Genomic DNA, 134,877 nt, shown 5'->3' with positions numbered 1-134,877 from the left:
TGTTCTTTTAAGTGACAATTTATTTTTCTTGCAAAGAATACGTTATTTTCGTCAACTGATAAATGATGAGACATTATCATTGAAGAAGATTCTTGGTGCAGAACATCTAGCAGATTTGTTTATTAAGGTTATCATCGCTAAGAAACTGAGGCAGTGTATTTCTTCAATTGGCCTTCATGGTTAGGATGAGGGGGTCGCCACATTAGGCATCAACAAGCGGTCTTGTTCGAAAGAGGAGCGCCAGAAAGTCAGTCTATTTGATTCTCAATTCTCCTCAAGGATGGTAAACCATGGGGTAAATCCTCAGGTAATACATCCTCAAATTTAATAATCAACGAGTGCATATCAAGGTGTAGAGGACCCTCTTCCACACTCTTTTGACTTTCAACTGTGAGTAGAGCAAGCAGAGTCTTTTGTTTACGAATGGCTTTCTGAACCCACATTTCACTCATGAAAGGACTTTTCTCATTTGTGTTTCTCACTTCAGGTTGACTTTTGGGGCAAAAGAATACTAGAAGTGTCAAAATTTATGTACGACGCTCATTTTTGTACCAAATATTTTTTGTATCACTTAGGGTTCGCATTGCAACACTTCTGCTTCAGAAATCATCTTCTTGTACTACTCAGAAGCAAAAGTTAATTTGTTTACTTCTGCTCCGGAAGTTGATTTCTGATTAGAGGAATTCGTTTGATAACGGTTGAAAATCTCTACTTCTGAAACATTATTAATACAAAATCTTCTACGAAAAATTATTATCGGTGGTCGAAAAATTTATACTTTATTTTTATTATTTTTTAAATTTCTTCAAAAATATTTTTAAATTATTAAAATATTATTTACTTTTTAAATATAAAAATTTATTATTTATTTTTTACTTTAGTGGCCAGGGACGGTGACTCGGTAGCAACGGTGGGCGGCGATGCTGGCGGGCAATGGTGGCGAGAATGGTCGCGGTGGGCTACGACAACCGGCGAAGGTTGGCGGTCGGTGGTTGGCGACAAGCGACAGTGGTCACAAAGGGTGGTGGTGTGATGAACTAAATTTCGAGCATATTAGATTAACAAGCAAAAATGCATTATTAATTGATACTCACTTTTGGTATCGAGTTGGTTCGCAAGAAAGATTAAGGTTTGAGATGGCCATTTGATTAGTGAGCGCGAGGGATATGTGATTGGTAAATTGACAAGTGATCGATTTTGATTTTGGAACTTATATGATCGGGCAACGTGAAACTTAATCCCAAAAACCCCAAGAAAACCCCCAACCGACCTATCCCTCTTCCCCCAACACCACCACACCACACCACACCACACCACCCCCCGCGCACACCCCACACCCCCCCCCTTATTTTTCCTCCCTTCTTCTTTGTGGACAATCTCCCTTCCTCTCAAACTCTCTCTCGGCTCACCCCTCGTGCACGCCCACCTCTAGCCAACGCCACTGACCAGTGGCCCCGACAATGCCACTGCTCGAGCCCTCAAGACTCGCCCAGTAGCCCTCCATCCCCCTTAAACGGCCGGTCTCCCATTCGCTCGTCGTAGCCGGGCAATGCCCAAAGAGAGAAGAGGTGTCCCGGGCTTGCTCTTGTGTCGATTAAGCTTCTATGTTCTTTGTGTACGATCTCATGGCAAGTAGATTTCTAATCGTACCACAAGAATGTCCATTTGTTGCTCGATTTGGTGTGACATGATGAACTTCAGTTGAGTGTGCCGAATTGAGAAATTCTTTGCGTGGACGTGCAAACGTCATTGCATGTGGGGTCGGTCGTTTCGAGTAGCACCTCCGGGACATGGGTATCATGAATCTAAGTGCTGATCATCCTGAATATCGCTGAGATGAGGTGAATTCGAGGTGGGGGTATAAGGTGGTGTTCGGCCGTGAGCCCCATGGATTTGTTTGATTCTTGACATGCATGTTGAGTTGATCTGCTAATTCGTGTTCTTGTGGACATAGGTATTCGGAAATTGAAGGTTGATTGCTGTGGAGGTCGTCATGCCGACGTGAATTGAAGTCGCTATGTAGGGGGGCGGTTTGACCTATCTGTGAGCCTTGAGAAGCTCTATGTGGAAATTGGTAGTTCAATTGCCGATTGGGACCATTAATCGTGCTGTGATTGATTTTTCTGATTGTGAGTTTGGTTGGTTCTTGCCTGATTGAATGACAAATGACATTTTAGTCATTTGATTAGAGATTTTACTTGCGCAGCCTTGAGCTCACTCTTTGTGGTTTAACTTTTTTTTTTTTTTTTTCAGTTTAGTAGTGATGAGCCACAATGTGATGCCATGGATGTCAATAGTGACGATGAGGCTCGTCGTTGGTGCCATTAGATTGGGAGTAATTATCTCACCTTGTAATTCTCCCATTAATCTTTGAACTTTTGTAAAGAAAAAGTTAAAATGATATATGTATATATATTTAAACTCAATATTTTCTAAGTCTGTTGCTTGAGAGTTGTGTGATTTAATAGATTAATGAACCTTATTAAAGCCATACTCTTTAGATGTCGTGCCTGCCGTCTAATTTCATGTACTTGTATGTTTTGTATGAATGTCTGGTTGTTTTTAGTTTATTTAGATTCCTCATGCACCCTCTATTATATTATGTATAATATAAGATTAAAACAGACCGCGATTAGCAAGTGGGTGGGGGGACCGAGAGGTCGCCACAACCGAGTTGGTATCAGAGTTTGGATTCAAGTCACTACGGGAGGGGGAGTGGTGGTCGGTTGCGGGCGGCGAAGGTCGGCGATGGGCGGTGACGGCGGAGGCGTGGTTGGTAGAGAGATGAGCTGAAAAGAGGTAGAAGTAAGAAAGATATTGATGTTGAGAGATTTTTGCTTCTGAAAGAGAAGTAACTTTTTTTAACTCCTAGAATTGGCTCAAAAACTACTTCAGAAGTAGAAATTTGCTTCAGAAGTATAAATATAATGTTGCATAACTAAACGGATTTTTATTTCAGAAGTTGCATTACCAAATGGATTTCTACTCTAAAGAGCACTTCTAGAATAGAAATTCATTTCGGGAAGTCTTACCATGCACGCCCTTAAGTTCCAATTTTTTTGAAAAAGGAATATTTGAGTGCCAACTCAAGTCTGCTTGGCCGGAAATCCCACTTGCGTTTTTTTATTAATAACTTACCCCTACGTGGCTCCTAGAGAATCTAGTCAGCAATAAAAAAAAGATAAAATTTCAAAAAAATGGTTAAAAAATTAAAAAGTAAGCTGAAAACCAAAAAAAAAATAATAATTTAAAAAAAGGGGGGGCTTGTAGGCTATGTGGACTGATTTTTTTAGTTTTCCAAATTATTTTTAGTTTTAATTTAATTTTTTAAAAATAAATTAACTAATTTTAAGTTTAGATGTCCACGTGGACTTATTTTTAAAAAAAATTTGCCATGTAATACTAAAAATTTAATAATAAATGTCACGTAATCGGTTTAGCCGGAATCTCTCACCGTTGGTACCTAAGTGATCATTTTTTCTTTGGTTTGGCACTTAAATGAGCCGGCGAAAAATTTTAGCGCTAAAATAAGCGTTGTACACAAACTTTGACACTTATGGTGTTCTTTTGCCGACTCTTATGAATCATGGATGGGCATAAAGGTGCAAAAGTGATGTGCTTTTATCCCTTGTGGAAAGAGAAGTTGTTTCGATGGCCATTATCATGCATGGCCTTCCTATCAAATTGCCAAGGCCTACCCACGAACAGGTGGCTCCCATCTAGAAGAGTAATATCCCATTGGAACTGATCTTGGTTTCTTTTACTAATTGAAAATGAAGCGAGAAATTTGTTTATTAGTCACCTGGAGATCATAGCCCTTGCTAATCAATTGAAGTTTGTAAGGTTGAGGATGCTTACAAGTGGATAGCTTCAACTTCTCTATCAAGTTGCAAATTCCATATTGGTGCAGCTCCCACCATCAATGATGAACTTAAATACAGATTTGAAAGATATTCTCTCTTCACTTTTCCGTCTTTGGGGCAACCACCGTGTGTAATGCCAGCAACTCTCCGTCATCAATGTGTTCCACGAATTGGTCTTGCTCCTTGTATTCGGATTCAACCTGGTCTGGACCTTGCTTGGCCTATTGAAGCTCCAAATCAATCTTCTCTTTCTTGAAGGGTTATAACCCTTTGGTCAGGACAATTGACTTGCAAGTGTCCATAGCGTGGCACTTGAAGTACTTTCTCTTCCACCATTTAATTCTTTTTGGAGCTCTTTAATGAACTTACCAGACGCTTACGTCTCTTTTTCCATAGCATTCTCGGCGTTGCCAGACGAAGTATCCTTTAATAAGGATGTTGCATCTAATGAAGACTCAGCCGAAACTTCTTGCCACCTTTTAAATGCTTCTCCATTTTCACAGGAAGCTTGCAAATATCTTCAAAGGACCAATATGGTTGAAGCTTAACAAAATAACCGATATCCTTATTTAATCCTCCGATGAAGCGAGCTATGGTATGGTCAAAGCTTCTTAACTTTTTCCCAAGGTTTGATCTTACCTTTTCCTTCCCTAATTCTTTGAATTTTTAGGTTTTCCTATCAAAGAGAAGCGTACTTCTTAAATTTAAGAATAGCAACCTTACACTTTATTTCATTCGAGAATGACTTCAATTCAAACACAGGTTTGATAGGATGTAACCCATCAACAACACCAAGATGGAGACTACATTCAAATTAAGGTGCTTCCACTTTGATTTTATGGTCACTCTCCTCTTGCCTCCATCTTCTTCTTCTAATCAATAATCTGAATCACCAGAGTCACCTCCAATGTGTTGGACTCATCACCGGCGCTTGGACAATGGCCTAGATCAACGTGTCGTGGACGATGAATCTGTGGTTTTCGTGGTTGCACTTGTCTCGTTTGATTCTCTAGAAGGTCGAGGACTTGGACTTGCTCCATATGTTGCTGGAGATTCCCTATGGCACAGTCTTGCCTTTCACGATGGGCTTGTTCCAAAGTCAAGCCTCTATAAACTGTATCACTCATCTTTCAGAATGGAAGTACGAAACGGTGCATGGAACAACTCACCCAACTAGTTTAACCTAGAAACTTTGATACCAATTTGACACGTGACGAGATTCAGTGAGAATGCGGAACGAATTTGACGGAACGAAAGTGTTTGTATGTGTTTACGAATAAAGAACTTTAGGATAGAAGAGTTCACAACCAAGGCATAAAGGATTACTCCACCCGATAAGGATAAAAAAACTTGAAAAATTCACCCCCAACAAATTAGATAAATAAGCGCAATAACCACTCGAGAGAAATTCTCATAAATGATCAACTCACAAATCTACTTGCATACAACTGAGAGTTCACCTGTTATTTATAGGGGGACTAGGAAATATCAAATTTAGGAAATCTTATACCAGGAAATATCAAATTGGGAAGCATTAATCTAGGAAACTTTTTTTCAAATAAGAAACCAACTTGTTGGACGTGTCTCGAATACTAGAAACTTCATCGAAGACACCTTCTCCTCATTGGACTCATTGGATCATCTTGTGGCCCATCTCCCTTTGCTTGCATAAACATAATATAGGCTTGCTCGATTAACGATGATTGTATTCTACTCGTGAGAGTTTTGTCTTCAATGGAACTTCCAAGCTCTGATTATTTTCCAAGCTCCCATGCTCCCGTATCACAAGCTTGATGGGCGGGCATGATGAAAACTTGTGACAAACGTCGAAAACTCACTATTTCAGTCGGGTCAAATCACAAAATTACGGGCACTTTGATAATCGGACGGTGGGGTATACCGTAGCCACTTCGTAATTGGAAAAACCCATGAACTAATGGAGACAAAAATACTCTAGACTCGTCCCAACATTATTGGTCATAACGTGGATTGACCTACCGTTTGGGATTGGAACGGAGGTGGAGGGGGACCCCGAATGCGAATAGGAAGGGCATCGAGGGGACCATCATTGATTCAATTGCGACAAGGTTGACGACTTCCCAAGGCAAGAAAACAAACGAAAAGCAGACAACGTCGATGACAAAGCAGGCCGACCATTAGGGGGTGGTGTCCCAAGGGGGGCCCAAGAAGTGGTCCACCGTCATCTCCCACCGCACTTTTTGACTTTTGCCTCCCCTATGCTTTCCCACTAAGAATGTTGAGGACTTCCCCCACCCTTTGAAACCAACCATTTTTCTCCCAAGGATGAATTTTGCACCACTCGCGTCGATGCATAAAACCATGCGGGATTCATCTACAATAGTGCCAAAAATTGACTGGCTGGCGAAAAAATTATTGATGCGTAGTTTGAGAGGGGTGATAGTGATGTTTGGCTCGGACCAAGGGCAAAAAAAAAGTCATTGAAGTCTGCTTATTTAAACACTAATTGTACTATTCATTATATTGATTTCGTGAAATAACCTTTATGTCTAGCATTGCTCTTTTTATCATAAGGGTTGGTTGCACACGAGCGTTTTCAAGACACTAGCTACTTATCGATCCAACCATCTGTATGGAATACTTTTTTATCTACTCGATGTTGGATGAGTGACATGTGTAATAGCAATTAATTTTGCAAGTGAGCATCGTCACGCGTAGCTCATTCAACGGTGATTGTGTGAACATCTCGAAAAGTTTGATCCCTTAATCATTTTCTTTTGTTTACTCACTCGGCAATCCCTCCGGAATACTCGTCAACGAAATTATTGCGTGGACAAAGCTTTAATCAATGGCTTCATTTGACTAAACCCACCAAACGGGGTTTTAGATGTTAGCTGGTCGATTGTATTTTCACATGACAAGTCATTCGACACCTTCCTAACCATAATAAAAAGCAATCACATCTCTCCCTTATCAAACGGAATTATTGTGCAAACAACCTTAAACAAATCAATTTTTCTCTTGACTAAGCCACGAAGGCATGTCTTCTTAGAGGTTAACTTGTCAATTGTTTTCACATCACTATGCACTCAACACACCTTCCCACCATCCAAACCAAGCACGCACACGCACTCTCTCTCTCTCTCTCTCTCAGATTTAAAATCGTCATTAATTAAATAATAAACACAAGGAAGTGGCCGTCCCCAACGGCCAACCTCTTTTCGCCAACTTGGTCAACCCTCCCCAACACGACACACGATGCGAGCGTCGGCTGCCTTCCCATTGTTTGACCCGGTCCTTTTCGTGCCTTTTAATGCTCGCCGGGCGGTCGCGGGGGGGGACCAAAACATACTTTGAGTGACGTAGAAAATAAAGGAAAGAGCAACGAAGCAAAAGCCCCGAGTAGGCATCCAAGGACGGGAACCAAAAGAAATAAAGCATACCCTTTTGTGTAATAATACTAATTTAATAAAATTAGGAGAAAAAAAAAGGGCAAAAAAAAGAAAAAGAAAAAGAAAAGGCAAAGTGGTGGCATGATGAATCATGAGAAAAGGAAAGAACGCACCCCCCACTTTCTTTTTCTTTAATTTGCAAATTTTGGGAAACGTTTGACCAGACCCACCATCTTCTTTTTCAAATGCTTATCATCATCATCATCATCATCCTCATCGGTCGTTACACATTGCTCAAGAGAAATTTGACTTTAGCTCAGACATTGTACAATGAAATTGGAAAAATCTGCACTGATTCAACTAATCTAATTAAACCCACCAGTCCCTCTCCTTCGAGATTTTTATGACCTTTTCCTTTTTCATGGGTTTCATTTTTTTTTTTCTTTTCCACTCGATTTTTTCGACGGATTAAAAGATCCGCTAAAGTAGACCCCTCGAAGCGTCGATATTCCGATGCGATAATTTCATCTTCGAATAACCGCATCTAACATCAGGGGGCCACGTCCATCTTGCAAGCGGGGCAGCGGGAAAGAAAGACGGTGCACATCAGCTGTACCATATAAATTAGCACGGATTCCAGATCGACTTGATTAGGCCTCGTCGTTTAGATTGCTTCTTGTATTGGGCAGCATTGTACCTTTTTTCCCTTTGAGGAATGAGGCCTCTAGGAGGACTCGAGGATGTGGCTGGTCGAATCGGCCACGGAGAGAGCGTGGTTGTGCTCTCCCTCGTAGGTGACGACGAGCATCGCCGGGTCGTCCAGCGCTCTCTCGACGTGCTTCCTCGCTGGGCATCCTCTGACGCTACTGCACTTGTAGTATCCCCTGTTGCAAGGAAGGGGGGAAAGAAAGAAAGAAAGAAAGAAACTACAAATGAGAAATCGAGCCGTGACGAGAGAACACCGATACTTTCGAAAGGATTTTATTACCGAATGTCTAAAAAGTGTGCGTGAAGCAACAATAAATAATGAGATTATTGAAATACCCAAAAACAATAATTCATCAACGATAGATAAATTCGCAAATAACCTCTTAATTTTCGCAATTATTATTGTTTTAGGGAAGGAAAAAAAAAAAGAGAAAAGGAGGGAAAAAAATTGATTACCTAGGATGAGGGGAGCCTTTGATGGGTTTCTGACCGTACTTCCTCCAAGAGTACTCATCCGGCGGAATATCCGCCATCTTCAGGCTAATCGCCGGGACTCTCACCACCCTCTTCAATCTCAATTTCCTGCTCATCCACAAGTCAGAACCATTCATTACTAACCATGGAAATTAAGACCAGCTACAAATTTCCAATATTTAACAAGCCAAAGTATCATGTTCATTTTTCGTGAATTTTGATTCCGTCAACGAGCCCCGATTGAACAAGTGATCGAGCGGATCGACGTTCGGATCGCGGCGTTTCAGCCTTAAAAATAGCATCTACGGTACCGCCAAATAAATAGAGCCTTGTCCGAATAATCTACTAATTGAAAGTTCGTTAATATCATATAGTAAAAGGAAAAAAACCAACAGTAAACAAGAAAAATGTGGACACAAATTTCACGGTTGTGTGATTGAAATTCGAGAAAAGGCCATCGATTTTTTTTAATTACCTCTTCTTGGAGCAGTGACACCGGCCGGAGGAGGACGCGCACTTGCCGGAGGCCAAGGTCTCGGAGCTGCACTTCCTCTTCAGAGAGGACGACGACGAGAGCGGCGGCTTCCCGCTCACGGAGGAGCTCGTGATCTGGAAAGTCGACGAGGAGGAGCACTGTTGCTGCTTCATCATAACATGACGCTCGCTCACATTGTTATAGTTAACGTTACCGTTGATATTGTCGGCGGTCAACGACGACCCGAACGGGTTGCTAGCGTCCGAGGGGGCGTACGAGAAGCTTATCGTCGTCGACGAGTCCCTTCTCTCGCCGATCACCCCGTTACCCTTCGAGATCACGGCCGAGCCGCCGTAGTGGCCGTGAGGGAGCGCCGGCGCCGGCGCCGGGGCCGGCGGGATCTGCTGGATCGGGGTGGCGTAGTAAATCTTGTGCTGGTGGTGGGGGTGCTGGTTCGGCGATTTCTCCGGGGCCCGTAGGACCGGGGCCCTCCGGAACCGGGCGTGGCCGGTGCGGGTGTGGCCGAGGAGGGAGATGACCTTCTTGAACTTGGAGACGGCGTCATCGGCGACGGCCCGGCAGTGGCGGTCCAGGTCCAAGGGCTTGTCGAGGGCTTCTGGGGCCTGCGTGTGTCGTTTCTGAGAGTGGGAGAGGAGCTTGATGAGCTTCTCTACGCTCTCGAGGCCCGAGGCGGCCTCTTTCACTGCGGTCTCCTCCATCTTGGCCGAGAAGGTCGAGTCGTTCCGGTAACCCAGCATGAGCTCCACGGCCATGGCAGCAACACCATGAAAATGCAAGATGACAGAGAGAGTGAGAGAGCTGAAAGGGAATGGAAGGGAAGGAAGTTGTTGATAAATAGAGAGAGAGAGAGAGAGAGAGTATTGGTGAAGTGTAAGTGCTGGGTGTGCTAATTCCAGTAGGTGAGAATGTAAAACCCAACCCTAACAATTACTTTCTCCTTCCCATTTTTATGTTGTCTTTTGGAGCACACGTGGAAAATAGGGTTTGGAGAGAAAATGCCTCAAAAATCAAATCATAAAACTTTCCCTTCATTTCCTTCTCATAAAAGTTTCAAAATCACGCTTAGTTTCCATAATGATTTGTATTCCCCTCTTTTTCCTCCTTTTTTTTTTTCCCGAGGCAGGTCGCTACTTGCTTTTAATTTTCATGGTATAATTTCACTATCCGGAGAATGAATGTAAAGAAAATAATATCCACCGGATGACGAGGATGTAGAATGTATTATCGTAGAAATGAAGAGTGCTATCAATGTCATTAGTATTATAAGTATTGACCACGTATCGATTAGTTATCAAAAAAACATGATTTCTTCATTTGAGAATTTCTCAATTCTTCTTTATACATCATAGTGATTTTTCTTTTTTCTTTTTTTGTTCAATTTTATCATAAGTACCAAAATATTATCAATGTGATTGTAAGTTTCATTATCTACATCTTGGTCATGTGTCAAGTTGTATATATGCCTAGTGTCGTCATGTTCATGTCGTGGGTAGATCAATTGCCACATGAAAAGTTTAGCTATCACCATGATCGAGAATTTTGCAAATCGTATATTTATAATGTAATTGATAATAACTTAAGTATAAGCTTTAATAGGTAACTAAATCTATCACATCTCAAGCTATGCAAAGTTCGACCCAAAAAAAAAAAAAACAATGCAAAGAAGTTCTCATAGTTGAAGTTTTTGGGGGAGTTATTACATTTCACTATGGTAGATTTTCATATCTTCATCAGAATTACTTTTGGTTTGTGTATTGTTCATGACAACTTCTTCCATTGATATTTCATATAAAAGATTATTACATTAGAAAATCAATATTAATTCCATAAAATGGAGAGAATACTGACTTATCTTTTTTGTCCACATCATAAATCGTCAACTTATACATCATTGTCAATTCTCTTAAATTGATTCGCATTTCAGCTCAATAAGTAATAAAAATCGCCCTGTTAATTTCTTGTTACTTTTGTATTTACTGCGACAAGGGTCATTTTAAAATCGATAAGGACTATTGGATTGTCGATTGACGTGAGACCATGAAACGCCAAAAAAAAAATTAACGGTTAATTTAATTACAGTTGGGAAATAACATGACATGTTTTCTTAAGGAAGAAAAAGAAGGAAATTCAGGAGGCTACACGTGAGGACATTGACCTGATCAGGAAGGTGGGGCCCATGGGAGGGAATACTTGGTCGAAAGGAGGTGGGACATCAAGGGGGCGATCAAGTCAAACCATTGTCCCAGAGCCGTCCGATTCTTTGACTAAGAAGGCTACTATCATAATGCTGTTGGCTGGTGCCAGCGCGATTGAGTTGACTTTTTAGTCACATCTAATTTTGTCGGGAGAAATAATAGTAATAATAGCAAGGATTGTTGTTTCTTCACGTCTCTAGTGTGTAAGCGCCGACGTTAGGTCGACAACGGGCGAGATTACAAACGAGTGAAGACATGTTGGATTTTGGGGGGGGGAGGAAGAGTGAGCTCGAGAGCTTGACTTTTTTCTATTTTTTAATGGCTAGAGTTGGAATTGTTCAATTCAAAGTTAATCATAGTATTAATTCTACTTAATTCTATCGAGAATCCTTGGATCTAGTGGTTTCCCACCTAACTGAGGGGTTCGTATTGTTAATTTTTTTTTTACTTTCTTATGCCTTTAGCTCGATGTAGTGTGATAATGACCGCATATCAATATTAGAATGCTCGCAATTATCCAATCAATTTCGCGTGGCGAGATCTCGTAAAGGAAAAGTGATCCACGGTTCATCGATCGATGAGAGGCATTGCTCAGATTGTTCAATGCAAAATGATTCGAGTTTGGGAGGTGATTAGGATTTTGTACTTGGAATTTAAAATCACTAGGCATACGATTTTAAGAGTGGGCAGTAAAAACGTGATTTATCGAGGTTTGTGTGTTGACTAGGAATGTGGAGTAGAATAGGAATGAGAACTCATTTTCATTGATTATAATGCTTTGGTAACTTGAAATAAAAAGGAATGGAGATAGATAGTAGGAATGAAAAACGCTCCATTACTATGTTTTGATTAATGTAAGAGACATAGCCGGAAAAATATGTGGCCATAAAATAGGTGGGCATAAATGTAAAAAAAAAAAAAATTGTATGATTCAACATAAAAGAAAATTGGAAAAATTATCCAAAAAGTTCGAAATTTATTCGACTTTTGACAATTTAATCATAAACATTTTAATTTGGTCAATTAAGTATATCTGACCAATTTTGGCAAAAAATCATGAACATGGACATCGGGCGTTCAGCGTGGTATGGTCGGCACTAACATGGATAATTTTTTAATAATATTTTTTTAATTATTATTGAAATTTTTTTCTTTTGCTTTTCTTTCTTTTCTTTATTATTATTATTATTATTATTATTATTATTATTATTATTATTATTATTACATTCTAGCCGATGAGGTCGCTGGCCACAAGAGAGGGCATCGGGACCTCGCTTAGATCTAAGCAAGGGCTGACACACTCGTATGTTGGCTGGTGAGGGCTTGAAGGTCGTCACACAAACCAAAAGAGGGTCCTCATTTGGCCACAGATGTAAAAAAAGAATAAAGAAAATAAAAGGAACAAGAAAAGAAAAATTAATAAACAATAGATAAAATATTAAAATATCACTAAAATTGTTCATGTCAGAACCGGCCATGCCATGTAGAACAATCGACGTCCACGTTAGCTTTTTTTTTTTTAATCAAAATTGGCCGAATGATCTCAATTGACAAAACGTAAAAAGGTTTATAACTTGGCAAAATTAAAAAAGTTTAAGTCTAAATTGGCAAAAGTGTAGTAGGTTTAGGATCGCCGCCTGACCCTAAGATATGGATCATCCAAGGCACATTAGCATGGCATACTTCTCCTATTCGAACAGATTGGAAACCAAGCCTCTCCCTTTTTTCTATAGTTGAATAAGTTTAGTGTTTAGCATAGGAAAAGAAACTACTCTACCTTGGCTGGATTGGTATTGGTACCTATCTCAAGGGAAGGAGGAGGATCCTTACGTTCAGTAAAAAAAGATATCCCTATAAGAAAAATCAATCTAGTTAAACCTTATCTTTGACCCTCTCGGGAACCTGTCTATATCCCTACCGGAGACTATTATTATTGTTGGCCTTACCATTTACTTCCTATGGCTTGCTACTATGGAACCTCAAAAAAGGAATCTCAAACCTACAGCAAAGTAAACTTTAGGGAAATATATGTTCTTAGCACTTCAACCGGAAGGAAAGCAATTGAACCTGGATTAGTCTTTCCTTCGAACTCCAATCTTTAGCGCTCCATCTATAACGGGATCGAAAGGCACTGGCATGGTTTTTGGACAATTTTTCCAAGAAAATCAATGGAGGAATATTCATTAAAAGAAAACAATTAAATAAAAAATATGGCATAATATTCATCTCATTCCTTTCTTTGTCAACTTTTGAAATAAATTTCTACTAGATTTGTGTGCGGTTATGGCAAATTTCGATCATGTTTCGAATTATAAAGACTTTCACATTCCGGGATTAGTACACTATGAGCGTCATAACTTGTGTATAGCACTCACATGAGTGTCATAACTTTTTTTCGCTCACTTGAGTACTGTAACTTTTAAAAATCGATCACCGGAGTGCTATCAATAATTTGGCTCATCGGAAATTCAACGTGGACGCCGGAAGTTTGACGTGGCATCATCGACATGATTTTTTTGAATGTTTTTAATAGTTTCTAGAATATAATTTTTATTTTTATTTATTTTGAAATTTTTTTATTTTCTTATATAATTTTTTTTTCTGGTTTTTGACATTGGCCAGCGAGGGTTACCGGCAACCCTCGTCGCCCACGACTTCGTCGCCGAGGGGCGAGGGCCGCCTCGCTCTCGGTTGGCGGGGCTACGACGGCCATGGGCAAGGGTCGTCGTGGCCCCATCTGCCGTGGGTGAAGGCCCTTGCTCGGACTAGGTGAGTGAGTGAAAAAAAAAGTTATGACACTCAAGTGAGTGCCGTAAAAGTAAAAATACAAGTGCCATACACAAGTTGTGGCACTCGTGGTATACTTATCTCTCACATTCCTATTCAAAAGCCATAAATGAATGAGGGGAATGTCCGACAACCGTTGACAATGTGAATGAGCTGTGAAAAAACAAAATTTGCTTCCACAAAATGCAATTTCTCATCGGATTGAAGATGGATTGAGACACATAATGCACGGGACCACATTTTGTCACAAAAGGGAATATTCCGACCCGATTGGAGGATACAGAAACGCCAAGGTTGGGTAAGACCATCAAAATCTTAGAGGTTGGAATGAACAAATCTACGTCTGAAAAGTCTTTCAAGTTCTTCAAGATGAGGTTGGACCAATTCGGATTTGGTGTAGAATTTGTTCGTCTTTTCTTGGACATTAGTGCTCAACTCATTAATTTTTGTCTTCTCGGAGCACGCTACCATCAATTGCTCTATGACTGGAATTAAAACAGGGTGGTTTTGGAGGCCCTAAACCGCGACGGAATTTCTAAAGTACATCCCTAGTCCCGCCTAATTGAGTATGCGCCGTTACCCACCCAGGGATACATCCCGCGGCTGAAACGCGTTCACATGCTTTCGGCTCAGGAATCGATGGCTAGGGTTCGATCTCTGCTTTGAAATTCAGATTTAAGGAAAGTCGTGACGGTAGATTCTTGTGCTAGTTTCTCTCTAGATAGTCGGCTTATAATAAGCCGTGCTCCTGAGTTATCCAAAAAAAAAAAATATGCTTGAATCCAAAATTAGCATGACCGGAATTTCATGAGTTAAAATAGTAAAGAGTGTTTCGACAGCACGTGCTGGATCGGGTTCGGGTTTTGAATTTCCACCGGCAAATCTAAAGTCGGAACCCCGACCCATTCCCAATGACAACTTGATTTGAGTTCGGACAGGAGTTCAGATTCCCTGCCTGAGGAGTTTCTTCTCCTAATACTGCACTAAGCCTTTTGGCACGTGTGAGCACATGCAAGCTCAGCTTTATAATCCGTTTTATATACGATTATGCGAATTAAAATGTGCTACGTGCCGATTAATCCTTTTAATCTTTTTTTCTGGTACGCTTTAGACACGTGTAATCAATACATATTAACATGTTATTTCTATTGACTCGGGGCCTTTAAATGTAATTAGACATGTGTATATACTTTTGAACACATTTTACATGTCTATGCATATTGAAAGCTTTTTATTTTTTTGTTAAATTTTTCTTCTTGAATTTCAAATTCATGGCAAGACCAGGAGAAAATAGCCAAGGTTGCATATTCGAATTTACGGAAACGTGCGAGGATGAAGTCTTCATGTCGGGGATCGCAAATATGTCACATTAGCAATGTTGGTCCTTTCATGTCATTATATAAACAACTACAATTGTTGACGAAGAGAATTTGGGTCTGGCATATAAATAGATCCCCAAAAGTGTAATAACATCCGATCCAGTTGATAGTGCTTGTGTTATTTTCATACTTAACCTGAACCATATTTTCGTCCACCCATACTCGGAGGAAACTTGTCTCGTCCCTAGATTGGATTAACGAGATTTCGGACAAATATGAAGACCAAAAAAAAAAAAACCTAGCCCCCTCCTCCCAAACTATCTCATATCAAGGCCAATTCGAGGTTGCCCAAGGTCGAAAACCACGGATCAATCACAATCACTGGTCGCCTGGGTCCGCGACCTCGCACGAGCCTCGGAATGTATTATGTGCACGTTAGAATTATATCCGTATCACAGTAAACATGCAATCACCAATTAGAGATCGGTCGCAAAGAGTTCAGAGAAAAATGCATTTCTTTTTGGATTCTAATACTTAATTGTACCATGACACATTGGAATCTTTCTTCCGAAACGAAATGACCTCACGCTTCACATTCCTTTCACCAGTGTCGCGACAGAAGTTCAGAACAGGAGTCAAGACGGATTCACGGGATTCGTCTCGTCTCGTCTTGTCTCGTCACGTAGCTTAGCTAGCTCCAATGACAAGCCAAAGACAAAGAGCAAGATCGTCCGACGAGATTCGCAGGTTAGATAGATCTACTTCTGGCGATTCTTCGGCTAAGACATTCGTGTTGATCATTGGTGCAATTCGTAAAACCTTTCAAAGTACTAATTGTTAGAAAATAAGTTGTTTCCCCAAAAAATGTCTAAATCATTCGCCGAACTCGTTCTTCGATTTTTATTGAGGAGAAACGGGTTTTGTGGCTATTCTGAACTGGAGTCTTAATGAATCACAAAAATGGATACGCTTCGTTGAAATTCAGTCAATGATGAAGTACAAAGCACTTTGTCGGAATTTAATCGATGACAAAGTGCGATTATAAAAGATACAATGTCGAGAGTTAATCGAGGACAAAGATCTGAAAATTACTACTAAAGTACGAGAGTTGAAAGTTGCGGAAAAGTAAAGATAACAATAAAGAATGTTGACTTTTGTGATTGATTTGAGGGGCTTTACAAAGAGTAAACTTGGGATATTTATAATCCCCTATGAGTGGTTACAACTTTGGAATTCAAATAAACAAATAATTCTTAATAGCGGTTACAGGAAGCTACTCCACGAACACTTATCCAAAAGAAGTTATACAAATCGTAAATTAACGAATATAGACATAACCACTCATCTGTTATCTTCTTGTAGATTGCTCACAATCTATATCGATGACTTTGGCAAGAAACTTCAAGGTTCTCGTCCATAAATGCACGTTGTGTTATTGATGACTTCGTTGGCGAGTATTCCTTTCAAGTTATCGTTACCTTGTGCTCATAAATGACCAAATCCTTCTCTCATCGACTAATTCTGTCACTTAACGATAATAACTAAAAGTTGATCATTTTTGGGTGTAAACATACGCCCCCTTTAAAGGAATTGAATGACTTAAGAACCATTCTATTCTTTTAAATTAGATAATCAGGAGTCGGGATGTGCCCCTTTTCATAGGCAAAATTCAATTTTTCTTTGTCGAATGTTGTATTGGTTAGATTCATTATCCGTCCCATTTTTTCACGAATGCCACGTTTTGTGTGAAATCTTCATGTGACCATGTATCTCTATATTTGAGTAGTTGATTGGACTTAGACACTTGCGTTGCTAATTGAAATAAATCGGCAAAGTTTTAGCCTTTGAATTTTTCTCTTAGATTGAATTCCAATCGTTTGAAAGCCAAATTTGCAAATTCTTTCTCTACGTATGAAGTAAGTTATCTATATCTAGCCTTTTTTTTATCAACCAACCTATTGATCGGGTGACCCGTTATTGTATTCATTAAGTTTGGCCAAATCAAAATCAATACCTTGAGCATCGTTCTCTAAAATTGAAAATGGAATTGTTTCTCCATCTCTGCCTAGTTGTACATCAAATTTAGCGGTAAATTTGTGTACACGGTAAAGGCAGTTTTCTACAAAGACAAAGGAAATAACCTAAGACTTAAAAACTTATTTGTCTCTGCTTCTCCGCTTTGGGGTGTAAATTGACAATTGTGTTCAATAGTCGATTGTTTATCTTCACCAGTAAAAATGTCCAATGAAGGGATTTCAAAGCTTCGTAGAAAAGGCTGGTTATCCACCCATTTAGAATGTGGTTTTCTGCAAAAAGATATGATCCTTAGATCAAGCCTACGTCCACTCTCCCATACTAACAACTAAGAGGTTGGACTCCACTAGATGAATTAATGGAGATTTACAGCAAGTGATGATAGTCTCTTTGATTGATCGCACTATCATCTGTTAATCACTCTTACAAAGCCTCTTAATGATCGGGGCATAAAGCTCACGAATACAAGTATGTAGAATCTGAAGTTCTCTTGTACTTTGGAATTTTTCTTCCGATCTCACACACATACCAATACCGATTATCTCCTTTTATACTCATCTATCCGCTTGGACAGATCTCCGGATGATTGCTCTTCAATCTTTAATTGGACATCTCTAGTCCTCTAATCCTCAATTGAAGGAGATCGTATCTTGAAGATTTAGTAGCCATTGAGTGATAAAATCTAAATCTAGCAGATTGGGTCGCCCATGCAACCAAATTTTTTTATTGCCATAAGTAGATACCTTCATTTATGGAAGTTGGCTTGTCTCTAGAAAGGTAATATCCAACTTGAGATATTTTACGATACGTTGTAGAATCATCTCCCAAATCAAAAATTACGGACTTCCTTAATAATAGATTATCAGCCACATATAGGATTCGTCATATGTGGGTCTTAAAATAAAAGCAATTTCTGAAAATCTCGCGGTTTCTTGACATTCTTTAGAAAACAAAACTAGTCCTCCGAATCCGAACAGATTGAACATTGAGTTGGAAGTTAATAGAGTCCTTGTTAATGCTCGCATATAAGTCTTCTTCAAAGGTGTAATTGAATCTACATAAGTGACATTTCACTTAATCTTGATAACATAATTCAACTTCTTCAAAAATCGATACGCGATACTCTTGATTTGAGTCTAAACAACCAACTAAGATCAATATAAGTTTCTTTTCCCATGTGTCTCACCTGAAAATACAATAATGTATTTACCATATTCGATTAGATTGAGGATAGTTTTGTCAAATCAAAATATAATTGATGAGGTTTTCTCAATAGATTGAATGACCTTGGCCTCGAAAAGCGTTATTCATAGCATTGTAGATGATCGGCTTGATTAGGGGTAAACGGTTCCCGATCCGGTCCGGTTCCCATAAAAAATCGGGAACCCGACCGGTGGTCCCGGTTTCCACTTTTCGGAACCGTGGATCGGACCAACTACCCTCGAAACCAAGAATGGTCCGGTCCGGTTCTCGGGCTGTTCTAAGAGTTTTCGATCCGCGGTTCCGAAAAGTGGATGCATACTTCGTAATTCTTCAATCAATCACACACAAGTAAACATACAGTCTCCAAGTAAACTCTATTACAAATTTACATCCTACACATTCACTATTCAATGAACTCTATATGCAAACATCCACTGGATGCAAACCCGACATCAGCAAACACACTTAATTTCTAGATTCATTGAGAAAAATGGTTGTTGCATAGCTCTTATTAGGTTTGTTTTTTTTTAAAAAAAAGAACCGGTCCGGTCCTAGGCCCCTGGAACCGGGAACCGGACCGCCCGGTCATCGATTCCAATTTTAGGAACCGAGAACTAGACCGGATCCCCCTAAAATAGGAAACTGGACCATCGGTCCCGATCCAATCCGGGCAGTCTTGGTCCAATCCGGGCGGTCTTTTTTGCTCACCCTAGGCCCGATCACATCTAACATATGACTCACAATGTAATTGGCTATATCTTTTCGCTACTCTTTGAACAATCTCTTTATAGAGGCCAACATATGAGGAATTGGTGCAACTTCTCTCGATTCATCTTCGGTGAAACGTCGGAAAAAATCTGTCCCCCGCATTGAACTTCTTTTGCCATTCAGTTAATGGCTAAAAATCCGGAATGCGCAAACCTATCACTCCATTGGTATCCTTCCCTGCAGCATTATCAAGCTCTAGATAATTCCTTGTTTTCAGCATTGAAATTCGTCAAATCAAATTACAAGTGTCTTGCTAGGCGTGCCAAAAAGATATTTCACCGAAAGTGTCCAAATCGACGAAATACCTTTCATCGAAACTAATTATTTAATTTATATTAAGGGGAGACGAGTTATGTGGTGATTCCGATCAAAAGTTTGAATAAATCACAAGAGTAGATATGTTTCGTCGAAATTTAATCGACGATGAAATACAAAATGCTTTGTTAAAATATAATCGATGACAAAGTATACTAATAAAAATACAACGTCAAAATTTAATCAACAACAAAGATTTGAAAACTACGATTAAAGTACAAAAATTGAAAGTTGCGGAAAAACAAAATTGTGGAAAAATAAAGATAAAATTAAAGAACGTCAAGTCTTGTGATTGATTCGAAGGGCTTTACAAAGAGTACACTTGGGTTACTTATAATCCCATATATGCGGTTACAACTCTGGAATTCAAATAATCAAATAACTTCCTAACGGTGGTTACTGAAAGTTACTTCACGAACACTTATTCAAAAGAAGTTGCACAAATCCTAAATTAATGGATATGGACATAAAACCACCTATCGATTTTCTTCTTGTCTATTGATCACCATCGATATCAATGACTTTGTCAAGAAATTTCAAAGCTCTAATCAATAACTTCACATTATATTGTCTCTGCCTTCGTTGATAAGTTTTTTATTCCTTTCAAATTATCATACTTCTAATCATAAATGACCAAACTCTCCTCTTATCGACTAATTCATCACTTGTAGATAATAACTAAAAGTTTGCCATTTTTCAGTTTAAACATAAGTGAAGGCACGAGATAATTCAGTCTTAATCTCGAATAAGGAATTAATCATGCCGTATCCTGTCGAGTCCAAGTTTAGGTTCTTCGAGCCGTGCTGAAACTATGGCCCCTCCCAAGGCTCCTCAAACAAAGTTTTAACGTAAGAGACAATTACAATATTGATCATGAACGAATGGTCGGAATGGCATGAGAGATATAGCTGCCAACGTCGAGCAATCAAAGCCTCCAATTCTTGACGTGCATGTGCACGTCCTCCAACCGGCAAGATCTCCCGGCGTGATTGGGGAATCGTTTTTCCCATGCTCCCCTTCTAATTCGGCACGTGCGGGGGACTTGGTCAGACGAACGCGAAGTCAGAGACGGAGCACGTGGAGAGACGCTGGGGAGACGTGATTGAATTGGGCTACCTCCGTGTTGACTTTTTGCCGCGTGGCATCAAGCTTTTTGTCCTTCTTTATTTTATTTTTTTTATGGTAAGGTTGTCCCCCTTTATTTTTTCTCTTTCTGTTTTTTCTTTTTTCATTTTATAGCTCATACCAGATCGCAAGTCGATGAAGCCTTACCAGATACACGAATCGATTCGTCTCTTGACCCGTCCTCGTGACGTTGGGAGATGTGCATCTTTTGAATAAGATTTAACTGATAAATCGCCTCATGCTTTCGAGACCGATTCCGAATTTCATCACGACAAATCATAAATAATATCTTACCATGAAAGCTTACCTTAGTTAGATGCACTGAGTTCAAATACTTATTATTATTATTATTATTATTATTATTTTGCATTTGACCTCTTAGCATAGGGATTTGGAGCACCACTATTCTTTGGTTCATTTGTCATCATTTTGTTTGTTGATTTCTGTGAAATGTTTATTAAAGTGCTCTATATCCACTTACTGTAGGCATGCCTATAAAGAAAATTGAGGAAACATTACACAATCACTCTTAAACTCGGTGTGCGGATGCCGACTCAGTTTTAAACTTTTCAATTTTGTCAATTAATCCTAAACATTCACAAGAAGTTTCAATATAGTCATTCTAGTCAATTTCGTTAGAATCGCCGACATGGCAGTTCAGTCATGATCAATTATGCTACGATGCACATCGTCACGTCAACGATTTTCAGGAAAAAATTGGCCGGAAGGACTACATTGAAACTTCACTCAATGTTTTGGACTAAATTAGCAAAATTAAAAAGTTTATGACTAATTTGATATCCACACAATAAATTTATGATTGATTGGACAGTTTCCCCATAAAAATGAAGAGATATGTCCCCTTTATGCCTTACTTGTTAATATTGGCATGCTCTCACTAATTTGTAGGCCCATAATGAGATCAATGATGCTTACATTTTTCCAAGAGAATTCTTCATAAATAACGTAACATAAAGTACATCTTCAAGGTATATACCAGATACCTTCGTCACCTTCACTCCTTTCCTCTCTTTTTGGGTTTACCGCTTTGCATCCTAAGTTTTTACCTTAAGCCAATGTCTACGATTATTTACCAAAACGCCACTCTTTTCATTCCAAATGGCCCAGCTACATTTTCCAACCTCTAAAAAACAGATCCATCAATTACAAAACCCAAGGAACGCTCACCGGGAGCCACCATCCTCCCCTATAGCCCCTGACCCAACCGTCGTCCTGGCCTTCACACCGCTCGCCACCATATGCGCGCCGCCAAAGATTTAATCTAGGAGTCACTTAATCGATTTGAATCCCCCAAATTGTGTGCAAACAATTATGAGTTAGAGTTGCCTGCAGAGACCAAATGTTCGAGCTTAACCAGTTCATGAGCCTTGCAGAGTATTTCACGAGCCAACGGGGTAGCCAGTATCCATGCCCATAACCCTATATAAGCATACACAAAGGATTTGGAGGTAAGGGGTAGATTCTTGATGTTGCTTTTTTTTATGGTTGGTTCGCGAAAATATGTATATATGACCAGCGCGCATACTATGACGACCAACTAAAACTGCAAAGGCATGTACGATTCATAATGGCTAGATTTATGATGTGTTTCAACAGACAAGATCCAACATGGTAGTTGAGGATGCATAGGATCTCCGCGTCATCAATCGTTCAGATTTGGAGACAAAGTGAGGCGAGATATGTTCAGTTAGGGCGTGCTTGATACCTATACTTCTAAAGTCATTGGCTGCAGTTGATTGACCTTTCTTGTTTATAATAATCAAAGGGCACGAGTGCAGCAATTCCGATAATATAGAGGTTCATGAAACACCCTGCAAACCCCATGAATCGCTTAAGTACAGACTTTTGGTCTAGTACGTAACGCACTAACATAAAGTTAGTTTGCATGCAATTTGTGAGATATAACTTTTACCTACACACGATTTAATTAATCTATACGAATCAAAAACCAATCAATGTGTTAAGTAAAAAGAAAAACTTAAGTCGCTCAATGAAGCTAATATTCAATGGAGACTAGTTATTTACCAAATACGTCTGACCTACCAATACCATTCATAGTTTTATTTGTGGTAATATAGTAACAATATTTATTTCAGTAATCATATATTATGGGATAATGTTTTATGTTTCAGTATCTAAGGTCTCCAAGATTTTGATATCAGTATTTCATCTAGTAGTACTATTTGATAGCGCAAAATGGGTAAATTCAAGCTATTTGACTTGAGGAACTGGAAGATTTGTCATAGACTTTTACCGTTAGATAGGGATAGTCGAAATGTTTGTAGAATATCTAAAAGGCTACATTTGATCGGCTGGATCATTTGATCAAATGGAATATGATAAAATATGATTTGATTTATGATATCCTACATTTTATTTAGTATGTTACTAGAGGAAATACGAGATATAAATCTAACTAGTATTTGATGTTATTGGATAGAACCACATAAAAATTAAAATATCACTGAAAATTGAAATGAAAAAGAAAAAAAAGGTGGATGGTCGAACCATCGACTACCGGCCATAATCCCTCTGTCTCCATAATGCTTCACCCAAAACTTTAAAGCGAAGACAATAAAAACATATCTAAGTTTTCATCTGAATTTCAACTACCTGTCGAAAATACAGGTTTTCGACGTCAATTCATTCAAATTGTCCATCTATCTACAATTTTGCCATTCTACTTTCCCAAAAAAGAACCATCCCTTTGCCATACACCCACATCACACAATCTCTCTCTCTCTCTCTCTCTCTCTCTCTCTCTCTCTCTCTCTCTCTCTCTCTCTCTCTCTCTCTCTCTCTCTCTCTCTCTCTCATATGTTGCATATCTTTCTCTTCTCAAGCTCAAGGCATGGAGCCTTGTGCTCGTGCCCATGGCTGCTCAAGCTCGAAGCCTGAGTTTACAAACATCCGCTAAAGCTCCGCACTTGCCAAGGCCCGCCACCGCCAGAGCTCGGATTTTTCTTCTATGGCCCGGTCAAATCTGAGCTCCTCGCCATGGGCCACGGTCGCAAGATCTAGCCTCTCGCGGCCATGGCCGATAGGTCATCTTACGTCATGGCACGACCGAACTTACGTTGGAGACAAACTAAATCATCCCGAGAGCGAGGGGAAATTGCAGGGTCACAGAAATCCCCAAGTGTGCCTTTGATGGAAAATCCTAGATCAAGCAAATTGGATTACACATCAATTATATGGTCGAGGTTACTTGTGTCTTATACATAATATGCTGATGATAACCCAAGGCTATTAAAATTGATTTGATTACATAGTTTATGGAATTAAACCACCTTAGCCTTCGAAATTCAAGTGGTTAGGTAAGTTGGTTAATTCTACATAAAATTATGCCTTAAGAGAAATAGCCATGGACTCTAAGCTTAGCAGTACGCAGGCATTCTTAGGGCCACACACCTAAAAGCTTTCAGCACCTCCAAAAACGCAATGAACTCTTGACCCCATATGAAAATGTTGGGCGTGCAATCTATGCCTAAACGAAAAGAAATGAGAAGTATTGACTACATATTCTTAATCATTCATGTACTTGAGTGTAACTAGACGGTCGGGTCCGTCCCTGATTTTCGCTGTAATCCTTTTCTTGTTAGATTTTGTGTGAAGAAGCTAGTGAAAAGTAATTATTGATTCAACTTTGAATTCATCTGTTTAGAATAGTAAATCCATTCTAAATATGTCGAAAGAATATCTCGCATGCTTGGAACCAAATTCTAGTAATGTCAGCAATTTAGTTTTCACAAGTTCCTTGTCAATTTTCGATTTTTGGGTAGCTCTTGAAGTATCATATGAAATGGTTAGATGTTATATTTCCCTTGGGTCAATTTATTTTGGTTACCTTAAGTGACTCCTAATACTTTTGGGTACACATACCAAACATTTATCAATAAATGAGAAAATTTACATCAAATGGATGACTAATGCAAGGCAATGTTGTTCTCCTTTTGCAACAAAAAGGAAAGATTCACATAAAAGCATTACACAGTAGATGTTTTCTACGCAACGCAGCACCAAATGGGTAGGAGCAAAGCTTAAACCAGTTAAGGCGTAGTATCATCCTCGAAGGTCCCTGGGACCGCAGCAGCATTAGCCAACCAATCCGCACACGAATTTCCCTCTCGAAAAGTGTGGATCAAATCGATGGCCGAGCTCTACGAGTTCGCGACAAAAAGTTTCTGAACTCGAATGTCCTTGACCCCCGTACTACTATCTGCTGTTTGCAGCTCTTGCAGATTCTTTGTGATCCGGTTTGATTATGACTTTACAGTTTACAGTTGCCAAGCTCCCATGCCCGAGAAACACCCTTTAGAATGGCCGAAAGCTCAGCATTGGGGATTAGCAGGGTATACAAACTTCTCATCGAAATCTCCTGAAATCCTCCATTGCCATAATCACCACCATGTGACTCCAAAAGTTGTGGCCCAACTCCCCCTCCTCTCTCTCCAAAATCAACCTGCAGGTTTTGTTGAAGCCAGGTCAATTGTTGAGTTATGTCCATTGGCTTTCGAGCAATCCCTTTAGCACATAGAGGAGGGATTCAACCTTATCTCGGCATGTTGATGGTTTGCATCGGCAGTCAAATGCCACTTTGCGTGAAATTCGTTTGTCATCAGACTTTAGTGCCCCGCCAACAATTCAAAAAGCTCTGATCCTCTGTGGTCCCTTCCATTTCCGGATAGATTCCGGAATTCAGTTCGTTGCTCATGCTCCTCCCCGTTTAGAAATTCAAACTCCGACTTCGTAAAGTACTGATCTTGACTATGTAAACTCCAGATCATAACATCTTGGCCGCAATCCTCTGGAGGTGTGGCGATAGCTTGGATATAAGAGGCTATATCTTGAGGCAGGAAAGGCTCGATTAGAGGATAATTCTAGTCTTGCTTCAGTACAATCACTAACAAGTGAGCGCATCAAACGAAATGGAATGGAGTCCTTTGCACACAGATGTAACGGGCCTAAACCATCCAGGCATCCATCAATTTAACAGTCCAAAACCTCGTTCACCGGCCACTGGTAGTCAAACCTGCGAGTGATAAACTATTGCCCTGATAGCTTACTTGGGACCGATCACCGGTCGACAAGGAATTCAAGTTTCTAGCCCATGAGTAAGTGGAATTCCCAGATTTTTACCCGAGTTCGGGGTGATCGCGAAGCCAACTTCAAAGACTAAGGCTCTTGAAGGAGAGTTGGAGGCATCTTGGAGCAGATAGTTCTAGTCTTGGCAAGACTCGCCTTTTGTCGCAAGGCTCTACCGAAATCTTCAAGGCAAGATTCGATATCTTTCAACTGATCGATAGAAGCTTCGGGATAGTTGTACATCCATCGGCAAATATCGAGCGAGCAATCTGAGGTCTGCTCCCTGCGAAACGAAAGGGACCCTACTCTTTGTTTTCTATTGCATTATTGATCACCTGAGAAAGCATACAACGCAGAGCATGAATATCTCCCCGTCTTATGCTGCTAGTTGCCATTAAATGTATCAGTAGCTTCATCAATCTAGAGAACCTGCATAGAGACTGAACGGATATTAGTGACACAAGATTGTCTAGTATTCTAACAAGCTGCACGGCCTCCTTAAGAAAAAAAAAAAAAATCCCATCGGAGCCAATTGGCCGTCTTCGCTAAATCAACTTTTATCATAATTAATCCCTTTTTACCTTTCATCTTAGGCATTGAGTGGATCAGGGACGGATTGCAATATATCTATGATATGATTAGTTAGTACATTGATTTAGTTCTTTGAAATCCGATTAGTTGATGTAAGTGGGAGAAAATGATAGGAACGCGTAGTAGAAATATAACAATACCTTAATCTGGGAATACCGTTAAGTGAAAACCCAAATCCGAACCCATCAACATATCTATTTGGATCTATCTTCACTCAAAAGCTGGGGTAAGTACACCGCAAGTGCCATAACTTTTGTACGGCGGTCACTTTAGTATCATAACTTTTTTTCGCTCATTTGAATGCCACACGAAGGAAAATCGTTCACTTGAGTACCACTTCTAGCAAATCATCCTACATGGAATTTTTATTATTATTTTATTTATTTTTTAGTGGCACGTAGATTTTTTTAAAATTTTTTAAATATTTTCTGGAATTTTTTCTTATTTTTATTTATTTTGATATTTTTCTTGTTTTCTTTGTGTGGCTTTTTATGTCTTGGCTCGCCAGGGTCACCAGCGATCCTCGCCGGCCACAATCGGCCAACCCGGGGGCAAGGGCCGGCTCACCCCGGGCCGACGGGGCCACGACGGCATAGAGGCCTTGGCGGCCGCGAGCGAGGGCGCGAAGGCCTTCTCTAGATCTAGGCGAGGGGCCCTTGCCCGGACCTCGGCGACGGAACTTGGAGAGGTTTTGCCGAATTTCCTTGAGGGAAGTGGCTTTTGAAGGCTGCTGAGATGGCGCATTCAAGGCGGGAAACAAAGACGGGAAAATGGATCTATTATATCGATGTTGCTCATGCTCCTCCTGTTTTGCTGTTGCTACTCTAGTTTGAGCCTGGTTTTGACCTCACTCAAGTAATTAGAGAGATGGACATGTGGCGTTGAAGACTGCGGCTTTGAGTCGGTGTCGTTGGGAGTGAAGTTGGATTGAGGCGATTCGGTAACCGGGTCTAGCTTTTTGGAGAGGAAGCAAATGAGGGAATGACTAGGTATCGATTTCCATCGACTTCTAAGTTGGAGAGGCATGATCGGCGGGGCCGCGAAGGTCCTCACCCAAATCTGGCGTGGGCCTTCGCACCATCTCCCTTGGCCGTCGAGGCCGCAACGGCCGTCACCTAGGGTTATCACGACCTCGGCGGAGAGGGTCACTAGTGACCCTCGCCGGCTAAGGGAGGAAAAATCAAGAAAGAACCCCAAAAAAAAAAATTACAAAAAAAAATAAAAATAAAAAATTCCACATGTACATTAAAATATTCAAAAAAATCGTTCGCCGATGCCATGTCGGCTTTTTCAGCATCCACGTCAAATTTTCTGCCGACCACGTAAGCGATGGCACTTAAGTGATCGTTTTTTTAAAGTTATAGCATTCAAGTAAGCGAAAAAAAAAAAATTATGGCACTCAAGTGAGCGCCGTACAAAAGTTATAGCACTTACGGTGTACTTATCCCCTCAAAGGCTTAACTTATTAATCGCTCCGAACCACACCAATTCTCCGACATATGACTTTTTTCTTACACAACTCGCATATACATCTCAACAATCTCTCATTCACTTGTGAGCTCGGTGTCATGTTTATTCACCCTTTATTCATGTATTCTTTTGCATCAACATGTCTCAACTTTATTCTCCCAACGCCCACCTTCATCCATGAGGCTAGCATCGGAACCGTAATACTACATCGTTGTGCACGCCTGAAAATCACATTGGTCACGAGATTCCTTCCTTAAAATACTCACCAAACATCGGAACAGATTGGAGGCCAGCAATCTATCATTTGCTCCAATACCATTTGTTGATAGTGCGCAGCAGAAGCTAGGGAGATCTCCAAGAGAGAGCCACCTATCAATATATCAAGTTGGACTCTACAAACCACTGTTCTATATGGGTCGACACCCTAATAATAGATATAAGGATAAAAAATCCAAAATGCCCTCGCTATCAAAATCATTAATGATGGAATGATGTTTATTGCACTATTACGAATAATACATAATTATGAAATATTGTGTTAAGTATCTCCTTATATATTTGGTAATAGATTAAATAAAACAAGAAGTTAGTATAGATTCGATAGTATATGGTGAACAGTCCACTTTCATACTATTAGTAGAATAGATTTATACTAAATGGTATAATTGTCATTGAATTGTGTTAGCCCTAAACCCTATATATATATTGTAAATTACTTCATCAATGCTAGCTAAGTTTGCCCAAACTCTACATGGTATCGGAGCAGTGATCCTTGGAGGCCGTTTCTCAAGTTCTCTCTCTCTTCGGCCTTCTTGCTCACTATCATTTGCTGTTGTTGCTACGGGGAAGACGCCACGACATTGATGCCCACCTACGCTGGAGCGGCTTTGATTGAGCACTAGGATTTCTTTTGACTGTTGGCCCCCGAATCCTCCAGATCCGCAAAGCCTGCTCCCGATTTGCGAGTCACTATGGCAATTGGGACTCCAAACTCTTCAGCCACTGTTCCAGCACATGAGCGACAGGATAGTCCTTATTTTATGCATCATTTTGATAACTCTAGATCTAATCTTATCGATATGCTCCTTACAGGTGAGAATTACATAGTCCCGTGCCATGGGGATTGCCCTTTTCGCCAAGAATAAGATGGTGTTTGTTCTTGGAGAAATAAAAAAAACCAGTCACAGCCGATCCCGCATATGGGTCCTGGATTCATGTGAATAATATGATTCTATCTTGGATTCTTAATTCCATCCATCCAGATTTGGTGCCAACGGTTCTCTACATAGAGTCGATTGGTGATATCCGGGCCGATCTCCATGAATGTTTTTCGCTATCGAATGGTCCTAGGATTTTTCATCTCGAGCAAATGATTTGTACCCTTGCTCAACATGACGATGTTGTAACCAAGTACTACAACAACTTACGAAGCTGCTAGAATGAATTGAATAATTTGGATCCATTACCGCAATGCTCTTGTTCGGCTCATTCTACCATCACTACACAACAAGAGAATCGGCGCCTGTTTCAATTTCTCATGGGTCTCAATCCGAGGTATGCTAATGTTGTCAGTCATATTTTACTAATGAATATGTTCCCTAGCGCCGCACGTGCATATACACTAGTTCTTCAAGATGAGTCGCACCGCCATATCCAATCGGACCACCCACTGTCCGATCATACCAATACTTTGCTTAGCACTCACGGCAACCATGCTCCATGGCCATATATGAATTCCTCATCCCATGGATCGTCCAGCTCTCTTAGCGCTCTCACTCGGTTCGCTAACCTAGCTAAACGGACGAACATGTCTCATGGCCGAGAAAGATGCGTCCATTGTGGCATCCCGAGACATACACAAGATGTGTGTTATTGACTTCATGGCTTTCCTCCCAACCAAAAGCAATGCCGTGAACGGTCATCTACCTCCTCTCGGCCCGTGGCCAATAAGTCCAGCCATACTTCCGATGTGGCACCTCCTCCGTTCACAAATGATCAATATAAGCAAGCGATGCCCTTGCTACAAGAGGTAAACATCCCGAAAGCCAACCTCTCGGGTAATGTTCTTGGTTTATCCTCGAATTCATTTAATTTCAATACTTGAGTTATTGACACTAGTGCCACCAACCACATCACATTTGAACCCCGTCACCTTACAAACCCGATACACTATCCCTCTCCACATCCCACTATTGGAATTCCGAATGGTGTTGGTGTCCTAGTGTCATCACATGGTTCTGCTCTTCTTACCTCAACTATCTCCCTTGATAATATCCTTTGCGCTCCCTCTTTCAAATACAACTTATTATCAATCTCCAAGCTCACTCAAACCTTAAATTGCTCGGTCACTTTTTTTTCCTAACCATTGTCTTTTTCAGGACCTCTTGACAAAGAAGATCATTGGTCATGGCCATGAGCGTAGTGGTTTTTATTACCTAGAGATTCCTACCAAATCTACCGTTCTTTCTGCTGCAACCTCTTCACCTTATCTTTGGCATGCCCACTTAGGACATCCATCCGAGTCGAGTTTATCTACTTTACAACAAACTTTATGTTTTAATCCAGCAAAACAATTAAATCCATGTGATAGTTGTCATTTATCCAAGTAAATGTGTCTATCTTTTGCGTCTAGCACTATTACTTCTTTACATCATTTTCAGCTTATTCATGTTGACATTTGGGGACCTTATTCTCATTTTACATGTAAGACGTGTCATTATTTTTTATCTATAGTTGATGACGATTCGCGCTATAATTGGATTTTTTTGCTTACTTTAAGTCCGATTCAATTGATTCTCTAATTCGTTTCTTTGCTTTTGTTGAAACTCAATTTCAAACTAAAATCCAAAATGTTCAATCTAATAATGAAACTGAATTCCTTTCCTCTCGCTTACAAGAGTATTTTTGCGCCCACGGTGTTCACCACTAGCGCGGTTGCCCTCACACCCCCTAACAAAATTGAATTATTCAACATAAGCATCGTCACTTGCTCAATGTTGCTTGTGCATTACATTTTCATTCCGGCATGCCTCTTCATTTTTGAGGGGATTGTGTCTTAATTGATATTCATCTCGTTAATAAACTACCTAGTCCTCTCTTACACAATAAAACCCCGTATAACCTTTTCTATGGCAAACCACCTTCCTATTCTCATCTTCATGTCTTTGGCTCATTATGCTATGCTTCTACTGGTCATCTTCACTTTAATAAATTTGGCCCCCGATCTCGTCGATGTGTTCTAATCGGTTATCCCACAAACCACAAAGGTTACCGTCTCTTTGACCTCAAGACCAAACAACTTTTACCAATCGCGACGTCGTTTTTATGAACAAGATTTTCCTTTCCGTCAAACCATCGAACATACCACAACCAAACGGACTCTGGTAATTCCATTACCCATACCCGACCTTGGTGAAACATCCATCCCGGTACTTGTACCGGCCTCACCTTTCAAGGCTCTTGCACCACAGCCGCACCATCACTCACCGAACCCGAAGCCATGCCTCGGCCATCTCGACAATGCCATCTGCCCGGATATCTTCGAGACTACCACTATGCTGTTGTGGCCTCAGATCAATCCTCTTCGAACTCTAAGGTAACTGAATCAAGTACTTTTTATCCTTTATCTAAAGGTTTATCATACTCGCGCTTTTCACACACTCACTGCACTTTTTTAGCCTCCATATCCTCCGAGCGGGAACCTAAAACTTATGACGCTGCATGTCAATCTTCCAAGTGGCGGGAGGCGATGTCTTCCGAGATACGAGCCCTTAAAAAGAATGATACTTGGGAAATTGTTTCTCTTCCTCCCGACAAACACCCCATCGAATGTAAATGGGTTTACCAAATTGCATATAACTTTGATGGCACCATCGAGAGCTCAAGGCTTGGCTCATTGCAAAGGGTTATACTCAAACAGAGGGCATTGATTACCATGACACCTTTGCGCCCGTTGCTAAAATGGTAATTGTTCGCACTTTATTAACTCTTGCCTCAATTCTTCATTGGCCTCTCTATCAATTAGATGTGAACAACGCTTTTCTGCATGGTGATCTTAACGAAGAGGTCTACATGAGGTTTCCACCGGGTTTTCATACTAAGGGGGAGAATTTAGTCCGTCGTCTTAAGAAATCGTTCTATGGCCTTACACATGCATCAAGGCAATGGTTTGCTAAATTCTCTTCTGCACTACTTGATGTTGGTTTTCAACAGTCCAAGGTGGACTATTCACTTTTTACATTGGTTCGTGGCTCTCTCTTGACCATTGTCCTTGTTTATGTCGATGATTTGGTGATCACGGGTGATGATGAAGTTATGATTCAACTTCTCAAGTGATTTCTTGACATACAATTTCGCATTAATGACTTGAGTACTCTCAAATACTTCTTGGGCATTGAAGTTTCTCGTTCCAAATCTGGGATTTTCTTATCACAAAGGAAATATGCTCTTGATATTTTATCCGACGTTGGTTTTCTTGGAGGACGTCCCGTTGATACTCCGATGGGACCCAATATACAATTTTCGGACTCCTCCTCAGCTCTTAAGGATCCAAGTTCATATCGATGACTTATTGGTAGATTATTATATCTTACAAGAACTCGTCCGTATTTACTCTTTGCAGTGCAACATCTTAGTCAATTTATGCACTCTGCTAATGGAGACCATTGGAATGCCGCCCTTCGCATTGTGTGGTATCTCAAGCATGATCCCGACACTGGTTTGTTCTTCCCATCTGATTTTACTCTCCAACTTAATGGTTATACAGATTCTGATTGGGCATCTTGTTCTACATCCCGATGATCTATTTACGCTCTTCGTATGTTTCTTGGTTCTTGTCCCATCTCATGGCATTCCAAGAAACAAATCATTGTCGCCCGTTCCTCAGCAGAAGCTAAAAACCATGCTATGGCATTTGCTGCATGCGAAATCACATGGCTTCACATGCTTTGTCGGATCTCCACGTCAACACTACCACCGATGATCTTTTTTGTGATAATAAAGTGGCTATCCACAACGTCACTAATCCGTCTTCCACGAACGCACCAAACACATCGAGATTGATTGTTACTTGGTTCGTGAAAAAAATTCAAGATGGCACTTTGCGTACTCTTCATGTTCCCGGTCACTCCCAATTCACGGACTTGTTTACAAAACCAGTCACACGTCATTTATTTTGTAAATTTAAGAATAAGTTGTTGACATGTGTACATTCACCAACTTGAGGGGGAGTATTGGTAGATTAGGTTTATACTAAAGGGCATAATTGTCATTGTATTGTGTTAGCCCTAAATCCTATGTATATATTGTAAATTACTTCATCAATGCAAGCTAAGTTTGCCCAAACTCTACACATTCAAGTGTATTTAATGTTAACAGATCTGATTAACAATCAACCTTGTTGTCATATTGCGAACTAGTTTCTTGGTCCGAGTTACGAAAAAACTTTAAGTGTAGATTATACTCTCCTTAAATATGATGTGCATAAGTATAACAAAAAATACAATAGTTCTCTAAAATTATATTATTTACTATCATGTTTTAGGAGAGTATCTAAAAGAACCGACCCTATGTCAAATGTCATGCACATTCCTTAATTTCTAAATTTTGGTATCTAAAATTCCGATTCGGCAATATTATCCAAAATTGAGTTCGTGGCAATGAAACAGGTTCATGATGAGTTCAAAAGATAAGTTGATAACCTTCCCACATGCAAAATTGATGTATGGCTGTGTTTGGAACCTTGGATAAGCCAATCTAAAAAAAGATAAAGAGTTAATATAAAAAAAAAACCTTAAATTACTGTGACAAATTTATCGTAAACTAATTTTTTTACCACAAAAAATCCCAGGCTAATACACCTATGAAAAATTTACCTTCCATTAGTTTCTATTAGATTTTACTATCAAATTACTGAGTTTAATGACACGTGGCGGTAGACGGGTGTACCGGTTTAGAATTTATCCGTTTTTATCATAGGTGTAACAGTTTCGAGTTTTTCGTGATATTAACACAATTTAAGGTAAAGTAACCGAGTAAATTTATCACATGCGTATCGGTTTGGGGTTTTTAGTGGTCAAAAAATTAGTTTGTGTTGGTTAAATATGGAAGTATTTTAGGAATACGGGTTGAGTCGGGTATGCTCACTAGATTTTTTATTGTGATAAATGGATCATAAATGTGTCTATTTGGGACGTACCATTTATGATCCGGCCTAACCATTTGATAGGTCTACTGAAAGTAACTAGAGAGATGTTCCGCTTTTGCGGATCACAACACCAAAGATTACTCATGGGATTTAAATCTCAAACGGTCAATTGAGATCCGATGAGTATTGATTGAATCCATGGGAAATAGTAAAGTGTCCATCTTTATTATGTTCTTGTTTGTAGAAAGTATGAACTTTTTATTGTATCATCGGTAAGGGTTGCTTTAGGTAATGTGGGGAGAAAGGATATTATAGTGTTGTTAGTGTTAGGGGTGATTGTATTCTTAAAGTTATCTATTGAGGTTCGAGCAAGAGCACCACCTTCTTTTAACTGTAACATCTTTTGAAATTATTTGTGGATTCCAACCGTGACAATTAGTCTAGGGGAATGGATATAGATTTGGCAGAGAGTCGAATAAATAACTTAATAAAAAAAATTGTAACTTTAATTATTATGAAGTTGCACCACGTGGGGCGACAGATATTAACTTAACCATATAGTAGAAATAAATAACCCAACATAATTTATTATGCTAGCCAAATTAGTTACTGATATATTTTTTTATGTAAATTATGGTTGATGTATAACATGTTATTCAATTCGAGTATTTTGAAATAGGTAGCTGATGGTAAGTTACAAAATCTTGCTAAATGTCTTTCTTGGAATATGAAAATCATGTTCTATTAGCTTTTGCTAATTAAATTCTCTATCATACATGATGTATAGATATACAAATGTAAATATGCGGCTGCAAATTATCAGTACAATTGCAGCCATAGGAATTCAATTTGGAAAGTTCTCATTGGCAACTAGAGCTATTGATTATTTGAAAACTAGGAACATTCCAATTGGAGGCGTCTCTTCATTGGCAATTTGAGCTTGGGATTAACTAGGCAACCATAATTCTATGAGTATCAAATTTATGTTTTTTTAATTTTATTAGATAGCAGTTTTCCAAATTTTATAGGGTCGAACAATTGCATGCTGAGGTGGCATCAAGGTGGCGGCTACTTCTCCTAAAGAAATATCATAACATTTTCTTGGAAGAGAATTCATTACGGCAACATATATAATCCCAAGTGACATGCTTAAAGATACTTTGTGGGTAATACATTTGCCAAAATAGGTTAGGGTCACGTTTTTTCCACCCTTTTTTATATGTTGTATTTTGACTATAATATGTTTGTGGCCCCCATTTTGTGTTTACTTTATTTTTTTTTCCCTATCTCTCTCTTCTCCCTTTTTGCATGTCCGTGCCTTCTTCTTGGCCGCCTTCTTCAACCATGCCTTCGCTTGCTTCTCCGCGTCGCCACCCCTCGCGGCCTCAACCCGCTGTCATCGATACCTTTGCAACTATCTTCTACTCTGTTGTAAAGGGGCACAAAATCGGCAAGACACCACTTGACCCCAGCGTGTGCCTAAACAATTTTGAAAACGAAGATCCAACCGATGATGACGAAATTGAGGAACTTGAGAGAGAGAGAGAGAGAGAGAATACTAGCATGGAAAGAGGAGGTTTTATCCCATATGAATTTGTAGATGAAGGAATCTAGCCCGAGAGATGCGACATTTTCACCTTTAGAGCATCAAAAATTGCCCGATAATTTGTTGGTCACCGACTCGACGAAGCCTTCGAATATGTCTAATTCATCGTCGAAGATGTTGTTGTTGCTACTGTTGACACAATTACTATGGCTGCATTTGCACTTTCCCATCAATTGTTTCTCGTTGCTCTCCTTGATGAGGTTTTGAACCATCTTCATCAAGTAGATTGAGCTCGACTCAAACACAGCCACTTCAATGGGTAACGGGTCGAGGCCATGAGGGGCGGCGACGTGGAGAAGTGAGTGAACAATGAGGTCAATGCAGCCTTCGGGTCGAAGGCATAGTGGAGGACATGGGTGTAGAAGGCAGCGAGGAAGAAGATCAAGAACACATAAAGAGAGATGAGAGAGATAGGGTAGAAAAAAAATATTAAGTAAACACAAAATGTGGCCCATATTTGAATTTAATAATTGTCAATAAATATGATGTGTTAAAAAGTGAGGCCTATATGGACTATTATAGTCAATACACTATTTTAGGGAGTGTGTTAGCCAAAGAGAGAATGGAAAAAGTGCAACCCATAAGTTATAGTCATCTTAATAGTTAAATAAAGCTCCGTTTGTTTCACGAAAAATATTATTTTAAAAAATATTTTTCTCAATTTTTAGTACTTGGGGGCAGAAAATAAGTGGTCAAAGGAAATATTTTCCGGTCAATGGAAAATATTCTTCTAAATCTAGGGAAAACGATTTCCTTTTTTGAGAAATGGAAATCATTTTCCCCGTCTCTCTTTTATGCCCTTGCCCCCTCGGTGTGAATCTCCACCTGCAAAGTGATGGTCTCTCTTTCCCCTCCATCGCCGAACCCAGCCCCACCTTGGCCGATCCTCCCTCTCACCTACTCGGCCTCTCCCTCTTCGACGGATCTGGTGAGATCGGCGAGCTCGACGCTAGCCGTGACATTCTGAAATTCCTGCCAATTCGAGACCGTTGAATGAGAAATATCTATCGATGTATTTCAATTTTATTTCGCTCGGATCTGATCAATCCCGAGTTAACCGACCAAAAAGGGAAAGGCTAACGCATGGCAAAGTACGTGGACCTGGGAAACTCGAATGAAAAATGGCGCTTTGACCATAAGGATTGCCGAGGGAATGTTTAGAACCAATAAAGGCCGATCTAAGAATGATGGTGGAATCTATTGCTAGCGTTATACGATTGAGACGCGGGTGATGCCGTTTAACTAACTTATGATTTGCAAATCTTTCCTAAATCGAACTATGATGATTGAAACCATCGGAACTAGTAATAAGCTCTTGCAATTACATGGAAATTAAAGTTGCCGTATCCGGAGTCATCCTAAGTGTGATGAGGATCATAGAGTCGATACGCGTAATGCCCGGAAAAGCCACCCGTTAGTTCGAAATAAACTGGAATTACGATTGACGGAAAATCGATCACGAAATGGGATCTTGAATTGGAGAAAAAAAATTGGAAATGAAGAATCTCAACATTGGATACGTATTGGACGTCGCCTCATCGAGGGAATGAAATTTTGGATAGAAAGTATAAAGTGACCATTTTGCCTTCAAGGTTAATGCATGTAATAAGGTAGTATAAGGGCAATTTAGCCATTTTCTCTCTTATATATGTGTTGGCAGAAAATGATAAGAAAATATGGAATTTTTGGTGGATATTTTATTGTGGATGCCAAGTGTCAATGCAAGAGCCCTTCTTGCCATCAATAATTGGAGCCAACTATTGCACTTTTGACCCATTGACCATTAACTAAGAAAGACCAAATATAATCCATTTCTTTCTCCTTTAGCTCGTGGATAACCATTTCCCTTGCTCTGAAAGTTTCTGCTCATTCTCTCTCTTTTTTTTTTTTTTCTCTCGCCGGACAGAATTGTTGCTGCTCACTGTTTCAGCCATATCTCCTTCGTCCGACATCGTTTTGAGGTAAGGTCACCTCCATTTGAAAGATAGTTTTCTTGGCTTTCCAGGGACATATTATGGGAAAAAAATGGCGTAGTATTTTTTCCGGTAGAGCAGTTGGAATGGACGAAGGTCAGAATTCGAGCTGACATGAGTTGTTGAGCTTTTAGTGGGCTTTAAGAGCTCAAATAGTCTCAAATTTTCGGTGACTTGATCCCAACATATAATACTAGGGTTTGATGATCTGAGATTGAGAATTTATTTGGTTTTGGATGTGGTTCTATAGCTAGTTTAGGTTGAATTTCACAAGACAGATTCTGTCTTCTTGCAGACCGGTTGGAAACAGAGCTGTGTGAAGCCATTTGGGGTGTCAATTGAAGTTCAAATTCATGGTAAGACATCTACACTCATGTATTGAGGTGTTAATGAAGAGATTATGTGATAAATTGAGGAATAAAGGTGGTTTAAGGGGCTGTTTAGCATAATTAACCCAGAACCGGTTTTGCCCTGTGTGTACTCTGTTAAAAAATTGAATCTGTTGGGGGTTAAATAAGAGGTAATTTGGCTTGGAAATGATTAGTGAGACATCATAAGTCATTGTATGAGATGTTATTAAGGTATTGGCACAAGGGACTTGAGAAATGATTAAGTTTTAATATGGAAAATGTGATTTTTCCTAGGACGGCGCTTGATCCCCGTTTTGGCCGAGAGTTGCTGACCTAGATGGGTCATGCGATTTGGAAATTTCTAGCTCAATCTAAGGGTAAGTGACCCTTAAACCTATATTAGGACGTTAAGACGCAACTGGACGAGTTGCTTGCTGAATTGCTGAATTGATGAATGGGAATATTTATACTGCCTAGGCGATCCCAAGGAGATGATTGCCTATTTTAATGAGTTCCCAAATGGTCGGGGTGTAGTTTTTGTTAGAAAATGTACTACTGTTTGGGTCGATGAGGGAAGGGAGCATTGGAAACCTCATCGTTTTGAAGCATGGTTTCGTCGCATCGGGGATAGTACTACTGGTCCGCCGAAGGCTACCGAGGTCCCTAAAGGTGTCGTACCTTCTTGGTGTCATCCGGTTCGTGACGAGATAGAGGTAGAGGTTTCAATGGTTGGTTCGAGGAATGTTTTCGAGAAAACCCCGACAGTTAAGGAGAGTATCGAGGTGATTGAGATATCTGCTTCAGAAGACGATATGGATGACGATTCGGTAGAGGTGCGCTCCGAGACCTTCTCCGACTATGATCCCGATAATGACGATGAGGAAAATGAAGACGAAGCCAGCGATTTGACTTAGTGACCTTAAGGGTTTTCAAGATGTCTTTTGGGAATAGATCTCTTTTGTTAGGACCTTGATGCACCCTTTTGGATTTGGTCCTCGGCTCCTCCGACCCTAATGTGTACTGGTGTATGCTCTTTCCCTGATCGTTGTATATGAACCGAATGTTTTATGATGTATATAGTTGTTATCCCAAGTTATCCTTTTGTCTTTTGTATGGAGTTGTTTTTACTTTCCGCATGCTTGCTTCATTTCATACGTGCGCTGTGGTTATTATCCCGGGAGTATTTATGGCGTTGACGGATGTGACGCATTCGCAATGCTATGTGGGGCGTCACACTAGCGAGGCCGAGCGCCGGCACTCTCGAATGCATTAAAGAACTTTGATCATTGTGGTTGAGAACCGGGAGCGAGCGATCGGGGACGCCGTGGCTCTGGTCTCCTTCCCCAATGAAAAGGAAGCTCTGATCGATGCGTTGAATCTTTAGGTCGTCAAAACCGGCGAGGGAGGTGTGGGCTCGAAGATTCCCGTCATGCTTCCAGATTTGATATATGTGGGAGGGGTCGATCTTCCCGACGAACGGGATGACGGAGCTCTCGAAATGGAATGAGTTCTCCATGTAGAACCCGCGAGAAGCGGTAGCACCACTTACACAGGTGGAGCAATGGTGGTGTACCCGAAAGACAAACGCGATTGCGGCATTCATCCGGCAGAGAGCCTCTAGGAGCGAGTTTCACCATGCAGCATTCTAGAGCAAGGAGTCGGCGCCGGTAGAGGAGAGGGAGCGGGCGACAGAGGCATCGGAGAGGTGGAAGGAGGTCTCATGGAAGGGGACGCCGCTACCGAAGGCATCAAAGAAGACAATACCTTCGACATGGACTGAAGATGAAGATGATGAAAATGGTGAATTGAAGAGCATCTTCTAGTCAAAAAATAAAAATAATTAAAAAATCAAAAATTAATTTTTAGTCAAAAAATAAAATAAAATTAAAATTTTGATTTTTTTTGGGTAATTTTCCTTGGAAAAATCAATTCCTTGCCAAATGATGAAAGTTGTTTCCAGTTCATTTTTAAGTTTTAGCCAAACACTGGAAAATATCATAATTTTCTTGAAAAATAACTTTCCGGAAAACTCTTTCCAAAAACATCTCATTTTTCGCGAAATAAACGGAGCCTAAGTACCATAACTTGCATAATTTTAACTTCATGAAACACATTAAAAAAAGTAATAAAAAAATGTATGTCATAAAGACCCCGTAATTTGTTTTATCAATTGTTATATTTACCGATTAATGCTTTGTTGAAACATAATTAAAGTATAGATCCCAACCATAATGTATAAGGTTTAATTAATTTCAATAAAATTACTATCATGTTATTACAGTATTTTAGAATCTTCACTTACCATATGATGAAAAATATCAGATACCGGTATCTCCTCTATTATTTATATTAAAATATGTCTCGAGTTTGAACCTGAAGCAAAAATTTAAATTTTGGAAATAAAAAATAAATAAAGAAGAGAATTGCAAGATCAAGTTTTCAAAAATCAAAACTTCATGTTTATTGTTAAGGTTCCAAGTCATCGAAGGATTATTGTTTCCGTCTTGACATTAAATTGGTGCAGCCAAGAAATTTACACGTCAACTTTGACCGATTGAATTTTGGTGTTTTCAAGCGGACGGTGAATATCCCGATGGATATCTTTCCTGGGTAAGGACACGGACATTGACATATTATATAACGTGACTATGGAGCTTTTGTACGAAGATGTTGATGAGTAATTACTTATTAAGTAAAAGTGTGTTATAGTCATGAAAATCTTGTCGTAAGATTTTCGTTCAATTCTTTTGCGAGATTGAGAGATTATTTCGTGAGGTATTGGGGGCTAAATACTGTATGCGTTATTGGTGTAATTGGGGATGGGAAACACTTAGAATGTTTGAGTGATTTGAGCGTGGTTTGTAATCTCCGTGTATCGCTTGTTCTATAGTGGAATTCATTGCTGCTCTTTCCGTGGACATAGGTCTCTATAATTGAACCACATACATCCGGTGCTCGATTTATTTACTTGTTTTGTCTATTTTATTACTCGATCGCTTGTTACGAGCAACAATTGTTATCAGAGCAAGGTTACTTGAGTTGAAACAAATCAATGACGATAGAAGAAGTTAAAGCGAAAATCGACAGATTTGAAAGGAAGACTTTAGGATCGCATCCGCAACAAACGAAGTTCGAATTGAAGCAAGAATGAACCGGGTCTCCTCTGACCAGCTTCTATCTAGCTCAAAATTGTGAATTTTCATTAGCTTCTTGATCGATCAACCCTCGGATCCAAGTTACCCATGTTCCTACAGTTGTGTAGGAAAAAATGAAGCTCGATTCGCCCTCCGGACGAGCTCAAACGAACATTTTCTTATTGGGCAAGTGCAGAAATCCGAGAGATAAGAGAGTTCTCGGGATGGGGGTTTTCTACGAAATTGAGGGGGCTCAAAGGCTCAATGAATCGACGTCGACGAGCTAAAATATCGATGGCGCAAGTACGAAAGTGAGAGAGAGGGCTTCATGCGAGAGAAAAGCCGAGAGGGGGAAGAGAGAAAGAGAGAGTTCGGTGGAAGGGGGAGAGGTATTTCACGAAGAGAAAAGGGGAAGAAATGAGGTGAGGAGAGAGAAGAAAGGGGTTATATAAGGGGCTAGGGCGATAGGCTGTTCTTGCAACTTCGCGCTCGAATCGCGATCAAAATTTATGTTGGACCGCTCTCGAGTTAATACTCAAACGAATATCAATAATCCGCTTATGATATCGCACTTAATCACCATTTCAACTTCGTAATCCACTGCACCCATCTTAATTACTCATCCCCTCAAATCTCGTTTATTATAATTGCAAACTCTATCAATGCCATTCCGCTTAACAATCTAATTAGCAGAAATTCGGGGTCTTATAACCGTGTTCACTTTGAGGTGGAGTTGCAACCAGAAACTCCCGAGGTAGCGGATACTAGCGAACTAATCGACACAAATAGAACTTGTAGTAAGGTGGAGCCTATGGAACCGACGGTTGCTATAGCTGCTGATATTAACAAGGTACGAGTTCGATCTATAGTTGAGGAGGTTATGTTAGAAAGTCCTTGTGGAGTAGTTAAAGGTGCATGTACAGTTGGTATTCTAATGAGATCCTCGGTTGTTACGAAGTTCAAGCATAGCTTGGACGTGGAAAATTTTTGTGATGGCTAAGGCCATTGGGGTTATTGGGAGAGTAGTAGCGATGATGTTCAAATTCTAGTGAAGCAATTGTGACTTGGATAAAACTTCGAGCCAAGGTGGAGATTGTTAAAATATATCTCGAGTTTGAACCTGAAGCAAAAATCTAAATTTTGAAAGTAAATAAATAAAGAAGAAAATTTCAAGATCAAGCTTTCGAAATCAAAATTTCCTGTTCGGTGATAAGGTTCCAAGTTATTGAAGGATTATTATTTCTATCTTGATATCAACTTGGTGTGGCAAAGAAATATATGGGTCAACTTTGACTGATTGAATTTTGGTGTTTTCGTGATTTCTTGAAATTTTGAGGTCTGTAAGAAAATAAATTCGATGGATTTTAGAAACGGATTTCGGTCTCCTGAATAAGACGGAATTTTTTAGATTTAAGAGATAATGGTTGGACGGAATTATAATTGATCTAAATAGGATTTGGATAATCCAGTAGCATTGATTAGAGAAAATCAAGCCCGGATAGTCGAACCGTCAAACTAAAGTATCAAGACTATTCGCCCCCGAGCCTAGTCATGGCCGAACCTTAGAAGTGAATTTACCATTTTGCCCTTAAAGGTAAATTTACTATTTTCCCCTTTTGCCTTGAAATGACCATTATATCCTTTTACAAAATTACCATTTTACCATTGATGCTAAATTACCAAAGTACCCTCAATCATTTGTGCCAAATGACTAACTTACCCTTGCTTGTGAAATTACCAAATTGTCCCTAGATATTATTCATAAAAGACGAAACTTATTAATGGGGATTTAACTTATGGGCCCCACCTTTTTCTTCTTCCCTAAGTTGGCCGTGACCCTCTCTTTCTCTCCTCTCTTCCCCTTCAATTTTCATAAAAAGCCTTCCCCCATCTCGAGCTCCCTCCCTCTCTCGATTTTTTGCGCGCGCTCGAGAAAAAATCGCTCGTTTGAGCTCTCTCCGAAGGGAGAATTAAGCTTCCGTTTCTCCTATGCAACCGTAAGATCAAGGGCTACTTGGATCTAAGGCCCGATTGTCGAAAAAAACCATTGAATTTTCGTGGCTTTGAGAAGAACAAAACCCGGTCGATGGAAACTTGGTTCGTTCGGCGTCGATTCAAGCTCCACCACTCGAGCCGCGCGACCTTCGCCTCATCCATGAGCTCATGAGCCGTCGGAGGACCCTCGTTGTACCCAAGACCCGAGCACCACCTGCATGCCCTCCACCGTGCGCCACCCGCGAAACTCTATCCAACCGAGTCTCATCATCGCGTGCTACCATCCTCGTCGTTGCCGCGGTGTTGAGTCACCAAGTCGTCGCCGCCACCTGCGACGCCGAAGCCCACAACCCGTGGCCGTCCGTTGCCGTACGCCGCCTATGTCAGTGTGCACTGCCATCATCGTCGGACGATTTGTTTGTGAGTTAACCTCCTAAACCTTTATTACGTTATTAATTGTGTTTAGGATTAGTTTAGTTAATGTTAATTGTGATTAGCTAGTGTTAATTGTGCTAGACCATGGTTAGGTTATAATTGGGTTATGTTATCTTAACTATGGTTGGATTAGTTAATCTTGGTTGGGTTAATTAACCATAGTTACTTTATGTTAACAATAGTTACTTTTTGTTAACCATGATTGAGTTAGTTAACCTTGGTTAAGTTAGTTAACCATAGTTACTTTATGTTAATCATGGTTGGATTTGTTAACCTTAGTCGATAAGCTATCAGCAATTTGGACAATAAGCTATCGAGGTTTTGACGATAAGTCGTTGAGGTTTTAATGAGAAGCTATCAATTTATTATTTTACTAATATTATTATGTAGTTTTAATACTCGACTGTGATTGTTTTATGCTTAAATTATGACATCGATATTGGGAATAGCCATATAAATTGGCTTATATAACTAAATGAATTGATTAGTGATCCTCAAGGATGTTTGATAGAAAAGTATGCCGAGTTTAGTAGTTGAATTATGTGATGGTAATCATATGCAATGTGTGGACCAAGGCGGGGTAAGATTGCAAGTGATTGATGATTGATTTGTTGAGTTTTTGCCTAAACCTATTGTAGTTAGAGCGTGAAGCTAGTCACACGCTATTAATCTGTTATCAATAGTTGCCATGTGTGTTTAGGCCACCCCGAGCGAATTAGTGCCCTACTCGAGCTTAGGACGTTGACCCATGGAGATTCTATATCTCACCCGTTGTTGTTAACTATTTTTCGAGCCCTTAGCTATGAAAAGTCGGAAGTGGACGTGGATCCTTTTTTGAGTTAGAACGGAGTAGCGTTAACCCCAATCTAAACCTGGTATTTTTTAGGGTTATAGGAAGTAGCCCTAAAATTGGGCTTGTGTGTACAAATATACTTTATAGGGTCAACGATATAAATGAAATTCTTTTGCTACTGTTGATTGTTGGTTGTCTGTTGACCGTCCCTATTGCTTTTAATATTGTCTAGGAAAGTAACACGTTCCGCATGCACTTAATCAAAGATAAAAAAATGAATGGGTCGGTGACACGTCCCGTAACGTCACAACTTAATGATCGAGAAGGGATGTTGGCGTGCCCAATGGGTGCGGGGCTTGACATCCTCATTTAAATGGTATCAAAGCAATGTCAACCCGAACCATTTGGTCATGGCTTGGAGTGATAAGATGCGCTGGGAATTGGGATAGTTAGTATGATCAAACCCCGTGCTTGTGATTGTTAAGTGACCTTTGGGTTACTGTTCTTGAGTTCTCTTGGCGTATCAACTTTAGTCAAGCAAAATTCTGTATGGTTCCCGCAAGTTGAGCAACCGTATTGTGAGAGTGCCTAGAGGAAGGGCAAAGTAAGAGGATCCCAGAGTGGACGGGATTCTACAGGAGTTGGATGTCTTAGGAGATATAGTAGGGCAGCAAGTGAGAAACCAAGCTACATTTCACTGAATTATCGAAGTATGCACTAAGGATGGTGTTGACACCTAAATTTTGATTTTTCTTAAATTATTTTCACAAAAATGAGAATTAGCCTTGATTCTCACAAAAAAAAAGTTTTAGTTTTCATGTATTGCTATATAACTTAAGCATGCATTGCATTTGTGTTATTTCGCGCCGATGACGGGATTTGGATCCGGATTGACATACAAAAGACCGGAGTCCATATTCCATAATTCGGCCATCATAAGGGAGCAAGTGTCGAAAATCACAAGGCCTTAGGGTCTAATTTTCAGTCCACTAAATTTTGATTTTGAAAAAGGCCTTTTAATTAAAGTTTACTAATCAAAATAAGGCAAAAACTTAAGCCCACATTATCAGATTTTGACCTAGGGTTTCTCTATATAAACATGGCTATAGGGGGGCCATTCAATTGAGTGACACAGCTTAGTGAGAGAAGAAAAAGGAGTTCTTGGAGGCCAATGGATAAGGTAATACACGGCATTATCAGGGGGGTACTCTTCATTCTTCGTCCAGAATTGTGAAGGGAGAGCACAGATTTCTTTTCTTTTTGCAGGTCCCAAGATCTATTGAACAGGGAAGAGTACATGAATCAAAGGCACAAAAAGTCAGAAGAGAAGGTCCAAAAGACACCAAAGAAGAATACACTCGAAGAAGGCCAACGCAAAGGAAAAAGACGTGAACATCCAGAGAGAAAAAAAGCTCCTTTTCTTCTTTCTCTCGAGGAATCACGTTGGGTAAAAGAACCCAAGATAAGAGGCATGTGAGGGGATCAAAAGGGAAGTAAAAGGAATAAAAAAGGGTGTTCTTATTTGATGTTTTGTTTCTCGTGTCCCAACCTGCTGGTGAATTAGAAAGTCCAAAGGTGATTCAATGGAGAGAGAGGGATCCAAGAGGAAGAACTCACGTTCGCCATAAAGCCACATCAGAGGGAGTTCTCAATTCTTTAGATAATTTTGTCTACTTTCATTTCTCTCTCTGAATCACATCTGAGCACTCGAAGACAAAAGAATTAAAAAAAAAGTAAAAAAAAAAAAACAACAGAGTAAAGAATAGCCAATTGCCAAACCCATATATGTCAAATTCTAGCCTGAGGCATTGATTTGTTTTCTTTTGATTTTTGTCTAGGTGTGGTGAAATCACTCCAACAAGTCCAGCGAAGCAAATCATCTCCCACACCTGCTTCATGGATGTCGTGAAGCTGCAGTCCACCACCCCATAGCAAGACAGCCCCATCGAGAAGCAAAATCTGTCACCGTACCGAGGCTACACGTCCTTACGAGACCAGCCTTGCCATTGTCCAATATCGACCCCGAGCCGATCACCCATCCGCAAAGCTTGATCCGCAAACCTGTTTAAGATAGAGCCAATTCGATATCGGTTCAAATTTGGAAAGTCGATCTTCAGAATATTTACTTGCCTTATATCATATCTTGTCATAGTTTACATATCTTGCATATTTGCATCAAAGTGGATATCTTTTAAAATACAGGTTGATTAGGAATTTTTCCTAATCTGCAACTTGCCAAATGATCGAGAAAGTCCATTTTTAGGATTATTGAAGGAATACTCGAATAGGCAAGGATTTGCGTTTAATCGTTAATCGTAAGATTATGAATTAAAGGTTGGATTCAGATATTTGCAAAATCTTTTCAAAAATTGATTGATGTATCCACTTTCTTGATTGAATTGATTGGCATATTCACTTTCCCAAATTGATTTGAATTGCTCGGTTGTCGTATCTTTTTTACAATATATCCATCGCATGATGTAATCTCGAAAATTCTAAAAAATTTGCATTCATCCATTTTCCATATTTAAAAATTGCATATCTTTTAACAATAGCATCATGTAGATAATTGCATATCTAATATTTTTCGTAAATAATTAGATTAGATTGCATTTTAGGATAGAAATTGCATGTTTAAATAGAATTTTACGCCTAAAATAATCTATCTTAATATATTAGGGTTTAGGTCAATTTGAACTCTAAAATATGCAAGATAAATATTGTTTTGGCATAGTTCTATTTTAGGAAACTAATTCATCCGAAAAAAAAATCATTCATCCTTGCCACGTCATATTAATTAAGTTAACTACGTGACATGTAAATTAATTAAAACCTAGACATGCAATTCTAATACGCAATATAAGCTAAAATGCAACCTAATATGACATGGCAATAAATAATGACATGGCAAAGATGACGTGGCATGGATGACATGGCAGATGGTTGAGGACCCCGTAGATAGGGCAATGAGATTTCGGGGATGGACTGAAACCCAAGATTAAGGAACAAGTAGTGCCATTGAATATCATGGATTATAGGCTTGAACTTGTGTTGTATTCTAATGGCTTTAGTATCGACTTTAATTGATAATCCCGAGTAGTGATATGATTGATATTGGCAAGGAAGCGAAAGAAAATCGGGAAGTTTTAAACGTGGATTTGAGCTAGTAAATGTGCTTGAGGTTTAGTGAATTGCTTACAAACAAAGGACCGGTTGGACTATATGATTGTGATCCTAGATTATCAGCGATCAACATGAGGTTATAGATCGATCTTAGGTAATTGATCTTTGAGATATGATGGTCGCTTGTGGAATTAGAAAGTTTCGATTGATAAGGATTGATGTAGAAAGTTTCGATTGATAAGGATTGATCATGCATTGCACGTGTTTATTGCATTAACATGAAAATTGAGAAACGTGCACGCATGAGCATATCATTATTTTGTCGGACCTGATAAACTTTCACTTGGTATGTGACAAGCTGTACGTGATGCCTATAAATCGTAATGAGATGTGGTATAGGACATATCGAACAGGACCTTTTTAGTAGGTACCTAACTTGGGGACGAACTAGGTGAAAGCTGGTGGACCTGTCACGACTCGGTCCGACGAGAGCGAGAAATGATGCCATGGCGAAATGGCTTGAGCAATGAGCGGCTTACGGTAGGCTTCTAAGATGGCGATGGGGGCGGGAATGAATCAAGTTAAGCATTAAAAAGTGGGTTTAGGCGTTGTGCTAAGTTTGACCTTTATTAAAAGATACATTGCATTAAAGTTAGTTCTCAAAGTGAAAAATATATTTTTTTTTTCGAAAATGCATAGCATTACATCTCTAAGATCAAAGTGGTGAATGACAGAACAATTAGTGGATTGAAGTATCATGGACAAGGATGTGGAAATGCCTGGACCGCCTAGTGGGAAGTTGGTGAAAGTCTATTGTAATTCCTTCAAAGTTGTTACGGAGAAGATCTTATCTGTGTGAGGGATGTGTTGTTTGTATGTGCTTCAGTGATGTATCTAGCAAAGGTCTAGATTGCATCACGGAATGCCTAGAGGTTGATTCCCGCAGATCCGATGATTGCGTCGGACTTGTTTGAAATTGTGTTTTATGCGAAGACCGTAACCAATAGAACCATGGATAGGCATGTTGATCAAAGAGTTGTGAAAACGAACATGAAAGGTTTGTAATGGCAAAATATGAGTGGATGACATATTGTGGTTGGCCGCTTGAATTTATGAGTTACTAAGTTCGGTGATGACCCAGAATAAGGTTAAGATTACGAAATATGACAATTAAGGAAAATAACTAATCAGAGTGCACAACGAAAGTGTAGTAATGCCACATAATTTAGTGAGATGATGATTATAAGGGTTTTGTATTTGATAAGGAAGGAGTTTAAATGCCAAATTTTCGAGGACAAAATTTCCTAAGAAGGGGAGATTGTGACATCTCGAAATTTTGAGGTCTGTGAGAAAATAAACCCGATGGATTTTAGCCACGAATTTCGGTCTGTGGTGAATAAGATGGGAATTTTTAGATTTAAAAAACGATGGTTGGACACAATTGTAATTGATCCGAAAATGAATTTGCATAATTTAGTAGCATCAATTAGAGAAAATCAAGCTCGAACAATCGAACCGTCGAACTAAAGTATCGAGACTATTAGCGCCTGAGCCTAATCTCGGCGGAACTTTAGAAGTGAATTTACCATTTTGCCCTTAAAGGTAAATTTATTGTTTACCATTTTGCCTTAAAATGACCACTCTACCCCTTTGCAAAATTATCATTTTACCCTTTATGCTAAATTACCAAAGTACCCTCAATCATTGGTGCCAAATGATTAACTTACCCTTGCGTGTGAAATTACCAAATTGCCCCTGGATATTATTCATAAAAGATGAAACTCATTGATGGAGATTTGACTTGTGGGCCCCACCTTTTTCTTCTTCCCCAAGTTGGCCGTGACCCTCTCTTTCTCTCCTCTCTTCTCCTTCAATTTTCATGAAAAGCGTTCTCCCATCCCAAGCTCCCTCTTTATCTCGATTTTCTACGCACACCCAAGGAGAAATCGCTTGTTTGAGCTCATCCGAAGGGCGAATCGAGCTCCGTTTTCTGCTATACGACCATAAGATCGAGGGTTACTTGGATCCGAGGGCTGATTATCGAAAAAACCGTTGAATTTTTGTGGGTTTGAGCAGAACATAATCTGGTCTCTGGAGACCAGGTTCGTTCGGCGTTGATTCAAGCTCCACCGTTCGTCGTTTGTTGCCGCGTTACTGCAAGTTGCCGCCTTTCGAGCCGCGCGACCTCTGCCTCATTTGTGAGCTCATGAGCCGCCGGAGGATCCTCGTCGGACCCAGGACCCAAGCACTACCCGTGTGCCCTCCACCATGCGCCACCTGCGAACCGCCATCCACTCAAGCCTCATCGCCGCGTGCTACCGTCCTCGTTGCCACCACGGTGTTGAGGCGCCGAGTTGTCGCTACCACCTACGACGCCGAAGCCCACGATCCATGGCTGTCCGCCGTCATACGCCGCCCGTGTTGCCGTGCCCCGTCGCCGTCGCCGGACGATTTGTTTGTGAGAAACCTTGATTAGGTTGTTAATTGTGTTTAGGGTTAGTTTAATTAATATTAATTGTGATTAGTTAGTGTTAATTGTGCTAGACCATGGTTAGGTTATTTTAACTATGGTTGGGTTAGTTAACCTTGATTAGGTTAATTAACCATAGTTACTTTCTATTAATCATAGTTAGGTTAGTTAATCATAGTTGCTTTTGTTAACCATGATTAGGTTAATTAACCTTAGTCGATAAGCTATTGGTAATTTTGACAATAAGCTATCGAGGTTTGGACGATAAGTTATCGAGATTTTGACGATAAGCTATCGATTTATTATTTTACTAATATTATTGTGTAGTTTTAATACTCATCTGTGAGTGTTCTATGCTTAAATTGTGATGTCGATATTGGGAATAACAATATAAATTGGCTTATGTAACTAAATAAATTGATCGATAATCCTCAAGGATGTTTGATAGGAAATTATGCCAAGTTTGGTAGTTGAATTATGTGATGGTAATCATGTGCAATGTGTGGACCTAAGCGGGCTAAGATTGCATGTGATTGATGATTGATTTGTTGGGTTTGTGCTTGAACCTGTTGTAGTTAGAGCGTAGCGCTAATCGCACGCTATTGATCTGTTATTAACAGTTGCCCTATGTGTTTAGGCCACCCCGAGCAAATCAGCGCCCTACTCGAGCTTAGGGCGTTGATCCACGAAGATTTTATATCTCACCCATTATTATTAACCATTTTTCGGACCCTTAACCGTGAAAAGTTGGAAGTAGATGTGGATCCTTTTTTGAGTTCGCATGGAGTAGCGTTAACCCCAACCTAAACCTGGTACTTTTGAGAGTTATAGGAAGTAGCCCAGAAGTAGGGCTTGCGTGTATAAATATACTTCACGGGGTTAACGATATAAATGAAATGATCTTTTGCTACTGTTGATTGTTGGTTGCCTACTCACTGTCCCTATCGCTTTTAATATTGTCCGGGGAAATAGCATATTCCGCATGCGCTTAATTCAAAAAAAAAAAAAATGAATGGGTCGATGACGTATCTTTGAACGTCACAATTTAACGATCGAGAAGTGATGTTGGCGTGCCCGATGGGTGCGGAGCATGACAATTTTCAAGTGGAGGGTGTCCAATTTATTTTCTTATTATGTCTATCTTATTGTTCGATTATTTATTCCGCGCAACAATTTAAATACCTTATTCAAAAGTATAATGCTACATGTATTAAGAGCCTACTAAGAAATCCTTACTAAATGTCGAGGCATCCAGTGTGACACTTGCCATGTCATTAAAAACAATACAGTCAGCAAAATCAACATATGACATTTTTCCAAGTTTTCAGGTCCCAAGTCAAATTCTTCCACTTTCCTAGTAGTAACATGACGTTCTTCCCAAAGGTGCAGGAACCTTTAAGCGCTGACAAAAAATTTATATTTGTCAAAATCCGAATCTTGGGATAACTCCAATTTTCCCTTTACGTGCGCACACCATTTCCTAATTTGAATAACAGATCTTTATTTAAAAAAAAATAACTTCAAAACTATCCGAAAGAAAAAATAACATAAACAAGTTGTTTGCGCTTAATTTTGAAAGTAAGTGATCGAAGGACTGTGACTTAGGGGCATTGTATTTGAGTAAATCCAGAGAATGATATATAGATGTGCTACTCAAGGACGAAGGAATCGCAAAAAAAAAAAAAAAAAGCCAACGAATGAAGGAATAACCGTAGAAAGAAAATGAGCGAAAAAATTATTTTTCTTTCCTTGATGTTGCTTCATTTGGGGAAAATTACCAAAAAATCTTAAACTTATTATACTTATGTCAATTCAATCTTAAACATTTTAATTGTGTCAATTTAGTCATGAATTTTTTTTCCTAAACTATTTATCACCGATCTTGAAAACTGACTTTTAGATAGGGCATTCTAGCTAATAGATATGACAAGTCCATTTTTTTTTATGCACGTATATGGTAAGAATATTGGTTATGTTCATCTTACTAAATTAAACGTAACAAACCATTCTCAACGTTTATTTCAAAAAATGGCTCCTCATTTACGTAAAAAACTCACTTATAACAATCAATTATCTTATATTAGGGCATTTAAGGCGTTAATGAGTTTCACCAATGTCAATATGCCTTGTGGTGCCCCATCATTGGCATAGGCACTTGTGTGATGTCACATGATGCAACCAACGAATTCATACTCAATTTTCCTATGATTCATTATATTGTTACATTATGACTATTCTTAGCATTTACCCTATAATCAAGATAAATGCGAGGTTTACAAAATTCATGTGTTAATAATGTGGCAAATCATTTTTCGTAATTTAATACAGTCCACTTGTTTAATTGAACACTTACAATACACCACATCATTTTGCATATGAAATCTATAAATCAATTTGAATACACCTAGCATCGCTATATAGAAATTCATGATAGGTTTTAAGAGTTCATTCCTTTCCCTCCTTATTTTTTAAACCTCGGGATAACTAATGAGCCCAATGGTGGGTTATAATCATATGACTAATAACAATGCTTCCTAACACACCACGATCTATGATGTCCCAATTCTTTTTTATATGTATATTGGTCAGTCCTAGAAATCTCCAAAACATCCTCTTCTTTGAAACCAACACCCACAAAATTTCTGTCTTGGAAACAAATTGTGCGCATATTCCTCTATTCAATGGACGGCCCAACCTCAAATGATTGACCATTGACCTAACTTGACATCGCCCACTGGTGACTCACTATCTCTTTTTTCGTTAAGTAGGTGTCATTAGGTGCATCAATCAATCTCTAATCCTTTGCGTAAATGGTTACTAGGTCAAAATGGCCATTTAATAATTTCATGTTGACCGCATTGCGAGTCCACAAATGTCCGTAAATTCACCTTGGGCTCTTCTCGCGTTATATTAATATTGATTTGTCTGTGAATTTTTACCACGGTTTGATTCTGTCACGTCAAGTGAACTCTTTCGTAAATATTATCCAAATCTGAAGCTTGAGAACAGGGAATTGATTTCTTAATTAATAGTGAGTTTGGGATTGTGGACTTTTTAATACTGAAAAGAAGCATGCACCTTGTTTTGGAAAGAGGTTTGCGCAATTAGACTAGTGAAGGCAATGGATGCGTGATGTTTCATGGCAGATTGAGGAAAAAAAAAAGTTAAATTTACTCCTAAATATTCTAATTTCGACATGAATTGCAATTTTTCTAACCGCATTTCATGAATTTAAGACAGCGGAAATTAATTAATGATATTACCTAATCGGAATGTGCGAAGAAAATTTGGTAAAAGAGAGATGAACTTTTGCACAGCGGCGCTGCTTCTGACCTGCCAATTAAGAAATGCTTGTCCTAAATAGGCACTGTAATACTCTCTCTCTCTCTCTCTCTCCTGTGTTGTCTGATCGAAGGAAAAACCAAAGGGGAAGAGAAAAGAAGGGAGAAACAAAAGCGACTGATTCTTGAAACCAAAGGAAGCCCCTTTGAAATCCTTGACCCACCAACACCCTTCCCCTCCGTCAAACTTCACCATCGCCACCACCACCACCACCCCCACCCCCCAACCACCACCCTTTCCCACAACCCAACTCACACCCTTTTTCATCAAGAGAGAGAGAGAGAGAGAGACGCACACGCACGCATTCCAGTCCCGAGATCAAGAGAGAGAGAGAGAGAGAGACCCACCTACAGTATACCCCGCTACAAAGTCGAGAAGGGTCGAGAGAGCGACCACCTCCGGCAATGAAGCTCTCCGCGTTGCCGCAGAGCTACATGAACCGGCGGAACAACAGCTTCCGGGGCCCTTCAGCGCCCTCCGACTCCTCGCCGGACGGTGCCATGAAGTCCCCGGCCGCCATGTTCTGGCTGGTCCTCCACGGCCTCTGCTGCCTCATCAGCCTCGTCCTTGGCTTCCGCTTCTCCCGCCTCGTCTTCTTCCTAGTCTTCTCCACCTCCTCCACCGCCCCCACCACCACTAACCTCTTCACCGCGTCGCCCCTCCGGCAGGCGGCAGAGATCTCCGGGAATCTGGAGGTTCGCTCCTCCCCGGTCGCCGCGGGCGGGGCTCTGCTCGTCAACAAGACGGTGCCGCGGGTGGTGGTCGGGAGGCATGGGATCCGGATCCGGCCGTGGCCGCACCCCAACCCGGTCGAGGTCATGAAGGCGCACGAGATCATAGAGCGGGTGCAGAGGGAGCAGCGAGCCCAGTCCGGAGTGAAGAACCCGAGGGCGGTCATCGCCGTCACGCCGACCTACGTAAGGACCTTCCAGACGCTCCACATGACCGGCGTGATGCACTCGCTCATGCTCGTGCCGTACGATTTGGTTTGGATTGTGGTGGAGGCCGGCGGGGCGAGCAACGAGACCGCGTCCATCCTCGCCAAGTCCGGGCTGAGGACAATCCACGTCGGGTTCGACCAGAGGATGCCGAGCACCTGGGCGGAGCGGCACAAGTTGGAGGCGAAAATGCGGCTTCACGCTTTGAGGTACTCGAATTACGCGATCTCTGTGTGCTCATTTTGCTAAGTCGATGTTCGTTTCTAGTTAGTCTGTTGAAAGAATTCTGAGAAAGTGGAAGCAAAAAAGGTACTCTTTTTGCCGTTTCTCTTGTTGAAGTTTGACCAGAAGGGACTCGCCAGACTGAGAATCGATCATTATCTGAAATGAAACACGCTGTAAGAATGAAAAAGTGGGAGTTTTTTTTTAAGCAAAACGGTTAAGGAAAGTGCAAGGCTGTGAATCTCAGCTTGTTGCTTTCCTATTGATGAACATTATCATGTGTTGATTTGCCGTAGTTTTAGGAGCATAAAGTAGAACTAGTACATATTGCTCGTGGCGTCTGAATCGAACTTGGTTATGTCATTGGATCAGAATTGTGCAAGAGGAGAAGCTGGATGGAATTGTGGTGTTTGCGGATGATAGCAATATGCACTGCATGGAACTCTTCGATGAGATCCAGAATGTGAAATGGATCGGCGCTCTTTCGATAGGCATTCTGGTTCACTCGAGCACAATGACGGATGAGTCCGAGTCGTCAACGATTCAGCAAGTGGCGGAAGAGGAAAATTGGCCGGTGCCTGTGCAGGGTCCGGCTTGTAACTCGTCTAATAAGCTGGTCGGTTGGCACACCTTCAATACACAGCCTTATGAGGGGAAGGCTGCAATTTACATAGACGATCGAGCTACGGTGTTGCCGAGGAAGTTGGAGTGGGCAGGATTCGTACTGAACTCTAGGTTGGTTTGGAAGGATACGGAGGATAAACCAGAGTGGGTGAATGATCTAGATTCGCTCGACGGGGTTGATTATGTCGAGAGTCCCCTGTCCCTGGTGAAAGACCCTTCTGTTGTGGAGCCGCTCGGAAGCTGTGGCCGCCAAGTCATGCTCTGGTGGCTTCGCGTTGAAGCTCGTTCAGACAGCAGATTTCCTCCTCGGTCAGTTTTCCTTGAACCTTAGTACTTCAAAAATATGCATTGACGATAGAGAAATACTATAATTGTGCAGTTATATTGTGGTCCGACTTCTTACTTGAAAATAGTAGAAATTTACAATTCTCTTCCAGTTGAGCCTTGAAGCAGTGCAGCTTCATGAACACTCTTTAAACTTGTCTCGGTTGTGTGCTGTACTTAAACCTCAAAATATTTGTCTGTCATCATGGGCTTTGGTGTTTGGATTCTTGACATGACATTATGTCGAGGAACATAATGTTTAAGTAATTTGGTCCATACAGTAAATGGGGACAAAAGTTGAGTGCTATGCTATCCTTTGTTTTGTTGATCTTAGGAGTAATCCTGTTTAGATTTCTGTACTGTGGTAAAATATTTTGCTTTCTTTCTATGGAGATATTTCTGTTAAAAACTTACTTTGAAAGATTTGTAGCTTGTGACAGTGTGAATTCGTCTTTTTTGATGGACTAGACATTTCATTAGATGATTTAGCAGCAGACTGTTCATTTGGATTTTTCTTGGGGATTTTATAGTTCATTCTAGTAAGGATAAGTAGTGTTAGTCTTAGCCTGGTTTAAACTATATAGCCTCGGAACTCTTCTTGTAATATTGGCAGAGTTGTTATGTTTTTATCAAGTAAGTAGATTTGAAGACTTGCCATGTCAAAAGCTGGTTCTTGGTTGGGATTCATAATGGGGAAAAAAGGGAGATACACTCAAAAGGGTCAAATCACAATTCATGGTTTTTGAAATTTGGAACTATTTCCATGTGTGATATGAATATGTCAAGAGTTCTTGGGGAAAGATTTACCCCTTCAACTTTGTAATCGGTACATGATAAACCTGCAATTTGCAGAAGGTATATTTTACCTTCCAAACTTGTACTATATTACGGCCATTAACCCTTGTCAATTGTTTCCATTAGCATGTGTTGAGCATTTGATTTTAGGGGTAAGATGCAAATCATCCTTAATTTACTGAAATGCTGTTTTTGCCCTTAGTTATCATGCATAATGGACCAAACATAGAACATAAGGCAAAAATTACCTTCATTTTAACCTTATATTCACGAGTCTAATATTTGAAGTGCTAAAAATTTTATCAGATTAATATGGAAAATTTAAAACTATTTACTTCAAATGAAAATCAAGAGACACCATCAAGAATCGTTCGAAGAGTAGAATAAGGCCAATTCTAACATGTACGATTGTGTTCAATCACTTGGCTGTCCTCAATGATGACCCATCTCTCTCTCTCTCTCTCTCTCTCTCACACACACGGTTCCATTATCCTGATTTTTGTCTTAATTAGTTACTTTAAATATAGAAATGTACAGTTAGCAGTGATAATGAACCACTAGTGGCAATTTCAAGTTGCAATGGGACTTTGCAGCTTTTCCTAATTAACGCCTGCACGGTCGGTTTTTCTTAAATTTTGATATAAATATCCCTTTTGATTGTTTGTTGATTATATAGATGGATTAAGCTAAACTTTAGGGTAATTGGCGGTGATTTCAAATTTTCTATGTATAGTAGAGGCCTAAAAAGTTCTTGCACAAAATCTAGTGAGAAATTGCATTTTACTCCTTGAAAGTCATGTGCACAACACATGCTAATGAAACAAGGGCCAATGGTGTGTTGGCCGTTATCTGAGGAATTCAAAAGATAAGCACAAGTATGTGTCGTAAATGATGATTGCATTCATCTAGTGTTTTCTTTATTTATTATACTTGTTTGTGGGTTGGTGGAAAATTGTTTTCATCAAATGACAATTTTAGTTGCAAGCCAAATCAGATGTAGAATATATTATACAGTGTTGGACTCTCTTTCTTATTTTGTAAGGAAAACATCTTTCTAATTCAATCTGCTAACATTAGTCCTTGTATAATCCAGACAACATCCTCTAGTAAAAGTCATTGTCAGCACTGCTTACTATGAGACTGCCTGCCGTGCACTAAGAGGACCTGTTATGTTGTTTAATGTTTGCCACAATTTGGGGGTTGTCCTACAACTGTCATGTTATATAGATCCGGCGGAATTTTAACAACAAACGGAGCAATTTATTTTATTACTCAAGGGCATTAGTGGAATTTTTAGTTCATGCCTTGGAGCTTGCAGATTGCCTTTAAGTTCCTTTATACCAACATTGGAAGCTTGTAAGGCACATAAGATAGATATGTATGCTCTCTTTTCTTGATTAGTCTTTATGACCGGTGGCCTAGTGGAGAAACAAAATAGGAGAAAACAAAAACAAACAAAAACTTACTAGTATTTCCATTGAAATTGAATATATTTAGCAGCAGGGCAAAACACATATGACATTACTTGAAAGCTATGGAAATAGAAAGCATTTACAGAATGGTTAATAGCATAAAAGCCAGAAGACGATATAGGAATAAGATAATTATTGTTTGCTTGAATTTGAAGAGAGATAGAATAAGTGGTTTTGTCTGGATAGTATTAGTTGCTTTGAGCAATCAATCATGATAAGCTAGATAAGCACATTTAAAGAAATTTTTGAGACAGTTGAAATTTGGAGGGCAAAAACTAAGATTCCTGTGCGTTGTAGGGTTGGTAACTAAACTGATTGTATCTCTCTCAAATGTATCTCTTAGGATACATATTCCATGAAAACCTAGGGGATTACGATTGTCAAAATCTGTGGTTTCTGATTTCTAGATTACAGGATGCTGATCATGGTAATCAGGCTTTGAAGAACATGCTTGTAATTAGCTGAGTCTCTTGTTATCAGGTGACATGTATATCTCTGTCAGATATGAAAGACCCCAAAAAAGGTTGATCCATGATACCCTCTACAATTAGATAATTATATGACCGGTCTGAATGGGACAGTTCTATTCCTTTAAGTTATTGACATTCTTTCTGCATGTCAAAATTTGAAGTAAGACATCTAGTCTGGCTAATGGAAATTCAAATACAGAGTGTTTCATAAGCACTATAGCCCCGTGTTTCCTTTAAGGTATGGATTTAAATGTGACTGTCAAGTGACAATTGGGATAATTGGTTACGTATTGATTGTTGAAATTATGGAACAGCTAATTCTAGTTGCCTGATTTTTAGGATCACACTTCACGACCCAGAGATTCAATATGATATCCTCACCCTATTCAGGTCCTAGGTTTGATCTGTAGTCCGAGATGATGGTGCAGAACGTCTAGGAGAATCTTAGTTTAGCTGTAGGAGAAGCAGTCCATGAAATGAATCTTAGTCGTGTACCATACAAAACCAATTGCAGTTGTACTTGTTATGGGGATTCGCAGCTTTGTTGTTGTGTGCCAAGGATCCATGGAAGCAGTTGAGTAATGTGAGACTAAAAGGAGTAGTTGAAAGTGACCAGATTCGGGAACTTTCTTAGGTTAAAAAAGAAAAGGCTAAAACTGATGAAAAAACTATTATGTCTTGTGTTCAGTGGAAAAATCTACAAATGATGTGAAAGGATCTGTAATAGCCCTTCCTCAGAAAACCTCTGCCCATCACCAAAAACGATTTTGTTGCTTGAAAAGTATACATGACGCTGGTTCGTACCTTGAAGCTCTTTGATGTGAGAAACCAAAGAGGAAATAGGATCTGTTGAGAGGAGAAAAGGATATTGGGAATTTGTAGCTTACCGGTAAATTATGATTACAACTATTTAGCCAAAAGGAAAACTATGGTACAAAGAAAAATATGATTGGAAGTAAGTGGGTTTCTAAAATCAAGTATAGACGTGATAGCACAATTGAAAGATTGAAAGCAAGACTAATAGCGAAAGGCTATCAATAATATGGATTGGACTATGAAGATTGGACTATGAAGAAACCTTTGGTTCAGTTGTGAAGGTTGGAACTGTAAGATTAGCATTAGCTATTGCAAACTGCCATGGTTGAAAGCTCCTTCAACTAGATGTCAAAAATGCATTTTTGCATGGAGACCTACAAAACTATATATGGAGCAACCACCAGGATGTCATGTATTAGATTATTCTAGATGGGTTGGAAAAGAAGTACACTGATCAGGTCCCAGCCCAGTTTAGAAGGGCAGAGAAATGGGGAACAGTTTGGTAAGATAAAATGTGCAAAAGATGATTCGAAATGATAAGGTTAGCCCTCTTGTGTGATTCTCAATCTAGTGTAAGCCCATTTGTTAACTATTCTATCAGATCCAAGGAAGTCAACTCTCGTATCAATATCGAGAATTCATTATAGTTTGTTTGATCCTATCATGAGGTCATAACTAATGGTAGAGTTGGGTTGTTTGTTGAGCTAGATGGCTTTCATGGCTTCTTTCTTGGCATTTACTTAAAAGTGAAAATTAATGGTCAACTTTGCAGCAGGAAATAATGGGATTGTCTCAATTTACTTCTTGTTGGTGGTTCTCTCTTGTTTTTCTTAGTATTGAGTGAATGTGCTGCACTCTGCAAAAGGCAATAGTACAGTTTTCTCACCTGGATTCCATCTTGAATTCATGATCTGCTGCTTGTGTATTAGTACTATCATTTTTTTTTTTGGATAGCTTTACTTGCCTTATATATCTTTGTAATTATTGCTTTGCATTATTATTAGTTGGAAAACAGATTGATCTCAAGTTGCCTGATGAGTCTGAAGTGTCCCTTCTTCTCCTTCTGAAAATGATGGATTTCCTAGTAGCTTAGTGGTAAAAGGCTCGCTCTAAAATTCACGGACTTGATTTGTTTACGTTCTCTGAAATTAACTGAATTCAGCCGCTTCTTCTGGTGATGATGTTAGAGTGGCTCATAAGTATTTTGTCGGAACCACATCAGAAAGCTTTACATGCATTGGAAAATAAAGACTCTTCTTTAAGGGCTTTGTTTGTCTATCGACCATTAGTCTAGAACACTCATTGTCTGATACGAGCATGTGCAACCCTATATGTTATGCTAACGCAGAGACTATCATATCATTTAATTTCATAACTTGGCAAGTAATGTAACGCTAACATCATCAACATCAACATCACCTTTATTCCAAACTAGTTGGGGTCGGCGGTCGATGAACCCAAAAATAAATAAAATAAAAGTAAGACCGATTGAGGGAAAAGAGATAATTATATAAAAATAAAAATAATTATATGTAATGCTAACATGGTGAAGATTTCCATTATTCGTATGCCTGGGTTGGTGGGCTAACAGGAGCATCTTTACTTACAACATTGCTCCTGAAATTTTACTAATTAGCTTTCTTTTCGCAGATGGGTAATTGACCCTCCTTTGGAGATCACTGTCCCATCAAAACGCACACCATGGCCTGATGCTCCTCCAGAGCTTCCGTCCACTGAAAAAGCAATGAACATCCGAGATAACCAAGTGGTGAAGCGTCCAACAAAAACTCGATCATCCAGATCAAAGCGGAGTTCTCGGAGTAAGAGAAAGCATGAGGCGAGAATAGCGGAGACAGAGATCAGAGGAAAGCATACTGATCAAAATTGAACCATGCCATGAAGGAGTTCAATATACAGAACATCAACAACGTCCGATCATTGCATGTAAAAAGTTTGATTATTCCTGGGTGCGCACAGAGAAGCATCCGTTAAACGAAAGCAGAGTCGATGAAGGGTGCCTATTTTTTCATTATTTTCATATTTTTTTTTTCCTTTTGGGTGAATCAATATTCGGTTTTGAGCTGTAATTTGCTGTAACCCCGGCTGCCTGGGAAATACTTTTGTTGACCTGCAGCATCAAATGCAATACATGGGCTCTAGAGATAGGAAGTATACAATTGTTTTACCTTGTCGAATTTTCATAGAAACGACAGTTTTGTAATAAGTTTTCCGCGAGATTGTCCTTCAGATGTCGAAAAGGCTACACGAGACTTCAGGAACGCCGAAATGTGTTCACGCCCCGACTCGCACGGTGGTAGATTTTGCTGTTCAAAGCTTAAATTGAGCTGCAGTTAAACTTACTCAGAGCTCCAGAAACAATCAGTACAGGTGACGGGGTTTGGTGTTGACAATGCGTGAAGCTCTTACATGAAGACAGACGAAAGGCAAGAACACACCAGAGACGACGACAGAATTTGACACTTGAACGAGTGACAAAGAAAGTGGGATATGCTTCTGCAGACAGGAGAAATCATACCACCTTCAAAAAAACTGAAAAAATAGTAAGTGGCATATCGCCCGAGTCAGAACTCCAGCCCTCAAGATTCCCCACCGCTCCTCTGTCCATCTCTTCTCTTCCAAAACGACACAGCTCCAAGCTGATCACGAATCGACAGTTCCCGCAAAACGACAACCCAAACGAGGGTCGCTCTTCTTCTTCGTTCTTCACTTTTTGCAGCTGTGTGGCCATTGTTTGTGTGGATGCAGAGATGGATGGGATGGACCAGGTTGTGACTCTGTTGGACTGTTAGTTGCCATCTAACTCTATAGATGCAAAATAAGAAAATAAGAAAAGAAAAAAGGAAAAAACAAAAAGGGAATCGTGATGTCCAATTCTTTGCTGTCATTCAAACCCATGAATTGTTCAAAGTGATAATGGTTTTGGATTCTAATCATCGAATTAGAAAAAAAAAATTCTCTCAGACCAGTGTTCATAAACCGAGATCCATGCGTTTCAGCAATTGCCAAAGAAAAAAAAAGCGACCAATCGAACATATTAAAATTTTATCTTTAGAGTATCCACCGTATTTACGGAACATATCTCTACGTGTCAATGACTCTGACTAACCAGATTTAACCGACCAATCACATGACCAGCGAAAATAATAAAATAAGAAATAGAAAAGGAAAAGAAATCGCGATGTCCAATCCTTTGTTCTCATTCAAACCCATGAATTGTTCAAAGTGATAATGGTATTGGATTCCAATCATCAAATTAGAAAATTTATCTCGGACCGGTGTTCATAAATGCAGATTCATGCATTTCGACAATTGCCAAAAAAAAACGACCAATCAGGCATATTGAGAGTATCCACCATATGTACGGAACATATCCCTATGTGTCAATGACTCAATTGACTTGACTTAACCGACCAATCACATAACCAGCAAAGCTAGCATCCTTTCCATCCACATGTATGGATTTCAAACGACCTTTGCCTGATAATTTGCTCGAATTGGAATGTACAAAAATTAAATTTTCGTTGGATGTTAACTTACTTTGCGGGGTCATAGTCTATCACGTTATTTACTAATGGTGCGTGTGAATTGGACTATTCATTAAATTTTGGATAAGGTGAGAGAGGAAGGCTTTTGTCATGAAGGAAAGTCAGTCTCTTGTGATGCCCCTCAATCCGAGGAAGATAAAGTGATTGGGTTAGACTTGCCGACCGCCTAACATGGCCCAAACAGCTCTGATTTCCTGGCCAACTCACCCAACATAAATAATAATAAAAAAAATAACCATTTTCTTTTTCTCGACACAATCATACAACTTCCCATGAATCCTCAGAGTCTCATTTCTAGCCGATATGATAATTACATCTTGGGAAAATTTCAAAATATGGGCAGAAAGTTCTCTCATTTTTTTCAAATAAGAACCTTAAGTGAACCTTGTTTCAAATGAGGATCCGAAGTGTCATTATTTCAAATAAGGACATGAAGTGACCATGAAATTGCTATAAAAAAAAAAGTGTCGAGAAAGCATCGAAAGTGCTTCCCCACTTTTATCAGATGTATTTTAAATATAGGAAAAAGTTTTTTTTGTAAAGAATATAGGAAAAAGGGTTAATCTCCACAAAAAAAAAAAAAAGCTTGATATTTGGAATTTTATTTTTGCATTTCACGATAAAAATCTTAATATTATCTTTATCTTATAAATTTAAGGGAAAACACCATAAAAAATCCTAAACTATGCCCACCATGACACATTTACCCTAAAATTTTTCTTATGACACCAAAAATCCCAAACTTATATCAATGTGACACATTTATCCCAAATTATCTTTTTGTGACACAAAAAATTTCAAACTTATAAGCATTTGACACATTTACCTCAATAATTAGGGTAAATGTGTCACACGTACACAAATTAAGAATTTTTAGTGTCACAAAAAAAGTTTGAAGTAAATATGTTCCACTATTATAAGTTTGGGGTAAATGTGTCACATAGATAAAAATTTAGGATTTTTGATGTCACAAGAAAAAGTTTAGGGTAAATGTGTCACAGTGGGCATAATTTAGGGTTTTTTGTGGCTTTTTTCCTAAATTTAACTAGATCTAAATTCTTGGAATTCTCACTGAATTTACTTGTTCTAGGAACTCGTTTTGGTTTATTCATAGAACATTTGTAAGTGCCTGAAAACGCGTCTACATACAACGATGTATGGAGGGGGTTGCATGTTCCGAATCTGATGGACAAGGCGCCAATATGGCAATAAATAGATTTTGTTTTTGTTTTTGTTTTTTTTTTTAATTGATTAGTGAGTTTAATGATTTTGTCCATTGCGAGGAAAAGCTCATTATCCTACTCTGGCTGCATCACTGTAATAATGCGGGAGACACATTATGGGCCACAGGAAAAAATTGTAAGAAAAATGAATAATATAATTTTCGGATTATTTACAACCAAAGGCTGATTTTTAATAGGTGGCTAACTATTCTTTGATTATTAGTTGTTGTCCATCTAACTTTCTCTAGCTAGAAAATTCAAAATTGGTACGGCCTCCAAGGAAAAAATTTACCAAAAAAAAGTTTTTAAATCTATTGCGATTGTGTCAATTCAATACTAAATATTTTGCATTTGTGCCAATTCCGTTTATCCAGCCAATGGATTTAGGACTTTCTCTTTTCTTTTTCTTTTTTATAATTTCCCCTCCCCAAATCCGAAGAATTTCAACGAGACAAATTCGCACGCCAAATTGGCCCCATAGAGTCTACGGCATTAACTATACATCGGCAAGTTCGATAAACACGAGAATAGGAACATATTGCATAAATTAAAATGAGTCCGAAGATTCGGTTGCGCGACGTATTAAGAAATTCAAAAATCACAAAGTCGATAAGAGTTGCGTTTACTCAACCATATCTTTTATAACTTCAGCCCGTCCAAAAAGGGGAAAGAGGAGTCATGCGTTCGAGGCGGCGTTCAACTACCATTCTGTAGTCATATAAAACCAAACATTGGAGTGAAATAATGCACGGGGAACGAGGAAACCCATGCCCCCGGCAACGAACATGTTCCACTCATCCTCGTTTTGCTCCCTCCGCAGACCGACTGTTAGGTATGAGTAGTTGTAGCATGTAAGGCCAGTCCAAATTCCACGTGAAATTTGAAACCTATTACGTCAGGATCGGTTTCTTAATTTTTGAAATCTAAAACCAACTTATCATGTCAGTCAGTTCTAGGGTCTGCCCGGGAACCCGTCAAATTTTTTCCACTTCATTTTCTCTTCTTTTTTTTTGTCCTTTCATTTTTAGTTAAGAAAAAAGAAAGTGAACGCAGCAACCAAAATTCACATTTATCAATAGCTTTAATCGAAAAAAGATGAACACGTAAAATAAAATCAATACTAAAATTTTTAAAAACACGTAACATAAAAAAGGTTCTCGGTTCCCAATCTGGTTCTTCGATTCTAGACCAAGAACCGAGAACTGAACCACATAACACCGTTTCACTTCTTTTGAAATCAAAAATCGGACTAGCAAACGTGAGAATCAAGAATCCATTCGATTCGCTCCGATTTCCCAATCTACAAGGGATGAGCAAGATGGATCGATCAAACCGAGAATCGCCCGGACCGAATCGATGGGGTTTGGTCCGGTTATGTAGTTCCTCAAGGTGGAATTGATGTCCGGGAGATATGGTTCCCGATTCTAGGAGGGAACCGAATCAATGATTAGTCCACATGGGCCGACAAATTGTTAATTCTTTTTAAAATTTTTTAAATACAATTGATGTGTGAAGAAATTAGATTCTCGGTAAAGAGAGGGACTTACGTATGGGAAAAATTTCAGGTTAAATGTTGTCTCATTAAATACAATATTATTCGTAGAAATGAAATTCATATAACTTCACACAATATCGACCACTGTATTCAATATGCATTGTGACATTGATCTCCACCATGTGAATCATGAGAATAATGTACGTAGATAAATAAAAATCGAACAAGTCTTTTTTTAAATAGATTCTCATTTTATTCTCATTTTACCTGCTCTTGGGATTTCCGGTCCTATCTCTAATTCTGAAAATTGAGAATCGAGATCACCCATCTGATCTTCGATTTCTGAGAAAAACCAATCACATCCTACCATGCTCACCTACCTAAGCTAGACCCATCGACCGCCCACCTCACACTTGCGGATGTCCCAAGTTATTGCTGCTTTGCTGTCGGCGCAGTCATTTGCAGACTCATTACTGTTGCAGCAATCGAAATTCGCAGACTTAAAATATATTCTTTATGAAAAATATCAAACATTCTGTTTGAGACAAGCTGGGTTAATGATTTTCCACTCTGGAAATATATGGTTATTTTCGTTCGGCGTGGCATGCAAAATTTCCAAATTTGGAAATGTCTCGATAATCGTTCTTTCATGTTATCGTTTTTGTTGACTAGAACCCCAAGTCCATGCGGACTTTTACATGAGATTCATTCATAGATTTATTTTTGGCTAATTAACCATTTGCAAGTACTTTTACGCTCAAGCTTTTCATTAGTAGATAATCATATGACCAATCGTAAACCTATGACACCAAAACTAGTCGAGTCATAAACATTCTAATTGAATCATGTAATCTGAAACTTTTGAAGGAAAATGCAATTTGACCCTATCTATGAAGTTTCGCCCGATTTATCTGACATGAGTCATCCTACAAATAACAGTGATGGCTTGACACTAAATAATAGGTCCACAACATGAGGGTGATAACTCAATAAAGTAATTTTGCTTTATAGGTATATTAGTATCTTCAATTTTCATTGATTTGGCAATTCCTCTAAGGAGGTACTATTAGCTTCTAAATTTGGTTTCAAAGATAAATTGGATAAGGTGTTATAATATAAATATCACTCCCACAAAAATATTATTAATATCAGTTGTGATCTTTCCATGGCAGTAGCATATTGATTAGAAAATTGATAATGATGAAAATTCGGGGAGAAGTGTCAAAAAAGTCCTAAACCTATTACATTAGTATCAATTCGGTCTAAACCTTTTTTTTTGTACCAATTCAGTCATAAACATTTTTCATTGGTGCCAATTAAGTCTTAAACCTTTTATTGGTGCTAATTTAGTCATAAACATTTTGTATTGTTGCCAATTCAGTCCTAAATCTCTTATATTTATACCAATTGAGTTAATCCAACCAATTTTGATCGAAAATCACCGACGTGGACATTGATTGTCCTACATGGTAGGGCCAACGCTAACTTGGACTTTTTGTAATATTATTTTAATATTTCAAATAATTTTTTAAGCATTTTTTTTTCAAAATTATTTTTAAAAATATCAAAAAATATTAAAAAATATCCACGTTAGCGCCAACCATGCCACGTAGGATAATTGACGTCCATGCCGGTGATTTCCAATCAAAATTGGCCGAATTGACTCAATTGGCATAAATGCAAAATTTTTAGGATTAAATTGGCACTATTGTAAAAGGTTTATGATTGAATTGACACTAATAAAAGGTTTGAGACTTAATTGGCACCAATACAAAAGGTTTAGGATTGAATTGGCACCAAAAAAAGATTTTGGACTGAATTGACACTAATGCAATAGGTTTATGACTTTTTTGACACTTTTTCTCGAAAAGTCATCATGTAGAGGCACTTCCGGAAAAGAAAAAAAGGCTACACAATACTAGACATGCACCCTTGCTGGTAGAGGATTTGAGGGGATGGAGACGCTAGTAGCGCAAATGCGGGGTTCGACTCCCACGCTCCGCAAAGAGGATGAGCCAAAATCAAAAAGAGAAGAGTTAGAGATAAAACAAATAAAAAAAATACTAAAAATTATTTTTTGTAATAAGAAAAGGAACATGAAAAATAAAAAGGAGAGGGGCGATGTTGTCACCCCTCCAACATATAAAGAGAGCAAGGGCCCTAGTTTTAGCGTGGTATGACCTTTTGCCGTCACAGCCATCAACTCGTGCGATGACCACGAGGACTATCCGAGCCCTCCCTCGGGGTTAGAAGAGCGGCGCTCCCATCTCTCATTAATTTTTCTTTTTCTATTTTTTTTTTAAAATTTATGAAATTTTGTCAACATTGCATATGCCAAATCCCGCGTCAGCGAGATAGGAAAAACACAGGGAAATGACCCGATTGCATAAATTAGATGAGTTTGAGGGAAACATTCATAGACTCAATCACAAAGTCGATGATTCAGTTGCGGTTGCTTAAACCATATATCTTTTGAAAACTTTGGCCGTCCAAAAAGGAGAAAAGTCATACGTTGGAGGTGGCGTTCGACTACCATTTTGTTTCGTAGAGTCGTATAAAACCAAACATTCGAGTGTAATTTGCACAGGGAACGAGGAAACACCCCGCCCCATGCCCCGGCGGCAAACGAACATGTTCGGCTCGGGCTCATCTTCATTGGCTCCCGTCACTTCCCAATGTCCCCAGCTTACTTGCTCCTTTGCCGTTGGCGCAGTCATTTCGCAGACTTCTTTTTATGTTTTATGTTGCAGAAGAGAAGAGAGAAAAATCGAAATTCGCAGGCTTTTTAAAATATATACAAATTAATATATTTTTATTTTTTTTAAAAAGAACCTTCAAGATAAGCTGGTTTTGATAATATTATAATCTGGAAATATTGTCGCTCGGCGGAGTCATCGAGAATTTTTTGAATTTTGACAAATGTCTCGATTGTCGTTCCTTTCCTGTTATTTTCAGTTTTGTTGACTAGACACCTATGTCCATGTGGGCTTCTTGGTGAGGCTCACTTATCGCTCTTCCTTCGGCTAATGAGCCATTTGTCAGTACTTTTTGCGGTTGAGCTTTTCGTTAATGGCTAATTAACCAAGTGTTGTTAGTACTTTTGTGGTTAAGCTTTTTGTTGAATAACCACAAAAAAAAAAAAAAAAAAACACGAACCTGTTGCAATTATGCTTGAATTTGCATCTTTGAGGAAAATTATCTAATCAGCCATAAACTTATTATACGGATGTCAATTTGCATATTTGGGGGAAATTATCCGAGCTCGAATTTGCATATTTGTACGGATGTCAATTGGCACAATTGTAAAAAAATAAAAAAAAAATTTATGACTGAATTTATAAATTTGAGATAAATTATCCAATTAGCCATAAATTTATTGTATAGATGTCAATTAAATTTTAAACTCTTCAATTTTGACAGTTTAGTCGTAAAACTTTTGCTCCAGTTTCCATCATAGTTCTTCCGGCCATTTTCACCGAAAATCGTAGACTTGACGATGTGCCACGTAGGAAAACCAACAATGACTTAACCACCACGTCTGCAATTGTTAGTAAATTGTATCCGGTCCAAGACTTTATTATGGACCGACAGATCGCTCCATATGTCATACGATTAGGTGAAAGGGGGGAATCCTAATACAATTACTCATAAAAGACTGCAAAATTCATTCTTACCAGAACTTTCTCCGAGGCAGAGCCGTGGCAAAGTTGTGGTACTGGCGTCAATAAAGAACAGTAAAAGGGCCTTAACGTTTTAAACTAATGCAGTATTCCGTCGTCATCAATCATAGGTAAAGCAAAATACAAATACTAAGGAAGTTCTAAGCAAATTCAGTAGCCAGGTAAGAATATCTATGTTGCTTAAAAAGAAACGATTAATTATTTTCTCTCGTTCAGGTACTATAGACCTTGCATCATAAAATTCTTATGCATGAAGTTGAGTAACGTGAGTTTAACGTCTTTTTGGTTAGAACATCATGAGGTAATTATCACAGATTTCATTATCGTTCTTCCAGCCGGTTGCCATAAACAAAACGCATACATGACATCTAGTCATCGTTGGCCTCCATAAATAATATGTAACACATTCGATAAAACAAATTATTGTCGTGCGAGAGAAAAACTCTAACTCCTTCGACTGAACGTTCTCCTTAGAAAATCTCCAAGTTGATGGCCAAAGATCTCGTGCGTGCATCTCTGCCGATGGAGGGTGAGCACGTCACATGAGATCCACAGTTTAGTGATTTGAAGGCCAATAGAGATTTTAACCGAGAAATTGCGGGCAAAAAAATAATTTTCCATTTATTTAACGTGACATATTTGCGAATTATAATGTGAATAGGGCTTACTACACGTTTCCAACACATTCCACAACTCCAACACGATTCCTTAAGAAGTAATCCTCAACGAGTGAGGAATCGTGAAGTTGACGCATTCTCGGTTGACTATTGAGGTTTTAAAACGAGCGAGTGGCCATACACCCATCACATGAAAAGCCTTGCAACTCCACCTCTAAACACTTTTGAACTCGATTATACTTCATAAGATTCAATTTTAAGTCTAATTTCCGATTGGGATATACACCCGCTTACTCAAGCTAACGTTGTTCCCTATCGAAAGTGAAATCACGTTTTTAGAGAGGTTAGATTCACTTTCTGCCGTCAAATTTATTGGCTGTTTTCCGATTTTCATCCTCTCGGCCAAACTCCTAAGAAAAACCTGCCAACTTAAGACCCACGAGATGAAGAACGACCCCACCTTGCAATCGAAAAAAGCACGAGCTTTTGCTTTGGTGTTTGCAACAAAGAAACTTACTAAACGTATGATGTGGCTAAGAAAGGCTATGACATGGTGGTAGACACGTTAGTCGAGCCAACATCCATAATATGTTGATGTGTAAATTGATCGTAGAAATTAAGACATTAGAAAGAATTATTGGTTTCGAGAAAGTTGATAAAATCAACAATACACTCAATCGACTTTTAGTCCTAATGATATATTGAAAATTTTCGAAATCGAGTAATCGATTTATCCGTAACTCCTACCGAGATCCCCGTCCGAGGAGTCATTGGTGCCAACGAACGGGGGTGAAAAGAAGATTCAAATCGGAGAAAGAGTACAAAAACCAAAGACCCAAAGTAACTCTCGTCAACTAACCGCGGTCAAAGAAACCGGATTGGCCTTGCATTTTTCTAGTGACCGAGAACGACCCACGAAAGCCTCCCCGCTTCCATGAAAGGTCCCCTCCGATTTCCCCGCTCGCAGCACGTACCGGCACAACCGGTCACCAGTCATCCCCAACTTGCATTTAAAAAAATATATATTTCCTTTTTTTTCTTCTTTTTTCTCTCTCTCTTTTCGGTATTGATATTAAACTCGATTATTAAATTCCCGTCCATCGCCTTTATAATCTCCCCCTCTATCCCACCTTCTCACTCGCAAACACTATCCTTCCTCCTCCTTCATCGTCCTTCTTCTTCTTCTTCTTCTTCTTCATCCATGGCGATCGCGGCCATAGCCACCGCCCTCCTCCTCTTCTCGGCCCTCGCCCTCGCCGCGGCCGCGAGGACCGACGAGGAGGTCATGGGCATGTACGAGGTCTGGCTCGCCAGGCACGGCAAGTCCTACAACGGCCTCGGCGAGCGGGAGCGGCGCTTCGAGATCTTCCGCGACAACCTCCGTTTCGTCGACGAGCGCAACGCCCTCAACCGGTCGTACACCCTCGGGATGACCCGGTTCGCCGACCTCACCAACGAAGAGTACCGCGCCACTTACCTCGGCATGAGGAGCGACCCCAAGCGCCGGTTGGCGAAGGCGAAGCGCGCGAGCGACCGCTACGCCGCCCGCCCCGACGACATGTTGCCGGCCGCCGTCGACTGGAGGGCCCGGGGCGCCGTTAATCCGGTCAAGGACCAGGGAGCTTGCGGTAATTTCACATCTTGACCCCCATCTCGCTTTTTCCACCCCAATCGGATGATGATATTCGTTTCTTGGAGACGAAGTCTCCCATTTATAGTCTTCAACCTCTCTTTATTAACTTTTAGCTGAGCATGTGAAATACCACTTATGAATCGGTTTAGGCATGAATTTGAATATCGTCAGAGTGGGTTTAATCGTAATTTCGATACCCTTTTCTGCACATATGTTTCCCGGATCGACAAGTATCTATGGATTCGAAGATCGCACTCGATATATAATGGCTTTTCGAAAACTGAAATCGGAAGCTAATAATCTTTTTGAGGTAGTTCAGTTCTATTGTCCAAGAGATTTTGAACCCAATTTGATCCGCGATCTTGTTTGTTTTGACACTGCAACAAGAAAAAAAGGTAATTTTTCCCCCTCTGCCCTTGGCAGATGTTGCTAAATCTTAGGAGGGGCGAGGATGTTCTCGTAATTTGGCGAATCTTTAAGGTTTGGGTAGATAGCATGTGATGTAGATTGAAGGGTAGTTTTGACCGTTTGCCCATGAAAAACAAAAAGAATGGTGAGTTTGGTTTGGACTAATTGGCTGAGAAAAGAGAGTTGAAATTGGTGCCCCACCTTTTCTTGTTGGGCAAGATATTCTCTCACCTCGCCCAACAATAAAGATATTGTTATATATTATAAAAATGTCATAATTATAAATAATTATTTAATTTTAAGTCTAACATCACATTTTAGCCAAAAGAAAAAAAAGGGGAAAAAAAAAAGGGAAACAGGAAAGTCTAAACACCACATGGGTAGACTCATAAAGTATCTACGTCACTTGTGGTTTACTCAAATCAAGTTAGACCCATGTGATCATCAGCAGTTGACAAATGAATTCAGATGGATGAACCATAAAACGTTTTGGCATTAGATCAAACATGCTTCCCTTGTGGTGTATTGATCTTCCTCTGTAATAAATCACAAATGAACCCATCTGTTTGCCTCGTTGATCTTTAACAGGAAGCTGCTGGGCCTTCTCTACCATAGCTGCAGTGGAAGGAATCAACCAGATCTTCACCGGCGAGCTCATATCGCTCTCCGAGCAAGAGCTCGTGGATTGTGACCGGTCCTACGATGCCGGTTGCAACGGTGGGCTCATGGACTACGCCTTCCAGTTCATCATTGACAACGGCGGCATTGAGACCGAGCAGGACTACCCTTACACGGGAGTCGATGGGACCTGTGATGCGTCTGTGGTCAGTAGTTCGGAGTCCTTTTCATTTCCCATTCAGTTGTTGAGCTGGACATTATTCTAGTTTTGGAATTGGGTTCGTGAGGATTCGGATTTTGCATGTTCTAATTGTTGGCATTGCGCAACAAAAATTTGCAGGTTAACTCAAAGGTCGTGACCATTGATGGGTACGAGGATGTCCCGGCATTTGACGAGAGAGCCTTGAAGAAGGCTGTGGCTCATCAACCCGTGAGTGTTGCCATTGAAGCCGGAGGCAGGGATTTCCAACTTTATCAATCTGTGAGTGTTCGACTCCTAAAGACTTTGTTTGTCTTGTTCAATCAGTGGCCGTAGTGAAACTTAGTTTTCTATCAGAACCAAATCACATGGTGGATATGAAATTGGGACTAATCCAGAAGATTTGAAGCCTCGTGGGAATTAAGATAGTTCTACAGAATTGTCTGAAAAAACAGAGGAGTTTTGAGACAATGCATTAATGCCTTCTATAACTAACCTAAACCCCGCTGAAATCTGCAGGGCGTGTTCACCGGCGAATGTGGAACTGCATTGGACCACGGTGTGATCGCGGTCGGGTACGGGAGGCAGCATGGTGTTGAGTACTGGCTTGTGAGGAACTCGTGGGGCGCTGAGTGGGGCGAGAGCGGATACATCAAGATGGAGAGGAACTTGGCCAACAATTACTATGGCAAGTGCGGGATCGCAATGGAGGCATCTTACCCCATCAAGACCACCCAGAACCCTGATAGTAAATATTCTTCAATGGGAAGCAGTGGTGGCATCGAGCTCGTCAGCAGTTCTTGAAGCGCGGGATGGAGGAAACACTTGCAGAAAGGTGCAAAGTCGATCGCCTTTGAGTTCAGCGATCGCTCTGCTTTCACATAATTGTGTCATAGTCCTTCCTGGAGGTTGGTTTACAGAAGGGAGGGAGGAAGGAATATGGATGCACATTGGGCTGGTTCTCTTATGATTCCACTGTAAATAGCTTTCAATTCATGGATATCTGAATTCCGAAGAATTGCACCTGAAGAAGTAATAGTTATTGTAACTCGTCAAGTCGTCAATGAAACTTTCTTTCGCGTATTATTTTCTGTCATTACTCACTCATCTTTCTCCACTCCCTTGTGTATCTCGGCATAAATATTCACCTCCCCTGATTCTACGGGTATGTTGATCCAAAGACAGGAATGATGCTGGTAATTGCAGGTTTCCTTAGTAAGTTTTTCTCCGATTTCGAATCAGAAACCTGACATCCTTGGTTGGTGAATAACAGTCTTGGGAAGCAATCATGGAGAAGAATTTTATAGACATTAAGTTAGGGGTGACGGAGTAGTTGTAGGAACTGCATGATAACACTTTTGTTTTTTGATTTCTTTGCCAGAGGTCAATCTGACGGATTGGTAAAAACATTGTCGAAGTAGAAATCTATTTGGTAAAAAATTGACTTATGGTAGAATTTTCAATTTCTGGCAAGATTTTTTGGCCAATTTTGAGAAGTAAAAATTTTTTACTTCTCCATTTTAGAATCACTTCTTCGACCACGCCCACCTCCATCGCCCGCTCGCAGCCGACCGCCCGCTGCAAAAGATTTTGTTAATAATGTTTCAAAAGTAGAAATTTTCAACCGTTAACAAACGAATTTCTCCGATCGTAAATCAATTTAGAGCAGAAGTAGAAAAATCAACTTTTGCTTTTGAGGAGAAGTAGATAAATTAACTTCTGTTCATAAGTTGATTTCTAGTAGAAAAGTGTTATCATGTGCGCGCGCCCTTAACTTCTAGGATGAAGAATTGAGACGGGCGGATTTCGTGAGGGTGGTTCAATGAGAAGGGGCTAGCAAAGCATGCATTTTCAATGTGAGGAAGGATCGAAAAATGAGACCACACTCGATACACATGTTTTCACACTCCGAGCGCAATGGTCTCTTTCGTGAGTGCCATGGAGGCAGCCGCGAGCAACTAGCACCGATGGCGACATTGGCAACTCCTCCCTAGCGGTCATGAAGTGGCGGCGGGGCGGTGATGCTCAAATAAAGCGGTGGTGAAGGGTAATCAATGGTGGTGGGCATTGCCGTGCGGTAGAGATTATCTGGCATTAGCCAGGGCTTCCAAGGAAATGAGGATACGGTCATCTTAAGGAGATTCAATCCCACCACTCACTCTGGTCTCGTCGACTTGCATGGATCAAGTGTCTGAATTTAACTAGTTTGTGAGGATTACGGGGGTTTCCATAGGTTTACATTTATCGGCCTGGTGTCCCTAAATTAAAACAAATATATATTTTCATAAAAAGGTCAAATAAGCGATATGCCAAATACTCTCCCGTGCACGCTCTTTTATTTGTCGTGGTGAATTATCTTTAATATGGTTTGCCATTTCTAACCCTTTTTCACTATAACCAATAAAATAATTCATGATAAAAAATGATATCGTAACATTTGTTACCTAGACCATAATATCTGCCCCGAAAATGTCTTTTGGAAAGAGTATTTTTTTTGTTTGTCAAATTTGGGCCACTTTGGGAAACATAACTGATTATTTCCTTATGATGTTTTGGGCCACTTTGGGAAACCGACAAATATGGAAGTTGATTGCATACGTTCAAAGAACACTCACGGACTCGACTGATTAGAACTTCATTGCAATCTTGGAAAATTGACAGATTACTTGATGGCTCTCGCCTTTGCTCACATGCCCTAATTGTATTGACAATTAAAGGTTTGATTGTGTCTCCTGATCCATGAAACTGGACTATCGCTAATCCAGTCTCCAATTATTTCCTAACTTCATTGAAACTCCAAAAACTATTACTTGATAACATAAAAAATGCAATTAAAACTATTAATTTTGTCACAATTAGTGATAACCTTACCAGTAAGCAAAATTAAACTCGGGTTACTCCGGAAGAAATAAATAATTTCTTCAACAGATACTCTTGTCCTGGTCTGCGTGTCGAGCTTATGACCAAAAAAGAAAAGAATTTGCAAAAATGAACACCAAAGGTAAGAATCCTGTGTACATTGGGAACATGACACATTCACCTATCAACTTGTTGTCTTCTTCCCGAGGGAACTAAACAAAACAAAGTCCCTTACTTTTTTTGAGGGTTGAAAAACTCGGATTACTCTAGAAGAAATAAATAGTTTCTTCAACAGATACTCCTGTCCTGGTCTACGTGTCATGCTTATGACCAAAGAAGAAGAAAAAATAAAACAATTTGCAGAAATAAAAACTAAAGATATGAATCATGTGTACATTGGGAATATGACACATTCACTTATCAACTCGTTGTCTTCTTATTGAGGGAGCTAAACAAAACAAAGTCCCTTACTTTTTTTTTTGGGTCGAAAAACTTGGATTACTCCAAAAGAAATAAATAGTTTCTTCAATAAATACTCCTATCCTGCTTTGTGTGCTGAGCTTATGACCAAAGAAGAAGAAAAAAGAAAAGAATTTGCAGAAATAAACACTAAAGATAAGAATCATGTGTCAAAATCATGTGTACATTGGGAATATGACACATTCACTTATGGATGTGTTGTCTTCTTCTAGAGGGAGCTAAACAAAACGAAGTCCCTTACTTTTTTTTTTTTGGGTTGAAAATCTCGAATTATTCCAAAAGAAATAATAGTTTTTTAAAAAATACTCCTGTCCCGGTCCGCAAGTCAAGCTTATGACCAAACGAGGAAAAAAAGAAAAGAATTTGCAGAAATAAACTCTAAAGATAAGAATCTGTGTACAGGGAACATGATAAACAATCTTGTGTACATTGCAAAAATACTCGATTTGTTGTCTTTTTCTCGGGGGAGCTAAACAAAACAAAGTCCCTTACATTTTTTTTGTTGTTGAAAAACTCGGATTACTACAAAAGAAATAAATAGTTTCTTCAACAAATACTACTGTCCCGGTCCACGTGTCGAGCTTATCACCAAAGAAGAAGAAAAAAGAAAAAAAATTGCAGAAATAAACACTAAAGATAAGAATCCTATGTACATTGGCTACTTGACATTCACTTATCGACTTGTTGTGTTCTTCTCGAGAGAGATAAACAAAACATAGTCCCTTACTTTTTTTTTTTTGGGTCGAAAACTCGGACTACTCCAGAAGAAATAAATAATTTCTTCAACAAATACTCCTATCCTGATCTGCGTGTCGAGCTTGTGACCAAAGAAGAAGAAGAAAGAAAAGAATTTGCAAAAATAAACACTAAAGATAAGAATCATTTGCACATTGGGAATAGGGCACATTCACTTATTGTCCTATTGTCTACTTCTTGAAGGAGCTAAACAAAACATAGTCTGTTACTCTTTTTTTTTTTTGGTTGAAAAACTTGGACTACTCTAGAAGAAATAAATAATTTCAACAGATACTCTTGTCTTGATGTGCTTGTCGAGCTTGTGACCAAAGAAGAAGAAAAAAGAAAGAATTTGTAGAAATAAATACTAAAGATAAGAATCATTTGTACATTGGGAAGAGGGCACATTCACTTGTCGACCTGTTGTCTACTTCTTGAGGGAGCTAAACAAAACAAAGTCCCTTACTTTTCTTTTTTGTCGAAAAACTCAGATTACTGCAGAAGAAAGAAATAGTTTCTTCAATAGATACTTCTGCCCTGGTCTGCGTGTCGTGCTTATGACCAAAGAAGAGAAAAAAAAGAAAACAATTTGCTGAAATAAAAACTAAAGATATGAATCATGTTTACATTGGGAACATGGCACATTCACTTATCGACTTGTTGTCTCCGTCTCGAGGGAGCTAAACAAAACAAAGTCTCTTACTTTTTTGTTTTGTCAAAAAACTCGGATTACTTCGGAAGAAATAATGGTTTCTTCAACAAATACCCCTGTCCTGGTATGCATGTCGAGCTTGTGACCCAAGAAGAAGAAAAAAGAGAAGAATTTGCAGAAATAAACACTAAAGATAAGAATCATGTATACATTGAGAACATGACACATTCACTTATTGACTTGTTGTCTTCTTTTCGAGGGAGCTAAACAAAACAAAGTCCCTTACGTTTGTTTGGTAAAAAAACAGGGATAAATCCAGAAGAATTAAATAGTTTCTTCAACAAATACTCTTGTCCTGGTCTGCATGTCGAGCTTATGACCAAAGAAGAGGAAAAAAGAAAAGAATTTGTAGAATTAAGCACTAAAGATAAGAATCATGTGTACATTAGGAACATGACACATTCACTTATCGACTTGTTGTCTTCTTCTCGAAGGAGCTAGACAAAACAAAGTCCTTTATGTTTTTTTTTTCGGTCGAAAAACTCAGATTACTCTAAAAGAAATAAATAGTTTCTTCAACAAAGACTCCTATCTTGGTTTGCGAGACGAGCTTATGACCAAAGAAGAACAAAAAAAAAAAAAGAATTTGCAAAAATAAACATTGAATATAAGAATCCAGTATACATTGGGAATATGACACATTCACTTATTGACTTGTTGTCTTCTTTTCGAGGGAACTAAACAAAACAAAATCCCTTACTTTTTTTGTGTCAAAAAACTCGAATTAATCCAGAAGAAATAAATAGTTTCTTCAATAAATACTCATGTCTAGTTTTGCTTGTCGAGCTTATGACCAAAAAAGAAGAAAAAAAAGAAAAGAATTTGCAAAATTAAACACAAAAGATAAGAATTGTACATTGGAAACAGGATACATTCACTTATCGACATGTTGTCTTCTTCTCGAGGGAGCTAAATAAAAGAAAGTCCCTTACTTTTTTTCTAATCGAAAAACTTAGATTACTTCAGAAGAAATAAATAGTTTCTTCAATAGATACTCCCGTCCTGATTTGCATGTCGAGCTTATGACAACAAAAAAAAAAAAGAGAAAAAATATGCAAAAATAAACACTAAAGATAAAAATCTTGTGTACATTGGCAACATGACACATTCATTTGTCGACTTGTTGTCTTCTTCTCGAGAGAGCTAAACGAAACAAAACCCCTACTTTTTTTTTTTTTTGGATGAAAAAACTCGGATTGCTCCATAAGAAATAAATAGTTTCTTCAACAAATACTCCTATCCTAATCTGCGTGTCGAGCAAATGACCAAAGAAGAAGAAAGAAGCAAAAAATTTGCAGAAATAAACATTAAAGATAAGAATCTTGTGTACATTAGGAACCAGACACATTCACATATCGACTTGTTGTCTTCTTCTCCAGGGAGCTAAACAAAACAAAGTCCCTTACTTTTTTTTTTTAGTGAAAAAACTCTGATTACACTAGAAGAAATAATTAGTTTCTTCAAGAAATACTCCAATCTTGGTATGCGTGTTGAGCTTATTACCAAAGTAGAAGAAAAAAGAAATGAATTTGCGGAAACAAACACTAAAGATAAGAATCATGTGTAAATTGGGAACATGACACATTCACTTATAGACTTGTTGTCTTCTTCTCGAGGGAGCTAAATAAAACAAAGTCCCTTACTTTTTTTTGGTCAAAAAACTCGGATTACTCCAGAAGAAATAAACAATTTCTTCAACAAATACTCTTGTCCTAGTTTGCGTGTCGAGCTTATAACCAAAGAAGAAGAAAAAGGAAAGAATTTATAGAACAAACACTAAAGATAAGAATCCTATATACATTAGGAACATGACACATTCACTTATGGACTTGTTTTCTTCTTCTCGAAGGAGCTAAACAAAACAAAGTCCCTTACTTCTCTCTCCCAAAACTTCACACTTTCTCTCTCCTCCCCTCTCCCTCTTCCTAGCTCTTGTCCAAATCCCCCCTCCACCCTCTCGCCTTCCGCACCACCGCAAGACTTATCTTACCCATCCTCGCAACGACCTGCCGCCTCTTTCTTCATCTTGGGCCTCCGCAGTCCCCGCAAAATGGGCCCCCAAGCTCTGGAAGAGGACCAAGAACGCCCTCCAGGTCCCCGGACACAGACTCAGCATCCTCAGAGTCGTTTCTACCCATTGTCTTCTCTAGGGAGGTGCGGATCCCGAAGGAGAAGCTCGGCCACTCAGCAGCACAATCACGATGCACGTTATGTGTTGTGCTGAGTTACAACTTGCAAGAAGTGGAGGAGATTTTTGGCTTTAAACTCCGAACGCTTCGGTTCGGCCTGGACCAGTTGGTTCGGGAGTCTTTTCCCTTTCATTTAGCGTTTGAATTTTTTTGAGACGCAATACCTTATTTCAACTATAAATGACTTGTAGCCGTTACTTGCCTCACTCGCCCTTTTGAAACGCAATACATCATTTCAACTATAAACGACTTCTACTCGTTACCTACCTCACTCGCCCTAATCTCATCATGTTCTCTCTCGCTCTTTGTCCCTCCAGTACTCTGTCGCCCTCGGCTCTCTACTCTCGCACAACGACGACACCGCGCTGCCTCGCCTTGCCCGCGCCGCCTCGCCCGAGTTAGCCGCCTCTCTTGCTCGCTTTCCCCCAAGGTTGGTATGCTTGCTTGCCGTCAAAGTAGCACCTTTTCGGATTTGGCGAAATCGTCTCTCTCTCTCTCTAATCTTGAAACTTCCGCTTGAATCTGCTTTCACCCATTTAGCTTTATTGATTTTAACAACCCAATTATCTGTTGGAAAAATATTAAATAATATGAAAAATAACAACTATGGAAAATGTGTTGGAAAAGACGAAAAAAGTAAAAACAATTATCTAAGGCGTGCAAGCACTATCCTTAAGTATAATTCCACAGCTCGGAGTACAAACTCGATGCATAAGGCTTTTAACGGTCATCCTCCCAAGATACAACAGACCTTCTCCTATATTCCGCACCGAATATTAAAAGGAATATGAACAACGTTATGTGTATAACACAGCAAGGAAAAGTAACAGAATGAAAGGAAATTCTCTTGGTAATTTGGTATATAATAAGATTATCTCTTGAAGTTCAATTTATATTCAAGATAAAATAGAGCTTTTGAAAAATTGTTATAAAGCCGTTGTATAATAATAGATGATTTATGAAGACATAAATCGTACATTACAAAACCGCTATATGACCATTAGAAAGCCGTTAGAGAATCGTTATATCACCATTGTAAAGTCGTTATATGACGAATAGAAAGCTGTTATACGGCCGTTGTAAAACCATTACAAAATGGAAACTTTATAGTTGATCATAACTATTATCAAAGCCTTCAGAAATACTTCAAAACTGCTAAAATATCTAACATTATCATCTTATTTGAAACCGGCCTAGGTGCTGATTGTTTTCCTACTTTCCCGAAAATACAAGATGTCCAATGAGTCTCAGTCCGTCGCCTCGCTTGAGTCGGCCGCCTCTCTTGCTCGCTTACCCTCAAGGTTAGTATCCTCGCTCGTCGTCAAAGTAGCTCCTTTTAGGATTTGGCGAAATCGTCTCTCTCTCTCACAAATCTTGAATCTTTCCCCTGAATTTGCTTTCACCCATTTAGTTTTGTTGGCATGCCAAAAGCCGTATCCGTGATGTTGTAGATTGTGCATCTTAATCTTGACGTTTCACTTTTGTTTGTATTCTTACCATTATTTGTTCTTGTTAGCTTGCCAACATGAGAAAAACTTCTAATTAGCTTGCCATCAGCTTCAAAGAACTTGTGTATCTTTGGTTTGCTTGCTCAATGACCAAGTAAAAAGGTTTGAAGCCAAAAAAGTCTGACCAATTAAAGATCGACAAAAGTGCAGGAGGAGGCTCCGGGATCCAGACATACATAGTAGACATGGAGATAAGCAATGACACTGAAATTCTAGACAGCGACACAAGTGGAGGAGGCCAGTAAGCAAGATGTAGCAGAAAATGTATATGGATCATACGATTTTAATTATAACAATGGAGAAAAAGTGTCATTGCTTCAATTCACTTAACTACAGAAGGTATATGTGGGAAACATGCAAGTCATTAGAGCTTTCAATTGCAAAGTCTCCCTCCAACGTACTCAAATTTATAATGAGATGGTTACAATGGTTAACGGATTGGATCTTACCATGTGTAATTCATGTTCAGGCAAATCAACGGTTAGTAAGCTACCACGTGTCGCGTGGCCACTAGATAATGCTAGACCATCACATTATTGATTGCTTAGTGCAGGCAAACATCAAGCCCACCAGATAATGCTAATGTGGCCTACCACAACAAATTTCACTTGTTCTTCTTGTTTGTTTTTGTCTTGATTAGCTTAGGAAGAGAACTCAAAATTTGTTTTTTTGCACCCATTATTAATTTTGCAACATGATATACGACCAAGCCCTTAATTTCTTACGCTGCTGTTTGGATACTATAATTTTATGCACTAGGTCACTAAATTCAACCTAATTGAGTGGGAACAAGAGGTACTACAAATAGAACGCATTTCTGTTTCAAGAAGGTCACATCATTCATCATTAAAACTGCATGCATTTTTTATTTTAAGTCTTTCACTTATAGAAAGTCATTTAATGTGAATGCAATCTACATGTGTGATTTTTGTTTCGAATAATAAAATAAATATTTTGCTGGTGAAATGGCTCCATTTTTCAAGAGATTCTCGTTGATTTGAAGTTGAAATGGCTCTAAATTGAACTATAACACAAGGTCTTATATTTAATTCGTACTCGATGCAATCTCTTGATGAAGCAATTCCCTATATAAATCGACCAACTCGACTATATGGCCATTTTTTTGGTCAATCAGGAAAATCGATTTGCTCTCTTGTTTCATGAAAATTGCTCTAGAATACTCGTCCATCAATAAAATGTCAAAAATACCTCCATACCTTTTATATTCAAAATCTTAAAGAATGTAGAAGGAATGTGAATTTAACGAGATATGCATTATGCACCCAAAAAAATTGCTTAACTCAGAGATCATTTTTGAATTACTTCCGGAAATAGATTGACGATCAACTCATGAGAGGAGCCACACTTTCCACCCCCTCCGCCTATTGCTTCTTCAACCTTCGTGAGGCAAAAGCAAAGATTTGCGTCCGCTCCGAAAGATCAAATACTTTCCCAGATTACACATTAAACTCTCCGAACTTCCATTTTGTTACCGCCGTTAATACTGACTTATATTTTCCATTAACATGTGCAATGTGCGTGATTTTTAAAGTGTAAAATTGTATTTTCATATCATTTTTAAAAGGAAATGTCTCTTTTACCCGTGATTCCCAAAAAAAATGAAAAAAAAAAAAAAAGACGGAGAAAAATAAATTAGTTAAAAAGGTATGTTTATCAGAAAACACAAATCTCACTAAATAAAAACCGTTAATATTTGATGAATAAACTAATAGAACTAACGAGATATTTTAAGAAAAACGAATCGCAATTAAGTAATGTGGGGGAAGAAGTAGAAATTTGGATTACCCGACTATGTGTTCTTAAATGGTTAATTAATGCAAACCTGATGTGAAATTAATGAGATATTGAGTAATATTTCCCTAAATTCCATTTAAGTAAGTTGACCCACATCTCTCTCTCTCTCTCAATGGAGGGAGAAACGAAAATCCGACGTCCGAAAAGAATTAGAGAAAGTTTAGGGGAGGAAAACATGAAGAATAGATTTCTACGGGGCCCCGCCATTTTCGATCCTCCCTCAGGGTCTGTGAAGAAAAGGTCGACAGTATGGCAATGGCAATGCCCCTTGCCTTTTGTTTTGTGTGTGTGTGTGTGTGTTTTTTTTTAAGGGTTTTCCTTTTTGGGCGATTTCGTGAGGAAAGCTTTTGCCCTTTTGGAGAAGAAATTGTTCGGTCTTTTGGCGTTTCTTGTTTTTGCCATGTCATTTCATTTGGGTGCTGGTTGGCAAAGGAAGGGCCGAGGTGATAAGTGGATGGGTTTTGCAACAATGCCTTCAACCAAAGGGCCTGCATTTGAACTGTTTGATCAAATGTCACAATCATGGAGCTTTCCAGTTTTTCTACAACTCTGTAGTACGCTAAACAGCATATACTAGGTTGCTAGATTTATTCCATGATCAAGGATAAAGAGGGGCCTTCCTGTGTTGGTGCCTCACTTGGTAACGAGGGTAGCGTCTTCCGCAATGCTTGATCGATTTACTTTCCAAATGAAAATTGAAATCATTATTGTTTTCGTTTTGTTAGATGCAAATCTTTTGATGTTGGAGATAGGGCTTCCAGGGGTATATACTTTCTACATCTATGTCGATCCTTCTGCAAGCTTGACTGATCAGACCCAAGATGTCCAGAGCAATGCCTAGCGCAGTTCGGCAGATGATGAAATGTTATTTCAAGTTAGAAGTGCTTAAACAAGTCGGGTAATTTCTGGCAATGAGAACAAAATTATGCTGCAGAGAATAGAGTTTGAAGCCATCAGTGGATAATCTTGAGCAGGAGTTAGATTTCTACTTTGCAAAAAATCAGAGATATTGAGATCTCGGGCCAATATCCTGAAATAGAATACTCACCTGTACTGTTTCTATCTACCATTTGTTCCAGGTATACTTGCCCTTTCTTTCAGGCATACTTGTTTTGTTCATCCCTTTTGCTGTCTAAACGCTGATTACTGACAAACTTCTACTTTGGCAGGTTGTGGGAGCAATAAAGGAGATACTTATTAACTTCTACTTTGGCAGACTGTGGGAGCAATAAAGAAGTTACTTTATGCAGCAGATGATGACGCATCAGTTGTAGCAAAAGCTCAAGCCATGGTGTCGCTACACCAGAAAGAAGCAGAGTTACTGAGTCCCATTGCTGAGGTGCCCGAACAAAGAACTAGCTCGGATACTTGGAATAGGAAAAGTACTATGAACCCGGAAGTTGATGCTGCTGCTACTACTACTATGTCTTCTTTGAGGCAAAGAATTTAGGAAGCTTGCAATCTAATGTTCATTCTAGTTTGTCATCTTTCACCACTTACTGAGTCCTCTGATTTTAGCGGTGCATTACTTCTTTGTCCCACAGGCTTGGGAACTGCTTTTGTTGTTCTTCCTTCGCATTAACTATTTAGACAGCTCTATAATATGTTCGAAAAGTCATTTAATGTTTAAGGTTCTGGCAAACAGTTGACTTGGATTTGACAGCCTATATGCAGCCTGAGCTATTCTAAGCTCTTCCTCATATTAAGCTCCAGTTAGCACACAGTTGACTGGGATTTGACCGCATAATGCTTTGTTATAAATAACCTAAACAGAGAGGGAGAGCCCCAATTGATAGAAAAAAATGCACAACCGCCTGGGGTTTTCAAGACACTGCATAATGCCTTATTATAACTAACCTAAACCCTGCCGAATGTTTAAGGTTCTGGCAAGCAGAACATATGCTGCAGATAATAGAGTTGAAGCCACCAGTGGACAGCCTTGAGGAGAGAAATTTCTACTTTGAAAAACTCGGAGATATTGAGATCTTGGGCCAGTAACCAGAAATAGAATACCCACCCATAATGTTTCTATCAAGCATTTGCTCTGGGCATAGGCATCCTCGCCTTTGTTTCAAGCATACTTGCTTTGTTCATCTCTATTGCTGTCTAGATGGTGATTACTTATTAACTTCTTCTTTGGCAGATGATGATGCATCGGTTGTAGCAAAAGCTCGAGCCCTGGTGTCACTACACACCAGAAAGGAGCAGAGTTACCGAGTCCCATTGCTGAGGTTCTCAAGTGATGCTGCTGCTACTACTTTGTCTTCTTCGAACCTAATAATTTGGGATTAGATTGGAAAAGAAAGGGACAAGGTAAAAAGTCGATGGTTCTGAAACAATTCATTGAACCAAAGGGCCTGCAGTTGAACAGTTTGATCAAATGTCGCCAGTTTTTACAACTCTGTAGACAGTAGGATCACCAAGGATAAAGAGGGGCCTTCCTGTGTGGTCTGTCTAACTTAGCAACGAGGGTAGTGTCTCTTCTGCAATGCTTATCAGATTTTCTTTGCAAATAAAAGTTAAAATCTTTATTGGTTTTGTTTTTTCAGATGCATAACTGTTGATGTTGTAGATAGGGCGGCCTCCAAGTGGTTTAACCGCAAGTTCGGCATATGATGAAAAGGTACTCAAAGTGAGAAGTAATTAAACAAGTTTGGTAATTTCTGGCGGTCAAAATAAAAATTATGCTGCGGATAATAGAATTGAAGCCATCAGTGGATAGTCTTGAGGAGAGAAATTTCTACTTTGAAACACTTGGAGCTGTTGAGATCTTGGGCCAGTAACCTGAAATAGAATACCTACTCTTAATGTTTCTATCAAGCATTTGCTCCAGGCATAGGCATACTTGCCTTTTGTTTCAGGCATACATGTTTTATTCATCTCTGTTGCTGTCTGAACACTGATTACTTATTAACTTCTTCTTTGGCAGATTGTGGGAGCAATAAAGAAGACACCTATTAACTTCTACTTCGGCAGATTATGAGAGCAATAAAGAAGATACTTTATACAGTGAATGATGATGCATTTGGTTATAACAAAAGCTCAAGCCATGGTGTCGCTACACCCGAAAGAAGCAGAGTTGCTGAGTCCCATTGCCGAGGTTCCCGAACATAAGACAAGCTCGGATGCTTGGAATAGGAAAAGTATCATAAAGCTGGGAGTTGATGCTGCTGCTGCTAGTTTGTCTTCTTTGAGGCAAAGAGTATAGGATGCTTCCTATCTAAATGACCATTCTAGTGAGTCATCTCTCACGACTTACTGATTTCTCTATCTTCGGCGGTGCACTCCTTCCTTGTTCCATAGGCTCCGGAACTGCTTTTGTAGTACTTCCTTCTCAATAACTACTCGGACAGCTCAAAAATATGTAGGCAAAAAGTTTTATAATTTGTAGAGTTCTGGCAATCAATTGACGTGGATTTGGTTGCCTATATCCAGCATTAGCTTTTTGTAAGCTCTTCCTCCAATTAAGCTCCAGTTAGCAAACAGTTGACTGGGATTTGACTTGGTCTGCTATAGCTTTCTCACGTAATTTCCTCTTATGTACCTATCATAGTGCCACATTTCTGGGTTTGAAATCATCACCAAGAAGTTCTCTAAGCTCCTTTATGAGTAGAATACTTGTTTCACAACAACCCAAATGGTCACAAACATCAAACATGCACACCGACATAAGTCAATCACTCCTTTTCTTTTTATGTCTCTTGGCCTTATGCAATGTAAACCCACGAAGTGTTTTGGACCGAAAAAAAAAAAACCCATGAAGTGTTGCCATTGAAGCTGGAGGCAGAGCTTTCCAACTTTATGAATATGTGATTGACTCCTAAGACATTGTTATCTTGTTCAATCAGTGGCTGCAATGAAACTTAGTTTTCTATCAAAAACAGATCCCATGATGGATTGAAATTGGGACTGTGATACAGAGGATGAAGCCGCTTGGGAATTAAATTAGTTCTGCAGTCATAAAACAGAGGATTTTCGAGACACTGCATAATGCCTTTTGTAACTAACCTAAACCCCCCTGAAATCTGCAGGGCATGTTCACTGGCGAATGTGGAACTGCATTGGACCATGGTGTGATTGCTGTCGGATACGGGAGGCAACATGGTGTCAAGTACCAGCTCATGAGGGACTTGTGAGCCACCGAGTGGGGCGAGATCGGATACATCAATATGGAGAGGAACTTGGCCAACAATTGCTATGATGCAGGATCCCTATGGAGGCATCTTACCTCGTCAAGACCACGCGGAACCCTGCTAGTAAATATTCCTTAATGGGAATCAGTGGTGGCATCGAGCTCATCAGCATCTCATGAAGCCCGGGATAGAGGGAAAACTTCCAGAAAGGTGCAACATCGATCGGCTTTGAGTTCGGGGATTACTGTGGGTTCCCATAATTGTGTTATATTCCTTACTGGAGGTTGGTTCATAGAAGGGAGAAAGGAATAGGGATGCACATTGGGGGCTGGTTCTCTTATGATTCCACTGTAAATAGCTTTTATTTCATGGATATTTGAATTCCAAAGAATTGCACCAGAAGAGGTAACAGTTATTGTAATACCAATGCCTACAAGTCTTCAATCGAAACTCCTCTCTTTCACAAATGATTTTCTGTCATTACACGCTCAACTTGGTCCACTCCTTTTATGTACAAGGAATTTGAATTTACCTAGACCCAAAATTTTAAGGAATGTACAAAGAAGTGGGATATAACTACGTATGCACTGCAAAAATTACTTAACTCAGAGATCATTCATGAATTACTTTCCGAAATAGAATGAAGAATTCCACTGTGGGTAGCCATACTTTCCCTTGTATCGGACTCTGGTGCTTTAACAGTCGTGAGGCAAAAGCAAAGGTTGCCATCGACTCTGAAAGACCATAGTTGGACGAGACCATCCTTTTCGAGTCCATTCGACTTGCTCGGATGCGCGACAGCGTTCCACCGGTTGGTCAACACATATGAAAAAGTTTTGCCCGAGTAACTCCACTTGTTGAGTTGCAATCCGTGATATACTTCGAGACAGGGGTCGACGAGAGAAACGTTAATGCCTTTCTTGCTGTCCAGAGTTCTAATCTCTTGGTCGCTCAAAAATTCTGTAAGAACCTGCGACTTGGGTACCGAGAGCCTGCTTTGGCCCGGATTCATGTCGGTGGCAGAGAGATGCTTTTCCACCACAAGCCTCACATCCCGGCCACGCATCTCTAGTACTTTGTCCATGAAGATTGTCGGCAATTCGGTTGGTCTGGTAAAAACCGCGGGACTTTTCTTCAGAGTTTTTTTGGGTTTCTTGGAAACCCTATCCGGTTTATGGGTTTCAGTGGAATCCAATGCACGTGGCCGCTTCTTGCAGTTCTCAGCGACCCCTCTCCAAGTTTCTTGCTTGCTGTTTTGGACATACTTTGTATCAGTAATTATCGATAACAGAAAGCATCGGAACAGGAACAGAAAAACCAGTATTGCCAGAACAACAAGCAGACAGGCAAAAAGGAAATCAACCCAGAAACAAGTCAACAGGCATTTTGCGTAAAAGCAAGAGCTTCAGAAGAGTTAATCACTGAATCATCCAGTCAAATTCTCATACCTAACAACTGGATCAGACTCCAACTTCTGGGCGTGGAATGTCGGCCTTCGCGCTCGCAGCGTTCTTTTTTTCCTGACGACCCATCCAACACAGGTTGGCCCAAAAGTGGTGGTCACGGCCGTCTCCTTCTTCTCATCGTCAAGGTCACAGATGGAAGAAGGGAGACTCAGCTTTCCCTCGGACACCAATGCAGCTGCGTCCGCCAAGAGATGAAGAGATGAGAGATCGATCTCTCTTTCCTTCTTTGAAAGACGACCTGTGAACTGAGAATAAACCATCGCCGCTGGAAAACCCATCTCGCCGAGAGATGAAGAGATGAAGAGACGATGATTGTGGGTTTTGGGAGAGATCGACAGAGACGAAGGCGGGAGAGAGAGAGAGAGAGAGAGAGAGAGAGAGAGGGAAGAACAAAGACGCGTGGGGATTTCAATTTGTACATTCTAATTGGGAATTTTGAGTGCAGCTCGGATTATCAGTAAGATAAGATATTTTCAAATCAGGAAATATTTGGGCAACCGGCAACTATGTGACCGTTGAGTTCTTACTCCCTACTTGGGCGAGTGATTTCAAAATCTCCGAATTGAGCACGAATTGTTGTCAGCCTCCGAATTTGTCAACCGGCAACTTGATTTTATTTGTACGTGTACTTGATTCTCCGGAATTTGTTATCCCATTGAAAAAATGTATTGGCAAACATAATTGAGTGAATTCTCGTCAGCCCACTTCATCGGCTCCAATCATCATCGCTGACGCTTCCAGGACGTCTACCCTCTAAGTTCGATCCCCATTCGCAGTCTCCATCTACACTTCCAGGACCTTCACGCATCCGGCGATAGGGAGGTGAGGCTCGGCCACGAAAAACAGAGCATGATTTCGGGAGATGCGGAGAGCTCATAAAAGATTCTCACTGATTATTCTCATTCACAGGTCTTCTTCGTCGTTCTCAATCGCCAGAATTCCGCCGTCGCCCATCGATCTCTGCTGCTCCCACCACCGTGCCAAAGCTCCTCTGTTCTGTCCTGTTTTCTGGCCAGGAAGCTCCGAGTACTCTGTTGAGAGGCTCAGGCATCTGAGACCGACCGAGAAAGGGCAAAAAAAATAATAAAATAAAAAAATAAAAAGAGATATAAAATAAAAAAATTTAAAAATAAATAAAAAAAAGACCAAAAAAAAAAAAAAAAGTGTACGAAAACACAGATCGTAGTGGGTAATTAAGTCTTAGAAAGAGCTTTAATTGAATTCCGTTTGTTTATTGTTATTATAGCTTTAGGGGGAAGTTGCATTTCATTTCATGATTTTTAGGATAAAATGAATTTGCATATATTTTAAACTTAGATGAAATAGATAATAGATTAAAAAAAAAATAAACATGTTAAAAAAATAATTAAAAAAGAGAATTTTTTTTATGATTTTTTTTTCCTTGACGGGGTTAAGCAGAGTTAATTAAAAGAGAACATGTGGCAGAAATCATGTAATTGGATAATCACGATTTTATGTGATTATGAAGCAACGACTTAGAACTAAGTAGAAATTACTGCACAAATTCTTGTTCTTCCTCCAACCCTGATGCAATTTGTAATTGTTAACAAAAATTAATGAGCAAATCACGTGTATCCTTTGATCGTTCAATCTAACCATTGAGATTCTAAAGTTAGATAAATTTGTCCGAAAATGCCACTTCGGTTTAGTTAATTGAAGCATAAATACGAAACGCTAAAAATCGATAAAGTTATTGAAACTTCTGATTTTTATCAAAGTTCAAAACGATGAACAGATCTATAACATGCATGTTCGACAATGTGTACGTATATACAACAGTAAAACATTAAGAGACAATTTCACAAGAATCGTCTCAACAACAAATAATAAACGACGCAAATGCTTCAATTTCCAAATAGAAAGAAATAGAACAAGTCTTATATTTAATTAACTAACGTAAGACGATGTTATAACATGGACTCATGAGGAAAAAAAAAAAACTTATCATGATGATGGATAGGTACTATTTGGAACCTCTCTACGATCTACGGTCTTTCTTCGTCCTTCTTAATTCCAAACGATCATATACCTTACCCTCCCGAACGAATACAATCGAAAGAATGGACTCTTGAATACCCGGAAAAGAATTCACTAGCAGCTAGGTTGCAACTAGACTAGAAAGGGTCTTTTCATTCTCCGAATATGATCTTTTTATGAGTATCTAAGAGAAGTAGATGGTTCTACTCTACAATGACCTCCGATTGAAGAGACTAGCTAAGGCCAATTTAAGGAAAAGAAAAAGCTCCGGTAAGTCACTCACCCGCTTTAATATTCATGGCGAAGTGTATTACATGTGCATAAACTTAAGTAATCGCTGAAAATCCTCCTAAAATTTAGCACGATAGAGCAATGGCTCCCGAACTTCTTTTTTGCTTTTTGGTTGAAACAGCTCTCGGACTCTGAGAATTTGCCAAGTACGGTGCCCCGTAAATATTTTAAAAGGGGTAATCTACAACATAATTTAGATTATTAATCAACTTTTTGCCTTGTAAGTTTCCTTTGTCATTGTCTGCTACAAAGACATTTACTGTAACTCCCTACTTGGATCGATTAAGTTCGTAGAGATTTACTTAACAATCTTAGTTTCTCTGCGGTTGAGCACATCTCCTTTTAGATGTTTATTCACTATCGTGGTGGTTAACTAAAATTTTCTTGTAATTACGTATATTAAACTTTTAATTTCCCTTTCGGAGTTGAAACTTTTTCTAAATTTTAACTTAAATTTGTCAATTCTTCAGTTCCATTACAGAACCATTTTGGGGTTGTTGGCTGAGTTAACTTCAATTTCATCTCTATTCATAGATCTATATTGATTCTCAATTGAAATTTTAGTTTGAGCATTGACCTAGCTGCTCAAGTTTGATTCATTGGATACAAGCCCATTAATTTACTTATTCCACGTAAAAAATTAATGCATCTACATTCGATCGAAAGCTCCAACTTCAACCACTCACCTTTTTAATCCAACTTAATTACCTTAACTGCGGCCACGCTGTATAAGATTCACCATCCCCTAGATTGACCAAGTGGTAAACTTATATCTAAGTTGAGTTGTATGCTAGTTCTCTTCCGGATTAACTGGCTAATAAGAGTTGCGTCCCTAGGTTATCAAAAGAAAGAGGTTGAGGTTCATGAGGAGACTGAAGAATAACGTGGAAAAGAGAGGCAAATAAAAAGAAGAAGAGAACGCATTTAAAATTCATTCGTGCCGAAGTATTTTCTCATAGCGAAATATGTAAAATTCAAATTTGTTCATCGAATCTGGAGGAGTCTGAAACAATGCCTTGAACCAAAGGGCCTGCAGTTGAACTGTTTGATCAAATGTCGCAATCACGGAGCATTCCAGATTTTACAACTCTGTAGAAACTAGGATGATCAAGGATAACGAGGGGCCTTCCAGTGGGGTTGGCTAACTTAGCAACGAGGGTAGTGTCTCTTGCGCAGTGCTTATTCGATTTTCAATCTATATTGGTTTCTTTTTTTAGATGCATATCTGTTGATGTTGGAGATAGGGCGGCCTCCAAGGGGGTTAGAGAGGCTCTACGTCATGTCGATCAGGATGAAAACAACCGAGCATATGCTGCAAATAATCGAGTTGAGGCCACGAGTGGATAGTCTTGAGGAGAGAAATTTCTACTTCGAAAAGATATTGACACTTCCTATTCGATAACTACTTAGACAACTCAAAAATATGTTTGCAAAAGTTATATAATTTGTAAGGTTCTGGCAATCAATTGCCTTGAATTTGATTGCCTATATGCAGCAGGAGCTTTTTGTAAGCTCTTCCTCCAATTAAGCTCCAGTTAGCAAACAGCTGACTGGGATTTGACCTGGTTTGCTGTAACTTTCTTACCTGATTTCCTCTTATGCACCCATCTTTTGCCCCATTTATGGGTTTGCGATCATCACCAAGAAGTCCTCTAAGCTCCTGTATGAATAGAATACTTGTTTTATAACAACCCAAATGGTCACAAACATCAAACATGCACACCGACATAAGTCAATCACTCCTTTTCTTTTTATGTCTCTTGGCCTTATGCAATTAAACCCGCGAAGTGTTGCCATTGAAGCTGGAGGCAGAGCTTTCCAACTTTATGAATCTGTGACTGACTCCTAAGACATTGCTATTTTGCTCAATCAGTGGCTGTAATGAAACTTAGTTTTCTATGAGAACCAGATCCCCTGATGGATATGAAATTGGGACTGCAATACATAGGATGAAGCCTCTTGGGATTAAAGTATTTCTGCACAATTGTCTGATAAAACAGAGGATTTTCGAGACACCGCATAATGCTTTTTGTAACTATATACACTTGCAATTTGAACATACCGAATGCAAATTTCAACAAAAGTATAACAAAAAAACTCAAGAACAATAAAATTCTGTGTCAAAAAATCACCGACAACCATGGTTGATCCATGAAAATATGAGATCACTTCCTAACTTCGTCGAGACTCCAAAACGACTATCCCTTAATAACAGAAAATATGAAATTGACCCAAAATTGTAAGGAACGTACAATGAATTTGAATTTAACTAGATATGTATTGCAAAAATTACGTAACTCAGAGATCATTCATGAAATACTTCCCAAAAAAGAATGACGGTCGCTCGTGAGAGGAGCCACACTGCCTTCGACCGATGCTTCTTCAACCTTCGTGAGACAAAAGAAAAGGTTGCCATCGACTCTGAAAGACCAAAGCCGGACGAGACCATCTTCTTTGAGTCCATTCTGCTTGTGCGGATGTGCCACCGCGTTCCACCGATTGGTCAACACATAAGAAAATGTTTTGCTCGAGTATCTCCACTTCTTAAGCTGCAATCCATGATGTACTTCGAGGCAGGGGTCGACGAGAGAAATCTTAATCCCTCCCTTGTTGTCTAGTGTTATGATCTCTTGGTGGTTCAAAAATTCCGTGAGTACCTGCGACTTTGGTATGGAGAGCCTGCTTTGGCCCGGATTCATGTCGGTGGGAGAGAGTTTCTTCTCCACAACAAGCCTCACATCCCTGCCACGCATCTCCAGTATTTTGTCCATGAAGATTGTCGGCAGTTCGCTTAAAGCCTCGAGATTTTTGTTCAGAGTTCTCTTGGGTTTCTTGGAAACCCTATCCACCTCATGGGCTTCGGTGGAATACAAGGCACGCGGCCGCTTCTTGCAGTGCTCTGCGTGACCTCTCCAAGTTTCTTGCTTGCTGTTTTGGACAAACTTTGTATCAGTATTATGAACAACAGAAAGCATCGTTCGTTGTATGTCATCATACTGTGAAATGTGGTTGCCTAATATAACTCATCCAATCCAACAGTGCGACAAAAAAAAAAAAAAAATTCCAACATTGGAAAAACAAGAATTGGAGAATGTTATCTTCGCATCAGAGCAGGAACAGAAAAACAAGAATTGCCGGAACAACAAGCAGAGAGACAAACAGGCAAAAAAAGAACTCAACCCAAACAAAAAGAAGTCAACAGGCATTTTGCGGGAAAGCAAAAGCTTCAGAAGAGTTAATCCCCGAATCATCCAATCAAATTCCCATACCTAACAACTGGATCAGAATTCAACTTCTGGGCGTGGAATGTCGGCCCTCGCCCTAGCGGCGTTCTCTTTTTTCTGACGACCCATCCAACCCAGGTTGGCCCAAAAGTGATTTTCACTGCCGTCTCCTTCTTCTCATCATCAAGATCAAGGAAGGAAGAAGGGAGACTGAGCTTTCCCTCGGAGACCAATGCAGCTGCGTCGGCCAAGAGATGAAGAGATGAGAGGTCGAGTTCCATCTCTCTTTCCTTCTTTGAAAGACCATCTGTGAACTGACAAAAGACCATCGCCACTGGAATACTTCGAATCCCCATCGCAACTGAGAGATGAAGAGATGAAGAGACGATGATCGTGGGTTTTGGGAGAGAGCGACAGAGAGGAAGGCAAGAGAGACAGAGCGGGAAGAACAAAGACGCGTGGGAATTCAATTCGTACTTTCTAATTGCAAAGGGCCATTAGGAAATATTTGGGCAACCGGCAAAAATATTACCGTTGGTGGCCATTGAGACCAATTGACTGCTTACTCCCGACGCATTCGGTGAAAGAGCGAGGGGAGGCTGGGTCACGAAAAACAGAGCATGATTTCGAATCTTGAACGAGCACCTACGGGGGAAATAAGTTCCATTCTCAACGATTTTTCTCATTCACAGGTCTGCTTCGTCCGTCTCAATTGCCAGAAATCTGCCGTCGCCCATCGTTTTCCGCTGCTCCCACCACCGCGCCAAAGCTCCTCTGTTCCAACCCTGTTTTCTGGCCGGGAAGCTCGAAGTACTTCGGAGTTCGGACTGAGACAGGGAAAGAAAAAGAGATAAAAGAAATAAAAAATTAAAAAACAATAAAAATAAATAAATAAATAAAAAGATGATAATAGAAATGGTAGGAAGTTTAATTTCATGATTTTTAGGATAAAATAAATTTCATATCTTTTAAACTTAGATGAAATAGATAGTAGATTTTGGACCAAAAAAAGAAAAAAAAAAAGAAATAGATAGTAGATAGAAAATAAACATGTTAAAAAAAACAATAAAAAAGAGAAAGGATAAAAAAATCCCAATCGCTTTTATGTTAAAATTACATTTAGTGATTACTTTTATAGTTCTCGACAACAAATAATAAACGACGCAAATTAAAAAGCTCCTCAATATTTTAGAAGGGGTAATATATGTAACATTTCAAAATCGAGGGCCATTGTGTAAAGGTGCCAAAGTTCAAAAAGGTTATGAGCAATTATCCTATGAACATAAATTAGATTATTAATCAACTTTTTACCTTGAAAGTTTCCTTTGTTATTGTCTACTGTAAAGACATTTACTTTAATGCTCTTGTTATATCGATTTCGTTTCTAGAGATGTACTTAACAATTTTAATATATCCGCGATTAAGCACATCTCCTTTGGATGTTAATGTCTATTTACTATTGCGATGTCTAACGTCTTGTAGTTATGTATATTGAACTTTTAATGTCCCTTATGAAATTGAACTTTGTCTAATTTTTAACTTAAATTTGTCGATTTTTAGTTCCATTATAGAATTATTTTGGAGTTATTGGTTGACTTAATTTCAATTTTATCTCTATTTATAGATTTGTATTTATTCTCATTTGAAGATTTAGTTTGAGCTTTGACTTCAGCTTAGCTAAGGCAGTCTCAATTGGGATTTCTTAGGCAGGAGGGGCGTGGATGCGATTCTCGTGGTCTTTATAGGGCGCGGACTCGTCGGGAAGTTGGGCATTCCTTGTGAGGACATGTTGAGATGTTTCTAAAACTCGACATGTTTGCCGTTGCTTCACCTATAATAAAACATAAGGATGAACCTCATGGCCTTGGCAGATCAGGGAGTTTTAGTCCTTCCAAATCAACCAAAGTATGCCCGCGAAAAGCTCTCTCGATAGATCAGTGTTTGAAGTAAGGATTTTTAGTACCCATTTGTCAATTCGAGTGATGTTTCGAGGAGATGAGTCAATCCAAGTCTAGAATCTGACCAAATTTGTTGTGTCCACTCGCACAGAACGAATAGGTGCTCCAGGGTTTCCGGTGCTTGACGATAGATAAGGCACAGCGGATCAGGTAACAAATTCCTCTTGATTGTTGCACAAGCTCCACATGGAAATTTTGATCTTTGGGCAGGTATGTAGCTGCCATAACATATTCCATAGAGACTTGGGGGGCGGGTATGCTGTTGTTGTGAGTGCTTGCGGAATGGATTTTGTTATACCCGCTCTTAACTGAGTAGGATCCCGATCCATTCCCGGTCCAAATCGGCCTGTCTTGCCCCATGTTTGGATTAATTGGGGTCGCCAGGATTTCTTTCACCAAGCCCTCTTAAAAAAAACGCTTTAACAATTTCTGCTCATCCCGACACTTGGATACCTGGTCGATTAGATTGGCCACAAACCGAGGTTCTCCTCTCTTTGCTGGCCGGCCAATACATCCTCTAGGCAACCATTTGTCTTTTCTTACTGAGATATTAGCACCATCTCCCACCGACCACCTGAAATCATGGCTTAAAGTCTCTCCACCCACAAGTAAACTTTGCCAACCCCGAGATGGTCGAGATCCTTTTCTCGCGTTCCAAAAATCTCCTCTAGGAAAGTATGTTCTTCTATCAATTGAGTTCGCAGGGCTGAAGGGGCTTGTGTTAATCTCCATGCCTGTTTTCCCAGCATGGCTTTGTTGAAAGCAACAAGATCCCTAAAGTTTAAACCTCCACAATCTTTCCTTGTTTTCAGCACCTCCCATCTCTTCAAATGTCTTCCTCCTTTGCATTGTTCTGGTTCCACCAAAAGGAGGCAATTCTTTTCTCAATGGATTTACAAATCAACATAGGGATCTTAAAGGTGGACATTGCATATTGTGATAGTACTTGCACAACTATTTTATAAGAATTTCCTTTCCCGCTTTGGTCATTAGCTTTTTCTTCCACCCCTCGAGTATCATATTCACCCTCGCTAGGATCCAGGCAAACATTTCTTTGTTCGATTGTCCCCAATCCGATAGAATGCTAAGATATTTTCCACTTTTCGCTATTATCGGGACTCTAAATTCTGCTGCTACGTTCCCCTATGGTTGCTGAGGGCAGCCTCTGCTAAAGAATATTCCGAACTTGTTAAGGTTGACGGCTTAACTTGAGGCCATGCAGTATTGGTTCAGCAAATTCGCTAAATTTTGGCATTCCTTAACTGCACCATCTAGGAAAAAGATCGCATCCTCGGTGAATAATAAGTCCAACAACGTTGGGCGGAATCTATTCAATTTAATTCCTCTCACTCTGCCATCCTCAACTGCCTTGTTAATAAGCGATGAGAGTATATTAGCCATTACAATAAATAGATAAGGAGAAAGAGGATGATCCCCTTGCCTATTATCCGAAGTTGGCCTGAATGCTTCGGGAGATTCCTCATTGACTTTAACACTGAAGGAGACAGTAGAGATGCACTGTTTCACTAAGAACACCCATCGATCACTGAAGCTCATTCTTGCCATGCAAGCACAAGTCCAATTCCACCCTGCCATATCCTTTCCGCATGTTAAGTTTCAATACCGCCTGGAACTTCCTTTTCCTCTTCCTTATTCTAAGCTGATGCAGAACTAAACTATTAAAGTGTTATCTTGTATTTGTCTGCCACTAGCAAATGCGCTTTGTTCACAGGAGATAAGCTCAGGTAGCCAAGACTTCAAACGATTAACCATTACCTTTGAGATAATCTTGTAGCTGAAATTGCATAGACTTATTGGCCTGAATTGTAATAGATTCTGGATTTGCCACTCTAGAAATAAGGATAATGTGGGTGTTGTTGAGGGAATGATGGGTTATATCATAAACCAAACCAGAACAATCACACAGAAAATTAAAAAAGGATGATACACAAGTTTTACCAAGGTTCACCCTAGAATAGGGCTACGTCATGCAAATAGATTCCACTATGATTTTAGGTTTACAACCACAACCACAACCACTTGTTATAATGATCTCCCATGCGAGTATAATATATAGGGCTTAAAATGTGCATAAAGCCCAGGCCTATCCGAATCCCTTTAATTCCACAACAAACGATCTAATTTAAAACACAAGCCTAAAACCCAATGTTGTTTCGAGCACGCTGCCCGCAAGCCCCTGTCCACTCACCAACGAACAGGGTCGTTGTGCCCTCATCGGGGAGCAGAACCTCCGTCCGCTGTTCGGGCAACGGGACCCCCGACATTTCATGCGTAAGGGCCACATGTTATCGGCTCATATTTCGATTTCCCTAAACTCACGTTGGTGTGTCCGGTATGAGAAATAAGGGCTCCCGAAGTATTCGCCAACTCCAACATAGAAGGACCAAGGATGCCCGAGGCAAAGAATTCTTCGGCCATTATGAACACATCATGTTGGATCACCTCCCAGTGATGGTGATAGAACTGTCCATTGAGTCTGTCAGGTGCAGGTGCCTTCGTAGCACCCATTTGGAACACAGCTTCTTTCACCTCCTCTAATGTGACTGGTCTCATCAAGTCTTCATTCATTTCAGCTCCCACCACATTATCACGCTGGTCCAAAACAGGCTTAAAGTTTCTTTGGCCGCCAACTTGTCGTACATGGATTGAGTTTTTCCCCTCTCTACATTAATAAATCTTGAATTAGTTCTTTGGAGTTCGGAATGACTTGCGTGGTGCTACTATACCTTAAGATCTAATTTTAGGTTATACCTGTATTCCGTGCAAATTTCCTAAGATAGATATTATGATTCGTAATCGAGATTTGTAAATTCATTGACTTTGTTTGTCTGTCACTATCAATTGACCACATTTTCCTTCTCCCTAAAATAATATATCTTGAATTGGGCCTTTGGAGTTCGGAATGACTTGCGTAGTGCCACTACACCTTAAGACCTAATATCGGGTTATGCTTGTATTATGTGCGAATTTCATGAGGTAGATCATTTATACCATAAATTATTATCATTCATAATCGAGATTTGTTAATTCATTGACTTTATTTGTCTGTCTGTATCCAAGGACCACATTTCCCCCCTCCATAAATTAATAATCTCGAATTGATTCTCCGAAGTTCGGAATGACTTGCGTAGTGCCACTACACCTGAAGACCTAATCTCAAGTCATGCATGTATTCTGTGGGAATTTCCCCAGGTACATAGTTTATGCCATAAATCATTAAAATCATTCATAATCAAGAATTGTCAATTCATTGACATCATTGGACCACAATTTACCCCTCCCTAAATTGATATATGTTGAATTAGGCTTGTGGAGTTCAGAATGACTTGCATGGTGACACTACACCTGAAGACCTAATCTCGGATTATGCCTGCATTCTGTGCGAACTTCCTAAGGTATCACTTTATACCATAAATCATTATCATTCATAATTGAGATTTGCCAATTCATTGACTTTATCCGTCTGTTCCTACGGCAAAGTTGATGGCATACGCTGCCCCTTTAATAGCAACAAAGGGACGGATCATAATTAGAGAGTCAAAATGATAGGAACAGAGTGATCGCATCATTCGCATGTATAATGGACACGAACGTTTATAATAAGCAACAATTGGACGACATTGCTGGAAGAATTGTGAAATAATTGCAAATGAAATGTATTGCCTCAACTAATAATTTCCCTTAAAAGATGAGATTGATGACCGAGTGGTGTGCCTTGAGAGGTAAACATCTAACCCAAAATTAAATAAAAGATACATTGTAAGTACACTAATCTCAAAATTTTCCCGTAAAGATTGATGACATGGAATCAATGGTAGTTTTTGGAACCGCCTATACGTGGAGGCATTTACAACGTTTTCAGAAAAGTATAATCCCAAAAGGAGTTCCGATAGTCGTCCCGTGGATTTAAATATCTTGCATGAGAACTTCAAAGGAGCGTGATCGTATCAGAATTTGATTGGGGAGGAGGAAGAAAGCGATTGTGCAGTGCCAAATTTGTAATAAGTTGCCCGGTGGTAGAGAGAAAAAGAAAGTCGATGGGTCAAGATTCGATGTCGATGGCCCCTGGACAACTCAAGGACAATGTAATACATCGTTCAAGATTCGCCCACAGTCGCCAAGGGCTGCCGAGGTAGCGCGACCCTTGGCCTCACCTCGCCTGGGCCAACCGAGATCGCACAAGAACTGAGTTCGCTTGGCCTCGCTCCACCTCTGGCTGTCGCCGAGGTCATGCGACCCTCTGCATCGCCTCGCCTCGCCCCACCCCACCTGGGCCACCTAAGGTCTTGTGCCTAGGTTAGCTTGGCCTCATCGGAGGCTTGGTTAGGAACATGCAATGGAACACAGTCCTACACGGCACCAAATTCGCGATTTGGTCTTCGGACTTCGATTCTTCTGGAATATGGCTTTTGTGGGCTGTTTGTGTGAAGGCAAGTATGAATTCTCCATTAAGCACTCCCCATAAGGAGAATAGATGGTACGACTCTTTCGATTCGGCTTCTGGGTAAGTCTTAATGAAGTAATGAATCTCCATTTCTTTCTGGGTGGGCCTTGCCTTAAGCAGAGAATCGCATACTCTCACCTTAACGAAGGCAAGTACCTCTTCGATTCTTCTTCAGGGGAAGGAGAATCGAAGGCAAGTATAAAATTCTTCTTTTCAAATTTGCTTCCTGTTCATCCTCCTCCTCTCCATGGTCCCTTTCTTTTTCTTTTTCATTTAGAAATTCTTTGTAAAAAAAAACCCAAAGAGAATAATATTTACCACTCACATATTTGCATTTTGGCAAATAGGATTTACCAAGCAATATTTGCATTTCATGAAATTCGTTTAATCTGAAGTCCTTTTGATTTGCAAAAGCTCTCCCAAACGCACCCTTCGTTGGGCATGGCTCATTCACCGAAGGACGTGAGCCCTCAAGTATTTCAATTCGTAATTTGAAGAAAAGGGCTATATTGTTGTTCATCCTTGCCATGCCTCGTGAGATTGCAAAGTTTGAATATTACCGACTTGCCGACTAGCTAACTATAAACGTCCATTTACGTAGCCCGCCTTAAAAGCATTGTTAGAAGAAAGTTATGGAACAAAATGCCACTCTCAAATAAAAGGAAAGCATTGTTGTGTGCAACGGTACACAATTAAAATTTACATATATCAATCGTTATACTTATCAAAGGATATTATATGTTAAAACTGATTTATGGCACACTTAACACCCAATAATTGATTACAGAACTGGATTCTGGCCTGCGAAAATCTAATTAAAAGGCCAAGCGGGGCAAAATAAAAACACAACCATTCAGGTGGAGCATGAGGCGTCCGATTAAAAGCCAGTCCAGCAATCGTGCCTTGTAGTATGAGTAAGGTGGGGCCTGTCGTTTATCACCCTCTTTTACATTAATAAGATGATGACGAAATCGAACGTGACGTCATAAAGGCTAGAATATCATAAAACTCGTGAAAAGAAATCTCTCCTTTGTTCCAACATCCGTAGATATTAATGTACAAATTCTGCTTTCTGGATGTTTCCGGGGGGGCTTATAAAGCATCAATTCAATTATCAAAACCTAAGAAAGGCAGAGGCAGCGCAACAAAGACCAATTCTTCACAAGAAAATGGCTGCTGTGGAATCTGTACTCCCGGAGGCACAGCAAGAACCATCCGAGGCTCTCCGGATCGTGGTCGACAACAGCCCCAAAGATGAGCCGAGTGTGTCCTCGTCCGAGCAACCTCGCCAGGACGACATGGAGTGCTCATGGGCAAAGCTCTCCATTTACCGAATCTCGAACTATCTCAAGGATGGCGACAAGAAGGCCTATGTCCCCCAAGTCGTCTCCCTCGGCCCGTATCACCACGGCGACGAGCGCCTCCGCCCTATGGAACAGCACAAGTTGCGCTGCTTGCACCAGATCCTCGCGCGCTCCCATCAAGAGATAGGCCTCTATCTAGACTCGGTGAAGGAGGTCGAGCAGAGAGCTCGCGCCTGCTACGAGGGGACTATATCTATAAGCAGCGACGAGTTCGTGCAGATGATGCTTCTCGACGGATGCTTTGTGATCGAGCTGCTCCGAGGATATGACCGGGGGTTCGGGAAACTGGGCTACCCTCGCAATGACCCCATCTTCTCAAGGTGGGGATCAATGCTCAAGACCCGGATCATGCGTGACATGATTTTGCTCGAGAATCAGATCCCGGTCTTCATACTCAACCTCCTGCTCGGCCTCCAGCTCGGCCTTGCGGACCTGGAGTTGCACGCGGGCAGGCTGGTGCTCAACTTCTTCCAGTCCGAGATTGGCGGATGGTTGGAGTTGGACCCGTCACCCAACCAGCTCCACTGCCTCAAAGTGCTCTGGCGGAGCCTCCTGCCCCGGGACCTGGAGCAAAAGAAGACCCCGGAGTGGGCGCACAATCGGGAACAGCTCATTCCCTGCCTGACCGTGCTCCGGGAAGCCAGGATCAAGTTGAGGGGGGAATATGGGAGCATTTTGGGGGACATACGGTTCATGGCCAAGGACGGGATCCTCAAGATCCCCTACCTTGTGATCCACGAAGGGACGAGGTCGCTCTTTCTCAACTTGATAGCCTTCGAGCAGTCTCAATTCGATTGCGGGAACCACATTACCTCATACGTAATCTTTATGCACAGCTTGATGAAATCCCCCGAAGACGTCCGGTATCTCTGCGACCATGAGATCATCGAGCACTGCCTTGGGAACGATGCTGAGGTCGCTGACCTCTTCAACCGGCTTTGCCGGGAGCTGGCCTTCAACATCTCCGGCAGCTATCTCTCTGCACTGTCTTATGATCTGGAGAATTACCGCCTCTTCAGATCCATTCCCAATGACCCTGATAGTTGCGTTGCGTTCATTAAATTGATTTACCTGTTCTGTGTTAGGTCTCTCGCTGCTAGTTCTCTCGCCCACAAGTGGAGAGGGTGGGGAGCCATTCTCAAGAACAAGTACTTCGACAACCCCTGGTCAATCATTTCCATAATTGCTGCTTTCGTTTTGCTTGTGCTTACTTCCGCACAGACCTTCTATGCAGTCTATGGCTACTACTGGCCTCGTTCTTGATTTCTCTTTGTAGTGGGAATTATCTGATGAGGAGTGACAAGATTCCGGTGAAATCCGGATGACTGATTGAGTATTAGTAGCCAATTTGCAGATGAATGCTCCAGATGTGGAGGTCTCACCATCCTAGTGAAAAGAATATTTGATAGGTGGTCTCAAACTCAGACCCCATGAACTATATCTGTCACGCAACTTTCGAGTTTAATTTGTAGAGTTGATGGTATGCACCGCACCGTTCATAACGATAAAGTAATGGATCCAAATTAGAGTTGAAAGGATAGGATCATTGTTATCACATGCGCAATGGACTCTAATGTTTATAACAACAGATGACATTAGTGCAACAATGGTGGACTGTGGTTCATCTGACAATAAAATGTATTGCCTTGACCAATAATTTCCTTTCAAAGACGAGATTAATGACCAAGCGGTGTGTGCCTTAAGAGATTCAAACCTCCGACCAAACGAAGCAGCGATGATTAAAAAGAAGTGGACTCAAAAGGCAAAACAAGAAAAATAAGGTTCAGCATACCCGTTTGTCGAAGGGAAAATGTATTTGACTCATAAGGGTTGTCTGTCTCCCCATTGTTAGCGTAAACAACATGACCCCGTAGAAAAGGAGTTCTGGCCAGAAGACGCATACGTCAAAGGTCAAACACCCTGAAGGAGGTCATCACCAAAGCAATCACAAAATGCCCGCGTGATTTGTAACAGGGGTGAGCCCCTTCAAATCTCGTATAGGTTTCAGGTACCTAGCCGTCGAAACATATTTGTTCATTTTTTAAATCTTGAAATCTACCATGTATATTCTATAACTTAAAACCTACCCTATCACGGGTTCAGAGATTTCACGATCGATTTCAAGATTTACCTAGGTTCCATCCATATTCTTTAATTGAACGACTATAGTGAACCATCGCATTTAATTACCATCACTTGCTATTACAATCCACTTACCATAACTCATATTTTGGCACCTGAAAATTCTGAAATATTAAGAAAGTAAAAGTTTCAGTCATAAATATCGCCGGAAATAAAAGCTTAGATTGGTGGTTTCAAATTGCGTACCCATCATCGAACCTCATGGAATAATCCTTACGAAGGACACAAAAACTTGTTTCGGCTTCCAAGTTCCACTTAACCCGAACCTACACATTGGAGCCGGTTCCTCAATTTTTTGAACCCGAAACCTATCATGCTTATCCTGAAACATGAAACCAGACCTTTTCTCACCGGTCTGGTTATTTGATTCCCGATTCTACCTTGAAACCATACTCACCTCTACGGAAGAGGTACACGCACGCCACCACCATTGTCGCGATCCATCGCCGCCACAGGTGCTAGATGGCGAATGCCCACCGTGATGAGGCGGAGGAGGCAGTGGGCATAAGTGGTGACTGGAATGATCATTTGATGGCCTCTGGTCGGGCCCTCGGATGTCATGCCTGATTTTTTGCACAGATTTGCCCAGAGGAATTGTTCCATGCACAAAATACTCGGGTTGGTTTTTATAAATAATTAGCCTTGTCCAACTCATCCAAAAGTGCCTTTCGAGTCCATGTCGTTTAACGTGGGCTTAAGCGAGCCCATACGCCCCAACCCTAATTATCAATTCTAGTGGCAATTTCAAGATAAATTACGATGTAATCAACATTGCGACACATGCCAAGATTTGACAGACTCCGGGGGTAATGCACCTTCATCATTTTTAAAGCTTCAATGCTATCTCGTCGCCCATCAACCTCCTTTAATCCCAACTTAAAAGAGTTGTGACAAGGGATCCTTGTGATCAATTTTATTTATATTTTTATTGTAATGCAGTACTGTAACACTCGAAATTTCATGTTTAGGTCACATGATGTTTCTAGATATGCTATAATGTCGTGCCTCCTTGCATGCACTCACACCACCCTCAACTTTTCCTCTTTTCCTTTCTTATAAAAAGACATCAATTTTCTTTCTTTTTTTTATGATAATAATTTAATAGATTTGAACACCTGACGTATAAAGTAAGTCTATGCATCTGTTTATATATAATTGTATCCATATATTAAATTAAAATTGAGCGTTCTCATGATGCTCAAAACTTAATATTTCATATGATTTTATGGCTTTAATTTATGTAGTTGAAAAGGGAATGGTTTATCAGAAGAATGATTGGTGATATTCTGAAGATGATAAGTAAGGTATGATGACAAGGAATAAATATTGGTGCTTGGAACTGCCTATACATAGAGGTATTTAAGTCATTCCTTAGAAATTGTCATCTAACAATTTCTGATGGTCTTCCTATGGATTCAAAATATCTTGGATGAGAACTTTAAAAGAGCGTGACTATAGCAGAACTTGATCAGGGAGGAGGCAAGAGGTCCATGTGGCGGCACATTTGCAACAAGTTGGCCGGTGGAACCGCGGATCCACTGCATGAGAGAAAAAAGTCAATGGGCCAAGATTCAACATGAAGGCCAACACCTAGCAGCCACGTGTCGCTGTCTGATTTGGGCTAACTCACGAGGCTGGTCCACCTTATATTTCCCGGACAACTCAAGCGAAAAGGTCCTACCTTTTGCCGAGAGAGGTGAGGACACCACTGTCCTAAATTATCAATTTCAATAAAAGGACCATGTTGCCCTTGGTGCTTGCCACGTCTTATCGGATTACATATTATAAGCATTATCCACACCTAGAATGTCCATATTTGTAATCCACCTTAAAATGGTGATTAGAGGGTGGGAACGGATGAAAACTCGATTCTCTCAAAAGAGAAGTACTGTATGCATTGATATACAACCGAGGTGACAAATATTGATTATTATGCATCCCATGTGATATTGTCACATCCTAGCAATATATGTTAGATTCGATCTACAAAATTCATAGTTGATAGAGCATTTCTCCATTAATTACAGTCATCATGATGGATGAATTACGAAGTTCTCGTTCTTTATTGACCAACTTTGTTATGTGCTATCGTCACGTTGTATGAGTATTAGGTGAAAAAAATCTTTGCGAACTTAATTCTCGAGTTTTGCTTCGATTAAGCAGTTAATAAAGGGTCAGTCCCTCACGGATCAAGAACAAACAATTTTTGGAACAAAAAAAAGGACCAATTATTTGGTATTTGGGCCATCGCAATTAATCTTACGCTCGCATCTTATCAATTGATTGAGCATCATCTTCGCTCGCCTCACATGCACATTCTTGGCCTCAGAGAGAAGGAAATTCAGAAACATAGAAAGCATGATTGCCTACTGAGTGGACACGTGCGTAAACATCATCCAAAAGTGAGGAAAAATTATCAAAATGGTCAATCTTAAACTTTTCAATTGGACCAATTTAATTCTCAACAATTTTATATTGATAACTTTGCTAGCCACGGCATGGATCACTATCCTCACCCAAGCAGCCCTTAACAATGAACAAAGAAATTATATGTCCACGTAGGATAGTCGGCGTTCACATCATCAATTTCCAGCTAAAATCGGTCGAAATGACTAAATTAATGAATTTTCAAAATATTTAAATTTCAATTGATATAATTAAAAAGTTTAGGGCTGAATTTGTCAAAACTCAATAAGTTTAGGACTTTTTGGACAAATTGCCCCTTAATTATATGGTTCAGCTCTTTCTCTATATACTTGAAATACACCTCACCGAGATGAGTACACCCATAATGGTGAAAGAGAGAATCTGAAGACATTAAAAGTCAATTGGATAGCTAATCCCGTATTGTCCTTTTGAGGCTGATCTCAAGGGGGGCGAGGCATTAAACAGCGGGACCACATATGTACACGTGTCTCACGTTGGGCATGAGGCATCCGATTCTTATTGGACAGATGAAAAGCCAGTCCCCAATAATTGTATCTTGTCTGGGAAAATTGGGGCGTGTTGTTTGTCGTACTTTCACGTGATCAATACGTTCAATTCTACTTTCTTCTCTCTTTAATTTTTTTTTTTTGCGAGAGCTTAGAAAGCATCAATTCAAAGATTAAAACTCAAGAAAGGGAAAGGCAGTGAAACACAGACCACTTCTTTATAAGATATGGCTGCTGTGGAATCTGGACTCCGGATCATGGTCGAGATACTTTTTTTCCAAATTACGATTAAAAAAAATTACCAAAATAAATTAAAAAATATATATTTATTATTTTGGGATCCGCTCAACAGTGTTGGTGCTGGCCAAGCCTCACTCAATGCCTAGAATGCCGAGCACGGCCCGCTTGGTATTTTGCTAGGGGAGCGGGCGGCCGTTCGACAGTGTGAGTGCTGAGCGGCCGCTTGCTCGGCACCCCTGCAGCAGGTACGGTACCTACTGTAAAGCCATGTAGCACGGACACGACACGGGACACGAGACACGATACGACACGACACGCCGACACGTTCTTTCTCAAAAAATAAAAAATTTCGAGGCGTTGGGACACGTTATATATTAAACATATTTTATATATGCATGTATATTATTATTTTTATAATTTTTTATAAAATAGAAAATTTACCAAAAGAGTTCTTATAATCAAAAGAAAGCTCATGGCATGAATACTTCCGTAATTTGATCCCAACCAGCCTAGAAAATAAATAAAAAATAAAAAAAATAAATCCTGTTATCTGGACGCTTCCTCTCCTCTCTCACGTCTCCTCCCCTTCTCTCTTTACTTTTTAAAAAATCTCTGACACCGTTCTCCTCCTCTCTCTCTCTCTCTCTCTCTCTCCCCTCTTCTCTGTTTTGAAAACACCACCGAAAACCTCCGTCTCCTCTCTGTTGCCCCCCTCTCTGTCTCTTCATTTCCTGAAAAAATCTCAGCCCCTCTCTCTATAGTCCTCTCTGTCTCGCGAAACCAACCGCGGCGTCAACCACCATGATTTTTGCTACTCGCTCTGTCCTCCGGCGCTCTCTCGCTCTGTCTTCCGGCTCGTTCGCTCTCTCTGCTCCGGCGTACACGAAGGCTATTCTCTACTTGGGCGCTTGCGTCACCGGCTCCCTCTCTCATCTCTCTCATGGCCCGAAACGCTCTTACTCCTTCCCCCACCGTTCTCTGCTCTTCGGGTATACCTTTCCCCGCCCTCTTTCCTCACCGACTCGCTTGTCCCCCGGCGTGTCGCTGGCGTTGACTACGTGTCGGATCTCCGACACGCGTTGACCCCGTGTCGAACGCGTGTCAGAGCGTATCAGGCGCGTGTCCGAGTCCGACGCGTGTCCCACACCGACACGCCGAGGGGTTTGGTGTGTCGGTGCTTCATAGCTGTAAAGTGGGGAGGGCCCCCCTCGTGCTCGGCAATACAATTATCAAAACCTAAGAAAGGCAGAGGCAGCGCAACAAAGACCAATTCTTCACAAGAAAATGGCTGCTGTGGAATCTGGACACCCGGAGGCACAGCAAGAACCATCCGAGGCTCACCAGATCGTGGTCGACAACAACGGCGCCGAAAACATCCCCAAAGATGAGCCAAGAGTGCCCTCGTCCGAGCAACCTCGCCACGACGTGGTGGAGAGCCGATGGGCAAACCTCTCCATTTGCCGGATCCCGCACCATCTCAAGGATGGCGACAAGAAGGCCTATGTCCCGCAGATCGTCTCCCTCGGGCCATACCACCACGGTGAGGAGCACCTCCGTCCTATGGAGGAGCACAAGTTGCGCTGCTTGCACCAGATCCTCGCGCGCTCCCATCACGAGATAGGCCTCTATCTAGACTCGGTGAAGGAGGTCGAGCAGAGAGCTCGCGCCTGCTACGAGGGGACTATATCTATGAGCAGCGACGAGTTCGTGCAGATGATGGTTCTCGACGGATGCTTTGTGATCGAGCTGCTCCGAGGATATGAACAGGGGTTCGAGAAACTGGGCTACCCTTGCAATGACCCCATCTTCTCAACGTGGGGATCGATGCTCAAGACCCGGATCATGCGCGACATGATTTTGCTCGAGAATCAGATCCCGTTCTTCATACTCGACCGCCTGCTCGGCCTCCAGCTCGGCCTTGCGGACCTGGAGTTGCGCGTGCACGGGATGGTGCTCAACTTCTTCCATTCCGAGATTGGCGGAAGGTTGGAGTTGGACCCGTCACCCAACCAGCTCCACTGCCTCAAAGTGCTCTGGTGGAGCCTCCTGCCCCGGGACCTGGAGCAAAAGAAGACCCAGGAGTGGGCGCATAACCGGGAACAGCTCATTCCCTGCCTGACCGTGCTCCGGGAATCCGGGATCAAGTTGAGGAGGGGATATGGGAGCGTTTTGGGGGACATACGGTTCATGTACAAGGACGGGATCCTCGAGATTCCCAAGCTTATGATCCACGACGGGACGAGGTCGCTCTTTCTCAACTTGATAGCCTTCGAGCAGTCTCAATTCGATTGCGGGAACCACATTACCTCGTACGTAATCTTTATGCACAGATTGATGAACTCCCCCGAAGACGTCCGGTACCTCTACAAGCATGAGATCATCGAGCACTGCCTTGGGAGCGACGCCGAGGTCGCTGACCTCTTCAACCGGCTTTGCCGGGAGCTGGCCTTCAACATCTGTGACAGCTATCTGGATGCACTGTCTTCTGATCTGGCGGATTACTACTTCGGATCCATTCCCAATTTCCCTAATAGTTGCGTTGCGGTCATTAAAGTGATTTACCTGGTCTGTGTTAGGTCTCTCGGTGCTCGTTCTCTCGCCCGCAAGTGGAGAGGGTGGAGAGCCATTCTCAAGAACAAGTACTTCGACAACCCCTGGTCAATCATTTCCATAATTGCTGCTTTCGTTTTGCTTGTGCTTACTTCCGCACAGACCTTCTATGCAGTCTATGGCTACTACTGGCCTCGTTCTTGAGTTCTCTTTGTAGTGGGAATTATCTAATGAGGAGTGAGAAGATTCCGGTGAAAATCCGGGTGACTGATTGAGTATTAGCAGCCAATTTGCAGATGAATGCTCAAGATGTGGAGGTCTCACCATCCTGGTGAAAAGAATATTTGATAGGTGGTCTCAAACTCAGAACCCATGAACTATATCTGCCACGCAACTTTCGAGTTCAATTTGCAGAGATGATGGTATGCTCCGCACCGTTCATAACAATAAAGTAATGGATCCAAATTAGAGTCTAAAGGATAGGATCATTGTTATCACGTGCGCAATGGACTCTAATGTTTATAACAACAGATGACATTTAGTGCAACAATGGCGGACTGTGGTTCATCTGACAATGAAATATATTGCCTCGACCAATAATTTCCTTTCAAAGACGAGATTAATGACCAAGTGGTGTGTGCCTTAAGAGACTCAAACCTCCGACCAAAAATTAAGAAGAAAAAAAATATAATAATTACACCAATTTCAATTTTTTTTCCCTTCTTATATGAAAAGGCCTCAACTTTCTCTTTTCGTGGCAAATAATAATTTAATAGATTGAAAATACTGCGAAAATAGCAAGTGTCACCTGTGTTTTTATGGTTTTGCCAAACGTTGAAAATCAAAATTGAGCCCTCTCATCATCTGCTCGCCTAATTTTTTATTATTATTTATAATCCCATCATTTTCTTCGACCTAATTAAACAGACAGTCAATAATCGTAGCTTGTATGCGTAAACGTGGGTCATGTTAATCGTGAGAATTTCAGCTTTATGAGCAAACGAAGCAGCGATGATTAAAAAGAGGTAGACTCAAAAGGCAAAACAAGAAAAATAAGGTTCGGCATACCCGTTTGTCGAAGGGAAAATGTATGACTCATGAGGGTTATCTGTCTCCTCATTGTAAGCGTAAACAACATGATGTCGTGACCCCGTAGAAAAGGAGTTCTGGCCAGAAGAAGAGCCCATAGGTTTCAAGGGGTTTGGACACCCAATCAGAAGCCATGTGTCTATCTCTATGAGCTTTAACCAACCAATCTGCAACCTTGTTTGCATTTCTATTGCAAATGGGCTAGGGAAAGACTTTTAAAGCCCATGAGCTTCCTCTTAGCTGCACCTATAAGCGCCTCTCCATCCCAAGGAAATTGATCTACTCCTGTTGCTGCTCGCATCAGAACTAAAGAGTCTGACTCAAGTTGAAGACTTAGATGACTTCGTGTGCCAAGGAAATGTAGGGTTTCAGTGAGAGCCTTCGCTTCCGCTTGAGCTGCTGAGGTTACGCGCACAGATTTTGTGAAGCCGTCCACCAAAACACCGTTAAAATCGCGACACACACAGCTAATTGCTCCTTCCGTCGAGCCTTCTCTAAAAGATCCCTCAATATTTACCTTGAGGGCTGCTTGCGGCGGACGGAGCCAGATCCGCTGTAATTCTCCTCCTACCGAGTCATTTTTCCTTACCGATTTGCTCCATCTGCTGATGTTCTGGTGCATGGCTCATGCCGAACTCACGAGATACCGTGGATTTGGAGTTTGTTGGCGAAAGGTGAAATTGTTTCTAGATTTCCATATATGCCAAAGTCTCACAGCTAAAAGTTCAAAGCTCACCGAGGTACTCTTGAAATTCAACATCCATTCTTCAATTCTGGCGAGCCCACGGCTGTCGATGAGGATATGGAGGGTGGGGTTTGACCAAACCTGGCGTGTCCAAGGGCATAACAAGAATAGATGCTCTAGAGTCTCTGGTTGTTGACTGCAAAGTTCAATGGTATCTTCTTCGACGATAATTCTCTTGAATAAGTTCGATTTCGTTGGTAATGCATTCTGACATATTTTCCATAAGAAAAGCTTGATTTTTGGAGTGGCATTGGCGCTCCAAATCTTTGTCCAGAGGCTTCGAGGGGTCTGATAGGAGGATGAAGCCGAGGATTGGCATTGCTTTTCACTTGATTGTCTCACCCGCAAATTGAGTATATCGCAATCCCAGTACTTTCTGCCTCATGTATGTCATTCTTCTCTTATCAAAATAATGAACCAACTGATAAAATATCTTCTCGACCATAGTTATTATTGGCAGAGCACGAAAACCCTTAAGTATCCCATTAACAAATTCAACTAGATTCATTGTTATCGATCAATATCTCCTTTCGTAAGCATCATAAGCCTTCGTTCATTTCTCCTTTTGAATCTGCTCACACCATTCGGTTGTTTTTGGATCCAACTCCGTAATTCAATTTATGATGGACTCGAACTTCCTTTGTTGATTCTCATCAGCTGTATATTACAACAACAAATAAGTAATTATGACATAATAAACAACAAGTGTGCTACCAAATTTACAAAATTTCAAATTTTACCCGCCATCCGAACAAATTTTTTCCCCTTAGCATTTTTGACTTTGTATTGTAGTTGCTGAGAATGTGTCGAATGTAATATCTATGGTAGCCATGTGGAGGACGCTATCCTTCCGTTTATATTGCTCTCTCAATCTCAATATGCCTGTTTGATATTACACAAACATTTTCTCTACTGATGACATACTTTTGCAATAGATTCATAAACCAAGTCCAATTATCAATATTATCAATATTATCTTTCTTGACTATAGCAAAAGTCAATGGGAATATATGATTGTTGCCATCAAGTGAGGCTGCACAAAAGAGCATTTCTCGATATTTCCCGTAAAGAAAAGTCCCATCAACATATATCACAGGATGACAACTTTTGAAGGCTTCAATCGTCTACTTGAAAGTCCAGAACATCTATTTAAAAACCTTACAAGTTTGATCTAGTTCTCCTCCGATCCATTTCGGGTCATTATCGATCACAAAATGAGAACCTGGATTCATCAACTTTATCACATTCGTAAACTTTCTCAACCTACCATACGACTCATCCATCCTCCAAAAATTTTAGCAATCGTCATTTGTCTAGTTTTCCAAGTTTTACGATAAGTAGGTTCGAAGCCCAGCTTGTCTTTAATCTCGACTATTAGTGGCTTGATTTTGATATCCGGTTAGGCGCAATCATTGCTTCTGTATGGTTGCAGAGGTACTTCTAATCAAGTTGCCGATGATTTCTTGACATTTGAGGATTATTACATGTATGTGACCCATTATACTTAGTTATTTTTCAAAACATGGTACCCATTTTATTAGTTGCACGGAGCCTCCAACCACATTGTCCATTTGGATTACCACACTTTATCACATATGTTTCCTTGCATGTCTCATCACTGCGAAACCGATGATTTCTTCTCAGTGAATACTTTTTCGTAGCCAACTTCATCGCATCCCGTGATGTAAATAACATCCCAATATCAAATTCTTTCAATGGATCAAACATATTACGACCCGGCTTAGCTCTTGCATCTATTTGCATCATATCAAAGTCAATATATGAATAATGTGGTAGATGTACCAATAGCAAAATGAGATTACTGCAATGGGTGTTATAGTAAGCCTCCATATTATTACCTCCATGACTTCATCTACCATATAACTACCATCACCACCATCGCTTTTGTCATCACTATCGAGCCACAAGTCATCTTCTTCATCGTCGTCGTCGTCGTCGTATCATCATACTCCACGTATAGAGTAGCCAGACCAATATCATCTTCATCAACATTCAAATCTCCTCTAGCTGAAACATTTATCACTTGTTGTTGACGCCTAAATTTTGATTAATCTATTTTTTGCATAAAAATTATAAAAAAATCATCTCACATATTTATTTTTAGCGTACATTGCATTGGCATATAATCGGGCAAGCGTAACACTTAATTTAGCATGCGTCTAGACTAGGCACGGGATGGAAAAATACACCGAGAAGATTTGAAACTTCAAGGACTGTATTGCAAATACTTAAAATTTCGGGGACTCAGATTGCAAATACTTGGAACTTCAGGGACTGTATTGCAAATACCAAAAGAAGATGAAGAAGGGAAGATGATGAAGGGAAGATAATGAAAAGAAGATGAAGAAGGGAAGATGATGAAGGGAAGATAATGAAGGGAAGATGAAAATGGAAGGTGAAGAAATGAAGATGAAGAAGGGAAGATGAAAATGGAAGGTGAAGAAATGAAGATGAAGAAGAGAAGATGAAAATGGAAGGTGAAGAAATGAAGGTGAAGAATGAAGGATGAAGAACTTTGCCTATAAAAGAGAGAGCTCTTGAGAAGAGTTTTAGAAGGGGGAAGTGGAAGAGAATTGAGAGAGAGAGTAGAGAAGGGGGAAGTGGAAGAGAATTGAGAGAGAGAGTAGAGGAGAATTTTTGTGATAGGGAGTGGAAGAGAATTGAGAGAGTTTTGAGAGAGTTTTTGAGAGGAATTTTTAGAGAGGAAAAAGAGAGTTCTTGAGAAAAATCAGAAGAGAAAATTCGAGAGTGAAGAAAAGAGTTTTAGTCGAGCATCATCTTCGACGAGTCCCGACACATATTTCGCCCCTCGCAACCCAACAACGCCATTGCTTGCCATTTTCGACGACAGCCGCGTTCTTCCAGCTCCGAGATCTTGAAGGGAACTATAACGTGTATGTGAGTAAGATTTTGTGTAATAGAAGGTAATCATTTCCATCTCGATCTACAAAAATGTAATCGTTTGGTTTGAACATTTGTTTGTTTATTTTAGACATGCCACGTGTTCCAAATTTTAGCATTATTACATGTTAATTTATTTTTATAAATACTCGTGACTGGCTGCGTTTTCTTTCTTTCTAAATCACCCATGGTGTATATCGTACAAAGTTCAATGTTTTACATCCCCATAAAAAGAAGAAAAAAACCAAAAAAATTGCATCTTTGAATTTCAAGCAAAATCCATCAAAATTGCCAAATCAAATATTTTTCATGAAAATGGTACCGAAAGGGCGTTAGAGAAATCCGACGTAACCAAATCCCCGAATTCAAAATCTCCGGTTCGCGGAAATAAGATAGTTTCTCCCGCTATTTTATTTAGGTTTCTAATCAACCTACCGAAAATGATTAGTGGCGACTCCAAATTCAAAACACGTTGCATGTTAATTATTTGAACCTTAAGTTGCGATTTGGTATAGACTTGGGAGAGTCCGAGTTAGGTTAGTTAATTAATTAACCTGATAATCCATTAGCCCGAAAATTAACTTGTCTATTTTTTTTAGGTCGCGACAGCTTGGCGACTCATTTGGGGACCCAAAGAGGATTTAGGCCAGATAATTTCATGAAAAAGAAATCACTTGATTTGGTAAACTTTAGTTAAATTCTCATTCTTAGGTGTTAAATGTTTTTGCAGATTGGGAGTTATAAGGGGAGGAGTGATCGGCTAACTCTTTGTTTTGCAGGCTTGGTGAATTGGAATTGTGATTTAACTTTTGAATCATTGAAGCGGTGTTTGCTTTTAATTGTTGTGCATGATTTATCGTCTTTGCATTACACTGCACACAACCCGTGACCGGACCCGGGTCACACTAATAGTTTTAAGATGGTATTTAGATGGTCCTTTAACCTTGGCGGTAAGGCTTCGCTAAAGGTTATCCCATCTGGATCCCGAAAATTTTTTCCAAAAAATGGCTCAAGGGTTGTTCTCATGCATGTGAGGCTACGATGCATGAGAATTGCCCTTGTCGACCGAACCAAGCCGAAGTGATTGGACCCGACTAGTCATGACTATTGTACGCGAGGTTGCGACTAGTCATGATGACTGTACGCGAGGCTGCGACATGTCGTTTCGTTCATCATTTCACTTTGCAAAAGCCTTTTGGATAGATAGAATAAGATTTAAACTCACAATTCATGCGCATGTATTTGTGATTGGCATTTTCTTCGTATGAGAGGTAATTTCTTGTCTCTTGTACCCTATTATCTCATTTTTATTTTGGGCCGGTCCATGGTTTAGGTTGATTGTTTAGAAGTTTCATTATCTTATTTCCAATTTCGCACTTTGCTTCCGTAGCTTTTACAATTTCATCGGTTGTCCTCAATTCTGATTTGGCTTATTCCTGTTGTGCGATTTTTACTAAATTCTACGATCGAGCTTTGAGTAAGGGCCAAACACGAAAGTTGTAGACCTATGTTTCAACTAATATCTTGCAAAATTTCAGAATTAAATTCATAATTTAAGATGGCCCTTCGTTTTTTCAACAACATGCGGTTATAACAGTTTTCTGAACATGATTTTTTTTGGAAAGACACATTAAACTGGTTTGATCCGTGCATTTCTAGTCCGATTGGCCAACATAAAAGTTGTTCATCACCTTCTCAACTACAAGCTCGTAAAATTTGGACATGTTTTGATCAATGTGCGAATTAATACGAATTTTTTCGTAAAAGCGGACAAACTGAAAATTACATGTTTCAATCCTTTGGTTATGATCACTTTGTTCGTTTGAGTCTAGAGGGATGCCATGGGCCGGCTCGCTATTCTTGCTTCCCGTACTCATTTTGGGTTTGTTACTGCGTACAGGTAATTTATCACGGATCCTCCACATATTACTCGATCGGGCGCAAAGAGGATGGCCGACATTAACGCTGCCGTTAGTGCCGCCCTAGACGAGAAACTTGGCTCCTTGACCGAGCGCTTTGAAGGGATGATGTCCCGAAAGATGGAAGAAATGATAGCCGCCTTCACCGCCAAACTTCAATCATCCGCCGCCAGCCCGCCGCTTCTCGCTCTAGTTCCTCCTACGGACAACTTCGGTAAAGCCCCGGAAGCTACTCCCTATCCGACAATGCCACTAGATGATGTGATCATCACGGGCGTGAGCTCGAGCACGCCGCTCGTAGTCCCAATCCCTCAAGCCGATCCCGTGGCCCCCGGATTGAATGGTGATGCGGCCAAGCTGTTGACCCAAATGGAACAGAGGATCCGAGAGGTTGAGGGGACTCACAACATGCCCCGGATTGACCTGTCTATCTTTTCAAAGGTCACAATGCCGGAGAAGTTCAAGATGCCCGACTTTGAGAAGTATGATGGAACTTCCAACCCGGTTCAGCACGTTCGGATGTATCAGGCTCAAAAATGGGTAACTCCGTATCGTCCCAATTGGCTCTCGGTTGTTTCAAACTCTAAATTTAATCTTATTTCATTCTCAACAGGGGATTGCCAACTGTTTTGAGAACAATATAGCAAAAAGCGAACCAACCGTGGACGCCAACATCACCACAGCCTGGTGGTTGGGGGAATGACATGGGTCCGAGGCGTCCCAGGTTCGATCCCGGGATTTGGCATCAATGTACAAAGATTAATAAAAACCTTTTTGCTTCGCGATTCAATGCCGATTGAAGCTCAGCCCAGATGGTTACAAAACCGGAGAGATAACATCCCGGACATACAATCCGATCCGGATGAATCGATCTTTTCAAATTCAAAGTTTGCAAGGAATACGTACAAGGGTAAAGCGGTATCGTTTCAACTCGTTTAGAACATGAGAACGTACATTGACGCTTTCCCTTTTGATTTTTACGAGGGTCACTGCCTTTCCAGATAGGGAAGCATCCATTCTCCCCGAAAAATTAATGAAATAAGAAATTCCCGGAGCCTTTGACAATCTCATGTCTCGAACCGGATAATGAAGTTTTGCAACTCATTTGCATGAGCAGGGGCAACTCCCAATCCACGCCCCTAAGAAGTTTCTTATGTGCTTGCGAATTCTGTCCACCAAGATAAAAAGTTGCTGCATTTTATATGCTCAAAAACACTCATACATTGCATAGTTTGCGCATGACCTTCCCTCATGTTTAATTTACCAACTCTAAATAAGGAACATGAACTACATAAGATACATTGAATGTATGGAATGGGGCAGGGCGGGATGATGTAAGGCAATCATTTCCCAAACACGTCCAATTTTTTCAGGCGAGATGAACGGTGGCAAAATTCCGCATTCCCCGAGGTAAAGAGTTTTCTCGCGAAAGGTACGATAACCGAAGTGACGGAGGCATTCAGTTCTCTATCCCAAACACTACGGGTGATCCATTGATTACCCTTTTTGAGCGGTGGTTTCATTTCTTTACCCCTGTCAAGAACCACCCCACATCGGGGTCCAGACGAGTTAATTCCAACAGCAACACGAGGTAAATGGTTAGAAATTTTCTTGCTCGGACTAACATTAATCTTCGGGTGTTTCTTTGCATTTATACTCGAATTTTAATTCAAGTGCCTTAGGATGATGAAGAGCATTCACTTCTCTATCCTATACACTTCATTCTTTGCATAGCCCACTTGAGCCTCGCAAATTCATTTCTTAAACCCCCGTTGGTGATCATTTGCTCATTCCAAAGGCGAAGATAGCATTTTCCCAAGGATTAGAATTGGAGATGGTCGAGTCAACAGAGAATTCCCGAATGATCATTATGCTTGTTGTAATTCCTGGTTCAAAGTCATGGGATTGTAAAAAAAAAGGAGAGGCAAACTCAGCTTAAAGGAGAAGGGCCCGCTCTCAAAAAAAAAAAAAAAAAAAAAAAAAAAAAAAAAGCAAAATAAAGAGATGTCGAAGGGCTCTCAAAGAAAAAGGAAAAGAAATCTTTTCTCGAAAAAAAGAAGAAAAAAAGAAAAATGAGAGTCGGGAGTAAGAAAAGCAAAGGCCGATCTCATATGAAAATTTCAAGCATAGGAAAAGCAAAGTGCCTACCAAAAGTAAGGCCAATGCACATTCATTTGTAAAGTACTTCTGAATTTTGAATGTACATTTTTGCATGTTAAGTTGTAAAATCCATGTACATGTTTGCATTGTGTCTCTTGCAAATCCTTGACAGACACTTGTTGTGAAGAAGACTCCCCAAGAAATCGGTTTGTAAAGTGCAATTTTCAGTAGAAAACTACCATCCCTCATTCAATGATGGTATTCTTTACGAAGACATTTCCAGAAGACCAAGATCGGTGACTAGTCGGCGATGATCACCAACGTCAAGCCCCTTCTCATTTAATTTCCGAGCCAAAACGAGCCTTTTCGTTCCTCGGTCCCCAATCCTAGCCTACGTTATAACCCTCCAAAGTCTCTTCTGATTAGGACACTTGAGTTAACGTAGAGTTAAATGATTTTAAGCATCACTCGAAGAAGTTCGAGCAAGATTATTTCTCTCTCATTTTTGCAGGATTCTTGACTTGTAAATCCAGAGCAGATGATGAAGAAATTCATTTCAAGCAGCCTTGACTCAACTAGAGTCCCCTTTGTAAACCTTTGACCTAGCTCTCATTACGGTCCTAATCAAGACCTCCAGATCGGCTCGGTCGTATCAATTGCGAGATTACTTGGATCCTTATCGAATGCGATGATGGAAAGATTGAGTGATTTCTCTTGAATCCTGCAGACAGGATAAATAGCTTTTCTCGAGAGTGAGAGAAAGCCCTTTCGGACCGAAGTCCCCCCATTCAGCTCACATTCGAGGTATTCGTAATGTGAGAACCTCCCTGGACAAAATTGGTAATGCAAACTTGACAGAATGGTTATGCATGAACCATAGTATGAGTGATTGCATTATACTCATTGTTGAATATGTTTGTGTGTGTTACCTATGACATTCTATGATAGGTAATACATTCCCGATGTTCGAGTTCCCTCCCAAGGTCTCGAAATTCATCCAAGGATTATTGAATGAGCAAGTTTTGCTGGCAAATGCCTACCAGGTACGATACAAAATCGCGCCGTTCCTTGATTAATCGTTTGGAGAACCCGGGTAAGTTTTCTCAACCCCTTTTCAAATTAACAACTCTTCTCATGATAGTTGTTATGATTCAATTCAGGCAATATGCCCCTTTTGTACTTATCGATTCCATTCGATGGTGCTCCTATCAAATATTGTTCAATTCGGGCAATATGCCTCTTCTGTCAAGTCGTGTAGACATATGCACCGGCGATCTTGACATCTTATCAAATCATAACGACGTAGCTCTTATGGTTTCAATCTCGGGACGTGAAGACATATGCACTGGCGATCTTGACATCTCTTCAAATCATAACGACGTAGCTCTTATGATTTCGGTATCGAATCACGAAGACGTATGCACCGGTGATCTTGACCTTTAGTCGGCTCATAATGACATAGCTCTTATGATTTTCGGCTCCTTTATCAAATCATGAAGACATAAGCACCCATATTTTTGATCCAAACCAAATCATAACGACGTAGCTCTTATGATTTTGGTTCCCCTTTATCGAATCGTGAAGACATATGCACTGGCGATTTCGACATTTAATCAACTCACAACGACGTAGCTCTTGTGAACTTGATCCCACTTCTTTCGACTCACAACGACGTAGCTCTTGTGATCTCAAACGACACACATATCTTGCGCTGTCTTGCATTAGGGAGAAGTCTCTGATAACGGATAGGCCAAATACCTTAAAATCCTTGCATCTGCAAAAAGAAACTTGGAAATTAAGAGAACCATTAGCTTACGAGAAATTTGGTAAAACAGGTATTCTTGTATGCGATCCATGTGCATGTTTCTCTAACATGGAAAAGAGGAATTATGACACATGTTATTTACAGTCTTGCATATCATGCATCACTTCATTACATAAAAAATGGGATTAAAACTCCCGCAAAAAAGTTCATCCATAATTTGCACTGTCAAAATTTAGGATTCAATTTTGTCTTTGAGCGGAACCTCTACGAGCCTCCACTCAAAGAGGGGCAGCTGTTGACGCCTAAATTTTGATTAATCTATTTTTTGCATAAAAATTATAAAAAAATCATCTCACATATTTATTTTTAGCGTACATTGCATTGGCATATAATCGGGCAAGCAGAACACTTAATTTAGCATGCGTCTAGACTAGGCACGGGATGGAAAAATACACCGAGAAGATTTGAAACTTCAAGGACTGTATTGCAAATACTTAAAATTTCAGGGACCGTATTGCAAATACTTGGAACTTCGGGGACCGTATTGCAAATACCAAAAGAAGATGAAGAAGGGAAGATGATGAAGGGAAGATAATGAAAAGAAGATGAAGAAGGGAAGATGATGAAGGGAAGATAATGAAGGGAAGATGAAAATGGAAGGTGAAGAAATGAAGATGAAGAAGGGAAGATGAAAATGGAAGGTGAAGAAATGAAGATGAAGAAGAGAAGATGAAAATGGAAGGTGAAGAAATGAAGGTGAAGAATGAAGGATGAAGAACTTTGCCTATAAAAGAGAGAGCTCTTGAGAAGAGTTTTAGAAGGGGGAAGTGGAAGAGAATTGAGAGAGAGAGTAGAGAAGGGGGAAGTGGAAGAGAATTGAGAGAGAGAGTAGAGGAGAATTTTTGTGATAGGGAGTGGAAGAGAATTGAGAGAGTTTTGAGAGAGTTTTTGAGAGGAATTTTTAGAGAGGAAAAAGAGAGTTCTTGAGAAAAATCAGAAGAGAAAATTCGAGAGTGAAGAAAAGAGTTTTAGTCGAGCATCATCTTCGACGAGTCCCGACACATATTTCGCCCCTCGCAACCCAACAACGCCATTGCTTGCCATTTTCGACGACAGCCGCGTTCTTCCACTCCGAGATCTTGAAGGGAACTATAACGTGTATGTGAGTAAGATTTTGTGTAATAGAAGGTAATCATTTCCATCTCGATCTACAAAAATGTAATCGTTTGGTTTGAACATTTGTTTGTTTATTTTAGACATGCCACGTGTTCCAAATTTTAGCATTATTACATGTTAATTTATTTTTATAAATACTCGTGACTGGCTGCGTTTTCTTTCTTTCTAAATCACCCATGGTGTATGTCGTACAAAGTTCAATGTTTTACATCCCCATAAAAAAGAAGAAAAAACCAAAAAAATTGCATCTTTGAATTTCAAGCAAAATCCATCAAAATTGCCAAATCAAATATTTTTCATGAAAATGGTACCGAAAGGGCGTTAGAGAAATCTGACGTAACCAAATCCCCGAATTCAAAATCTCCGGTTCGCGGAAATAAGATAGTTTCTCCCGCTATTTTATTTAGGTTTCTAATCAACCTACCGAAAATGATTAGTGGCGACTCCAAATTCAAAACACGTTGCATGTTAATTATTTGAACCTTAAGTTGCGATTTGGTATGGACTTGGGAGAGTCCGAGTTAGGTTAGTTAATTAATTAACCTGATAATCCATTAGCCCGAAAATTAACTCGTTTATTTTTTTTAGGTCGCGACACTTGTTGTTCATCTACTATTGCATAAAACTATAAAAACGCCATAGAACCACACTGAAGTGCAAACTCCAGGATTATCTTAATCGTAGCAGCATTATCCACCTCCACAATGTCATATCTAATACTTCCGGGTGTTAGAATCGGTTGTCTAAACATCAAATTACAAATATACTAGTTCTCTGGTAGATTCAATACGCGCTCAATCATAGCATGTAACTCATTAAATGTGGATATTTTTCCAAACTCAAACATAGTAGACTGTCCACCTTCGTAATTATGTCCATTTTCATTTCGTACTATTCTACCTCCCAAGTACACAATTGCAAAAGATCTAGACGATATTCTGCTAAATAAAGAAATTACAAATTATTTTTTATCTCAAAATTGATAAATATTTTTTTCCTAGAAAACTAACAAATTAAAAATAATACCCTCAAATTCAAGCATATTTGTAACAAAATCTAAAAAAAAATAAACAATACTAACATGTGCACCTATTACAATAACAAAATTTTAAATATATTAATCATCTTAACATTAAAAATTATAAACATATTAATAGCAACCTATAAATAACATAAAAACACAAGAACATTATATTTTGTTGATAACAACCTATAAATAATTTAAACATTACCAAAATATTAACAAAAAAATAAAAACACATTACTAACAACATATAAATAATATAAAATTACATAAAAAAACTAACATTTCAACTAAATATACTCATTAAATCACATTAACATTATAACTGTCAATATAACAGATGAAATAAATAACATAACAAAATAAATAAATAATAATAATATAACAAATGCAAATAAATGAGCATGTATAAATAATAATATATATAAGAAACTGAAAAAAAAAATAACAGTACCAAAACTTACCTCAAACTGTCGAGAGAGAGCACGCACCGAGTGAGGAGGCGAGAGAGCACGTAAATTCGTAACTTTTTTTTGTCGTATTTTTTTAAAAAGCCCGATCTTGTATAGCCATTGTCAAGAACAAGTACTTCGACAATCCGTGGTCAGTCAGTTCCTTAATTGCTGCTGTCCTTTTGCTTGTACTTGCTTTCGCACTGACCTTTTATGGAATCTATGGCTACTACAGGCCACGTTCTTGATTTCTCACATAGTGGAAAGTATCTGATGAGCATCATCTTTGCTAGCCTCACATGCCATTCCTGGTGGACACGTGTCCGCGAATAATCCAAAAGCGGGACCCAATTCCTCTTGTCTTTGCTTGGGCAGGGCCCGTAACGTCGACAAGGGAGGCTTCGTCCTCCGTTCCTTCACCGTTTTTGTCTCCGAAGAGTGTGTGTTTGCCGTACTGACTGCAACTCCGCAGGACCCAATCTCTCTATTTTACTCCCTAGTCCGAAGTCCAACGCATCCATCTTCTCTTCATTCTTGGTTGCGAACCCGAATTGATTCAATTCAAAATTGTGCATCCAAAGGTAAAATTATGAGAATTAGCTAGTGTGGCTCAAATGTTGAAAAGAAGGCTTCCATGCACAAGGCAAAAACATAGAAGGCGAAGCAATTAATTAAGGGAAATAATTCCCCGACAGTCTGATAATACTGTCGGTTATTTCTGACAAAAGATCCACACATTATCACAGCATGTTTACATAAAACACTCATTAATTAAAAAATTATGAAGTCAGAAATAATGACGATACTCGCGGACCGTCAGGGTAGCAACTCTCATTAGTTAATTAGGTAAACAAAAGCTCCTTCAAGAAGGAAAGAAGTTAAATATTCTCCGTATATCGGAACAAAGAAAAAGTTACGTCTAATAAATATTAAATTACATAGCAAATCTAAAAGCTAACGTATTTTGATAATATTGACCGAAAATGCTTAACCATTCTAAAGAGGTGATAAATAAGGCCATGGAAAATTTGAAGGACAACTTATCAAAAAATGGAAATATTTACTAGGCCAAAAAGAACCTTTTAAACCCGCACCTCTCTCTCTCTTCTCAACCTATGCAACTGAGGCAGCTTGTTTTGTGACCAAGTTCAAACAACTGGAAAAAGGCGATGGGCTTAGGAGTCCGGCGGACTCCCTCCTCTTCTTCACCAAATAATTCCTCGATCCGGTACATTGGAGAGATTGAATCACAATGAATTGTTTTATGAATTCCACATGAATTTTATGTGGATCTCACAAGATTAATGATCGCGATTTTAAAGAAACATTTTCCTTGCATTTTCAAGTACAATTAATTTTGGCATGCCTTGGATCCTACATGCTCTTCTCTAAAACCTGTTGTCGCGACCTAAGGTTTGGCAACCTTAAGTTAATGGATTATCGGGTTAATTATTTAATTAACCTAACACGGACTCTTCCAAGCCCATACCAAATTGCAATTTAGGTTTATTTCATGAAAAATTGTTAAATTGGAGCTGCCACTAATTATTTACGGAAGGTTGATTAGAACTTTAATAAGATATCGGGAAAAATATCTTATTTTTGCGAACCGGAGAAAATGAGTCCGAGGACTTGGTTACATTAATTTAAAAAAATTAATGCCCTTTCAATACCAAATTTCAAGAAGAATCCCTTTTGATTGAATGATATTAATTGAATGATTTAGAAAATGGAATGGACCATATGATACTCGAAAATATGAAAGATTTTTGTATTTTCGGATAAAATGTCCACTGCTATGAAGACATGCCATAAAATATGATGATGTCCAATTTAATTTAAGAAAATGATTTCTCAAGTCTTAACTTATGTTAGATGCTTTTTATGACATGAAAATGGACCTTTGACATGATTAACCATAGAAAAATGAGACTAATTAAAATAAAGCAAAGTATGAACAAAAACGCCCATAATATACCTTTAATTTTCATTTTTCGATAAATTCACTCATTCCCAAAGATTCGAGCTAGAGCAGAATTTTATTCGCCACATTCTCGAAGATGCGAGCCAATATACGGACATATGTATAGAATAACATCATCCCTTTTCCCTCCCAAAGGGCAGAATACCAAAATTCTATAATAAATTATAATCTCATTCCATAAGATCATGGGCACGTTTATCTACAAAGGTGCAAACTTTATAAAAATGATACAATCAAACAAACATGACCAGATGAGAATTAAAAATAGACCAGCTTATTTAATTTTCAAAGATTTGAGAGGGGTGGCTGAATTTGTGAGAGTAGGGTCCACATTTCCTCATCCAAAGTCCGCTTTGATTTTTGATGAATTATCTTTAAGGTTCGAAAATTCAATTTTAGATAACTCTAAAAAATTTGGATAATTATCCAATTCAATCAAACCTTATCCTCAAATCACATAAATTCAAAAAATTTGCAAGAGATAAGATAATTCAACCACCAGATAAGAATGAAATAACGATCCAAAGCCAAAGATTATCAAGACAAATTTTATATTATCCAACTCAGTTATTTCTTACAATCGGATGTTATCCAATTCGAGTAATTCCTATCCACAATGTGGAAACATTATCAAAAAACCATAGGATAAGGTAACTCAACCAACTAACGTGCAAGAGATAATTATCGTAACAATCAGGAAATCATCCACAAGCCGAATTCAGTCAAGAGAAATACGCGTGCCAAAAATCCACTTTTATTCCATAAAGAATCCAATCTTTTTCCAGCTAAGTTTAGGTCATAAAAAAATGACAGAACAGTTTTTTGAGAAAAGACGTTTTCCAATTAAAATCAATCAATTCCCAAATTATTCAAATAATTTCATGACCAAACCAAATTTACTCAAAAGATCAGAATTTTTATGCATCAATGACCAATTTTTGGTTCTTGCACAAAACCGATAGGAAAAGGCTCAAACTTTCAAACTTTAATTGCAAATCAAGTATCCTCGTCAAAGTATTAGAACATATATGCAAGCACAAGCTGCGAATCACGCCCAAAACCACTTTTTTTTTAGCTCGGTTTGCCACCAATCGATTTAAACACGTAACCACAATGTTAGATCTTCAAATAATGAAAAAACAAAGGCGGATCGACGTCATGTCTGAACCGAACAACAGCCGCCTTGTGACGAGATCAAGCTGGACAGCGGGGGATCTTTGGCAGGCGAGCTATGGTGGGCGGCAATTCGAACGGAGCCTTGGACGGCGGGCTGTGGTGGCTGGACAGAGCTAGGCGGTGCTGGTTTTTGTGCCAAAAACTCTCGGTGAGCAATTTCGTGGCTTATAGTTTTTTGCTATGATGCCCCCCGCTACATGTTCTCTGGATGTCCACCAAGAAGTAGAGAGAGAAAGGGAGCCTCCTTTTTTACTTCTCTCGACTGGACTTCTCCGTGGATGAAGCTCTCGAGACCTTCAATATTCCCATCTTGCTCCGAATTTTTTTTAATGAGTCTCCGCCCCCTGAATGCCCTCAACAATGGCTTGCTTATGTAGAGCTAAATCTACTAATCCTAATTGGGGTAGGGATTGCTGTGAGCCGTGGGATTATTGTAATCCTAGCTATGTAGGATTAGATAGGAGCCCATAGACCCTTAGAGTCCACATCCTCTAGAACCCTAGCTAAATAGATTCCCAAGATTAATCAAACTCTTGGATTATTTGAAATTGGAAGAGTCCTAATCCTTTGGATCACCTAGCATTTTCGGCTAAAGTGGGAAAATGTGATAATGGCTGAATTTCACATGCTCTGAGGGCTTGTGGTGTAATCTCGGCTTGACTTGGGTTTTAATTGACCAACTGGATAATTAATTAAGGCCTTGTTTAATTAAATAACCAAAATGGGCTGATTTGAAATCAAATTAAGTTCAAACTCACAGTGAAATTCGGCACTCTTGTGCTCAAGCCTTGGCCGAATTTTACATCAAGTAAAGAACTCGTCTCAAATTTATTGGGCTCAAATTAAAGCTTTTTCTAAATAATGAACAATTAATTGAAAGCCTTAACAAGTTAAATGGGGTTGAATGAACTAATTTGAGCTTGAAAATAGGTCCAATTGACTCATATAGAACTCGGTACCCTCCTTTGGTGCATAGATGAAAATCTCCAATTGAGTCTAGTCCAGTCGCTTGTCAAATTAAGCTCAATTACTCCACCTCTAGCTTGAATGCATGATTGACAAAAAAATGAGACATGCAATGCTTGAGAAAATTACTTTTTGTGAGGACTATAATTAGTTCTCATTTTATGCTTGAAATGCATGATTTAATAAAAAAATCAAAATTTAGGTGTCAACACCTATGGGTTACTCTCATTAATTCTCTAAAACTTATTCCTAATTTGTCCTTTATAAAAAGTATAATTAATTGGAGTTCCAAGCTTACCTACCTAAAATGGATTTAAAACAAGCATTTCTTACTTTCGCAATACGGCAAGGGTATTTCAACCAAAAAATAAGGTGAGGTTAACCACCTCAAGTGGCCACCCTTCTCATTTGGGAAGGGAGAAGTTGAGTGTTCAATTCCTCACTTTCTCAAGGAGGGTTGGGAGTGGGACGCATGAGTGAGGCAGTAGGAATTCGCAATCTTCACACGCACATAGCATTTACAATGACTTGTAAAATAGATATAAGAATAGGAAAGAATCAAACCCAAAAAAAAATTAAGTCGAGGGTAGTTTATCGCACTCATCAAGAAGGGTTCATTCTAGTTATTTTATTAAGCTACACGAAACTTCACTCTGTTTCCTTATACGCACCATGTGCAGTTGGCATGATATTGTTGTAATTTTGTGGGTCAATGTGTCACTCTTACTAGATAAATGACTGTTTGAATCACCATGAAAATTTTTACAATTTAAATTCAATTTTTGAACTTCGGCGAGGGTTATGCAAGTTTAGATTTCCGGCACTTCAACGAACGTTTTTAAAAAAGTTTAGAACAAGTGATCGATTGAGAGTTATAATACTTTAATAAATATAATTTACAATATACGGTATTAAGTGGTCGGAAAAAAAAAAAATAACGTCATTCAAGAAAGTGCTATACGAAAGTTATGATATTTGTTTTGCTCTTATTCATAGAAGTTCAAATCTGACCAAGTACAACCAATTGTTGGAAAAAAACAAAAAAGGTACAAATCATTTGGTATTTGGGCCGTGTCAATCGATTTTACGCTCGATCGGGCATCATCTGTACTCGCCTCACATGCACATTCTCGATGGACACATGTGCGTAAAATCATCCAAAAAGGGGATCCAATTCCTCGTCTTTGCTTCGGCTGGGCCTATAATGTTGGCAAGAGAGTCGTGACGTCCGGTCGGTTTGTTTGTGGTTGCGGCGTCTCGTCTCGCCCACTGTGCGACTTTGATCCCGTCGTCGCCGTTGACATTCGCCGTCGTGGCCCGTCACCTGCTCTGTTGACTTCTCCGCCACGTTCCGTCGTCGTCCTGCCCAAGGAAGGTATATCCAATTCATTTTTTTTTTTTGTCTCTCATTTAATTTCGCTTACCATTACTATAGTTGTTAATATTTTTAAGGTGTTTTTGCTGGTGCAGGTGCGATGCCATTACGTAGAACGTGGCCACCTAGATTAACGGCCCGATTAGATTTAATAAGATAGGAATTTATAAAGAAACGGAGACAACTAAGGGAGAGTTTCCCCACTTGGCAATAATGAGACAAAATAAATTGAATCCCGATTCGCTGACCATCTGGAGGCCCAATGAAGCCAGCTGGCTTCGCATTGAATTGATCAACCCAAGGAGAGGATTCATACCCGAACGCTCCTCCCGTTTTGAGGGTCCATCGTAGAATGTTTAATTACATCGAGAGGGCAAATGATGAAGAGAAAGATCAGGCTTTGGACCGTCCGTTCCTTCACCATGTCTGTGTCCGAATACGTTGTGTCGTCCCGATCGTAACACCGCAGGACCAATTTTCTCTAGATCACTCCTTAGTCCAAAGGCCAACGCAAAAATTATGCATCCAATGGTTAAATTATGGAAATTGGCTAGTGTAGCTCAAATGTTGAACAGAAGGCTTCCATTCACCAGGCAAAACCATAGAATTTAAGCACAAGCTCCTCCAAGAAGGAAAGAAGTTAAATCTCTATTTTGGAGCAAAGGAAAATATGCAGGTGTAGGAAGGCAAATATTGCATCCACGCAATCAAATGTCTTGGCTCACCATTCCAAGATAGCACCTCACATGGGTGAGACTTAAATATATTGTACGACGGTAAATTTAATTTTAAACCTTTCAATTATGTCAATATAATTTTAAATCTTTCGACGATTTGCCAATTTAACCGTAAATTATTCAATTATATCAATTTAGTCTTAAATCTTTTGAAGTTTTGTCAATAAAGTCACAAACCTATTATTTTGATGATTGACCAAAAGGATTACATCGACAAATAATCAAAAGATTTATGATTAAATTGGCACAGTTAAAAAATTTAAAATTAAATTGACAAATCATCAAAATATTTAGAATCATATTGACATAATAAATATTGACTGACATATAATAAGTTAAAATTTTTTTGAAAAACTTTTCTCGTAAAATGTGAGCCCCTCAACTCAAGGGATAAGGTACCGGCCAAAAGATGTGAGCCCCTCACCGTCCTTCAACTGTTAAATTCAACAAAAGTTACTATATTGTCGTTCGTCCTTGCCAGTTGCCATGACTCGTTAGATTATAAATTGCAAACATTGCCTTCACCTTAACGAATTAAATATGTAAATCATGTCCATATTGGTCACCCGTCTTAAAAGAGTAACTAGAGGAAAGGGATGGAAAAAACATGACTCCTGGAAATGAAAAATGTTGTGTATATTATTAATACACAACCGAGATGACATATATCGAGCATTGTAGTTACCGCGTCGTCCGTCCTTGCCATGTCTTGGTATTATAACATCTGAGTGTTGTAAGCGCGTTCAAATAGATATAAAAAATTTATGACAGATTAAAAGTGGGCGGTAAAACAAGTGGGCCATCTTCAACACCCAATAATAATTGGCCATGTCATTTGATAGCTTGGACTTAGTGGATATAGCATTTCTAATTACAATCAACTTGATTCATGAATTCCGTTATTCTCGTTCTTTATTGACCAGCTTATTTACGAGTTATTGTCAGATAATATGAATATAATGTAAAATACCTTCTCGGCCATGTTTGAAAGACGCCAGAGCAAGATCTGTCCTTACACATGTTGGTGAAAGAGAGAGTATCTAAAAGGGATTGAAGTTTTTATTTTTTTTTATCCAAATAGGCATATAACACTGTTGATAAAGAGAATGAAGGATGAAAACACTAATATCTTAGGCGGAGAATTCGACTTAAAAAAAAAAAAAAGAGGAGAAGTTCACTCGATAGCTTCTATTTGGTCATGTGTTTCACGTGGAGCAGGTGGCGTCCGGTTTCTTCTGGGCGGATGAAAAGCTAGTCCCATTATTGTACCTTCTGTGGCTAACGTGGGGCATGTCCCATTATTGGACCTTGTATGAAAAATGAGAACGGTCAAATTATTCACCGTTGCGGGAGAAGAAAAGGATAAGGAAAACAAACTTGAAATTAGCATCAATTCGAAGGATGAAAACCCATTTAAGGAGGCGAAGGCAGAGAAACGCAGGCCAATTCTTCACAAGCAATGGCTGCTGTTCACGACAAGAAGGAGCTCTTGGGTTGGTATTTGATCACTCTCAAGCTCCGAGAAACTGTGGAATCTCGACTCCTCGAGAAATCAACCTGTGGGGCCGAAATCATCACCGACTATGAGCCGAGGCCTCCCGAGTCCGAGTGGGTCATCTCAATCAAAGAGAAGCTCGAGCAAGGTCGCCAGGATAACGTGCCAGTCTCGGGGGCAAAGCTCTCCATTTACCGGTTTCCGCACTATCTCAAGGATGGCCATGACGAGGACTGGGTCCCCCAGATCGTCTCCCTTGGCCCGTACCACCACGGTGACGAGCGCCTCCGCCATATGGAGCGGCACAAGTGGCGCTGCCTCCACCGCATCCTCGAGCGCTCCCATCAGGAGATAGGCTGCTATCTAGACTCGGTGAAGAAGGTCGAGGGGAGAGCTCGCGCCTGTTACGAGGGAACGATATCCATGAGCAGCGACGAGTTTGTGGAGATGATGGTTCTCGACGGTTGCTTTGTGATCGAGCTGTTCCGGGGATTTGACGAGGGGTTCGAGGAACTCGGCTACCCTCGCGATGACCCTGTCTTCTCAATCCGGCGATCGATGCTCGAGATCCAGCGGGATATGATCATGCTTGAGAATCAGATCCCGCTCTTCATACTCGACCGGCTGTTTGGTCTGCAGCTCGGCGACCCCAACCAAAAGAGGGGCGTGGCCAAGCTGGCAATCCAGTTCTTCGACCCTCCGATGTGGAAAGGCAAAATTTTTGGTGAGTACGTCGGCAAAAGATTGGGGTTCGACCCGTTATTCGACCATGGCAGGGTCCATTGCCTCGACGTGCTCTGGCGGAGCCTCCAATTTTTGGGCCCAAATCAGTCCACGACCAAGCAATGGTCCAAGAGCCGGGAACAGCTTACTCCCTGCTTGACCGAGCTCCGGGAAGCCGGGGTCAAGATCAGGCGTAATTATTTTAGATGTTGGGGGGACATAAAGTTCGAAGACGGGATCCTCAGGATCCCCCAGCTTGTGATCCATGAAGGGACGAGGTCGCTCTTCCTCAACTTGATAGCCCTGGAGCAGTCTCACTTGGATTGCAGCAGCAACGTCACCTCGTTCGTAATCTTCATGCACAACCTGATCAACTCCCCCGAGGACGTCCGGTACCTCCGCGAACACTCCATCATAGATCACTGCCTTGGGAGCGACGCCGAGGTGGCTGACCTCTTCAAACGGCTTTGCCAGGAGGTGGCCTTGGACTTCGAAGGCAGTTTTCTCAGCCGTCTATCTAATCAAGTTTACCGGCACTACTTATGTAAAGAGCTTTCCTTCAGAGACGCTCTCGCGCAAAAGTGGAATTCCTGGAGAGCCGTTCTCAAGAACAAGTACTTCGACAATCCCTGGTCAATCATTTCCATCGTTGCTGCTTTCGTTTTGCTTGTGCTTACTTTCATACAGGCCCTTTATGCTGTCTATGGTTACTACCGGGTGGGTTCTTGATTTCTCATACAGTGGAAATAATCCTATGAGCTCTTTAGGAGTGATGAAAAACCGGTGAAAATCCGGGTGACTAATTGACTATTAGCAGCCAATTTGCAGATGAATGCTGACGTGGAGGTTTCACCTCCTAGTTAAAACGAATGTGTGATAGTGGTTAGACTCAGACCCCAGGAAATATATCCGTCACGGGACTTCTGACTATAATATGGCAATACATTTCACGAGAAATCATCTTATCTTTTCTGCTCATGAATCTATCAAACTTTTTTCACTTTTATTATACATTCAAATTAAGTGTCGTAATCTAACGTTTGTCGATGATATTGAGCGAAAGTTCTTAAGCAGGTGATAAAAAAGGGTATATAAAAAGGAAAATAACAACTTACCAAGAGCAGAAAAGAAATGTTTGCCAATTTTTTTTTTTTTTGTTGGAATGTTTGCCAATTTACGAGGCAGAAAAGAACCTCTAAACCTATGAGTTTTAGCCATGGGGGAAAAAACATGGGCGGGCCCGTCCCGCCCATCGAGCCACCTTTCTTTTTCTAATTTTGATTTGTTCGGAAAAGATAAATGGAAATGAACAAAAGAATAAAAAAAAAATGATAGGACTTTGTGTTTTTTTTTTTTTTTGACACTTTCCTTATGAGTTTTTTTACTGCTTTTCTCTACCTTATTAGGCAAAAAAATTATCTCGTTCTTTGATTAAGCTAAACGAAACTTCACTCCATCTCCTTATATAATCCATGTGCAATTGCTATTGTTATTAGAATGGTATTGGAATGATTTTGTGGGTGGGCGCGTCATTTCTATGAGATAAAACGATAGTTTGAAGCCCGGTGTATAATGTACAATAAATGTTATGTGGCCACTAAAAGTATAGACATATGATTAGGATACGTAAATGTCGAACTGGAGTAATTAAATTATGTGGGGCAATTTCTTTTGCTCTTTCTTTTATTTTTATTGTTAATTTTTTGGTTAGTCCCATTCCGCAGGTCAACCACATGGATAAACGACCATACTTTCCCCCCTCCCCAATCAACAAATTTGGAGTTTGAAATGGCTTCTGCCGTCCCGCTACACCTTGAGATCTAATCTCGGGTTGAAACTTTCTAAGTAGATAGTCTACCGTAAACTTTTGCAATCTGTAAGGTTGACAACTTTCCGTTCGATTTTTCTAAAAATCCGAACCGATACGAACGTTAAGGTGAGTGGTTGAACTGAATTGAATCAAATCACTATTCGAACCGAATATGAACCAAACCGAAAATCCGGTTCGATTTTTTGGTTTTTTTTTTAATCTTGTTTATATACATGTGTAATTCTCCCATTAAGTTGTTAATATTAAGAAGGGAGATTTTCTCAGTTCGGTAATAATGGGAACCGAAAAAGAAGAATGGTTATTTTTAAATAATAAAAACCAAAAATCCAACCAAACTGAAATGCACAAAATATTCGGTTTGGTCTTCCGGTTCGGTTTTAATACCCCTATAGTCCATAGTTGAAATTTGTCAATTCATTGACTTATTTTGTCTGTCGTTAGTCATCCTAACGGCAGAGTTGATGGTATGTTCTACACCGTTCAGAACAGCAAAACGCAATGGATCATAATTAGAGTCAAAAGCATAGGATCCTAGTTATCACATGTGCAATGTGCAATGAAACCAAGTGCTTATAACGAGTAGTAACAGACGACATTAGTGCAAAAATGGTGGAATTGGGTGTATTTGAAAATGAAATGTATTGCCTCACCCAATAATTTCCCTCGAAGACGAGATTGATGACCCAGTGGCGCGCCTTGAGAGGTTCAAACCTCTGACCCCAAAATTGAGAAGGAAAACCAATTATTTCACCGGTCTTAAGTTTTCTTTTTCTCTTGTTCCCTCCTATAGAAAGGCTTCAACTTTCCCCTCTGTGGTTAGTAACAATTAAGGAAAATGTTTCCCGACAGATCTGTCATAAACGGAACAATATCAACCGTAGATCCACACAGCATTGGCGTGGGTTTTCATAAAACACTAATTAATTGAGAGATCGTGTGATCAGAAATAACCGACAGTACTGTCAGACTAGCAGGTTCCAATAATTAAATAGATTGAAGATATTACGGAAATAGCAAGTGTTGCGTGTGTGTTTTCGTGTTTTTTCCGAGTGTTGAAAACCAAAGTTCTGCTCACCTGAATTTTAGCGCGTTACGTTGGGCTGCAGTTTGCGTGGCTAGCTAGATTAGCTTCCCCACTGACCACCCTCTTTTCATTGAACGTTGAAGACACCCTTCGTTGACGGTTTTGTGAGACTGTAAGCTCTCCTTCCTTAGCTCTCCCGTGGCTACTCCAAGTCAATTAATTTGCCCATGTGTTACCAGTGGGCTGGAGGATCCTAAGCTGATTAATCTGATTCATTGTCGATTGGCATTTCTCTAATGTGTACACATTTCTCGATTCAGATGGCTTGTCTCGGGCAATTTATATTCAGTTGATTAACCTTTCAGATTTACTTGTTTTGTGTTATTTTTGTTTTTATTTTGAAGTAATGTATCTCTCTTTGATATAAAATGAAGATCTAATTTTGAAAAAAAAAAAAGGAAGAAGTGTGACATCTCTTTTAATTTATAATTGACAATTCATTGATGGTTCTGCGATGGGGTAATTGTGGTGTCCATAGACCTCAAACATCCACATACATTTACAGTTTGATCGATTTCGAAAAGTTTTAAAGCTTTTCGTAAAATTGTTGACCAACATTACTTTTGGTATAAAAACAGATGATTTTATAAGTAAAACTCCCTTTTCTTTTTTTTTGTGACATGCAACATAAGAGGTCATTGGTTCCAAAAACATCAACCTGATAAACAGCGCACAAGTCTAGAACAACCGCAAGTCTGACCCAGGATAACACATTAAAAAGGCCGAAGGCCTCCTCTAGTCGTCCAGGTCAATGGTGAGAGTGTGACTCCATCAGTTGAGTGAGTTGGGTCTTGAGCTCCTCCTCCAGCTTCCCTTCATGCTCTTTCTCCAGCATCTCCCTTTGCGCCACAAATTCCTCCATTTCCTTCTCCTGAAGCTGTATGAACTCATCAATGTCCTCCATCCTAAACCAAAACCGAAATGGGTCCGCCGATTATCGAGGGACGAAGCAAAATGGAAA

At 39.9% G+C, this 134,877-nt stretch overlaps 8 protein-coding genes across 9 annotated transcripts; 5 read left to right on the top strand and 3 right to left on the bottom strand.

Annotated features, from left to right (window-relative positions):
- Positions 1-7,396: 7,396 nt before the first annotated feature.
- Positions 7,397-9,746, bottom strand: LOC115742155 (probable WRKY transcription factor 15). The gene is made up of 3 exons (XM_030676280.2): positions 8,892-9,746; positions 8,399-8,524; positions 7,397-8,118 (listed from the first exon to the last, which is right to left on the bottom strand). The coding sequence occupies exons 1-3, from the start codon at positions 9,662-9,664 to the stop codon at positions 7,959-7,961; spliced, it is 1,059 nt and encodes a 352-aa protein (XP_030532140.1). The 5' UTR covers positions 9,665-9,746; the 3' UTR covers positions 7,397-7,958.
- Positions 9,747-53,239: 43,493 nt separating this feature from the next.
- LOC115742097 (beta-1,4-xylosyltransferase IRX14-like) lies at positions 53,240-61,127 on the top strand. The gene is made up of 3 exons (XM_030676213.2): positions 53,240-54,338; positions 54,724-55,284; positions 60,503-61,127. The coding sequence occupies exons 1-3, from the start codon at positions 53,596-53,598 to the stop codon at positions 60,738-60,740; spliced, it is 1,542 nt and encodes a 513-aa protein (XP_030532073.1). The 5' UTR covers positions 53,240-53,595; the 3' UTR covers positions 60,741-61,127.
- A 9,432-nt stretch (positions 61,128-70,559) lies between these two features.
- On the top strand, positions 70,560-86,759 carry LOC115742094 (cysteine proteinase COT44-like). Of its 2 annotated transcripts, none has more exons than XM_030676207.2 (4): positions 70,560-71,061; positions 72,063-72,298; positions 72,433-72,573; positions 86,621-86,759. In XM_030676207.2, the coding sequence occupies exons 1-4, from the start codon at positions 70,635-70,637 to the stop codon at positions 86,723-86,725; spliced, it is 909 nt and encodes a 302-aa protein (XP_030532067.1). In that variant the 5' UTR covers positions 70,560-70,634; the 3' UTR covers positions 86,726-86,759. The 2 variants fall into 2 exon arrangements, with proteins under 2 accessions (XP_030532067.1, XP_030532066.1); XM_030676206.2 differs by lacking the exon at positions 86,621-86,759 and adding an exon at positions 72,811-73,369 and having other exon boundaries at positions 70,562-71,061.
- Positions 86,760-87,338: 579 nt separating this feature from the next.
- LOC115742117 (B3 domain-containing protein At3g25182-like) lies at positions 87,339-88,466 on the bottom strand. Its single transcript, XM_030676231.1, has 2 exons — positions 88,171-88,466; positions 87,339-87,972 (listed from the first exon to the last, which is right to left on the bottom strand). Exons 1-2 carry the CDS (start codon positions 88,464-88,466, stop codon positions 87,339-87,341), a joined length of 930 nt encoding a protein of 309 aa, XP_030532091.1.
- A 4,176-nt stretch (positions 88,467-92,642) lies between these two features.
- On the bottom strand, positions 92,643-94,057 carry LOC115742116 (B3 domain-containing protein At1g05920-like). The gene is made up of 2 exons (XM_030676230.2): positions 93,747-94,057; positions 92,643-93,405 (listed from the first exon to the last, which is right to left on the bottom strand). The coding sequence occupies exons 1-2, from the start codon at positions 94,055-94,057 to the stop codon at positions 92,787-92,789; spliced, it is 930 nt and encodes a 309-aa protein (XP_030532090.1). The 3' UTR covers positions 92,643-92,786.
- A 7,202-nt stretch (positions 94,058-101,259) lies between these two features.
- Positions 101,260-102,822, top strand: LOC115742093 (UPF0481 protein At3g47200-like). Its single transcript, XM_030676204.2, has one exon. It carries the CDS (start codon positions 101,294-101,296, stop codon positions 102,749-102,751), a length of 1,458 nt encoding a protein of 485 aa, XP_030532064.1. The 5' UTR covers positions 101,260-101,293; the 3' UTR covers positions 102,752-102,822.
- A 5,247-nt stretch (positions 102,823-108,069) lies between these two features.
- LOC115742154 (UPF0481 protein At3g47200-like) lies at positions 108,070-109,758 on the top strand. The gene has a single exon (XM_030676279.2). It carries the CDS (start codon positions 108,088-108,090, stop codon positions 109,555-109,557), a length of 1,470 nt encoding a protein of 489 aa, XP_030532139.1. The 5' UTR covers positions 108,070-108,087; the 3' UTR covers positions 109,558-109,758.
- Positions 109,759-130,166: 20,408 nt separating this feature from the next.
- On the top strand, positions 130,167-131,962 carry LOC115742153 (UPF0481 protein At3g47200-like). The gene has a single exon (XM_030676278.2). It carries the CDS (start codon positions 130,243-130,245, stop codon positions 131,728-131,730), a length of 1,488 nt encoding a protein of 495 aa, XP_030532138.1. The 5' UTR covers positions 130,167-130,242; the 3' UTR covers positions 131,731-131,962.
- The last annotated feature ends 2,915 nt before the right edge of the window (positions 131,963-134,877 follow it).

Source organism: Rhodamnia argentea, chromosome 11, assembly GCF_020921035.1.
Source record: "Rhodamnia argentea isolate NSW1041297 chromosome 11, ASM2092103v1, whole genome shotgun sequence".
Classification (NCBI taxonomy): Eukaryota; Viridiplantae; Streptophyta; class Magnoliopsida; order Myrtales; family Myrtaceae; genus Rhodamnia; species Rhodamnia argentea.
The sequence above is the reverse complement of the archived record's forward strand: the minus strand, read 5'-3'. Positions and strand labels throughout refer to the sequence as shown.

Coding starts and splice junctions, on each gene's coding strand:
- LOC115742094 (XM_030676206.2), top strand. CDS start 70,635: ATGGCGATCGCGGCCATAGCCACCGCCCTCCTCCTCTTCTCGGCCCTC. Junction 71,062..72,062: donor CAAGGACCAGGGAGCTTGCG/GTAATTTCACAT, acceptor GATCTTTAACAG/GAAGCTGCTGGGCCTTCTCT. Junction 72,299..72,432: donor GGACCTGTGATGCGTCTGTG/GTCAGTAGTTCG, acceptor AAAAATTTGCAG/GTTAACTCAAAGGTCGTGAC.
- LOC115742093 (XM_030676204.2), top strand. CDS start 101,294: ATGGCTGCTGTGGAATCTGTACTCCCGGAGGCACAGCAAGAACCATCC.
- LOC115742154 (XM_030676279.2), top strand. CDS start 108,088: ATGGCTGCTGTGGAATCTGGACACCCGGAGGCACAGCAAGAACCATCC.
- LOC115742155 (XM_030676280.2), bottom strand. CDS start 9,664: ATGGCCGTGGAGCTCATGCTGGGTTACCGGAACGACTCGACCTTCTCG. Junction 8,525..8,891: donor TGTCACTGCTCCAAGAAGAG/GTAATTAAAAAA, acceptor GTGGATGAGCAG/GAAATTGAGATTGAAGAGGG. Junction 8,119..8,398: donor AAAGGCTCCCCTCATCCTAG/GTAATCAATTTT, acceptor TCCTTGCAACAG/GGGATACTACAAGTGCAGTA.
- LOC115742116 (XM_030676230.2), bottom strand. CDS start 94,057: ATGGGGATTCGAAGTATTCCAGTGGCGATGGTCTTTTGTCAGTTCACA. Junction 93,406..93,746: donor AATTCTGATCCAGTTGTTAG/GTATGGGAATTT, acceptor TGTCCAAAACAG/CAAGCAAGAAACTTGGAGAG.
- LOC115742117 (XM_030676231.1), bottom strand. CDS start 88,466: ATGGGTTTTCCAGCGGCGATGGTTTATTCTCAGTTCACAGGTCGTCTT. Junction 87,973..88,170: donor GAGTCTGATCCAGTTGTTAG/GTATGAGAATTT, acceptor TGTCCAAAACAG/CAAGCAAGAAACTTGGAGAG.
- LOC115742097 (XM_030676213.2), top strand. CDS start 53,596: ATGAAGCTCTCCGCGTTGCCGCAGAGCTACATGAACCGGCGGAACAAC. Junction 54,339..54,723: donor ATGCGGCTTCACGCTTTGAG/GTACTCGAATTA, acceptor TCATTGGATCAG/AATTGTGCAAGAGGAGAAGC. Junction 55,285..60,502: donor GACAGCAGATTTCCTCCTCG/GTCAGTTTTCCT, acceptor TTCTTTTCGCAG/ATGGGTAATTGACCCTCCTT.
- LOC115742153 (XM_030676278.2), top strand. CDS start 130,243: ATGGCTGCTGTTCACGACAAGAAGGAGCTCTTGGGTTGGTATTTGATC.